Source organism: Coregonus clupeaformis, unplaced genomic scaffold (assembly GCF_020615455.1).
Source record: "Coregonus clupeaformis isolate EN_2021a unplaced genomic scaffold, ASM2061545v1 scaf0499, whole genome shotgun sequence".
NCBI classification, from domain to species: Eukaryota; Metazoa; Chordata; class Actinopteri; order Salmoniformes; family Salmonidae; genus Coregonus; species Coregonus clupeaformis.
Window position 1 is genome coordinate 26,721 of NW_025533954.1, and position 144,179 is coordinate 170,899.

A 144,179-nucleotide genomic window follows, 5' to 3' on the forward strand; every position below is an offset into this window, starting at 1 on the left:
CAGACCTCTTCTCCTCCTGTCTCTCCTGAGATACTAGCTCATCCATCCCAGAGACTCCTCCTGTCTCTCATGAGATACTAGCCTCATCCATCCCAGAGACTCCTTCTGTCTTTCCTGAGATACTAGCCTCATCAATCCCAGAGACTCCTCCTGTCTTTCCTGAGATACTAGCCTCATCCATCCCAGAGACTCCTTCTCCTTCTGTCTCTCCTGAGATACTAGCCTCATCCATCCCAGAGACTCCTCCTGTCTCTCCTGAGATACTAGCCTCATCCATCCCAGAGACTCCTTCTCCTCCTGTCTCTCCTGAGATACTAGCCTCATCCATCCCAGAGATCTCCTTCTGTCTCTCCTGAGATATTAGCCTCATCCATCCCAGAGACTCCTTCTCCTCCTGTCTCTCCTGAGATACTAGCCTCCTCCATCCCAGAGACTCCTTTTCTGTCTCTCCTGAGATACTAGCCTCATCCATCCCAGAGACTCCTTCTGTCTCTCCTGAGATTCTAGCCTCATCCATCCCAGAGTCTCCTCCTGTCTCTCCTGAGATACTAGCCTCATCCATCCCAGAGACTCCTCCTGTCTCTCCTGAGATACTAGCCTCATCCATCCCAGAGACTCCTTCTGTCTCTCCTGAGATACTAGCCTCATCCATCCCAGAGACTCCTTCTCCTCCTGTCTCTCCTGAGATACTAGCCTCATCCATCCCAGAGACTCCTTCTCCTTCTGTCTCTCCTGAGATACTAGCCTCATCCATCCCAGAGACTCCTTCTGTCTCTCCTGAGATACTAGCCTCATCCATCCCAGAGACTCCTTCTCCTCCTGTCTCTCCTGAGATACTAGCCTCATCCATCCCAGAGATCTTCTCCTTCTGTCTCTCCTGAGATACTAGCCTCATCCATCCCAGAGACGCTTCTCCTTCTGTCTCTCCTGAGATACTAGCCTCATCCATCCCAGAGACTCCTCCTGTCTCTCCTGAGATACTAGCCTCATCCATCCCAGAGATGCCTTCTCCTTCTGTCTCTCCTGAGATACTAGCCTCATCCATCCCAGAGACTCCTCCTGTCTCTCCTGAGATACTAGCCTCATCCATCCCAGAGACTCCTTCTCCTCCTGTCTCTCCTGAGATACTAGCCTCATCCATCCCAGAGACTCCTTCTCCTCCTGTCTCTCCTGAGATACTAGCCTCATCCATCCCAGAGACGCCTTCTCCTCCTGTCTCTCCTGAGATACTAGCCTCCTCCATCCCAGACCTCTTCTCCTCCTGTCTCTCCTGAGATACTAGCCTCATCCATCCCAGAGACTCCTTCTGTCTCTCCTGAGATACTAGCCTCATCCATCCCAGAGACTCCTTCTGTCTCTCCTGAGATACTAGCCTCATCCATCCCAGAGACTCCTTCTGTCTCTCCTGAGATACTAGCCTCATCCATCCCAGAGACTCCTTCTGTCTCTCCTGAGATACTAGCCTCATCCATCCCAGAGACTCCTTCTCCTTATGTCTCTCCTGAGATACTAGCCTCATCCATCCCAGAGACTCCTTCTGTCTCTCCTGAGATACTAGCCTCATCCATCCCAGAGACTCCTCCTGTCTTTCCTGAGATACTAGCCTCATCCATCCCAGAGACTCCTCCTGTCTTTCCTGAGATACTAGCCTCATCCATCCCAGAGACTCCTTCTCCTTCTGTCTCTCCTGAGATACTAGCCTCATCCATCCCAGAGACTCCTCCTGTCTCTCCTGAGATACTAGCCTCATCCATCCCAGAGACTCCTTCTCCTCCTGTCTCTCCTGAGATACTAGCCTCATCCATCCCAGAGACTCCTTCTGTCTCTCCTGAGATACTAGCCTCATCCATCCCAGAGACTCCTTCTCCTCCTGTCTCTCCTGAGATACTAGCCTCCTCCATCCCAGAGACTCCTTCTCCTCCTGTCTCTCCTGAGATACTAGCCTCATCCATCCCAGAGACTCCTTCTGTCTCTCCTGAGATACTAGCCTCATCCATCCCAGAGACTCCTCCTGTCTCTCCTGAGATACTAGCCTCATCCATCCCAGAGACTCCTCCTGTCTCTCCTGAGATACTAGCCTCATCCATCCCAGAGACTCCTTCTGTCTCTCCTGAGATACTAGCCTCATCCATCCCAGAGACTCCTCCTGTCTCTCCTGAGATACTAGCCTCATCCATCCCAGAGACTCCTCCTGTCTCTCCTGAGATACTAGCCTCATCCATCCCAGAGACTCCTTCTGTCTCTCCTGAGATACTAGCCTCATCCATCCCAGAGACTCCTTCTCCTCCTGTCTCTCCTGAGATACTAGCCTCATCCATCCCAGAGACTCCTTCTCCTTCTGTCTCTCCTGAGATACTAGCCTCATCCATCCCAGAGACTCCTCCTGTCTCTCCTGAGATACTAGCCTCATCCATCCCAGAGACTCCTTCTCCTCCTGTCTCTCCTGAGATACTAGCCTCATCCATCCCAGAGACTCCTTCTCCTCCTGTCTCTCCTGAGATACTAGCCTCATCCATCCCAGAGACTCCTCCTGTCTCTCCTGAGATACTAGCCTCATCCATCCCAGAGACTCCTCCTGTCTCTCCTGAGATACTAGCCTCATCCATCCCAGAGACTCCTTCTGTCTCTCCTGAGATACTAGCCTCATCCATCCCAGAGACTCCTTCTCCTCCTGTCTCTCCTGAGATACTAGCCTCATCCATCCCAGAGACTCCTTCTCCTTCTGTCTCTCCTGAGATACTAGCCTCATCCATCCCAGAGACTCCTCCTGTCTCTCCTGAGATACTAGCTCATCCATCCCAGAGACTCCTTCTCCTCCTGTCTCTCCTGAGATACTAGCCTCATCCATCCCAGAGACTCCTTCTCCTTCTGTCTCTCCTGAGATACTAGCCTCATCCATCCCAGAGACGCTTCTCCTTCTGTCTCTCCTGAGATACTAGCCTCATCCATCCCAGAGACTCCTTCTCCTCCTGTCTCTCCTGAGATACTAGCCTCATCCATCCCAGAGATGCCTTCTCCTCCTGTCTCTCCTGAGATACTAGCCTCATCCATCCCAGAGACTCCTCCTGTCTCTCCTGAGATACTAGCCTCATCCATCCCAGAGACTCCTTCTCCTCCTGTCTCTCCTGAGATACTAGCCTCATCCATCCCAGAGACTCCTTCTCCTCCTGTCTCTCCTGAGATACTAGCCTCATCCATCCCAGAGACGCCTTCTCCTCCTGTCTCTCCTGAGATACTAGCCTCCTCCATCCCAGACCTCTTCTCCTCCTGTCTCTCCTGAGATACTAGCCTCATCCATCCCAGAGACTCCTTCTGTCTCTCCTGAGATACTAGCCTCATCCATCCCAGAGACTCCTCCTGTCCCTCCTGAGATACTAGCCTCATCTATCCCAGAGACTCCTTCTCCTTATGTCTCTCCTGAGATACTAGCCTCATCCATCCCAGAGACTCCTTCTGTCTCTTCTGAAATACTAGCCTCATCCATCCCAGAGACTCCTCCTGTCTTTCCTGAGATACTAGCCTCATCCATCCCAGAGACTCCTCCTGTCTCTCCTGAGATACTAGCCTCATCCATCCCAGAGACTCCTTCTCCTTCTGTCTCTCCTGAGATACTAGCCTCATCCATCCCAGAGACTCCTCCTGTCTCTCCTGAGATACTAGCCTCATCCATCCCAGAGACTCCTTCTCCTCCTGTCTCTCCTGAGATACTAGCCTCATCCATCCCAGAGACTCCTTCTGTCTCTCCTGAGATACTAGCCTCCTCCATCCCAGACCTCTTCTCCTCCTGTCTCTCCTGAGATACTAGCCTCATCCATCCCAGAGACTCCTTCTCCTCCTGTCTCTCCTGAGATACTAGCCTCATCCATCCCAGAGACTCCTTCTGTCTCTCCTGAGATACTAGCCTCATCCATCCCAGAGACTCCTTCTCCTCCTGTCTCTCCTGAGATACTAGCCTCATCCATCCCAGAGACTCCTCCTGTCTCTCCTGAGATACTAGCCTCATCCATCCCAGAGACTCCTTCTGTCTCTCCTGAGATACTAGCCTCATCCATCCCAGAGACTCCTCTCCTCCTGTCTCTCCTGAGATACTAGCCTCATCCATCCCAGAGACTCCTTCTCCTTCTGTCTCTCCTGAGATACTAGCCTCATCCATCCCAGAGACTCCTCCTGTCTCTCCTGAGTTACTAGCCTCATCCATCCCAGAGACTCCTTCTCCTCCTGTCTCTCCTGAGATACTAGCCTCATCCATCCCAGAGACGCCTTCTCCTTCTGTCTCTCCTGAGATACTAGCCTCATCCATCCCAGAGACTCCTCCTGTCTCTCCTGAGATACTAGCCTCATCCATCCCAGAGACGCCTTCTCCTCCTGTCTCTCCTGAGATACTAGCCTCATCCATCCCAGAGACCCCTCCTGTCTCTCCTGAGATACTAGCCTCATCCATCCCAGAGACTATTCTCCTTTCTCCCTCTCTCTCTCTCTCTCTCTCGCTCTCTCTCTATATACAGTGGGGGGAAAAAGTATTTAGTCAGCCACCAATTGTGCAAGTTCTACCACTTAAAAATATGAGAGAGGCCTGTAATTTTCATCATAGGTACACGTCAACTATGACAGACAAATAGATTTTTAAAAATCCAGAAAATCACATTGTAGGATTTTTAATGAATTTATTTGCAAATTATGGTGGAAAATAAGTATTTGGTCACCTACAAACAAGCAACATTTCTGGCTCTCACAGACCTGTAACTTCTTCTTTAAGAGGCTCCTCTGTCCTCCACTCGTTACCTGTATTAATGGCACATGTTTGAACTTGTTATCAGTATAAAAGACACCTGTCCACAATTTCAAACAGTCACACTCCAAACTCCACTATGGCCAAGACCAAAGAGCTGTCAAAGGACACCAGAAACAAAATTGTAGACCTGCACCAGGCTGGGAAGACTGAATCTGCAATAGGTAAGCAGCTTGGTTTGAAGAAATCAACTGTGGGAGCAATTATTAGGAAATGGAAGACATACAAGACCACTGATAATCTCCCTCGATCTGGGGCTCCACGCAAGATCTCACCCTGTGGGGTCAAAATGATCACAAGAACGGTGAGCAAAAATCCCAGAACCACACGGGGGGACCTAGTGAATGACCTGCAGAGAGCTGGGACCAAAGTAACAAAGCCTACCATCAGTAACACAATACGCCGCCAGGGACTCAAATCCTGCAGTGCCAGACGTGTCCCCCTGCTTAAGCCAGTACATGTCCAGGCCCGTCTGAAGTTTGCTAGAGTGCATTTGGATGATCCAGAAGAGGATTGGGAGAATGTCATATGGTCAGATGAAACCAAAATAGAACTTTTGGTAAAAACTCAACTCGTCGTGTTTGGAGGACAAAGAATGCTGAGTTGCATCCAAAGAACACCATACCTACTGTGAAGCATGGGGGTGGAAACATCATGCTTTGGGGCTGTTTTTCTGCAAAGGGACTAGGACGACTGATCCGTGTAAAGGAAAGAATGAATGGGGCCATGTATCGTGCGATTTTGAGTGAAAACCTCCTTCCATCAGCAAGGGCATTGAAGATGAAACGTGGCTGGGTCTTTCAGCATGACAATGATCCCAAACACACCGCCCGGACAACGAAGGAGTGGCTTCGTAAGAATCATTTCAAGGTCCTGGAGTGGCCTAGCCAGTCTCCAGATCTCAACCCCATAGAAAATCTTTGGAGGGAGTTGAAAGTCTGTGTTGCCCAGCGACAGCCCCAAAACATCACTGCTCTAGAGGAGATCTGCATGGAGGAATGGGCCAAAATACCAGCAATAGTGTGTGAAAACCTTGTGAAGACTTACAGAAAACGTTTGACCTGTGTCATTGCCAACAAAGGGTATATAACAAAGTATTGAGAAACTTTTGTTATTGACCAAATACTTATTTTCCACCATAATTTGCAAATAAATTCATTAAAAATCCTACAATGTGATTTTCTGGATTTCTTTTCTCATTTTGTCTGTCATAGTTGACGTGTACCTATGATGAAAATTACAGGCCTCTCTCATCTTTTTAAGTGGGAGAACTTGCACAATTGGTGGCTGACTAAATACTTTTTTCCCCCACTGTATAAATATTTCTCTCTCTCTCTTCTCCTTCTCCCTCTCTTTCTCTCCCTCTCTCTCTCTCTTCTGTGAAGACAAAGAGGTCTTCATGGAGCCATAAGAGGTAAATTTCAGAGCTGGTCTGTAAATGGAGCAATTCCAGCTTTAATTTGCTATAAAGTGAGAACAAGATGCAGTAAATTATTCATGAGAGAGAGAGAGAGAGAGAGAGAGAGAGAGAGAGAGAGAGAGAGAGAGAGAGAGAGAGAGAGAGAGAGAGAGAGAGAGAGAGAGAGAGAGAGAGAGAGAGAGAGAGAGAGAGAGAGAGAGAGAGAGAGAGAGAGAGAGAGAGAGAGAGAGAGAGAGAGAGAGAGAGAGAGAGAGAGAGAGAGAGAGAGAGAGAGAGAGAGAGAGACCACTGACCCCTATCAGATCACAGCAAAATCACATTTGAACGTGAACAGAGCAATATTCAATCATGAGGCATCAAAGCCGAACAAACTGTATACTATTAAGAAATGCTTTAGATGGAAGGAAAGTAGTGTAGAAACCTACCAGAAAACAATTTGCCAACAACAAATTCAATCCCTTTTAGACAACTTCCTGGACAAAACGTTTCACTGCAATAGCGAAGGTGTAAACTTGGATGTAGTTGAATGTTCATTGCATGAACTACAGGATAAAAAACTAACTCTTCAACCCAAAAAGGCCTGTGGTGTTGATGGTAACCTAAACGAAATGATACAATATACAGACCACACATTTCACTTGGCTATACTTAAACTCCTTAACATCATCCTCAGCTCTGGCATCTTTCCGAATACTTGGAACCAAGGACTGATCACCCCAATCCACAAAAGTGGAGACAAATCCGGCCCCAATAACTACCGTGGGATATGCGTCAACAGCAACCTTGGGAAAATCCTCTGCATCATCATTAACAGCAGACTGGTTCATTTCCTCAGTGAAAACAATGTACTGAGCAAATGTCAAATTGGCTTTTTACCAAATTACCGTACGACAGACCACGTATTCACCCTGCACACCCTAATTGACAAACAAAACACAACAAAAGCAAAGTCTTCTCATGCTTTGTTGATTTCAAAAAAGCTTTTGACTCAATTTGGCATGAGGGTCTGCTATACAAATTGATGGAAAGTGGTGTTGGGGGAAAAACATACAACATTATAAAATCCATGTACACAAACAACAAGTGTGCGGTTAAAATTGACAAAAAACACACACATTTCTTTCCACAGGGCCGTGTGGTGAGACAGGGATGCAACTTGACACCGACCCTCTTCAACATATATCTTAATGAACTGGCGAGGGCACTAGAACAGTCTGCAGCACCCGGCCTCACCAACTAGAATCTGAAGTCAAATGTCTACTGTTTGCTGATGATCTGGGGCTTCTGTCCCCAACCAAGGAGGGCCTACAGCAGCACCTAGATCTTCTGCACAGATTCTGTCAGACCTGGGCCCTGAGAGTAAATCAATCAATCAATCAATTTTATTTTATATAGCCCTTCTTACATCAGCTAATATCTCGAAGTGCTGTACAGAAACCCAGCCTAAAACCCCAAACAGCTAGTAATGCAGGTGTAGAAGCACGGTGGCTAGGAAAAACTCCCTAGAAAGGCGAAAACCTAGGAAGAAACCTAGAGAGGAACCAGGCTATGAGGGGTGGCCAGTCCTCTTCTGGCTGTGCCGGGTGAAGATTATAACAGAACCATGCCAAGATGTTCAAAAATGTTCATAAGTGACAAGCATGGTCAAATAATAATCAGGAATAAATCTCAGTTGGCTTTTCATAGCCGATCATTAAGAGTTGAAAACAGCAGGTCTGGGACAGGTAGGGGTTCCATAACCGCAGGCAGAACAGTTGAAACTGGAATAGCAGCAAGGCCAGGCGGACTGGGGACAGCAAGGAGTCACCACGGCCGGTGAGTCCCGACGTATGGTCCTAGGTGCTCAGGTCTCTCAGTTGGCTTTTCATAGCCGATCATTAAGAGTTGAAAACAGCAGGTCTGGGACAGGTAGGGGGTTTCGTAACCGCAGGCAGAACAGTTGAAACTGGAATAGCAGCAAGGCCAGGCGGACTGGGGACAGCAAGGTGTCATCATGCCCGGTAGTCCTGACGTATGGTCCTAGGGCTCAGGTTCTCAGAGAGAAAGAGAGAACGAGAGAATTAGAGAGAGCATACTTAAATTCACACAGGACACTGGATAAGACAGGAGAAGTACTCCAGGTATAACCAACTAACCCCAGCCCCCGACACATAAACTACTGCAGCATAAATACTGGAGGCTGAGACAGGAGCGGTCCGGAGACACTGTGGCCCCATCCGAAGAAACCCCCGGACAGGGCCAAACAGGAAGGATATAACCCCACCCACTCTGCCAAAGCACAGCCCCCGCACCACTAGAGGGATATCCTCAACCACCAACTTACAATCCTGAGACAAGGCCGAGTATAGCCCACAGAGGTCTCCACCACAGCACAAACCAAGGGGGGGCGCCAACCCATCTCAGTAAATCTCAGTAAGACAAAAATAATGGTGTTCCAAAAATGGTCCAGTTGCCAGGACCACAAATACAAATTCCATCTAGACACCGTTGCCCTAGAGCACACAAAAAACTATACATACCTCGGCCTAAACATCAGCACTACAGGTAACTTCCACAAAGCTGTGAACGATCTGAGAGACAAGGCAAGAAGGGCCTTCTACACCATCAAAAGGAACATCAAATTTGACATACCAATTAGGATCTGGCTAAAAATACTTGAATCAGTTATAGAACCCATTGCCCTCTATGGTTGTGAGGTCTGGGGTCCACTCACCAACCAATAATTCACATAAATGGGACAAACATTAAATTGAGACTCCCCATGCAGAATTCTACAAACACATCCTCTGTGTACAACATAAAACACCAAATAATGAATGCAGAGCAGAATTCGGACGATTCCCGCTGATTATCAAAATCCAGAAAATAGCAATTTAATTCTACAACCACCTAAAAAGAAGCAATTCTAAAACCTTCCATAACAAAGCACTCACCTACAAAGAGGTGAACATGGAGAAGAGTCCCCTCAGTCAGCTGGAATGGAGACTCTGTTCACAAACACAAACAGACCCCACAGAGCCCCAGGACAGAAACACAATTAGACCCAACCAAATCATAACAAAACAAAAATATAATTACTTGAAACATTGGAAAGAATTAACAAAAAAACAGAGCAAACTAGAATGCTATTTGGCCCTAAACAGAGAGTACACAGTGGCAGAATACCTGACCACTGTGACTGACCCAAAATTAAGGAAAGCTTTGACTATGTACAGACTCAGTGAGCATAGCCTTGCTATTGAGAGAGGCCGCCGTCGGCAGACCTGGCTCTCAAGAGAAGGCAGGCTATGTGCACACTGCCCACAAAATGAGGTGGAAACTGAGTTGCACTTCCTAACCTCCTGCCAAATGTATGACCATTTTAGAGATACATATTTCCCTCAGATTACACAGACCCACACAGAATTTGAAAACAAATCCAATCTTCATAAACTCCCGTATCTACTTGGTGAAATACCACAGTATGCCACCACAGCAGAAAGATTTGTGACCAGTTGCCACAAGAAAAGGGCAACCAGTGAAAAACAAACACCACTGTAAATACAACCCATATTTATGTTTATTTATTTTCCCTTTTGTACTTTAACTATTTGCACATCGTTACAACACTGTATATATATATACATAATATGACATTTGAAATGTCTTTATTCCTTTGGAACTTTTGTTGTTTATTATTATTTTTATTTCACTTTTGTTTATTATCTTTCACTTGCTTTGGCAATGTAAACATGTTTCCCATGCCAGTTGAATTGAGAGAGAGAGATGCTCCGGACCTCCTGTCTTTCAGTTGATTTAATCACCTGCTGGCTTAAGGTATGACACCAGTCTATGACATGATTGTATATGTATAGGTTTTTTCACCCTTTGTCTTGAATAATAGGCCTAAACGAAACAACATAATATAATTCAGCAGACGCTTTTATCCAAAGCGACTTACAGTCATGTGTGCGTACATTTTTACTTATGGGTGGTCTCGGGGGATCGAACCCACTACCCTGGCGTTACAAGCGCCATGCTCTACCAATTGAGCTACAGAGGACCACAGCCTATAACAAAGTCCAAAGGTGCCACCTCCTCCTCTTACAGCTGGGGTGTAATCATTAGTCGATTCAGTTGCAAAAAAAACGAGTTTCTATTGGACAAATTAAGGTAGGTCCCTCCCCGTTTCGTTCCGTTTACGAAACGTTTTGCAACAGATTCAGGATAATGACTACACCCCTAGTAACGCGCTATGTACCCTCCTGGCGTATGTTTACGGAAGTGGAAGCTTGAACAACAAACAGTTCAAGAATAATCTCTGTTGAATGCGAGATACACACAACTATTTGAATGATTTCGTTAATTGCGTCGTTGGTTTACAATGAATGTGTCAAACAAACCTCAAGGGATTTAGCAACACCCATTGACGAGTATTTCGTTATTTCATCTAAACCCCCAAAAACTCATAAAACAACTGGAAGCACGTGAGCTGTCCTACTACGTCATCGTAAACATCAGCTGCGGCAGCGACATGGCGACTTCTGCGGGCTTCAAGGTGCTGAGAAAACATCTGTGGCATTTCGTTTTTTTTAAAGTGCTCTGTTTTGTTCACATTGTCAAGCGATCAAGTTCTCTGTGAGGTTTTGTAAATACTTTAACCGAAATCAGTTGGCTGGAAGTTGCAGAAACCATTGTCCGACACTTGACTGCTAGCAACCTACGTTAGCTACAGTAGCTAGCAGAAGTAGCCTGTCCAGTTGGCAGAGTAGTGCAGATTCAGGTGAAACAAAGTCGTTAGCGGTCATATGAAGTTACTTGTAAAACTTTGAAACTGTCGACTTCCAGAATACCAACAGGCTCGTGTTATTAGCTTTCATAGTGACAAGTTGAGCTAACTTGTTGTTGTACTAGCAACCACCAAAACAAACAGTTTAAAAGTTGTCAGGAAGTTGGTTGAGCCACCTAGCTACCTAGCTAGCCACAACATCAGCTTCCAGAAAAGGTAGAATAGTGAAATAATGTGAAATTGTTCAAAGAGCTGCCAACAAAAATGTAAACAATACAGCAAATGTATCCCATTACATTTTCACATGCAAATAGCACCTGATTTGGATTAAATTCGATAGCTTGCTAGTAGGTACATTAGACCTATTTGTGTACAAAGTCTCCAACAACAACATAAAAGGAGTTGTATTAATCTCTGAATGTATGAACCTCTTTCTCTCTCAGGTTCTGTATGAGCATGATGGAGTTTTTATACACACCAACCCAGAAAGGAGTGAGGAGCAGGATTCTCTCACTTCAGGATCCCTGCGTATCCTAGACCGGGTATGTCGATACGGAAGAGAATGAGATGTATCCTTTCCTGTTATAATGGCCACAGATCAGACTAACATCAGTTCTCTTCATTTCTACCAGGATGGAGACATAGTGCTGGATTATAAACCCATGGAAGATGTTGACCACTCTGCCATGCTGTGTGCTGCCAAGGTTAGATGTTATTTACATATATTTAGATTTAATGTACCTTGTTTTAGGTCATCATAAACAAAATGTAAACATGCACATATTTGAATACTGACAAGGTTAGACTATCAATCTTGAGAGGACGTTCATATAGAAAAACTGCTAATTGGCTCGGCCACAACTGTTGGCTGGTGCTGATAATACAGACAGTGCAATTTGTTGAACATGCAAATAGCTGTTCTATCATTCAGCCTACAGTAGCAGCCACATTGTGGTGTTCAATGTAGGCCTACATTACATGAGACTTTTGAAAAAAATAAAAAATAACATGCAGGGCTTGACATTAACCTGTTTAACCACTTGTTCTTCAGACCAAGGAGGTGACTGGAAATGGTGTTGTTTGATGCAAGAAACCACTTTACAAAATAAAATGCATTATTATTCCCATAGCATTATTACAGAGAATTAGACAAATTATGCTACCCTCTGCCTATTGGCTACTTAGCTTAGTCAAGCCTGTCTCAAAATACAAAACTGCCCCTTTAAGACAAAAAAAAGCTCTTTACCTGACTCGCTTTTCAAAGATGTCTAGAAATGTAAATGTTTTGTGCTCTTGTAGGAAGCAATTACTTCCCCATTGCTGACTACAGAATATCTATAACTGGGCTAATAACTCACTAACTAGCAAAGGACATGAACACAATGTGCTCACGTGGCTACATGCAGCTCTCCCTTTGATCTCAAAACAAGTGCATCTACTCCCGACCGCTCATGCTGTAAACACAGTCCAGTTCAAAGTGAACGGCACAGATCCATATATGGCAATGGTCTATTTGCATATAGGCCTACTGCAGCTCTGATTGGTTATGCCGCCGGTCTGTGTAGAGTACTGGCGGAGTGGTGCCTGTCAATGCAATAGAATCATACACCGATGCGTTCTGCCTACAACAAAATCTCTTGCGTAGTAGAGTTTTGCCTACTAAGTCTTGCATTGTTCGTTTTGTTTCGGTATGTTGCATTGAAAGTGGCTAATATCGCATTGATTCGATCACAATTCCCACAGGCAAAGGGAAACGTTGATAGTGTTAGCTAAGGGGGAAAACTCTAGAAATCTCGTGCTTCTCTGCGCGGGCTGATATTTCTACTGGGTGATGCCTGCGCAGCTTAACACTCCACCTGATGTATTGGCTTGGCTGTATCCATGGTGACACATCAGTTGTCTTGAGAGTTCGATGATGACTGTCAAACCACAGTCTGGCTCCAATCACCTTGATCATGTGATGTGTTACAGACCGCAGCATCGCTTCATGTTTCCTGTCTCTGTTTCTCTGCTGCACTGGAATAAAGATATATTCTAGCGATCTCTGACTGAAATAAAAACCCTGATGGCAGAGATGCAACTGGAAACCAAAGCCCAGAAGTATATCCTGATTCCTGAATCTAAAATGGTTCAGCCCGGTCGTGATGAAAGCACACAAGCTAGCTCATCTCTTCATAGAAACTAACCCTCTCAGGACAGATGTCTGTCAGTTAGCTTCTCTGTGGAGGAAAAAAAAAACATCCCCTATTCTCTTTCTCTGTCAAAACTCGTTTAATTTTAATAGCCTCTCTCATAGTATTTCCAGCCTTTGCTGTCTTTATCTGTACCACTACCGACCCAGTCAGGCAGAACCACGTACTGTATATAGATAGTGCTGTATATAGGTGTGTGTCTACTGTAAATGGATATCTATGGCTCTGAGTATACCTGTATTCTCTCTCCCAGGAGTTTAGCTCTGTGTTTGAATGGGGCCAGCGGCGCCAGGGTCAGAGCCAAGCCACAGGAGACAAGCCTCCCAGGCAGGTGGAGCACCAGCTGAGCTGTGAGACAGAGTGGGACATGGTTCACACTGTCCAGTTCAGGAAGAAACCCAGCAACAATGGAGGAGGTGAGTGGAAGAGAACACAGCAGGACACCCTAAAATAGAGCAGTACGGAGTAGGCCACAAAAGGACATAGCAGAATGGCCATTTTATTTGACCTTTATTTAGTCAGGGAAAGTCATGGAGAACAAGGTCAATGATTTAGCATCATCATGCTTCCTCTATGGAGAGCCAAAATGTCACTATTCGTTACCTGTCCAGCTGATATGTTGTCATTACCTGTAGGCTACTGCAATGAAAAATGGCCAGTTTCTTTGAACTGTCAAGTCTGGTACTGGAACCACAATGCAACATAATTGTTGTTCTTGGCCTTGCCGTCCTGTGGTTGTTCCTGGCAAGACTAAACAAGGTTAAGCGTGCAGCGGTCTCTCTCTCTCTCTCTCTTCTCTCTCTTCTCTCTCTCTCTCTCTTCTCTCTCTGTCTCTCTCTCTGTCTGTCTCTCTGTCTCTCTCTGTCTCTCCACACACTGTGTGTATATATATATATATATACAGTGAGGGGAAAAAAGTATTTGATCCCCTGCTGATTTTGTACGTTTGCCCACTGACAAAGACATAATCAGTCTATAATTTTAATGGTAGGTTTATTTGAACAGTGAGAGACAGAATAACAACAACAAAATCCAGAAAAACGCATGTAAAAAATGTTATAAATTGATTTGCATTTTAATGAGGGAAATAAGTATTTGACCCCTCTGCAAAACATGACTTAGTACTTGGTGGCAAGACCCTTGTTGGCAATCACAGAGGTCAGACGTTTCTTGTAGTTGGCCACCAGGTTTGCACACATCTCAGGAGGGATTTTGTTCCACTCCTCATTGCAGATCTTCTCCAAGTCATTAAGGTTTCGAGGCTGACGTTTGGCAACTCGAACCTTCAACTCGCTCCACAGATTTTCTATGGGATTAAGGTGTGGAGACTGGCTAGGCCACTCCAGGACCTTAATGTGCTTCTTCTTGAGCCACTCCTTTGTTGCCTTGGCCATGTGTTTTGGGTCATTGTCATGCTGGAATACCCATCCACGACCATTTTCCAATGCCCTGGCTGAGGGAAGGAGGTTCTGTCCATCGTCCCTTTGATGCGGTGAAGTTGTTCTGTCCCCTTAGCAGAAAAACACCCCCAAAGCATAATGTTTCCACCTCCATGTTTGACGGTGGGGATGGTGTTCTTGGGATCATAGGCAGCATTCCTCCTCCTCCAAACACGGCGAGTTGAGTTGATGCCAAAGAGCTCGATTTTGGTCTCATCTGACCACAACACTTTCACCCAGTTCTCCTCAGAATCATTCATATGTTCATTGGCAAACTTCAGACGGCCCTGTATATGTGCTTTCTTGAGCAGGGGGACCTTGCGGGCGCTGCAGGATTTCAGTCCTTCACGGCGTAGTGTGTAACCAATTATTGTCTTGGTGACTATGGTCCCAGCTGCCTTTAGATCATTGACAAGATCCTCCCGTGTAGTTCTGGGCTGATTCCTCACCGTTCTCATGATCATTGCAACTCCACGAGGTGAGATCTTGCATGGAGCCCCAGGCCGAGGGAGATTGACAGTTATTTTGTGTTTCTTCCATTTGCGAATAATCGCACCAGGTGTTGTCACCTTCTCACCAAGCTGCTTGGCGATGGTCTTGTAGCCCATTCCAGCCTTGTGTAGGTCTACAATCTTGTCCCTGACATCCTTGGAGAGCTCTTTGGTCTTGGCCATGGTGGAGAGTTTGGAATCTGATTGATTGATTGTTTCTGTGGACAGGTGTCTTTTATACAGGTAACAAGCTGAGATTAGGAGCACTCCCTTTAAGAGTGTGCTCCTAATCTCAGCTCGTTACCTGTATAAAAGACACCTGGGAGCCAGAAATCTTTCTGATTGAGAGGGGGTCAAATACTTATTTCCCTCATTAAAATGCAAATCAATTTATAACATTTTTGACATGCGTTTTTCTGGATTTTGTTGTTGTTATTCTGTCTCTCACTGTTCAAATAAACCTACCATTAAAATTATAGACTGATCATTTCTTTGTCAGTGGGCAAACGTACAAAATCAGCAGGGGATCAAATACTTTTTCCCCTCACAATATATATATATATATATATATATATATATATATATATATATATATATATATATATATATACACACAGTGGGGAAAAAAAGTATTTAGTCAGCCACCAATTGTGCAAGTTCTCCCACTTAAAAAGATGAGAGGCCTGTAATTTCCATCATAGGTACACGTCAACTATGACAGACAAAATGAGAAAAAACATTCCAGAAAATCACATTGTAGGATTTTTAATGAATTTATTTGCAAATTATGGTGGAAAATAAGTATTTGGTCAATAACAAAAGTTTCTCAATACTTTGTTATATACCCTTTGTTGGCAATGACACAGGTCAAACGTTTTCTGTAAGTCTTCACAAGGTTTTCACACACTGTTGCTGGTATTTTGGCCCATTCCTCCATGCAGATCTCCTCTAGAGCAGTGATCTTTTGGGGCTGTCGCTGGGCAACACAGACTTTCAACTCCCTCCAAAGATTTTCTATGGGGTTGAGATCTGGAGACTGGCTAGGCCACTCCAGGACCTTGAAATGCTTCTTACGAAGCCACTCCTTCGTTGGCCGGGCGGTGTGTTTGGGATCATTGTCATGCTGAAAGACCCAGCCACGTTTCATCTTCAATGCCCTTGCTGATGGAAGGAGGTTTTCACTCAAAATCTCACGATACATGGCCCCATTCATTCTTTCCTTTACACGGATCAGTCGTCCTGGTCCCTTTGCAGAAAAACAGCCCCAAAGCATGATGTTTCCACCCCCATGCTTCACAGTAGGTATGGTGTTCTTTGGATGCAACTCAGCATTCTTTGTCCTCCAAACACGACGAGTTGAGTTTTTACCAAAAAGTTCTATTTTGGTTTCATCTGACCATATGACATTCTCCCAATCCTCTTCTGGATCATCCAAATGCACTCTAGCAAACTTCAGACGGGCCTGGACATGTACTGGCTTAAGCAGGGGGACACGTCTGGCACTGCAGGATTTGAGTCCCTGGCGGCGTAGTGTGTTACTGATGGTAGGCTTTGTTACTTTGGTCCCAGCTCTTTGCAGGTCATTCACTAGGTCCCCCCTTGTGGTTCTGGGATTTTTGTGATCATTTTCACCCCACGGGGTGAGATCTTGCGTGGAGCCCCAGATCGAGGGAGATTATCAGTGGTCTTGTATGTCTTCCATTTCCTAATAATTGCTCCCACAGTTGATTTCTTCAAACCAAGCTGCTTACCTATTGCAGATTCAGTCTTCCCAGCCTGGTGCAGGTCTACAATTTTGTTTCTGGTGTCCTTTGACAGCTCTTTGGTCTTGGCCATAGTGGAGTTTGGAGTGTGACTGTTTGAGGTTGTGGACAGGTGTCTTTTATACTGATAACAAGTTCAAACAGGTGCCATTAATACAGGTAACGAGTGGAGGACAGAGGAGCCTCTTAAAGAAGAAGTTACAGGTCTGTGAGAGCCAGAAATCTTGCTTGTTTGTAGGTGACCAAATACTTATTTTCCACCATAATTTGCAAATAAATTCATAAAAAATCCTACAATGTGATTTTCTGGATTTTTTTGTCTCAATTTGTCTGTCATAGTTGACGTGTACCTATGATGAAAATTACAGGCCTCTCTCATCTTTTTAAGTGGGAGAACTTGCACAATTGGTGGCTGACTAAATACTTTTTTCCCCCACTGTATGTATGTATATATATTAGGGCTGTCAAAAATAGCGCGTTAACGACGTTAATTAGTTGTTTGCTGTTAATTACGTCAATTTTTTTAACGCATTTCACGCATGCGCAGTGTGACAAATTATTCAGGTCAGGAAAGTGGTTGGGAGCTAGAGGCGAGATGGAGCAAGGTGAGCAAAGTGGGCCTATTGACGGATTCAAATATAAAAAGAATGATGATGGTACAGTTAACAAGTACAAGGTTATTTGCAAGATTTGTAAGAAGGAGTTTCAATTTCACCGGAGCTGTTCAAGCTTGAAGTACCATGTCAACGCCAAACATGCGTTTGCTGGGCCGTCAGATTCAGCAAGTGGTTTGCGCCAGACCACGCTGAATGTTTGCATGCAATTAACAAAATCAACCTCAGATAATTTGACCAACACAATAGCTAAATGGATTGCAAAGGATTGTAGACCCATTAGCATTGTAGAAGACTCAGGTTTCCTTGATGTTTTGCAAGTGGCGTCTCAAGACTCATTCTATAAGCCACCGTCAAGAGCCACAGCCAAAGACAAATATTATGGTGTGTAGTATGTTTCAGCTTGATTTAAAACACCATTATTTGGCTGTGTTAATAAACAGACATAATATGAAAATTATGTATCTGTGTCCTGTTATTTATCTTTTGGTATGCATTTCAGAAAAAAAATGGTTAGGATTCAGGTGTAATTGCAAATAGTGATTAATCATGATTAATCCACTGAAAATTCTGATTAATTTGATTAAAAATTTTAATCATTTGACAGCCCTAATATATATATATTCTCAGTGGAAGTCGGAGGTTTACATACACCTTAGCCAAATACATTTAAACTCAATTTTTCACAATTCCTGACATTTAATCCTAGTAAAAATATCCTCTTAGGTCAGTTAGGATCACCACTTTATTTTAAGAATGTGAAATGTTAGAATAATAGTAGAGACAATGATTTATTTCAGCTTTTATTTCTTTCATCACATTCCCAGTGGGGTCAGAAGTTTACATACACTCAATTAGTATTAGGTAGCATTGCCTTTAAATTGTTTAACTTGGGTCAAATGTTTTGGGTAGCCTTCTGCAAGCTTCCCACAATAAGTTGGGTGAATTTTGGCCCATTCCTCCTGACAGAGCTGGTGTAACTGAGTCAGGTTTGTAGGCCTCCTGGCTCGCACACTCTTTTTCAGTTCTGCCCACACATTTTCTATAGGATTGAGGTCAGGGCTTTGTGATGGCCACTCTAATACCTTGACTTTGTTGTCCTTAAGCCATTTTACCACAACTTTGGAAGTATGCTTGGGGTCATTGTCCATTTGGAAGACCCATTTGCGTCCAAGCTTTAACTTCTTGACTGATGTCTTGAGATGTTGCTTCAATATATCCACATAATTTTCCTTCCTCTTGATGCTATCTATTTTGTGAAGTGTACCAGTCCCTCCTGCAGCAAAGCACCCCCACAGCATGATGCTGCCACCCCCGTTCTTCACGGTTGGGATGGTGTTCTTCGGCTTGCAAGCATCCCCCTTTTTCTTCCAAACATAACGATGGTCATTATGGCCAAACAGTTCTATTTTTGTTTCATCAGACCAGAGGACATTTCTCCAAAAAGTATGATCTTTGTCCCCATGTGCAGTTGCAAACTGTAGTCTGGCTTTTTTATGGCAGTTTTGGAGCAGTGGCTTCTTCCTTGCTGAGCGGCCTTTCAGATTATGTCGATGTAGGACTCGTTTTACTGTGGATATAGATACTTTTGTAACTGTTTCCTCCAGCATCTTCACAAGGTCCTTTGCTGTTGTTCTGGGATTGATTTGCACTTTTCACACCAAAGTACGTTCAACTCTAGGAGACAGAACGCGTCTCCTTCCTGAGCGGTATGACGGCTGTGTGGTCCCATGGTGTTTATACTTACGTACTATTGTTTGTACAGATGAACGTGGTACCTTCAGGCGTTTGGAAATTGCTCCCAACGATGAATCAGACTTGTGGAGGTCTACACATTTATTTCTGAGGTCTTGGCTGATTTCTTTTGATTTTCCCATGATGTCAAGCAAAGAGGCACTGAGTTTGAAGGTAGGCCTTGAAATACATCCACAGGTACACCTCCAATTGACTCAAATGATGTCAATTAGCCTATCAGAAGCTTCTAAAGCCATGACATAATTTTTCTGGAATTTTCCAAGCTGATTAAAGCCACAGTCAACTTAGTGTATGTAAACTTCTGACCCACTGGAATTGTGATTATTAGTGAAATAATCTGTCTGTAAACAATTGTTGGAAAAATTACTTGTCATGCACAAAGTAGATGTCCTAACCGACTTGCCAGAACTATAGTTTGTTAACAAGAAATTTGTGGAGTGGTTGAAAAATGAGTTTTAATGACTCCAACCTAAGTGTACGTAAACTTCCGACTTCAACTGTACACTGTGTGGCTATATATAATATTTCTCTCTCCTTCTCTCTTCTCTGGCTGGAATTCCAAAACACCTCTCCTCTTTACGTCCAGAAGTTGCTTTAGCGGAGCGACCATGATTAAGTTGCTTAGAGGAGAGGAGACTAATTGCTTCAGTTTCCCCACAGTACGATCAATCTTCTCCAGCAGGCCCCTGGGGGATTAATCAGGCCTCCTGCTACTTCCTGCTGGGGGATTAATCAGGCCTCCCGCTACTTCCTGCTCTGCAGACATTTAAATGTCAAGCTAGTCAAATTAAAAAGCAATACACATGGATCTATACAACTATAGACGAAGGGTGGCATGGAGTTTGTGCTTCTTGCTGCTCTGCATTAGGAAATCCTCTAAAGAGAATGCACACATACTCTAGTGTGTGTGTCTCTTCTGTCTGTGAGTGCAGGCGTAGTGTTGTGTATCTAAACCCCTCTCTCTCTCTCTCGTTCTCTCTCGTTCTCTCTCTCTCTCGTTCTCTCTCTCTCTCTCCAGGTGCTCCTCCTAACCCCGCTCCCACCCCAGAGAAGAGTAAAGGGTCCCGGCTGTTCTTCAGTCTCAGTGACCTGGCCTCGGTCAGGGTGAGGGAGGAGGGATGGTCCTACCTGGTGTTCACCCTCAGAGACCGCAACATGGGGGTTGAGCTGCCTGCCCTGCACTTTCACCAGGGGGGTAGTGAAGGCTTCCTGGACTGTCTCAGGAAATACCTGCTGCTGACAGAGTAAGTAGACCAGACAGTAAATATACAATGTTGTTGTTGTTGAGATACATGCTGCTGAGAGTACTGTAGACCAGACAGTAAATATACAATGTTGTTGTTGTTGAGATACATGCTGCTGACAGAGTACTGTAGACCAGACAGTAAATATACAATGTTGTTGTTGTTGAGATACATGCTGCTGAGAGTACTGTAGACCAGACAGTAAATATACAATGTTGTTGTTGTTGAGATACATGCTGCTGAGAGTACTGTAGACCAGACAGTAAATATACAATGTTGTTGTTGTTGAGATACATGCTGCTGACAGAGTACTGTAGACCAGACAGTAAATATACAATGTTGTTGTTGTTGAGATACATGCTGCTGAGAGTACTGTAGACCAGACAGTAAATATACAATGTTGTTGTTGTTGAGATACATGCTGCTGAGAGTACTGTAGACCAGACAGTAAATATACAATGTTGTTGTTGTTGAGATACATGCTGCTGAGAGTACTGTAGACCAGACAGTAAATATACAATGTTGTTGTTGTTGAGATACATGCTGCTGAGAGTACTGTAGACCAGACAGTAAATATACAATGTTGTTGTTGTTGAGATACATGCTGCTGAGAGTACTGTAGACCAGACAGTAAATATACAATGTTGTTGTTGTTGAGATACATGCTGCTGACAGAGTACTGTAGACCAGACAGTAAATATACAATGTTGTTGTTGTTGAGATACATGCTGCTGAGAGTACTGTAGACCAGACAGTAAATATACAATGTTGTTGTTGTTGAGATACATGCTGCTGAGAGTACTGTAGACCAGACAGTAAATATACAATGTTGTTGTTGTTGAGATACATGCTGCTGAGAGTACTGTAGACCAGACAGTAAATATACAATGTTGTTGTTGTTGTTGAGATACATGCTGCTGACAGAGTACTGTAGACCAGACAGTAAATATACAATGTTGTTGTTGTTGAGATACATGCTGCTGACAGAGTACTGTAGACCAGACAGTAAATATACAATGTTGTTGTTGTTGAGATACATGCTGCTGACAGAGTACTGTAGACCAGACAGTAAATATACAATGTTGTTGTTGTTGAGATACATGCTGCTGACAGAGTACTGTAGACCAGACAGTAAATATACAATGTTGTTGTTGTTGAGATACATGCTGCTGACAGAGTACTGTAGACCAGACAGTAAATATACAATGTTGTTGTTGTTGAGATACATGCTGCTGACAGAGTACTGTAGACCAGACAGTAAATATACAATGTTGTTGTTGTTGAGATACATGCTGCTGACAGAGTACTGTAGACCAGACAGTAAATATACAATGTTGTTGTTGTTGAGATACATGCTGCTGACAGAGTACTGTAGACCAGACAGTAAATATACAATGTTGTTGTTGTTGAGATACATGCTGCTGACAGAGTACTGTAGACCAGACAGTAAATATACAATGTTGTTGTTGTTGTTGAGATACATGCTGCTGACAGAGTACTGTAGACCAGACAGTAAATATACAATGTTGTTGTTGTTGAGATACATGCTGCTGAGAGTACTGTAGACCAGACAGTAAATATACAATGTTGTTGTTGTTGAGATACATGCTGCTGACAGAGTACTGTAGACCAGACAGTAAATATACAATGTTGTTGTTGTTGAGATACATGCTGCTGACAGAGTACTGTAGACCAGACAGTAAATATACAATGTTGTTGTTGTTGAGATACATGCTGCTGCAGAGTACTGTAGACCAGACAGTAAATATACAATGTTGTTGTTGTTGAGATACATGCTGCTGCAGAGTACTGTAGACCAGACAGTAAATATACAATGTTGTTGTTGTTGAGATACATGCTGCTGACAGAGTACTGTAGACCAGACAGTAAATATACAATGTTGTTGTTGTTGAGATACATGCTGCTGACAGAGTACTGTAGACCAGACAGTAAATATACAATGTTGTTGTTGTTGAGATACATGCTGCTGACAGAGTACTGTAGACCAGACAGTAAATATACAATGTTGTTGTTGTTGAGATACATGCTGCTGACAGAGTACTGTAGACCAGACAGTAAATATACAATGTTGTTGTTGTTGAGATACATGCTGCTGACAGAGTACTGTAGACCAGACAGTAAATATACAATGTTGTTGTTGTTGAGATACATGCTGCTGAGAGTACTGTAGACCAGACAGTAAATATACAATGTTGTTGTTGTTGAGATACATGCTGCTGACAGAGTACATAAATACACTCAACTTTAGTCTCTCAAAGACAGAACTGAGAGAGTTAGGCTAGATGAGAGAGTTAGGCTAGATGAGAGAGAGTTAGGCTAGATGAGAGAGAGTTAGGCTAGATGAGAGAGAGTTAGGCTAGATGAGAGAGTTAGGCTAGATGAGAGAGTTAGGCTAGATGAGAGAGTTAGGCTAGATGGAGAGAGTTAGGCTAGATGAGAGAGTTAGGCTAGATGAGAGAGTTAGGCTAGATGAGAGAGTTAGGCTAGATGAGAGAGTGTTAGGCTAGATGAGAGAGTTAGGCTAGATGAGAGAGAGTTAGGCTAGATGAGAGAGTGTTAGGCTAGATGAGAGAGTGTTAGGCTAGATGAGAGAGTTAGGCTAGATGAGAGAGTTAGGCTAGATGAGAGAGGTTAGGCTAGATGAGAGAGTTAGGCTAGATGAGAGAGAGTTAGGCTAGATGAGAGAGAGTTAGGCTAGATGAGAGAGAGTTAGGCTAGATGAGAGAGTTAGGCTAGATGAGAGAGAGTTAGGCTAGATGAGAGAGTTAGGCTAGATGAGAGAGTGTTAGGCTAGATGAGAGAGTTAGGCTAGATGAGAGAGGTTAGGCTAGATGAGAGAGTTAGGCTAGATGAGAGAGTTAGGCTAGATGAGAGAGTGTTAGGCTAGATGAGAGAGTTAGGCTAGATGAGAGAGAGTTAGGCTAGATGAGAGAGTTAGGCTAGATGAGAGAGTTAGGCTAGATGAGAGAGTTAGGCTAGATGAGAGAGTGTTAGGCTAGATGAGAGAGTTAGGCTAGATGAGAGAGAGTTAGGCTAGATGAGAGAGAGTTAGGCTAGATGAGAGAGAGTTAGGCTAGATGAGAGAGTTAGGCTAGATGAGAGAGTTAGGCTAGATGAGAGAGTGTTAGGCTAGATGAGAGTGTTAGGCTAGATGAGAGAGAGTTAGGCTAGATGAGAGAGTTAGGCTAGATGAGAGAGTTAGGCTAGATGAGAGAGTTAGGCTAGATGAGAGAGAGTTAGGCTAGATGAGAGAGTTAGGCTAGATGAGAGAGAGTTAGGCTAGATGAGAGAGGTTAGGCTAGATGAGAGAGAGTTAGGCTAGATGAGAGAGTTAGGCTAGATGAGAGAGAGTTAGGCTAGATGAGAGAGTTAGGCTAGATGAGAGAGTGTTAGGCTAGATGAGAGAGAGTTAGGCTAGATGAGAGAGTTAGGCTAGATGAGAGAGTTAGGCTAGATGAGAGAGAGTTAGGCTAGATGAGAGAGTTAGGCTAGATGAGAGAGTTAGGCTAGATGAGAGAGAGTTAGGCTAGATGAGAGAGAGTTAGGCTAGATGAGAGAGAGTTAGGCTAGATGAGAGAGTTAGGCTAGATGAGAGAGTTAGGCTAGATGAGAGAGAGTTAGGCTAGATGAGAGAGTTAGGCTAGATGAGAGAGTTAGGCTAGATGAGAGAGTGTTAGGCTAGATGAGAGAGTTAGGCTAGATGAGAGAGTTAGGCTAGATGAGAGAGTTAGGCTAGATGAGAGAGTTAGGCTAGATGAGAGAGTGTTAGGCTAGATGAGAGAGTTAGGCTAGATGAGAGAGTTAGGCTAGATGAGAGAGAGTTAGGCTAGATGAGAGAGTTAGGCTAGATGAGAGAGTTAGGCTAGATGAGAGAGTTAGGCTAGATGAGAGAGAGTTAGGCTAGATGAGAGAGAGTTAGGCTAGATGAGAGAGAGTTAGGCTAGATGAGAGAGAGTTAGGCTAGATGAGAGAGTTAGGCTAGATGAGAGAGTTAGGCTAGATGAGAGAGTTAGGCTAGATGAGAGAGAGTTAGGCTAGATGAGAGAGTTAGGCTAGATGAGAGAGAGTTAGGCTAGATGAGAGAGAGTTAGGCTAGATGAGAGAGTTAGGCTAGATGAGAGAGTTAGGCTAGATGAGAGAGAGTTAGGCTAGATGAGAGAGTTAGGCTAGATGAGAGAGTTAGGCTAGATGAGAGAGTTAGGCTAGATGAGAGAGTTAGGCTAGATGAGAGAGTGTTAGGCTAGATGAGAGAGTTAGGCTAGATGAGAGAGTTAGGCTAGATGAGAGAGAGTTAGGCTAGATGAGAGAGTTAGGCTAGATGAGAGAGTTAGGCTAGATGAGAGAGAGTTAGGCTAGATGAGAGAGTGTTAGGCTAGATGAGAGAGTTAGGCTAGATGAGAGAGAGTTAGGCTAGATGAGAGAGTGTTAGGCTAGATGAGAGAGTTAGGCTAGATGAGAGAGTTAGGCTAGATGAGAGAGTGTTAGGCTAGATGAGAGAGAGTTAGGCTAGATGAGAGAGTTAGGCTAGATGAGAGAGTTAGGCTAGATGAGAGAGTTAGGCTAGATGAGAGAGTTAGGCTAGATGAGAGAGTTAGGCTAGATGAGAGAGTGTTAGGCTAGATGAGAGAGAGTTAGGCTAGATGAGAGAGAGTTAGGCTAGATGAGAGAGTTAGGCTAGATGGAGAGAGTTAGGCTAGATGAGAGAGAGTTAGGCTAGATGAGAGAGTGTTAGGCTAGATGAGAGAGTTAGGCTAGATGAGAGAGTGTTAGGCTAGATGAGAGAGTTAGGCTAGATGAGAGAGTTAGGCTAGATGAGAGAGTTAGGCTAGATGAGAGAGTTAGGCTAGATGAGAGAGAGTTAGGCTAGATGAGAGAGTGTTAGGCTAGATGAGAGAGAGTTAGGCTAGATGAGAGAGAGTTAGGCTAGATGAGAGAGAGTTAGGCTAGATGAGAGAGTTAGGCTAGATGAGAGAGTGTTAGGCTAGATGAGAGAGAGTTAGGCTAGATGAGAGAGAGTTAGGCTAGATGAGAGAGTTAGGCTAGATGAGAGAGAGTTAGGCTAGATGAGAGAGTGTTAGGCTAGATGAGAGAGTGTTAGGCTAGATGAGAGAGTGTTAGGCTAGATGAGAGAGTGTTAGGCTAGAAACATCTAATACAATTTATTCCATGCATTCCAATTAATCCAGCTCCTCATTTTCAAAAATAGTCTTCTTTACTTTAGCAATGAAAAAGAAGGGGAATGCTGTTGTACAGTGGGAAAAAAAGTATTTAGTCAGCCACCAATTGTGCAAGTTCTCCCACTTAAAAATATGAGAGGCCTGTAATTGTCATCATAGGTACACGTCAAATATGACAGACAAATTGAGAATTTTTTTCTCCAGAAAATCACATTGTAGGATTTTTAATGAATTTATTTGCAAATTATGGTGGAAAATAAGTATTTGGTCACCTACAAACAAGCAAGATTTCTGGCTCTCACAGACCTGTAACTTCTTCTTTAAGAGGCTCCTCTGTCCTCCACTCGTTACCTGTATTAATGGCACCTGTTTGAACTTGTTATCAGTATAAAAGACACCTGTCCACAACCTTAAACAGTCACACTCCAAACTCCACTATGGCCAAGACCAAAGAGCTGTCAAAGGACACCAGAAACAAAATTGTAGACCTGCACCAGACTGGGAAGACTGAATCTGCAATAGGTAAGCAGCTTGGTTTGAAGAAATCAACTGTGGGAGCAATTATTAGGAAATGGAAGACATACAAGACCACTGATAATCTCCCTCGATCTGGGGCTCCACGCAAGATCTCACCCCGTGGGGTGAAAATGATCACAAAAATCCCAGAACCACAAGGGGGACCTAGTGAATGACCTGCAGAGAGCTGGGACCAAAGTAACAAAGCCTACCATCAGTAACACACTACGCCGCCAGGGACTCAAATCCTGCAGTGCCAGACGTGTCCCCCTGCTTAAGCCAGTACATGTCCAGGCCCGTCTGAAGTTTGCTAGAGTGCATTTGGATGATCCAGAAGAGGATTGGGAGAATGTCATATGGTCAGATGAAACCAAAATAGAACTTTTTGGTAAAAACTCAACTCGTCGTGTTTGGAGGACAAAGAATGCTGAGTTGCATCCAAAGAACACCATACCTACTGTGAAGCATGGGGGTGGAAACATCATGCTTTGGGGCTGTTTTTCTGCAAAGGGACCAGGACGACTGATCCGTGTAAAGGAAAGAATGAATGGGGCCATGTATCGTGAGATTTTGAGTGAAAACCTCCTTCCATCAGCAAGGGCATTGAAGATGAAACGTGGCTGGGTCTTTCAGCATGACAATGATCCCAAACACACCGCCCGGGCAACGAAGGAGTGGCTTCGTAAGAAGCATTTCAAGGTCCTGGAGTGGCCTAGCCAGTCTCCAGATCTCAACCCCATAGAAAATCTTTGGAGGGAGTTGAAAGTCTGTGTTGCCCAGCGACAGCCCCAAAAGATCACTGCTCTAGAGGAGATCTGCATGGAGGAATGGGCCAAAATACCAGCAACAGTGTGTGAAAACCTTGTGAAGACTTACAGAAAACGTTTGACCTGTGTCATTGCCAACAAAGGGTATATAACAAAGTATTGAGAAACTTTTGTTATTGACCAAATACTTATTTTCCACCATAATTTGCAAATAAATTCATTAAAAATCCTACAATGTGATTTTCTGGATTAATTTTCCTCATTTTGTCTGTCATAGTTGACGTGTACCTATGATGAAAATTACAGGCCTCTCTCATCGTTTTAAGTGGGAGAACTTGCACAATTGGTGGCTGACTAAATACTTTTTTTCCCCACTGTATGTACTGACACTGTTAACACTGCTGATCTTTGTAGTTCCTTTGTAGCCCAAGCCCACTCCCCCGTTGAACACAATTACAGGTTAAACAGACAGACAGTCACTAGTGGACAGAGCAGAGCTGTCACGCCCTTGACAGAGACACTCCAGAACACACCGCTCTAGAATTGAAAGTCAAGTGTTTTCCAGTGCTGGAGATGATTGCTTTTCAGGAAAGTATGAAACCCTCAACCCAGATGTAGCCTATTCCCCTGTAAAAAGCCAAGTGACCCGGCGCACCACGCACCAGGTGGTCTGGTTTAGTTCTGTGGCCGCATGTGAAGAGGCGTTGAGGCTGAGGCTTGCGTCCCAAATGTCACCCTATCCCCTATGGGCCCTGGTCGAAATTAGTGCACTGTAAAGGGAATAAGGTGCCATTTGGGACGAAGCCTGAAAGTGGTTTCTGTCCTGCTCCCACTCTTGTCAAGTTTCAATCAAAAACAAAAAAAATCGAATGCGTTTTTATTTTTCACATGCTTGGTAAACAACAGGCAGGTGCAGACTAACAGTGACATGCTTACTTTTAAGGGCCTACCTTTCCCAACAATGCAGAGAGAAAGATCCAAAATAGAAATCCTCATGCTGTGTCCATGTCCGAGAGGGAGAGGGGGAGAGGGAGCTCATGTTTATCACAGACAGTCACACCAGGTGCATGGTTCGCTCTGAGGAAGGCGGAATACATTCATTGGAGATGAAAGAGACGTTAAACTGTTTCCTTTCATGTGATGGTGATTGAAGAGGGTAACAGTGTAATTCCTCAATTCGCCACTAGAGGGCTTCAGGGTCTGTGGAAGTCAGTCCACACAGTTGCAGTCAAATATATTGACACCATTGCACGATTCACTATTTCTTCTAAAATAAGTCGAAATTGAAAAATCTAATAGTGTTCACACGTTTATTTGTTTGATTTACAACTGGCACAGGACCACACATTTTTTTATCTAAACTGAAATTAAGATTTTTCACTTCCATGTAAAAAAATGGGCTGGACCAAATTATTCAAAATGTAATTAATTTGGTTGGAGGCAAGTGATTCTCGGCAAGTGTAATGTATCATACTTGTGGTAAGTTGCAGGTGCCTACAGGGTAAAAATAGCCATTCAACCAGTTTAGAAAAGCATCAAATCAAATGTTATTTGTCACATGCTTGGTAAACAACAGGTGTAGACTAACAGTGAAATGCTTCCTGACGGATCCTTTTCCAATAAATCAGAGTTAAAGATTAAGATATAAAGACAGATATAAATCAAATCAAATAATACAAATAGTGACACGAGGAATAAATACACAGTGAATAACAATAATGAGTAAAAAATAACATGGTTATATACAGGAAGTACCAGGTAATAACATGGCTATATACAGGGAGTACCAGGTAATAACATGGCTATATACAGGGAGTACCAGGTAATAACATGGCTATATACAGGGAGTACCAGGTAATAACATGGCTATATACAGGGAGTACCAGGTAATAACATGGCTATATACAGGGAGTACCAGGTAATAACATGGCTATATACAGGGAGTACCAGGTAATAACATGGCTATATACAGGGCGTACCAGGTAATAACATGGCTATATACAGGGAGTACCAGGTAATAACATGGCTATATACAGGGAGTACCAGGTAATAACATGGCTATATACAGGGAGTACCAGGTAATAACATGGCTATATACAGGGAGTACCAGGTAATAACATGGCTATATACAGGGAGTACCAGGTAATAACATGGCTATATACAGGGAGTACCAGGTAATAACATGGCTATATACAGGGAGTACCAGGTAATAACATGGCTATATACAGGGAGTACCAGGTAATAACATGGCTATACACAGGGAGTACCAGGTAATAACATGGCTATACACAGGGAGTACCAGGTAATAACATGGCTATATACAGGACGTACCAGGTAATAACATGGCTATATATACAGGGAGTACCAGGTAATAACATGGCTATATACAGGGAGTACCTGGTAATAACATGGCTATATACAGGGAGTACCAGGTAATAACATGGCTATATACAGGGAGTACCAGGTAATAACATGGCTATATACAGGACGTACCAGGTAATAACATGGCTATATATACAGGGAGTACCAGGTAATAACATGGCTATATACAGGGAGTACCAGGTAATAACATGGCTATATACAGGGAGTACCAGGTAATAACATGGCTATATACAGGACGTACCAGGTAATAACATGGCTATATATACAGGGAGTACCAGGTAATAACATGGCTATATACAGGGAGTACCTGGTAATAACATGGCTATATACAGGGACTACCAGGTAATAACATGGCTATATACAGGGAGTACCAGGTAATAACATGGCTATATACAGGGAGTACCAGGTAATAACATGGCTATATACAGGAAGTACCAGGTAATAACATGGCTATATACAGGGAGTACCAGGTAATAACATGGCTATATACAGGGAGTACCTGGTAATAACATGGCTATATACAGGGACTACCAGGTAATAACATGGCTATATACAGAGAGTACCAGTACTGAGTCGATATGCAGAGGTATGAGGTAATTGAGGTAGCTACGTACATATAGGTAGGGATAAAGTAACTAGGCAACAGGATAGATAATAGACGGTAGCAGCAGTGTGTGTGTGTGTGGCGTCAGTATGCATGTGTGTGCATGTTATGTGTGTGTAAGCGTATGTAATGTACAGTTGAAGTCGGAAGTTTACATACACTTAGGTTGGAGTCATTAAAACTAGTTTTTCAACCACTCCACAAATTCCTTGTTAACAAACGATATTTTTGGCAAGTCGGTTAGGACATCTACTTTGTGCATGATACAAGTAATCTTTCCAACAATTGTTTATAGACAGATTATTTCACTTATAATTCACTGTATCACAATTCCAGTGGGTCAGAAGTTTACATACACTAAGTTGACTGTGCCTTTAAACAGCTTGGAAAATTCCAGAAAATGATGTCATGGCTTTAGAAGCTTCTGATAGGCTAATTGACATCATTTGAGTCAATTGGAGGTGTACCTGTGGATGTATTTCAAGGCCTACTTTCAAACTCAGTGCCTCTTTGCTTGACATCATGGGAAAATCGAAAGAAATGAGCAAAGACCTCAGAAAAAAAATTATAGACCTCCGCCTGAAGGTACCACGTTCATCTGTACAAACAATAATACGCAAGTATAAACACCATGGGACCACACAGCCGTCATACCGCTCAGGAAGGAGACGCGTTCTGTCTCCTAGAGATGAACGTACTTTGGTGCGAAAAGTGCAAATCAATCCCAGAACAACAACAAAGGACCTTGTGAAGATGCTGGAGGAAACGGGTACAAAAGTATCTATATCCACAGTAAAACGAGTCCTATATCGACATAACCTGAAAGGCCGCTCAGCAAGGAAGAAGCAACTGCTCCAAAACCGCCATAAAAAAGACAGACTACGGTTTGCAACTGCACATGGGGACAAAGATCGTACTTTTTGGAGAAATGTCCTCTGGTCTGATGAAACAGAAATATAACTGTTTGGCCATAATGACCATCGTTATTTTTGGAGGAAAAGGGGGATGCTTGCAAGCCGAAGAACACCATCCCAACCGTGAAGCACGGGGGTGGCAGCATCATGCTGTGCGGGTGCTTTGCTGCAGGAGGGACTGGTGCACTTCACAAAATAGATGGCATCATGAGGAAGGAAAATTATGTGGATATATTGAAGCAACATCTCAAGACATCAGTCAGGAAGTTAAAGCTTGGTCGCAAATGGGTCTTCCAAATGGACAATGACCCCAAGCATACTTCCAAAGTTGTGACAAAATGGCTTAAGGACAACAAAGTCAAGGTATTGGAGTGGCCATCACTAAACCCTGACCTCAATCCTATAGAAAATGTGTGGGCAGAACTGAAAAAGCGTGTGCGAGCCAGGAGGCCTACAAACCTGACTCCGTTACACCAGCTCTGTCAGGAGGAATGGGCCAAAATTCACCCAACTTATTGTGGGAAGCTTGTAGAAGGCTACCCAAAACGTTTGACCCAAGTTAAACAATTTAAAGGCAACGCTACCAAATACTAATTGAGTGCATGTAAACCTCTGACCCACTGGGAATGTGATGAAAGAAATAAAAGCTGAAATAAATAATTCTCTCTACTAATATTCGGACATTTCACATTCTTAAAATAAAGTGGTGATCCTAACTGACCTATGACAGGGAATTTTTACTAGGATTAAATGTCAGGAATTGTGAAAAACTGAGTTGAAATGTATTTGGCTAAGGTGTATGTAAACTTCCGACTTCAACTGTATATGTGTGTTGAGATGTGAGCATGTGGGTAGAGTCCAGTGTGTGTGTGTGTGTGTGTGTGTGAGCATGTGGGTAGAGTCCAGTGTGTGTGTGTGTGTGAGCATGTGGGTAGAGTCCAGTGTGTGTGTGTGTGTGTGTGTGTGTGTGTGTGTGTGTGAGCATGTGGGTAGAGTCCAGTGTGTGTGTAAGTATGTGTGAGCATGTGGGTAGAGTCCAGTGTGTGTGTGTGTGTGTGTGTGTGAGCATGTGGGTAGAGTCCAGTGTGTGTGCAAGAGAGTTAGTGTAAAAAAAGGGTCAGTGCAGGTAGTCAAGGTAGCCACTTGATTAACAATGTAGCAGTCCTGTTTAGCAGTCTAATGGCTCGGGGATAGAAGCTGTTCAGGGTCCTGTTGGTTCCAGGGGATAGAAGCTGTTCAGGGTCCTGTTGGTTCCAGGGGATAGAAGCTGTTCAGGGTCCTGTTGGTTCCAGGGGATAGAAGCTGTTCAGGGTCCTGTTGGTTCCAGGGGATAGAAGCTGTTCAGGGTCCTGTTGGTTCCAGGGGATAGAAGCTGTTCAGGGTCCTGTTGGTTCCAGGGGATAGAAGCTGTTCAGGGTCCTGTTGGTTCCAGGGGATAGAAGCTGTTCAGGGTCCTGTTGGTTCCAGACTTGGTGCACTTGTACTGCTTGCCGTGCGCTAGCAGAGAGAACAGTCTATGACTTGGGTGGCTGGAGTCTTTAAAAAAATAAAATAAATGTTGGGCCTTCGTTTGACACCGCCTGGTATAGAGGTCCTGGATGGCAGGGAGCTCCGCCCCAGTGATGTACTGGGCCTTCCTCTGACACCGCCTGGTATAGAGGTCCTGGATGGCAGGGAGCTCCGCCCCAGTGATGTACTGGGCCTTCCTCTGACACCGCCTGGTATAGAGGTCCTGGATGGCAGGGAGCTCCGCCCCAGTGATGTCTTCACTTGAACAGACACACTGTCCTCTTTGTTCTCACCAGTCTGGAGGCTTCTAGAAGATGCAGTATTATTGTGTTTTGACTTCATCAGTCTGGAGGCTTCTAGAAGATGCAGTATTATTGTGTTTTGACTTCATCAGTCTAGAGGCTTCTAGAAGATGCAGTATTATTGTGTTTCACATCATCAGTCTGGAGGCTTCTAGAAGATGCAGTATTATTGTGTTTTGACTTCATCAGTCTGGAGGCTTCTAGAAGATGCAGTATTATTGTGTTTTGACTTCATCAGTTCGGAGGCTTCTAGAAGATGCAGTATTATTGTGTTTTGACTTCATCAGTTCGGAGGCTTCTAGAAGATGCAGTATTATTGTGTTTTGACTTCATCAGTTCGGAGGCTTCTAGAAGATGCAGTATTATTGTGTTTTGACTTCATCAGTCCGGAGGCTTCTAGAAGATGCAGTATTATTGTGTTTTGACTTCATCAGTCTGGAGGCTTCTAGAAGATGCAGTATTATTGTGTTTTGACTTCATCAGTCTGGAGGCTTCTAGAAGATGCAGTATTATTGTGTTTTGACTTCATCAGTCTGGAGGCTTCTAGAAGATGCAGTATTATTGTGTTTTGACTTCATCAGTCTGGAGGCTTCTAGAAGATGCAGTATTATTGTGTTTTGACTTCATCAGTCTGGAGGCTTCTAGAAGATGCAGTATTATTGTGTTTTGACTTCATCAGTCTGGAGGCTTCTAGAAGATGCAGTATTATTGTGTTTTGACTTCATCAGTTCGGAGGCTTCTAGAAGATGCAGTATTATTGTGTTTTGACTTCATCAGTTCGGAGGCTTCTAGAAGATGCAGTATTATTGTGTTTTGACTTCATCAGTCTGGAGGCTTCTAGAAGATGCAGTATTATTGTGTTTTGACTTCATCAGTTCGGAGGCTTCTAGAAGATGCAGTTTTATTGGGTTTTGACTTCATCAGTCTGGAGGCTTCTAGAAGATGCAGTATTATTGGGTTTTGACTTCATCAGTTCGGAGGCTTCTAGAAGATGCAGTATTATTGGGTTTTGACTTCATCAGTTCGGCACCCTATATAAATAGCTTAGCTCATCAACTGTGAGTTATCCAGTTACAGTATTCGGATAATGTACAGTGCATTCGGAAAGTATTCAGACCCCTTGACTTTTTCCACATTTTGTTACGTTACAGCCTTATTCTAAAATTGATTAAATTGTCCCCCCCTCATCAATCTACACAATACCCCATAATGACAAAGCAAAAACTGGTTTTTAGAATTGTTTTGCCATGAGAACACAGCCCACAGCGGTGCTATGAGAACACAGCCCACAGCGGTGCTATGAGAACAGAGCCCACAGCGGTGCTATGAGAACACAGCCCACAGCGGTGCTATGAGAACAGAGCCCACAGCGGTGCTATGAGAACACAGCCCACAGCGGTGCTATGAGAACACAGCCCACAGCGGTGCTATGAGAACACAGCCCACAGCATACAGCGGTGCTATGAGAACAGAGCCCACAGCGGTGCTATGAGAACACAGCCCACAGCCCACAGCGGTGCTATGAGAACAGAGCCCACAGCGGTGCTATGAGAACACAGCCCACAGCGGTGCTATGAGAACACAGCCCACAGCGGTGCTATGAGAACACAGCCCACAGCATACAGCGGTGCTATGAGAACAGAGCCCACAGCCCACAGCGGTGCTATGAGAACACAGCCCACAGCCCACAGCGGTGCTATGAGAACACAGCCCACAGCGGTGCTATGAGAACACAGCCCACAGCGGTGCTATGAGAACACAGCCCACAGCGGTGCTATGAGAACAGAGCCCACAGTGAACAGGACTGCAGCGCGGGGAACTGGTGTTTGTGCGGTCGGCGTAACGTAACATGAATGTCATTTACAGGAGGCTTCATTGCTCATCCAGCAGTGATTTATGGTTGTTCTGCCACGCCGCTACAGAGCCTGGGAGGAGACACACACACTCCCACACATGGGCTCTGGTCAAAAGTAGTGCAGTGAATAGGGTGCCATTTGGGATGAACCCCACTGCCAGCCCAGTCTCAGCCCTATGTGTGTACAACAGGATCACGTAACTGTCTGTTATTCATCTGTCAGGTGTTTTTTTTTACAGACAGTTTGACATTTTCTCAATGGCCTTTAGCAGCGGTTTCCCCTCCCTAATAATAATAACCGACATCACACCGTGGCTGAGTCCCAAATAGCACCCTATCCCCTATGTAGTGGGGCTCTGGTAGGAATTAGTGTGCTATGTAGGGAATTGGGTGCCATTTGGGTTGAAGGCTGTGGGATTTATTTGCGTGGTGGTAGCTGCTATGCAGTTTATCGCTTATAGATGCTGCAGTGCTGTGATGGGATTATTAATGGCTTCTCTCCCCTTTACTTCAGTAGATCCGACAGTTTTAACGGTTGTGTTTCAACACCATTTCTATGCTAATGCTGTGGGTGGTGAGGTGAAACGTGCTCTGTGTGTGGCTCTATACATGGTGTTGGTGTGGCCTTCTCTTACCATCCACCTGCTGTGTCAGGCTAACACTCTACTGGCCTCATGGGACCAAGGTTTAGAGGGGGAGAGAGCGAGATGGGGAGGGAGGGAGATGGGGAGGGAGGGAGAGAGATGGGGAGGGGGAGGGAGGGAGAGAGATGGGGAAGGAGGGAGAGAGATGGGGAGGGGAAGGGAGGGAGAGAGATGGGGAGGGGGGAGGGAGGGAGGGAGGGAGAGAGAGAGATGGGGAGGGGGGAGATGGGGAGGGAGTGGGAGAGATGTGGAGGGAGGGAGGGAGGGAGAGCGATGGGTGGAGATGGGGAGATGTGGAGGGAGGGAGGGAAGGAGAGAGATGGGGAAGGAGGGAGAGAGATGGGGAGGGGGGGAAGGAGGGAGAGAGATGGGGAGGGAGGGAAGGAGAGAGAGATGGGGAGGGAAGGAGAGAGAGATGGGGAGGGAAGGAGAGAGAGATGGGGAAGGAGAGAGAGAGAGATGGGGGGGAGGGAGAGAGAGGCTCAATTCTAATAACCCCTCTTAGCTCTCCCCTCGTTTTCGAGTGTCCCTCGGTGGGGGAGTGTCCCTCACACGGAGCGTCTAGTCGTAGGGAGAGATAAATAACCCTATGGAATGGGACATCACTCACGCACAGCAGAACCCGCTAAAGGATAGCTTACCATGCAATTCATTGAAGACGAGCCTTGTGTTTTTCACAATGCCAGTACTGGCGGCAGGAATAGCTTTCCTTATACAGTATTTCTCATGCAACAACACGTACTTACCATATGAGCAACAAATGAGAACCGCAAAACAACAATGTGCCCGTAATGTAGCCATCCTCTGGCTGTGGTAATGTGGAGTAGTAATGTAGCCATCCTCTGGCTGTGGTAATGTGGAGTAGTAATGTAGCCATCCTCTGGCTGTGGTAATGTGGAGTAGTAATGTAGCCATCCTCTGGCTGTGGTAATGTGGAGTAGTAATGTAGCCATCCTCTGGCTGTGGTAATGTGGAGTAGTAATGTAGCCATCCTCTGGCTGTAGTTCAATGTGGAGTAGTAATGTAGCCATCCTCTGGCTGTGGTAATGTGGAGTAGTAATGTAGCCATCCTCTGGCTGTGGTAATGTGGAGTAGTAATGTAGCCATCCTCTGGCTGTGGTAATGTGGAGTAGTAATGTAGCCATCCTCTGGCTGTGGTAATGTGGAGTAGTAATGTAGCCATCCTCTGGCTGTGGTAATGTGGAGTAGTAATGTAGCCATCCTCTGGCTGTGGTAATGTGGAGTAGTAATGTAGCCATCCTCTGGCTGTGGTAATGTGGAGTAGTAATGTAGCCATCCTCTGGCTGTGGTAATGTGGAGTAGTAATGTAGCCATCCTCTGGCTGTGGTAATGTGGAGTAGTAATGTAGCCATCCTCTGGCTGTGGTAATGTGGAGTAGTAATGTAGCCATCCTCTAGCTGTGGTAATGTGGAGTAGTAATGTAGCCATCCTCTGGCTGTGGTAATGTGGAGTAGTAATGTAGCCATCCTCTGGCTGTGGTAATGTGGAGTAGTAATGTAGCCATCCTCTGGCTGTGGTAATGTGGAGTAGTAATGTAGCCATCCTCTGGCTGTAGTTCAATGTGGAGTAGTAATGTAGCCATCCTCTGGCTGTGGTAATGTGGAGTAGTAATGTAGCCATCCTCTGGCTGTGGTAATGTGGAGTAGTAATGTAGCCATCCTCTGGCTGTGGTAATGTGGAGTAGTAATGTAGCCATCCTCTGGCTGTGGTAATGTGGAGTAGTAATGTAGCCATCCTCTGGCTGTGGTAATGTGGAGTAGTAATGTAGCCATCCTCTGGCTGTAGTTCAATGTGGAGTAGTAATGTAGCCATCCTCTGGCTGTGGTAATGTAGCCATCCTCTGGCTGTAGTTCAATGTGGAGTAGTAATGTAGCCATCCTCTGGCTGTGGTAATGTGGAGTAGTAATGTAGCCATCCTCTGGCTGTGGTAATGTGGAGTAGTAATGTAGCCATCCTCTGGCTGTGGTAATGTGGAGTAGTAATGTAGCCATCCTCTGGCTGTGGTAATGTGGAGTAGTAATGTAGCCATCCTCTGGCTGTGGTAATGTGGAGTAGTAATGTAGCCATCCTCTGGCTGTGGTAATGTGGAGTAGTAATGTAGCCATCCTCTGGCTGTGGTAATGTGGAGTAGTAATGTAGCCATCCTCTGGCTGTGGTAATGTGGAGTAGTAATGTAGCCATCCTCTGGCTGTGGTAATGTGGAGTAGTAATGTAGCCATCCTCTGGCTGTGGTAATGTGGAGTAGTAATGTAGCCATCCTCTGGCTGTGGTAATGTGGAGTAGTAATGTAGCCATCCTCTGGCTGTGGTAATGTGGAGTAGTAATGTAGCCATCCTCTAGCTGTGGTAATGTGGAGTAGTAATGTAGCCATCCCCTGGCTGTGGTAATGTGGAGTAGTAATGTAGCCATCCTCTGGCTGTGGTAATGTGGAGTAGTACTGAAGCAGGACTTTCATTTCATAATAGCAATTTGACAGTCGCATTTCCTTCACTCAGTAATTTTCTGCAATTTCTTGGTGATTTTAATGATTTAACCAGTGGAAGCAATTTAAAAGCAGTAATCTGAACTAATATGGGCAACACAGATGGGCTCCATAGCTCAATAGACATACACCTATTTTCATCATCCACTACACAATAAGCTAGAAAATAGTTAGCTACGTTACTTCAGCTGCAGACAAACATCTTCTATCTCCAACGTTACTACGACAAAGAACAATGACTAGTGTTTGACTTTTGAAACATGTTTTAATGAACAGCAAGGCAAGCTTACAACATTGCTCATTCAATTTGTACTAAATGCTTTAGCTAGATTCTTTACATCGACTGGGTCACAAGATGACAGCCTGGTTTGCTGGTTTATTGAAGTGCCTTACTGTAATAGATGCCCATTAAAATGGGCAGAAAGAACATATTTCTCAGGCAATCATTTTGCTAAGACTGTCTGGGAGTGATCTGGGTGAGGAGGGGAAAACAGAACACTAGCTGTGATTGGCAGAGAGGTTTGGAACTCTTTTTGTTATTGGTCTATTAACCAATTTACTGCATAATTGAAAGCCGAAACTCCCGCCCCATGCAACCCTGCTGATTTTAGAAGGTCCTGTGTATATTGTATTTTCAACCAGCAACTATCAGGAAATAACCCTGATTCAAATGTTTTCACTCTTTTACAGTGTTAGTTTCATCAGCTGTTGTACAATATGATATAAAATACATCTGTTGTACATTATGATATAAAATACATCTGTTGTACAATATGATATAAAATACATCTGTTGTACAATATGATATAAAATACATCTGTTGTACAATATGATATAAAATACATCTGTTGTACATTATGATATAAAACACTGAATTTTGACTGCACTGGGCCTTTAAACAACACGAATTTCAATTCATACAAATGTCAAACCTCCATATAGCAATCTAAATGTATAGTTAGCTAGTCAGCTTGTTAAATAGCGATTTTCGTAAATCAACTTTCACAAAAAAATATGCATAATCGTTTGACTCTACATTAACATATTCCTGTTAACTGTAAAATAAATGTGTTGCATGATTTGTTATGACGGTATAATTACTTACATTTGCTTCCATCCTTGTATTTTTGTCAGCCATCTTTCCTGAAGCCACTCTGCAGCCTTTGGTCACAGTGCTTCATGGGAGTTTTGGGAACCACTCGATAGAAAGTCTGCGTCTCGATTCGCTTCGTTTGGAGGGCCAACTAGAGGGCTGAAAAGTGAAAAGGTGCTACACCTCGCTCAAAGTTGAGTTGGGATAACACTCCGACTCAATGGGGCTCGCAGGATCGTGCGAAACGGAGGGGGAGGGCTGGGGGGCTGGGGAGGGCTGGGGAGGGGGCTCGGGGGGGCTGGGGGAGGGGGCTCGGGGGGCTGGGGAGGGCTGGGGGGGGCTGGGGAGGGGGCTGGGGGGGGTAATTGAGAAAGAGGGAGGAAGAGCGATGGAGAGAAAGATGGCCCAGTCTAGACAGAGACTAAGTTCCATAGGCTTTTTCTTGATCGAGATATACTGAATTCATTTCCCAGACTTTTTTTTTTTTTTATCTCTTAGGGGATAATAGTCATATTTAAGTGGGCCTATCTTAGACTTTCAGAGTGAAATAGAGGTCTTTCAGTGCTGGATGGGTTGAACATGGTTCAGGCTGGTTGGACGTTATCAGGCATTTGACAAGGACATAATGGGGTCATCCCAAATCATTCCGTTCCTCTAAACCATGAATAGGCATACTCATCCACAGATAAAAGCCCATTACAATCAGCTTTCATTTGTAATTAACCTTTTCCCAAATATCAATTAGGACTGTTTCAATGTCACTGAATTGGCACCAAGAGTCTGGAGGAGTTACAGAATGAACCTCTGTTGTTCTTCACTTTGTAATCCTCCACCAGCCTGTCTCTTCCCTCATTGGCTCTTCTGCCCGGAGTGGGAATAGGCCACCCTTATACAGTCACAGGCTCCGTCCCAAATGGCATCCTGTTCCCTATGAAGTGCACCACTTTCAAAAGTACTTTTATAGGGAATGGGGTGTTATTTGGGACGGAGCCACACGCTCTCCTCTGCTTAAAAATGAGCCAAACTGAGCACAGTTGAGTTTATTTGAAATATACTCTGTGGTTTTTAATATTCATAGCTATTACAGCTGGCAGAGGTTTTTAATGAGTTGCAGGCCGGTAACAACTGCTTTGTTGGTTTTCTGGGGCTGCATGACTATTCAAACAGGCTAATTAACTTTGTATCACGCCGCTGTCCCAAATAGCACCCTATTCCCTACATAGTGCACTTCTTTTGAAGTAGTGCACTATAAATGGGAATAGGCTACCATTTGTAGGGCCCTATGAAATCCTACGTTTTTTTTTAGCCAGATGGCGTTTATTTTTATTAGTAAAAAAAAAAAAGTGCCTTCTATTTACATTTTTACATTTTAGTCATTTAGCAGACGCTCTTATCCAGAGCGACTTACAGGAGCAATTAGGGTTAAGTGCCTTGCTCAAGGGCACATCGGCAGATTCTTCACCTAGTCGGCTCGGGGGTTAGAACCAGCGACCTTTCGGTTAGTGGCACAACGCTCTTACCCACTAAGCTACCTGCCGCCCTAAGTGCACTACTTTTGACCAGATCCCTGTGGACCCTATGGGTCAAAAGTAGTACACTATAATGGGAATAGGATCCCATTTGGGACACAGACACTGGCTGTGGGGGTGTTATACACTAGAGGTAGCCTGCTCCACACGTCAGCCAGCCACTAACGACACACAGTTAAGCTCTGTGACCTGGAGTGGTGTACAGGGTGGATCTGAGCACAGCTCAGTGAAGTGCTGTTAAGTGGTTGTCACAATGTTGTGCTTCTATAGTGGCACGGCAGATATGGAGAACAGTTATAACCAACATTCTACTTGATGATCCAATCCCATCAAAATTTGAACTGGAAGTTGAAATTGTCAAGGTATTTAAAAAAATATATAGTTTTACAACGGATCTCATTGGTTTGTTTCCCCACTCGCAAGCTTGTTCCCTGAGACCACTGACTCCAGACAAACTTGTTCCCTGAAACCAGGGTCGTAACTATCGCTGGGGACGGGGGGGGACATGTCGGAAATTGCATTTTGTCCCCCAGTTTTATCATTGGAATGTGATACAAAACGAGGCGACGGTGTGCTTTAGGACCATACGGACGCCTCCGAGCGGTTGGGTAGGCTGTTTGGAGTGATTATCTGACTGGATAACATTTTTAAATAATAATAATTAAGTCCCCCCCCACTTCTAAAAGCAAAGTTGCGCCCCTGCCTGAAACCATTGACTCTTGGAGCTTCTCTTCCAGACTAGTCTCATGATGAGTCCCTGATACAGACACTCTGAGGCTTTAATGAACTTTCCTCCTCTGCTATTTCCTGTTATGCCTCTCTCGTCTCCCCCCAGGTCTACCACTGATACCTCCCTCCTCCAGGTCAGCCCCCACAGCAGAGCTATGTCCCAGTCCTTTGAGAACCTGCTAGATGATGCCACCTTCGGACTTATTACGGTACAACCTGCACCCTAGTCTACACCTGTCTCACATGGTAACTACACCTGTCTCACACGGTAACTACACCTGTCTCACACGGTAACTACACCTGTCTCACACGGTAACTACACCTGTCTCACACGGTAACTACACCTGCCTCACACGGTAACTACACCTGTCTCACACGGTAACTACACCTGTCTCACACGGTAACTACACCTGTCTCACACGGTAACTACACCTGTCTCACACGGTAACTACACCTGTCTCACACGGTAACTACACCTGTCTCACACGGTAACTACACCTGTCTCACACTCACACACTGCTGCCCCTATCTCACTCACACACTGCTGCCCCTATCTCACTCACACACTGCTGCCCCTATCTCACTCACACACTGCTGCCCCTATCTCACTCACACACTGCTGCCCCTATCTCACTCAATACAGTCCATGCCTGCTTCACGCACTAGCAATGCTCTCTAATGTAGTCCATGCCTTCACCCCTCCACCTCCCAGACTCTATATGGTCTCCTATCACTCTCTATAAGATTCCTCCCAGCCTCTATACGTTCTCCTCCCAGCCTCTATACGTTCTCCTCCCAGCCTCTATACGTTCTCCTCCCAGCCTCTATACGTTCTCCTCCCAGCCTCTATACGTTCTCCTCCCAGCCTCTATACTGTCTCCTCCCAGTCTCTATACCGTCTCCTCCCAGCCTGTCCTCCCAGCCTCTAGACTGTCTCCTCCTGGACTTACTCCTCCCAGCCTCTAGACTCTCATCCCAGCCTCTATACCTTTCTCCTCCCAGCCTGTCCTCCCAGCCTCTAGACTGCATCCTCCCAGCCTCTATACCGTCTCCTCCCAGTCTCTATAAACTGTCTCCTCCCAGCCTCTAGACTGCATCCTCCCAGCCTCTCCTCCCAGCCTCTATACCGTCTCCTCCCAGCCTCTAGACTGCTTCCTCCTCTCAGTCTCTAAGTACTCACACCGTCTCAGCAGCTACACCGTCTCCTCACGGTAACTACCTCCCAGGCTCTCTAGAGCCTCGACTCCCAGCCTCTAGACTGCTTCCTCCCAGACTCTCCTCCCAGCCTCTAGACTGCTCCTCCCAGCCTCTAGACTGTCTCCTCCCAGCCTCTAGACTGCTTCCTCCCAGACTCTCCTCCCAGCCTCTAGACCGTCTCCTCCCAGACTCTAGACTGTTTCCTCCCAGCCTCTAGACCGTCTCCTCCCAGCCTCTAGACTGCTTCCTCCCAGTCTCTCCTCCCAGCCTCTAGACTGCTTCCTCCCAGACTCTCCTCCCAGGCTCTAGACTGCTCTCCTCCCAGACTCTCCTCCCAGCCTCTATACTGTGTCCTCTCATCCTCTATACTGTCTCAGGGTTCACAGAACAACTCAATGGTGTTATTTTAATGAGTTTATTCTGAACGGGGCAGTGACTTAATAAGAGCAGCACATTTTGTTAGTTTGTTTTATGAGGCCTCTCTGAAGGCCTTGGTAGGAGAAATGGCCTGTCCCCCAAATGGCACCCTATTCCCTTTATAGTCCATAGGGCTCTGGTAAAAAGTAGTGCACTATGTAGGGAATAGGGTGCCATTTGGGACTCTTGGATAGGGGAGCGCTGGATAATACAGGATGGAGGTATGGGGGTTACAGGGGGGAGGGTACATGCTCTGGGTAGGGGATCACTGGATAATACAGGATGGAGGTATGGGGGGTTACAGGGGGAGGGTACATGCTCTGGGTAGGGGATCACTGGATAATACAGGATGGGGGTTACAGGGGGGAGGGTACATGCTCTGGGTAGGGGATCACTGGATAATACAGGATGGAGGTATGGGGGTTACAGGGGGGAGGGTACATGCTCTGGGTAGGGGATCACTGGATAATACAGGATGGAGGTATGGGGGTTACAGGGGGGAGGGTACATGCTCTGGGTAGGGGATCACTGGATAATACAGGATGGGGGTTACAGGGGGGAGGGTACATGCTCTGGGTAGGGGATCACTGGATAATACAGGATGGGGGTTACAGGGGGGAAGGTACATGCTCTGGGTAGGGGAGCATGAGCTAATAAACTTTGTACGCCATCAGCACCAGGCTACATTGGCTAGCTGGCAGAGGGAATAGTTCGCGGGAGTTTTTTAGGTCGGCTCAGGGACTTTTAATTGCATATCATTTATCTATTGTCCATCTCGTTGACATTTTGTAATAAAAAGCTTTTTTTGCTTCAAATAGAACCTCCGTCAGCGCAGGTCTTAGTGTTATGCTTTATAGTTAAAAGGGGTCCGTCCCTCTGCTCTCTCCAAACCAATGGGCACGTTTTTTAACGGCGTCTGGTAATGCATTGTGGGTGGATAATAGGTCTAACTGTATTGTCACTTTGTTTTAGATCCCGGCTGCATTATGGAATAGCAACGATATCTCATAGACATTAGCCTGGCTGCGAGGCTGCCTGGCTGCGTGAGAGTGCTGTCTCATTATCGTTAAGCTTCAGGGTGCCTCCCTCCCGCCCCAGCTCTCCTCTCCTACCGTATTACAGTATTACAGGAGCCATTTAGGAAAGCAGGGATTGTGGAGGGGAGGCTAATGAGCCTTGACTTGCTAATAACATTGGGTGGCCTCTCTTCACAAAGGGGTTAACGCTGCTGGAATATTGTTTTCTAATGTGACTCAAAAAAATCCAATTGCAAAGATGAATGACCAGCGTCTCAGTCTGCCGGTAACCAACGCCAGGAGAAATAGATTGGCCCCTTTTTGTAACGGCTTTGATTCTCATGGTTCTTCTGTAGAGAGTAAAACAGGAGGCCTTGAAAAGCATTAGCTTTCTGGGTGATGTGATATTGTAGGCTTTTACTTCTTCATAGTAAGAGTACTCAGTCTGGAGAGTTGAAGGTGTTTCAGGCGGGGGCCGGGGGATGGGACTTGGGTTGTGAATCTGAGACGATGACCGAAGCTGTTGTGCTCTTGAGATACTTTCCCCATTTGCTTCTGATGAAAATCTAAAGTAAAAACGTGTTGTAGACTATATAAAGATGAGACATTTTTGGTGCAGTAAGTCATCTTGCTGTGGGCACTTCCAAAGGTAACATTTCACACCTACGATTAGGTGAAAATAGCATAGCGAAAATAAGCTCATCACTTCCTGGGCTTGCCATCTTTAAAGTCTTAATAGTGAGACTACAGTTAAACTAAATGTCTGGTGCCACACCGTTACCAATGACTTCTTTCATGACCCGTATCTTTCCTGTCTTCCCAACCCTCTCTGCCTTTTCCCTCTCCTCTCCACCCTCTCTCCCCATCTCCCCCCTCTCTCCCCCACCTCCCCAACAGAGGTTTACTCAGGACCCAGTCACCGCTACGCTGGGAGGTTTCTCCAAGGTGACCAACTACCTGTTTGATGCGTTCCGGGGTCCAGACACGGAGCTACTGCAGCAGAGGCCTGTCGGGGAGGTGGCTGACCCGCTGAATGAGGTCATACCTGGGCTGGACATCAACCAGCAGGAGGAACCTGGCTTTGAGGTCATCACCAGGGTGAGTCAGAGTGGACACACACACACACACACACACACACACCTGTCTTGGCGATAAAGACCAGGGTAAGTCAGGCAGGCCTAGGAAACACACACAGGTGAACAGATCTAACACTGTTTAAGGTCTCCAGAACCACATCAATGTGATCTACTGTAGCAATCTTCTGAGATGTGAAGCATGGCTGCTTACTGCCTAGTGCCGACCTGTCTCACTGGCTAGATCAGACTCTCAGCCAGGACCGGTGCAGACTGGCTAGATGGGACTCAGCCAGGACCAGTGCAGACTGGCTAGATGGGACTCTCAGCCAGGACCGGTGCAGACTGGCTAGATGGGGCTCTCAGCCAGGACCAGTGCAGACTGGCTAGATGGGACTCTCAGCCAGGACCAGTGCAGACTGGTTAGATGGGACTCTCAGCCAGGACCAGTGCAGACTGGTTAGATGGGACTCTCAGCCAGAAGTTCCCTTTTTCCCCACACACCCCTCTCCCGTCCCGCTCCAGTGCACCAGGAGGTTGTGGTAACAGCCACCCAGGTCCTCTCTAATTGCCTCTCTGTTTTAATTAGAAGTGACCCTCTGCTCTCAGCGTTGCCAAGGCAACCTGCGCTGCTAGCTAGCCTCCTCTCCTCTCCACAGGGGTGGTTGAGTGTGGTGATGGATGACGTGCTTGGCTAAACATAGAAATAGTTACCACACACAACCCACACAATGGAACAACCCACACAGTGGAACAACCCACACAGTGGAATGGCACACAGAGTGGAACGGTAAAATGTCACACTTGCTGTGCTTCTCAGAAACTACTGGGAATGAGAAATCCACTTAAACATGTTGTTTGAACTCTATAGTCCAGAGTGGGGACATCAGTAGGTCTATAGTCCAGAGTGGGGACATCAGTAGGTCTTTAGTCCAGAGTGGGGACATCAGTGGGTCTGTAGTCCAGAGTGGGGACATCAGTAGGTCTATAGTCCAGAGTGGGGACATCAGTAGGTCTATAGTCCAGAGTGGGGACATCAGTGGGTCTATAGTCCAGAGTGGGGACATCAGTGGGTCTATAGTCCAGAGTGGGGACATCAGTGGGTCTATAGTCCAGAGTGGGGACATCAGTAGGTCTGTAGTCCAGAGTGGGGACATCAGTAGGTCTGTAGTCCAGAGTGGGGACATCAGTAGGTCTATAGTCCAGAGTGGGGACATCAGTAGGTCTATAGTCCAGAGTGGGGACATCAGTGGGTCTATAGTCCAGAGTGGGGACATCAGTGGGTCTATAGTCCAGAGTGGGGACATCAGTAGGTCTGTAGTCCAGAGTGGGGACATCAGTAGGTCTGTAGTCCAGAGTGGGGACATCAGTAGGTCTGTAGTCCAGAGTGGGGACATCAGTAGGTCTATAGTCCAGAGTGGGGACATCAGTAGGTCTATAGTCCAGAGTGGGGACATCAGTAGGTCTATAGTCCAGAGTGGGGACATTGTTTCTAGACACCAGCCATATGCCTCCATTACCTCCTCCTGGTTCTAATAACTATCTTCACTACAGTGCTCCATCACCTCCTCCTGGTTCTAATAACTATCTTCACTACAGTGCACCATCACCTCCTCCTGGTTCTAATAACTATCTTCACTACAGTGCTCCATCACCTCCTCCTGGTTCTAATAACTATATTCACTACAGTGCACCATCACCTCCTCCTGGTTCTAATAACCATCTTCACTACAGTGCTCCATCACCTCCTCCTGGTTCTAATAACTATATTCACTACAGTGCACCATCACCTCCTCCTGGTTCTAATAACTATCTTCACTACAGTGCACCATCACCTCCTCCTGGTTCTAATAACTATATTCACTACAGTGCTCCATCACCTCCTCCTGGTTCTAATAACTATCTTCACTACAGTGCACCATCACCTCCTCCTGGTTCTAATAACTATATTCACTACAGAGCTCCATCACCTCCTCCTGGTTCTAATAACTATCTTCACTACAGCGCTCCATCACCTCCTCCTGGTTCTAATAACTATATTCACTACAGCGCTCCATCACCTCCTCCTGGTTCTAATAACTATCTTCACTACAGCGCTCCATCACCTCCTCCTGGTTCTAATAACTATCTTCACTACAGTGCTCCATCACCTCCTCCTGGTTCTAATAACTATATTCACTACAGTGCACCATCACCTTCTCCTGGTTCTAATAACTATATTCACTACAGTGCTCCATCACCTCCTCCTCGTTCTAATAACCATCTTCACTACAGTGCACCATCACCTCCTCCTGGTTCTAATAACTATCTTCACTACAGTGCTCCATCACCTCCTCCTGGTTCTAATAACTATCTTCACTACAGTGCACCATCACCTCCTCCTGGTTCTAATAACTATCTTCACTACAGTGCTCCATCACCTCCTCCTGGTTCTAATAACTATATTCACTACAGTGCTCCATCACCTCCTCCTGGTTCTAATAACTATCTTCACTACAGTGCACCATCACCTCCTCCTGGTTCTAATAACTATCTTCACTACAGTGCACCATCACCTCCTCCTCGTTCTAATAACTATCTTCACTACAGTGCACCATCACCTCCTCCTGGTTCTAATAACTATCTTCACTACAGTGCTCCATCACCTCCTCCTGGTTCTAATAACTATATTCACTACAGTGCACCATCACCTCCTCCTCGTTCTAATAACTATCTTCACTACAGTGCACCATCACCTCCTCCTGGTTCTAATAACTATATTCACTACAGTGCTCCATCACCTCCTCCTGGTTCTAATAACTATATTCACTACAGTGCTCCATCACCTCCTCCTGGTTCTAATAACTATCTTCACTACAGTGCTCCATCACCTCCTCCTGGTTCTAATAACTATCTTCACTACAGTGCACCATCACCTCCTCCTGGTTCTAATAACTATCTTCACTACAGTGCACCATCACCTCCTCCTGGTTCTAATAACTATATTCACTACAGAGCTCCATCACCTCCTTCTGGTTCTAATAAATATCTTCACTACAGTGCACCATCACCTCCTCCTGGTTCTAATAACTATATTCACTACAGTGCTCCATCACCTCCTCCTGGTTCTAATAACTATCTTCACTACAGTGCACCATCACCTCCTCCTGGTTCTAATAACTATATTCACTACAGTGCTCCATCACCTCCTCCTGGTTCTAATAACTATCTTCACTACAGTGCACCATCACCTCCTCCTGGTTCTAATAACTATATTCACTACAGTGCTCCATCACCTTCTCCTGGTTCTAATAACTATATTCACTACAGTGCTCCATCACCTCCTCCTGGTTCTAATAACTATCTTCACTACAGTGCTCCATCACCTCCTCCTGGTTCTAATAACTATATTCACTACAGTGCTCCATCACCTCCTCCTGGTTCTAATAACTATATTCACTACAGTGCACCATCACCTCCTCCTGGTTCTAATAACTATCTTCACTACAGTGCACCATCACCACCTCCTGGTTCTAATAACTATATTCACTACAGTGCTCCATCACCTTCTCCTGGTTCTAATAACTATATTCACTACAGTGCTCCATCACCTCCTCCTGGTTCTAATAACTATCTTCACTACAGTGCACCATCACCTCCTCCTGGTTCTAATCTTCCATCTAAATAAAGATAACAATTCACTGTCTTGGTCGGGCTGTTATAATATTTAATAAGAACAATAATAATATATGCCGTGAGGCGGCAGGTAGCCTAGCGGTTAAGAGCATTGGGCCAGTAACCGAAAGGTCGCTGGTTCGAATCCCAGAGCTGGCAAGATGGACATATCTGCTGTTCTGCCTTTGAGCAAGGCAGTTAACCCCCAACAACAACTGCTCCCAGAGCGCCGATGACGTGGACGTTGATTAAGGCAGCCCCCCGCGCCTCTCTGATTCAGAGGGGTTGGGTTAAACGAGGAAGACACATTTTGGTTGAATGCATTCATTTGTGCTAGCTGACTAGGTCTCCCCTTTCAACACCAGGACTGTTTTCCTCAGCTGACTAGGTATGCCCTTTCCCATTTAGCAGATGCTTTTATCCAAACAGACTTAGTCATGTGTGCATACATTTAACGTTTGGGAGGCTCCAGTGAAAATCGAACCCACGACCCTTGGCGTTGTAAGCACCATGTGTTCTCAATCTACCTGGTTAAATAAAGGTTGATCAATTATTTAAATATGTCTGTGGTGAGTAAATACATTTGACCTCTCTCTCTCTCACACACACACACACACACACACACACACACAGTTCGATTGGCTGATGATGCAGAGTGTAACCTCTGAGTCGAGGAGGAATGCAACGCACGCCAGATTTTAATTAGATTTTGATTACATGAACCTCCTGTCTGGTCACTTTATTACCATGTGGAAATCATTAGAAAAGAGAGAGAAAGATCAATAGTGTAAATATGCTACTTTACCTTTTAAAACAACCTCTGTATATAGAGCAACCCTATACAAAGTTGGTCAGATATTTGAGTCTTTTCAATGTGAGGTTAATCAATTTGTCTGTCTTTCTAGTGGATAGTATACCTTCGCTTTTTCCACATTTTGTTATGTTACAGCCTTATTCTAAAATGGATTAAATACAAAATGTTCCTCATCAATCTACACACAAAAGCCCATAATGACAAAGCGAAAACAGGTTTTTAGAAATTTTTGCAAATGTATTAAAAAAACAGAAATACTTTATTTACATAAGTATTCAGACCCTTTGCTATGAGACTCGAAATTGAGCTCAGGTGCATCCTGTTTCCATTGATCATCCTTGAGATGTTTCTACAACTTGATTGGAGTCCACCTGTGGTAAATTCAATTGATTGGACATGATTTGGAAAGGCACACACACCTGTCTATGTAAGGTCCCATAGTTGACAGTGCATGTCAGAGCAAAAACCAGCCCGCTTGGAGTTTGCCAAAAGGCACCTAAAGGACTCTCAGACCATGAGAAACAAGATTCTCTGGTCTGATGAAACCAAGCTTGAACTCTTTGGCCTGAATGCCAAGCGTCTGAAGGAAACCTGGCACCATCCCTACGGTGAAGCATGGTGGTGGCAGCATCATGTTGTGGGGATGTTTTTCAGCGGCAGGGACTGGGATGCTAGCCAAGATTGAGAGAAAGATGAACGGAGCAAAGTACAGAGAGATCCTTGATGGAAAACCTGCTCCAGATCGCTCAGGACCTCAGATTGGGGCAAAGATTCACCTTCCAACAGGACAAAGACACTATGCACACAGCCAAGACAATGCAGGAGTGGCTTCGGGACAAGTCTCTGAATGTCCTTGAGTGGCCCAGCCAGAGCCCGGACTTGAACCTGATCGAACATCTCTGGATAGACCTGAAAATAGCTTTGCAGCGATGCTCCCCATCCAACCAGACAGAGCTTAAGAGGAACTGCAGAGAAGAATGGGAGAATCTCCCCAAATACAGGTGTGCCAAGCTTGTAGCGTCATACCAAAGAAGACTCGAGGCTGTAATCGCTGCCAAATGTGCTTCAACAAAGTACTGAGTAAAGGGTCTGAATACTTATGTAAATGTGATATTTCTAAAAACCTGTTTTTGCTTTGTCATTATGGGGTATTGTGTGTTGATTGATGAGGGACATTTTTTACAATTTTAAATCAATTTTATAATAAGGCTGTAACGTAACAAAATGTGGAAAAAGTCAATGGGTCTGAATACTTTCCAAAGGCACTGTGTATATAGAAGCTTTGTGGGCTCTTGTTCTGTTTATACAACCCACACCTTCAGCCAAATATTTTCACTGCCATGAGAAAAGTTATTCCTAAGTCTCTGCCTAGTTATTTACACAATGGAGGTGTAACAAAATAGGCCATCTTGTGTGTTGGCTGGCTGGATGTTGGCTAGTTATGGTGCTGGGAAGGCGCACACACACATGCACACACACACACACACACAAACTTCACTGCTTATCACAAAGCTCATGAATTATTGACTCCTATTCCCCCCCACCCTCCTCTCCCCCCTTATCAGCCCGGTCCCCATGGAAACAGCCCCCCCTTCTTAGCTTAGGATTTAGTTAGTCTTGTCTTTCTCCCTGGCTGAACCCACTTCTTCTATCTCTCTCTACCTCTCTGAGCAGAACTGTTCAATTGGCTAACCAAGTTGAGAAAAAAAACAGGTTGATGATGGCCTGGAGAACAGAACATCACACAGCTGTCAACTGGATGTTTGTGTAGGCCTGACTGCATACTGTACGGGACACATAGTTTATATATGAAACACATATTCACATACACACATACATTGGAAATAGCGATTTTAAAATGATTTACATTTAAACGGCCGCCGTGTAATGAGCGTTGCAGCCAGAGCTTGGGGTTTTATTGGATTTCCACGGGGTCGTGACCCTCATGAGTTACACGATGGACTTGAACCCCCCTTACTCTAACCCTGACACCCATGACCCTAACCCTGCTTCTCCCCATCTCTCTGTCTCTGTCACTCTCTCACTCTCTGTCTCTCTCTCTCTCTCTGTCTCTCTCTCTCTGTGTCTCTCTCTCTCTCTCTCTCGCTCTCTCTCTCTCTCTCTCTCTCTCTCTCTCTATCTCTCTCTCTCTCTCTCTCTCTCTCTCTCTCTCTCTCTCTCTCTCTCTCTCTCTCTCTCTCTCTCTCTCTCTCTCTCTCTCTCTCTCTCTCTCTCAATTCAATAAATGCTTTATTGACATGAATGGGTGGTTGCCACTGTTGCCAAAGCAATGTATGTGAATCATTACAAATGAACAATATGTTTGAGCAACAATAATAATATCAACAAATACAATTATATGTGGTGAATAATTCACCACAAAGAAACAAACAACAATTAAGAAAGTAAATCTAGAAGGGCTCTAATATTATGACAGGTCAGGACATAATCTGCAGCTAGATCTATTGTCTCTAATATTATGACAGGTCAGGACATAATCTGCAGCTAGATCTATTGTCTCTAATATTATGACAGGTCAGGACATAATCTGCAGCTAGATCTATTGTCTCTAATATTCTGACAGGTCAGGACATAATCTGCAGCTAGATCTATTGTCTCTAATATTCTGACAGGTCAGGACATAATCTGCAGCTAGATCTATTGTCTCTAATATTATGACAGGTCAGGACATAATCTGCAGCTAGATCTATTGTCTCTAATATTATGACAGGTCAGGACATAATCTGCAGCTAGATCTATTGTCTCTAATATTATGACAGGTCAGGACATAATCTGCAGCTAGATCTATTGTCTCTAATATTATGACAGGTCAGGACATAATCTGTAACTAGATCTATTGTCTCTAATATTATGACAGGTCAGGACATAATCTTCAGCTAGATCTATTGTCTACGTTTTTATCCTAACAAAATGGAGATTTTCTCCTCAACAGGCAGTTCAAGAAATCCTGCAATTCATTCTTTACATTCCAGGAGGTAAATACCTCTGAGTCACATGTGCAGCAGTGGAGTAGGAAGGGCTGGTCCTCCTGTACGTCACCTGACTCACAGTGCTGACATAGTCTTTCTTCTCTGACCTTCCATGTTTTTCTATGGCGTCCTGTCTTTGTGGCCAGGCTATGGTCACAGAGTCTGTACATTGTTAATGTCTTCCTTTGTTTGAATTCTTTGATTTTGACAAGGTGTTGTGCTAATTTGATATCTCTATTTAGAATTTGGTAACATATTTGTTAGAATTTCTCTCTCTCTCTCTCACTCCCCTCCCTCCCTGCCTCTCTCTATAGTGTGTTATTGACGGAGCAGTAGCATGCGTCGTTAATGCAGTATTTCCATACTCTCCCTATCTGTCCTCTCCTGGTAGATTGATCTTGGCGTGCGGCCAGCGGTCCGGCGTAGGGAGCCTGTTGGGGCGGAGGAGTGGAACACCAACATGGACCCTGAGGGACGCATGAGGAACGTCTCACACCTCAAACAGACCATATTCAAAGGGGTAAGGAACCAACTAAATACAGCATGGTAACATACTGAAACACCAGGAACCAACTAAATACAGCATGATAACATACTGAAACACCAGGAACCAACTAAATACAGCATGGTAACATACTGAAACACCAGGAACCAACTAAATACAGCATGGTAACATACTGAAACACCAGGAACCAACTAAATACAGCATGGTAACATACTGAAACACCAGGAACCAACTAAATACAGCATGGTAACATACTGAAACACCAGGAACCAACTAAATACAGCATGGTAACATACTGAAACACCAGGAACCAACTAAATACAGCATGGTAACATACTGAAACACCAGGAACCAACTAAATACAGCATGGTAACATACTGAAACACCAGGAACCAACTAAATACAGCTTGGTAACATACTGAAACACCAGGAACCAACTAAATACAGCATGGTAACATACTGAAACACCAGGAACCAACTAAATACAGCATGGTAACATACTGAAACACCAGGAACAACCTAAATACAGCATGGTAACATACTGAAACACCAGGAACCAACTAAATACAGCATGATAACATACTGAAACACCAGGAACCAACTAAATACAGCATGGTAACATACTGAAACACCAGGAACAACCTAAATACAGCATGATAACATACTGAAACACCAGGAACCAACTAAATACAGCATGGTAACATACTGAAACACCAGGAACCAACTAAATACAGCATGGTAACATACTGAAACACCAGGAACCAACTAAATACAGCATGGTAACGTACTGAAACACCAGGAACCAACTAAATACAGCATGGTAACGTACTGAAACACCAGGAACCAACTAAATACAGCATGATAACATACTGAAACACCAGGAACCAACTAAATACAGCATGGTAACATACTGAAACACCAGGAACCAACTAAATACTGCATGGTAACATACTGAAACACCAGGAACCAACTAAATACAGCATGGTAACATACTGAAACACCAGGAACCAACTAAATACAGCATGGTAACATACTGAAACACCAGGAACCAACTAAATACAGCATTTTAACATACTGAAACACCAGGAACCAACTAAATACAACATGATATAACATACTGAAACACATTATCAAACGGGTCAGTCTCTGTATCTCAACTGAAATATCCTGGCAACGGATTTTGCAATGTTTGCATATTGTGGAATTACACTTTTCCCCCAACAAATAGGCAACACATCCCTTTGAATAACACAGGTAAATGGTCACTCTCTCCGCCTGTCACTTTGTGTAATGCTGCCTGCTATAACAACACTGCTCTGAATAAGTTGAAAAACATCAAAACAAAAGAGTATATTTAGTAAATGGTGTTGCTATTGTAATTTATCTACTGTTCTGTAAGAATAGGATTTTTATTGTAGTGTCTGTTTTAACCAAGTAGGATCTGTATTGTAGAGTGTCTGTTTTAACCAATAGGATCTGTATTGTAGAGTGTCTGTTTTAACCAATAGGATCTGTATTGTAGAGTGTCTGTTTTAACCAGACATGAATAGGATCTGTATTGTAGAGTGTCTGTTTTAACCAATAGGATCTGTATTGTAGTGTCTGTTTTAACCAATAGGATCTGTATTGTAGAGTGTCTGTTTTAACCAGACATGAATAGGATCTGTATTGTAGAGTGTCTGTTTTAACCAATAGATCTGTATTGTAGAGTGTCTGTTTAACCAATAGGATCTGTATTGTAGAGTGTCTGTTTTAACCAATAGGATCTGTATTGTAGATTGTCTGTTTTAACCAGTAGGATCTGTATTGTAGAGTGTCTGTTTTAACCAATAGGATCTGTATTGTAGAGTGTCTGTTTTAACCAATAGGGTCTGTATTGTAGTGTCTGTTTCACACTTGAGTCACCACATCCTGAGATTTGTATCCCCTGTAGCCACAGAGGTAGCCCTAGACACACACACACGCACGCACACACACACACCCTCTAATGTTAATTAAGAGAGCAGCAACAGCACAAATCCAGCACTGCTTTTAATGCTGTTCCTACATATACTGTTCATCCTTCACAGAGCTAGCTACAGTATCTCCTCAATACTGTTCATCCTTCACAGAGCTAGCTACAGTATCTCCTCAATACTGTCCATCCTTCACAGAGCTAGTTACAGTATCTCCTCAACACTGTTCATCCTTCACAGAGCTAGCTACAGTATCTCCTCAACACTGTTCATCCTTCACAGAGCTAGCTACAGTATCTCCTCAATACTGGTCATCCTTCACAGAGCTAGCTACAGTATATCCTCAATACTGTCCATCCTTCACAGAGCTAGCTACAGTATCTCCTCAATACTGTCCATCCTTCACAGAGCTAGCTACAGTATCTCCTCAATACTGTCCATCCTTCACAGAGCTAGCTACAGTATCTCCTCAATACTGTTCATCCTTCACAGAGCTAGCTACAGTATCTCCTCAATACTGTTCATCCTTCACAGAGCTAGCTACAGTATCTCCTCAATACTGTTCATCCTTCACAGAGCTAGCTACAGTATCTCCTCAATACTGTTCATCCTTCACAGAGCTAGCTACAGTATATCCTCAATACTGTCCATCCTTCACAGAGCTAGCTACAGTATCTCCTCAACACTGTTCATCCTTCACAGAGCTAGCTACAGTATCTCCTCAATACTGTTCATCCTTCACAGAGCTAGCTACAGTATCTCCTCAATACTGTTCATCCTTCACAGAGCTAGCTACCGTATCTCCTCAATACTGTCCATCCTTCACAGAGCTAGCTACAGTATCTCCTCAATACTGTCCATCCTTCACAGAACTAGCTACAGTATCTCCTCAATACTGTTCATCCTTCACAGAGCTAGCTACAGTATCTCCTCAACACTGTTCATCCTTCACAGAGCTAGCTACAGTATCTCCTCAATACTGTCCATCCTTCACAGAGCTAGCTACAGTATCTCCTCAATACTGTTCATCCTTCACGTTGCTAGCTACAGTATCTCCTCAATACTGTTCATCCTTCACAGAGCTAGCTACAGTATCTCCTCAATACTGTCCATCCTTCACAGAGCTAGCTACAGTAGCTCCTCAATACTGTTCATCCTTCACAGAGCTAGCTACAGTATCTCCTCAATACTGTCCATCCTTCACAGAGCTAGCTACAGTATCTCCTCAATACTGTTCATCCTTCACGTTGCTAGCTACAGTATCTCCTCAATACTGTTCATCCTTCACAGAGCTAGCTACAGTATCTCCTCAATACTGTCCATTCTTCACAGAGCTAGCTACAGTAGCTCCTCAATACTGTTCATCCTTCACAGAGCTAGCTACAGTATCTCCTCAATACTGTCCATCCTTCACAGAGCTAGCTACAGTAACTCCTCAATACTGTTCATCCTTCACAGAGCTAGCTACAGTATCTCCTCAATACTGTCCATCCTTCACAGAGCTAGCTACAGTATCTCCTCAATACTGTTCATCCTTCACAGAGCTAGTTACAGTATCTCCTCAATATTGCATTGTGAGTCGGTCTGCCTGTGGCCTTGAGCAGTGAGGCAGAACACTCATTAAAGGCAGTATCTGATGCCTCTCTCTAGTCTCTCTACGTGGTGGATATAAAAATAGGGGTCAGCCTCTTCTCAGAGATCGTTTTGTCTCCCGTCTTCTTTCTCTCTGAAGCAACAGCTGGAAGTAAATGTCTGAGTTTGAACTGGAGTAGCTCTGTTAGGCCTGTTTGTTAATGTTACTTACTGTAGGGCTGTGGGAATAACAGCTGTCTGTCTCTCCTCTCTTATTTTCTCCGTCTCTCTCTGTCTCTCTGTCTCTCTCTCTGTCTGTCTCTCTCTCTCTCTCTCTCTCTCTCTCTCTCTCTCTCTGTCTCTCTCTCTCTCTCTCTCTCTCTCTCTCTGTCTCTCTGTCTCTCTGTCTCTTCTCTCTCTCTGTCTCTCTCTCTCTCTCTGTCTTCTCTCTCTCTCTCTGTCTCTCTCTCTCTCTCTCTCTCTCTCTCTCTCTCTCTCTCTCTCTCTCTCTCTCTCTCTCTCTGTCTCTCTCTCTCTCTCTCTCTCTCTCTCTCTCTCTCTCTCTCTCTCTCTCTCTCTCTCTCTCTCTCTCTCTCTCTCTCTCTCTCTCTCTCTCTCTCTCTCCCCCCATCCCTCTTTCTGTCTCTCCTTCCCTCCTAGGGTCTGTGTCATGTGTTGAGGAAGGAGGGATGGAAGTTTCTGCTGGGCTACTTCCCCTGGGAGAGCACCTCGGAGGAGAGGAGGAGTCTGACCAGGAGGAAAACGTGAGAGAGCCACTCCTACTCATTAGGAGACTGGGAGCCCTGCCATGGTTGACACATTATCTCTGTCAGATCTGCATCATAACAGCACTGTTGATGAAATACTAGGATGGGAAACCCCACAACTCTCACGTCATGTTGTCTTTATGGTTGTAGAGAGATTTTCACAAAGTTTATGAATCGGTAAGCTTTACATTTATAAGTAAATATGACTTTTGTATTTCAGAATGGCTAATAAGTTTGTGTGAAAACAAACGGTGCTGTTCAGATGGCGTTATGAGCACGGTGTATGAAGAGAATACTAGTTTTCATAGCGCAGCACCAGGTTATGTTGTAAACCAGTTTAAGGAAAGTAAAGTGGCCCCTACTATCCTGTTTATTTTTTATTTTTTAATTTTATTTCACCTTTATTTAACCAGGTAAGCCAGTTGAGAACAAGTTCTCATTTACAACTGCGGCCTGGCCAAGATAAAGCAAAGCAGTGCGATAAAAACAACAACACAGAGTTACATATGGGGTAAAACAAAACATAAAGTCAAAAATACAACAGAAAATATATATACAGTGTGTGCAAATATAGTAAGTTATGGAGGTAAGGCAATAAATAGGCCATAGTGCAAAATAATTACAATTAGTATTAACACTGGAATGATAGATGTGCAAGAGATGATGTGCAAATAGAGATACTGGGGTACAAAATGAGCAAAATAAATAACAATATAGGGATGAGGTAGTTGGGTGGGCTAATTTCAGATGGGCTGTGTACAGGTGCAGTGATCGGTAAGGTGCTCTGACAACTGATGCTTAAAGTTAGTGAGGGAGATAAGAGTCTCCTGCTTCAGAGAGTATTATACATCACACAGTAAACACACCCCTAAATGAGGTTAGGGCATTAGGGCTGGGAATTGTCAGGGACCTCACGATACGATATTATCACGATACCTATGTGCCGACTCTATATGTATTACGATTCGAGATTGCGATTTGATGTTCCAAACATATTGCTCACTAACTGTCTGCTGCAGAGAGACCGTGAGAAAATAAGTTTTGATCAGTCATGGAAATAAGTGCTGATAACATGTTGGGTCACTATTAAAAGGTCCAATGCGGCCGTTTTTTTCTTCTGAATATCAAATAATTTCTGGGAAACAATTAAGTACCTTCCTGTGATTTGTTTTTTAATTAAAAGGGTCAAAAAGAAACAAAAATAGTTTATTCTCAAGCAAGGATTTAGCAAGGGCTGTCTGGGAGTGGTCTGAGTGGGGAGGGGAAAACTAGCTGTGATTGGCAGAGAGGTTTGGAACGCTCTTTCTTATTGGTCTATTAACTAATTTACTGCCTGGTGATGTCACCAAGCAGGACAAAACTCCATCCCACCAAAACAGGCAGAAATTTCAGGCGGTCTTTTCAAACAACTCTTACACTAAAATGGCATTATAATTTTCACAATATTATTTCAACCTTATAGTGTGGAAATGTATTTAAAAGACAGGAAAATCACGATTTTGACTGCACTGGGCCTTTAAAAAGAAGACGCTATAGGACGGAAAATACTGGCGTTTTGCCGCAGATAGTCGACTAGCACTAGCTAACACTATCTAGCAAAATATGAAAATATACATTTTTTTTATATATTTTTTTTTACTTTGAGTCAAAGTACAGTGGGGCAAAAAAGTATTTAGTCAGCCACCAATTGTGCAAGTTCTCCCACTTAAAAAGATGAGAGAGGCCTGTAATTTTCATCATAGGTACACGTCAACTATGACAGACAAATTGAGAAAAAAAAATCCAGAAAATCCCATTGTAGGATTTTTAATGAATTTATTTGCAAATTATGGTGGAAAATAAGTATTTGGTCACCTACAAACAAGCAAGATTTCTGGCTCTCACAGACCTGTAACTTCTTCTTTAAGAGGCTCCTCTGTCCTCCACTCGTTACCTGTATTAATGGCACCTGTTTGAACTTGTTATCAGTATAAAAGACACCTGTCCACAACCTCAAACAGTCACACTCCAAACTTCACAATGGCCAAGACCAAAGAGCTGTCAAAGGACACCAAAAACAAAATTGTAGACCTGCACCAGGCTGGGAAGACTGAATCTGCAATAGGTAAGCAGCTTGGTTTGAAGAAATCAACTGTGGGAGCAATTATTAGGAAATGGAAGACATACAAGACCACTGATAATCTCCCTCGATCTGGGGCTCCATGCAAGATCTCACCCCGTGGGGTCAAAATGATCACAAGAACGGTGAGCAAAAATCCCAGAACCACACGGGGGGGACCTAGTGAATGACCTGCTGAGAGCTGGGACCAAAGTAACAAAGCCAACCATCAGTAACACACTACGCCGCCAGGGACTCAAATCCTGCAGTGCGAGACGTGTCCCCCTGCTTAAGCCAGTACATGTCCAGGCCCGTCTGAAGTGCATTTGGATGATCCAGAAGAGGATTGGGAGAATGTCATATGGTCAGATGAAACCAAAATATAACTTTTTGGTAAAAACTCAACTCGTCATGTTTGGAGGACAAAGAATGCTGAGTTGCATCCAAAGAACACCATACCTACTGTGAAGCATGGGGTTGGAAACATCATGCTTTGGGGCTGTTTTTCTGCAAAGGGACCAGGACGACTGATCCGTGTAAAGGAAAGAATGAATGGGGCCATGTATCGTGAGATTTTGAGTGAAAACCTCCTTCCATCAGCAAGGGCATTGAAGATGAAACGTGGCTGGGTCTTTCAGCATGACAATGATCCCAAACACACCGCCCGGGCAACGAAGGAGTGGCTTCGTAAGAAGCATTTCAAGGTCCTGGAGTGGCCTAGCCAGTCTCCAGATCTCAACCCCATAGAATATATTTGGAGGGAGTTGAAAGTCTGTGTTGCCCAGCGACAGCCCCAAAACATCACTGCTCTAGAGGAGATCTGCATGGAGGAATGGGCCAAAATACCAGCAACAGTGTGTGAAAACCTTGTGAAGACTTACAGAAAACGTTTGACCTGTGTCATTGCCAACAAAGGGTATATAACAAAGTATTGAGAAACTTTTGTTATTGACCAAATACTTATTTTCCACCATCATATGCCAATAAATTCATTAAAAATCCTACAATGTGATTTTCTGGATTTTTTTTTCTAATTTTGTCTGTCATAGTTGACGTGTACCTATGATGAAAATTACAGGCCTCTCTCATCTTTTTAAGTGGGAGAACTTGCACAATTGGTGGCTGACTAAATACTTTTTTTCCCCACTGTATCTATAATATAGTCCAAAATAATATTGTGATATGTAACTATCGATTTCCCCCCCCCGTCGTCTCTCTCCTTTACTTTCCTCATTCATATACATTTTAGTCATTTAGCAGACGCCCTTATCCAGAGCCACTTACAGTTAGTGAGTGCATACATTATTATTATTTTTTTTAATCTTTCCTCACGGATGACTACTTATTGCCTCTCTTCTCATCCTCTCTTCCTCTCTTTCCTCAGGGATGAGTACTTCCGTATGAAGCTCCAGTGGAAGTCAGTGAGTGAGGAGCAAGAGAAACGCAACAGCAGGTTAAGAGACCACAGGAGTCTTATAGGTAATCACCACCATCATCATCATCACTTCTAACAGAATGTTAGTCAGGAGTCTTATAGGTAATCACCACCATCATCATCATCACTTCTAACAGAATGTTAGTCAGGAGTCTTATAGGTAATCACCACCATCATCATCATCACTTCTAACAGAATGTTAGTCAGGAGTCTTATAGGTAATCACCACCATCATCATCATCATCTTCTAACATAATGTTAGTCAGGAGTCTTATAGGTAATCATCATCATCATCATCATCACTTCTAACAGAATGTTAGTCAGGAGTCTTATAGGTAATCACCACCATCATCATCATCACTTCTAACAGAATGTTAGTCAGGAGTCTTATAGGTAATCACCACCATCATCATCATCACTTCTAACAGAATGTTAGTCAGGAGTCTTATAGGTAATCACCACCATCATCATCATCACTTCTAACAGAATGTTAGTCAGGAGTCTTATAGGTAATCACCACCATCATCATCATCTTCTAACAGAATGTTAGTCAGGAGTCTTATAGGTAATCACCACCATCATCATCACTTCTAACAGAATGTTAGTCACCAGATAACGTGTATTGGCAGTATCCTAGAGGTTAGACCAGCAGCCGGAAGGCTTTCATCCCATGTAACATATCCTGCCATTGTGCCCTTGAGCAAGGCACTTAACCACCACAATTGCTGCTGCTGACCCTGTGCCGCTCAACGTGTGTTTGTGTATCTGGGGGTGTTGGGGAAGCCAGAAGACAAATGTCCATTCAAACTGAAGGACAATAGTTGTATTCTATTTGATTCTGTTGGTCTGACAGTAGGATGGGGAAGTGGTTTGTACAATGGGCACTGTGGCCAACAGATAGGAGACCTTTCCAATATGCTAATGAGTCAGGCTCCTTGTTCCAACATCCTGTCAGCAATTTAACTTCCCCAGCCAGTGAAGAACAAAACTTGGCCACATTCTGTCTGGGTTTCACCCCAAACTGCTCAGCAAAGCCATCGAAAACAAAGTGTGACACCACTCCTGGTTTAGCAGCTTGAAGACTGAGCTGGGCCTGGAACCAATCTGGCTCCCGTCGGATCAACCCCATGTTTTATTCAATATTCCATCAGCGTCGTCAGCCTGTAGAACAGAGCCCCGTGGTTGCGTCCCAAATGGCACCCTGTAGAGTGCACTACTTTTGACCAGAGCCCCTGTGTGCACTAAATAGGGAATAGGTGGCCATTTGGGACGTAGCCCGTGTCAGCCAGGTAATGGGGTCTCATCTCCTGATTGTAGAGGAATGATCCATACTGCATCTGGCTGGCTCCTCAATGGACTTGGCATTTCTATTCTCTCTGTCTCTCTCTCCTCTCTCTCGCTCGCTCTCTCTCTGAGTCTCGCCCCTCTCTATTCAAAGGATAGAAATTAGGCTCCGGTTGTAACAGGGTTAGGGTTGTGTGCTCTCTGTAAATGTCAACCTGAAATGAATATGGAAATGAGCGGCGGCTGGCACGGAGCAATGCAGATCTACTGAAGTGCTGCTGGTTCCATTTCTGACTTCAACTCCTGGTAGTAAACTTTTGTCTAAGGACAATCAGGCGAGTTTGTGTGGTGAAGTCGGGGCCTGTATTCATAAAGCCTCTCAGAGTAGGAGTGCTGATCCAGGATCAGGTTCCGTCTGTCCATGTCGTCATCTGATTCATTATGTTCTAATAGATCAGTACTCCTCCTACTCTGACTCTTTATGAATACTGGCCCTGGTGGCTGTTAGTTCCCTCTACAGAGAAAGACCCTCCTACTCTTTATGAATACTGGCCCTGGTGGCTGTTAGTTCCCTCTACAGAGAAAGACCCTCCTACTCTTTATGAATACTGGCCCTGGTGTCTGTTAGTTCCCTCTACAGAGAAAGACCCTCCTACTCTTTATGAATACTGGCCCTGGTGGCTGTTAGTTCCCTCTACAGAGAAAGACCCTCCTACTCTTTATGAATACTGGCCCTGGTGTCTGTTAGTTCCCTCTACAGAGAAAGACCCTCCTACTCTTTATGAATACTGGCCCTGGTGGCTGTTAGTTCCCTCTACAGAGAAAGACCCTCCTACTCTTTATGAATACTGGCCCTGGTGGCTGTTAGTTCCCTCTACAGAGAAAGACCCTCCTACTCTTTATGAATACTGGCCCTGGTGGCTGTTAGTTCCCTCTACAGAGAAAGACCCTCCTACTCTTTATGAATACTGGCCCTGGTGGCTGTTAGTTCCCTCTACAGAGAAAGAAGTAAACAGGACAGATAAACAGAGTCTAAAGACAGGCCGTCAGTCCGTCCGCACGTCCGTCCGTCAGTCCGTAAGGATGGATTGTGTAAATTCTGCATCTATATATTTTGTCTGTATTTTCTGTCTATTGTCTGTATGTAATTGTCTGTCTGTCTAACTCCATAGCAGCACCGTTTCACTGAGTCAAATCCTGGACACGCAGAAAATGTATTTGGTGAATAAAGATGATTCTAAGGTCCCTGACTGCGTTGATTTCCTCCACAGAGAAAGACGTGAACAGGACGGATCGGACCAACACGTTCTATGAAGGAGCAGACAGCCCAGGACTGATTCTGCTGCACGACGTCCTCATGACCTACTGCATGTATGACTTTGACCTGGGTAAGACTAAGCTTGTCATACTGCATGTATGACTTTGACCTGGGTAAGACAAAGCTTGTCATACTGAATGACTTTGACCTGGGTAAGACTAAGCTTGTCATACTGAATGACTTTGACCTGGGTAAGACTAAGCTTGTCATACTGCATGTATGACTTTGACCTGGGTAAGACGAAGCTTGTCATACTGAATGACTTTGACCTGGGTAAGACTAAGCTTGTCATACTGCATGTATGACTTTGACCTGGGTAAGACTAAGCTTGTCATACTGAATGACTTTGACCTGGGTAAGACGCTGATTCCGCTCCAGCCATTACCACGAGCCCGTCCTCCCCAATTAAGATGCCATCAACCTCCTGTGGTCAAGACTTTGTTGTATGAAAGCTCTCCAGAACTGTTTCAAATCCTCTCTCTCTCTCTCTGTCATCACCAGGCTTTGATTGATTGATTGACTGACTGACTAAACCGGGTTGTTTTTGCTCCGTCACCAGGCTATGTCCAGGGTATGAGTGACCTGCTGTCTCCTATTCTCTATGTGATGGAGAACGAGGTGGACGCCTTCTGGTGCTTTGTCTGCTTCATGGACCAGATGGTGAGACTGACAACATAGAACTAGATATACTAGAACATACGTAATATAGAAATATAATTACTAGAATGGACAAAGCCCCTCAGACCAAAGCAAATTAAATGAGGCTGTCCGTTCTAGTAATTCCATGTCTAAGACGGCACAGTTCTCCCTGTTTATCAAGAGAGAGGCCAACTAGGTCAGTGTTGGTAGAGTGTGACCTGATTACCTGACCACGCTGGGTTCCCATGGTGCATTTCACAAAGGATGCATCTATGACCACTCCCCCATAGCCTCCACCAATGGCTGAGCAGAGCTTCATGGTTCCACCAATGGCTGACCAGTGTCTATCAGCTGAGAAGGTGTGGCTGTCTTCTGACCAATCATTTCCACTCCACTGAGGTTACCGATCACCCTCATGCTTTTTGATGCCACTCCTTGTCACTCCCTGCCCTATGATTTGTGTTCTATTTTCCTTAGTAGTATTATCCAACCTTATGACATCACTACAGCTCTATGATTTGTGTTCTGAATTAGTTTATTTTTCTATCTTATTATCCAACCTGTTACAACACCATCCAGCTTCCTGTCTGTTCTGTTATAACACCATCCAGCTTCCTGTCTGTTCTGTTACAACACCATCCAGCTTCCTGTCTGTTCTGTTATAACACCATCCAGCTTCCTGTCTGTTCTGTTACAACACCATCCAGCTTCCTGTCTGTTCTCTGTTACAACACCATCCAGCTTCCTGTCTGTTCTGTTACAACACCATCCAGCTTCCTGTCTGTTCTCTGTTACAACACCATCCAGCTTCCTGTCTGTTCTGTTACAACACCATCCAGCTTCCTGTCTGCTTTCTGTTACAACACCATCCAGCTTCCTGTCTGTTTTCTGTTACAACACCATCCAGCTTCCTGTCTGTTCTGTTACAACACCATCCAGCTTCCTGTCTGTTCTCTGTTACAACACCACCCAGCTTCCTGTCTGTTCTCTGTTACAACACCACCCAGCTTCCTGTCTGTTACAACACCATCCAGCTTCCTGTCTGTTACGACACCATCCAGCTTCCTGTCTGTTACCTCTATTCTGTCTTCCACATGGCTACTGAAGTAATTTAAAGGGGATTTCGTGTTCATGAACCATTCCTAGCTTTATAGATACTGTAGCCCAGGGCTGGTCTAGGGCTGGTCTTCCCTGGTAAACAGCTATACACACACTAACAGGTTAGGATAAACAGCAGTCATGTTAATATTACTCGGCTGAGTGGTCTTGTACCTGACAGGCCCTCATTATTCAAAGGAAACCCAAAGACCATGTCATCTCCAGTGCTCTGACTGTCATCCCACCCATTAATACATCAAACATGGCTACATCAGGGTTTATTGGTATAAACACCTGCCAGCTAGCAACTTGTTAGTGGGGAAGGGAAAAGGAGTAGAGAGCATCAATATGGTGTTATGTGACTGGCCGACTGGCTGACTGACCGGCTGGCTGGCCGACTGACTGGCTGGCCGGCTGGCTGGCCGACTGACTGACTGACCGGCTGGCTGGACACCCTTTCAAATTAGTGGATTCGGCTATTTCAGCCACACCCGTTGCTGACAGGTGTATAACATTGAGCACACAGCCATGCAATCTCCATAGACAAACAGTGGCAGTAGAATGGCCTTACTGAAGAGCTCAGTGACTTTCAACGTGGCACCGTCGTAGGATGCCACCTTTCCAACAAGTCATTTCGTCATATTTCTGCCCTGCTAGAGCTGCCCCGGTCAACTGTAAGTGCTGTTATTGTGAAGTGGAAACGTCTAGGAGTAACAATGGCTCAGCCGCGAAGTGTTAGGCCACACAAGCTCACAGAACGGTACCGCCGAGTGCTGTACCGCCGAGTGCTGAAGCGTGTAAAGATCATTAGTCCTCGTTTGCAACACTCACTTCCGAGTTCCAAACTGCCTCTGGAGCAGTGGAAACGTGTTTTATGGAGTGATGAATCATGCTTCACCATCTGGCAGTCCGACGGACGGATCTGGGTTTGGTGGATGCCAGGAGAACGCTACCTGCCCAAATGCATAGTGCCAACTGTACAGTGAGGAGGAGGAGGAATAATGGTCTGGGGCTGTTTTTCATGTTTCGGGCTAGACCCCTTAGTTCCAGTGAATGTAAAAACGCTACAGCATACAATGATATTCTAGACGATTCTGTGCTTCCAACTTTGTGGCAAAGTTTGGGGAAGGCCCTTTCCTGTTTCAGCATGACAATGCCCCCGTGCACAAAGCGAGGTCCATACAGAAATGGTTTGTCGAGATCGGTGTGGAAGAACTTGACTGGCCTGCACGGAGCCCTGACCTTAACCCCATTGAACACCTTTTGGGATGAATTGGAACGCCGACTGCAAGCCAGGCCTAATCGTCCAACATCAGTGACCGACCTCACTAATGCTCTTGCGGCTGAATGGAAGCAAGTCCCCGCAGCAATGTTCCAACATCTAGTGGAAAGCCTTCCCAGAAGAGTGGAGGCTGTTATAGCAGCAAAGGGGGGGACCAACTCCATATTAATGGGCATGATTTTGGAATGAGATGTTAGACGAGCGGGTGTCCACATACTGTTGGTCATGTAGTGTATCTGTCTAAATAGTATACCTGTCTATATAGTGTTAATGTATTTCTATGTTGTCTAAATTCTCAGCACCAGAACTTTGAGGAGCAGATGCAGGGTATGAAGACTCAGCTGATCCAGCTCAGCACTCTGCTACGACTACTGGACCTGTCTTTCTGGAACTTCCTGGGTGAGGGGAACACACACACACACACACACACACACACACACACAGGGCATGCTTAAAAAAGTTTTCCTTCCAGAAAATGAAATGTTGTGTTTCTTATTGTAGTCCCGGTTGTCCAGTCCCTGCCTGTTTCAATCAATTTTCTTCCGTTCGGTGCCTAATGAATAACACCCATTACTACCATTTAGAATCCACAGAATGGAACATTCACCGTGACAACGGAACACGCGTTCATCCCCATCATAAGGGTACTAGATAATCATCTTGATAGAGCCAATGAAATATTACCCCTGTGTGTTCTCTCTCTCTCTCTCTCTCTCTCTCTCTCTCAAATGTGACGACACCACATTTGTCTTCGTAGAAAAACAAGAGGTTATCCAAGTTGAACTAAGACTTCCTAATGAGATAAATATGGGTGTTCCGTTCGGAGAGTCTTTCCTATTTGCTAGAGGTTGTAGGGGTCAGCTGCATCCCTAAACAGTCCCTGATAAGTTGTGGTGAATTAGGCTGTTTAAATACGGCTAGCGCCACGGTGCGATCTGATTGGGACGATGTTGATTTATCACCGCATACTTTATAATCATTCATTTTCTTGATTAATTTGGGCTCGCTCAGCCAGCCTACTAAAACTGCTCTGCTGTTCGTTACCTCCCGGGATAACAACAACCGCTCCTTTGGAATTTAGAGAGCTTCCAAGAACAATAAACCAAGTCAATTCAATAATATGTAAATGAGTTGTTGTTATTTATCGCTTTAATTTGAGCAGGAAAGAGGAGGATGAGGAGGACGACGATGATTGGGGGGGTGAAGAAGAGATGGAGGGGTGGGAAGGAAAAAGAGGCTTAAGGGTCTCTATGATTGGTTGACTTAATTTACGAGCCTCCACCTCCTCCTCAACCCTCTTTCACCTCCTCACTATTGACCTTCCTTCATCTCCTTGATCAGACATACTCACAACTCTGACAACTTGGGAGTGGATTTAACCCTCTCAGGGATGGTTGGGTCTAAGCCAATGGCTTTTCAGCTCATGGTGTCTGAAGACAATACCCGAGATGTTGGGTTCCCTTCATTCTAACCTTCTTATGATGTACTTCTGCTAATGTGTGTGTGCGTGTGCGTGTGCGTGTGCGTGTGCGTTTGCGTGTGCGTGTGCGTGCGCGTGCGCGTGCGCGTGCGCGTGTGTGCATCCTACAGGGGCCCAGGACTCCGGTCACCTGTATTTCTGCTTCCGCTGGCTCCTGATTCGCTTCAAGAGAGAACTGAGTTACCCTGACGTCCTGCGTCTATGGGAAGTGAGTCACACACCTTCACCACGTTCAAGGCGTTGACTGTTAATCAATCGGCTGTTCCTCTAGTGATCGGTCAGCCCACACAGTCAATTCAGCCAATCAATCAGAGACCAATCAGTCGGTACAGTGAGCCCTTGACCAATCAGTGGGCTCTCTCTGTCCCCTGACTCTCTGGTCCTGCTGCTCCTCAGGCTCTCCTCCTCCTCCAAACTCCCCAGAGATGAATCAGTAACCTGATTTAAATGGCCCGTAGTTTAGTTTTAATTTCATCATCTCTCCATTGGTCCAGAGGCATCGTGAGGAAACACAAGCCAATTTAAGATTCATTGAATGATGTTTCACAGAATCACAACAATTTGTTTGGTATATGAGAAATAATGATGCAGATATTGTATAACACACACACACACACACTGACTCTGTCTCTGGGTTGGCTTCAGGTCATGTGGACTGGACTGCCGTGCCAGAACTTCCACCTGCTGGTGTGCTGTGCCATCCTGGACTCAGAGAAACACAAGATCATGGAGGAACAATACGGCTTCAATGAGATCCTCAAGGTGCGCGTGTGTTTTCTTACATTTGTGTGTGTGTGTGTGCGTGCGTGCGTGCGTGCGTGCGTGCGTGCGTGCGTGCGTGCGTGCGGTTAGTGAGGGAGGGAGAGAGAGAAAGAAAGTATGGAGAGTGAGGGGAAAGAGCGCGGGGAGAGAGGAACACGAAGAGAGAATAGGCTTCACACTGTGTTTTATCATGACTGAAGGAAGCAGTTAATTATCACCTAGCAGGAGCATGTGGTCTTCTAACTAACAGGCTCTCACTGCCTAGTCTCATTACAACACACTCTTATATCCACACAGAATACACTGTCTGTTATGTGTTAAATGAGTGAACTGAAAATGGCATTCAGTGTTGGAAGCGTTATCCCTGTCATCACTTTAGCACAGGGATAGGCAACTTTGATGGGGTGGGGGGCCACAAAAAAAATCTGAACTCATCATGAGGGGCCGCAGTGGCTTGTGGGTCTGCTTACCCACATCCATACCCATTCATGCAGTCAGAGCCAGCTCTAGCCTTTTGGGGGTCCTAAACAGAGCGCCCCCCCTCTTGAAAGTGGAGAGAACGTTTTCGAGTTCATTTCCTGAAATGTTACACATTTTTCCATGGGGCATAGAGAGAATGTTGCAGTTTTTAAAGCAGGTTTGCTGCAATTCTACACATTTTCCCATGGGACGTAGAGAAAATGTTGCAGTTTTTAAAGCAAGTTTGCTGCAATTCTACACATTTTCCCATGGGACGTAGAGAAAATGTTGCAGTTTTTAAAGCAAGTTTGCTGCAATTCTACACATTTTCCCATGGGACGTAGAGAAAATGTTGCAGTTTTTAAAGCAAGTTTGCTGCAATTCTACACATTTTCCCATGGGACGTAGAGAAAATGTTGCAGTTTTTAAAGCAAGTTTGCTGCAATTCTACACATTTTGCCATGGGGTGGAGAGAAATGTTTGCAGTTATTAATGTGTGTGTGCGGTGCGTGCGTGCGTGCGTGTGCAAGGTCGTTCGGGGAAACATTACACTAGATATTACCTCCTAAAATAAAAGGGTCCTTTTGGCTCCTATCAGATGAGTGGTGAGAGCACCGCCTCTATTCCCTATGACACACTGATGTCTGACCCCCTCTATTCCCTATGACACACTGATGTCTGACCCCCTCTATTCCCTATGACACACTGATGTCTGACCCCCTCTATTCCCTATGACACACTGATGTCTGACCCCCTCTATTCCCTATGACACACTGATGTCTGACCCCCTCTATTCCCTATGACACACTGATGTCTGACCCCCTCTATTCCCTATGACACACTGATGTCTGACCCCTCTATTCCCTATGACACACTGATGTCTGACCCCCTCTATTCCCTATGACACACTGATGTCTGACCCCCTCTATTCCCTATGACACACTGATGTCTGACCCCCTCTATTCCCTATGACACACTGATGTCTGACCCCCTCTGTCTTTTAGTGGTGTTCAACCACTCCCTGTCAAAGTCTCTTCCATCCAAATGTAGGCCCGACAGAATTTAACATCCCTCCTCCATCTCAATGTAGTGATGATGGCAAGTGAAAACCATAGAACTAGTTAAAATGTTTGGAATTTTTGTATAGTGAAAATTAATAATGATTTAAGTCTGGTAATCTCTCTAGAAATATAGGCTGATGTAATCTGGAGTTACCTTGGCTGAGTGATATACACTACTGGTCCAAGGTTTTACTACACCTACTCATTCAAAGTTTTTTTTTTTTTTTTTACTATTTTCTACATTGTAGAAAATAGTAAAAAATAAAGAAAACCCCTTGAATGAGTAGGTGTTCTAAAACTTTTGACCGGTAGTGTACAGGATAGCCTATAAGAACGCATAAAACCATTAAATCATTCAACATTTTACCTGAGGTTACTTCCTGATGTGATCACAGCTGCTCTCTCTGCAGTTGGTCGACAGCTAGTAGACGGTAACCATGGAGACCTTGCAGGCTCTATCTATCTGTACAGTAGCTACAACACCTGGTGAGAGAGAAAGGACAGACACCGTTGGAAATACAACCCATATTTATCTTTATTTTCCCTTTTGTACTTGAACTATTTGCATATCGTTAAAACACTGTATAATGACATATTATTACATTTTTTAAATGGTTTTATTATTTTTGAACTTTTGAGTGTAATATTTACTGTTCATTTATTGTTTACTTCACTTTTGTTTATTGTCTATCACTTGCTTTGGCAATGTAAACACACGTTTCCCATGCCAATAAAACCCTTAGAATTGAAAGGGAGCGAAAGAGGGGGAGAAAGTGAGTGGGGGAGAGCGAGGGGGGGGGGGCGGTTAGTGAGGGAGGGAGAGAGAGAAAGAAAGTATGGAGAGTGAGGGGAAAGAGCGCGGGGAGAGAGGAACACGAAGAGAGAATAGGCTTCACACTGTGTTTTATCATGACTGAAGGAAGCAGTTAATTATCACCTAGCAGGAGCATGTGGTCTAACCAACAGGCTCTCACTGCCTAGTCTCATTACAACACACTCTTATATCCACACAGAATACACTGTCTGTTATGTGTTAAATGAGTGAACTGAAAATGGCATTCAGTGTTGGAAGCGTTATCCCTGTCATCACTTTAGCACAGGGATAGGCAACTTTGATGGGGTGGGGGGCCACAAAAAAAATCTGAACTCATCATGAGGGGCCGCAGTGGCTTGTGGGTCTGCTTACCCACATCCATACCCATTCATGCAGTCAGAGCCAGCTCTAGCCTTTTGGGGGTCCTAAACAGAGCGCCCCCCTCTTGAAAGTGGAGAGAACGTTTTCGAGTTCATTTCCTGAAATGTTACACATTTTTCCATGGGGCATAGAGAGAATGTTGCAGTTTTTAAAGCAGGTTTGCTGCAATTCTACACATTTTCCCATGGGACGTAGAGAAAATGTTGCAGTTTTTAAAGCAAGTTTGCTGCAATTCTACACATTTTCCCATGGGACGTAGAGAAAATGTTGCAGTTTTTAAAGCAAGTTTGCTGCAATTCTACACATTTTCCCATGGGACGTAGAGAAAATGTTGCAGTTTTTAAAGCAAGTTTGCTGCAATTCTACACATTTTGCCATGGGGTGGAGAGAAATGTTTGCCGTTATTAATATGATATTTGAGTGAGAGTGACTAACAAAAGTCAATGGGGGCCCCCGGTTGGTAAATCGACCATTACTTCAAGTTTAGATGGCTGGCCTCTAGACTCATTTACCAATCAAACCAGCTGACTTTGAAAAGGTTTTTGATAAAGTACGACTGGAATTTATATATAAATGCCTGGTGTATTTACATTTTGGAGAGTCTTATACAATGGGTTAAAGTTATGTATAGTAACCCTGGCTGTAAAATAGTCAATAATGGCTACTTCTCAGAAAGTTTTAAACTGTCAAGAGGAGTAAAACAAGGTTGTCCACTATCAGCATATCTATTTATTATGGCCATCGAAATGTTAGCTATTAAAATCAGATCCAACGATAATAAATCCAGGGCTTAAAAACAAAGGTGTCATTGTACACTGATGATTCATGTTTTCTTTTAAATCCACAATTTGGATCCCTCTACAGCCTCAAGAGGATCTAGATAATTTTTCTAACCTCTCTGGATTACATTCTAATTATGATAAGTGTGCCATACGTATTGGCTCACTACAAAAATACTTTTATATTACCGTGCACCAATAAAATGGTCTGACAGTGAAGTGGACATACTAGGTATTCACATCCCGAAGGAAAGAAATGATCCCACTACAATACATTTTAATCGAAAGTTAGCCAAATTAGATACGATTTTGCTACCATGGAAGGACAACATCCCAGTTTACCTATTTGCTTATGGCCCTGTCTACACCTAACAACTTGTTTGTTAAATTATTTGAGTAAGGAATATTCAATTTTATTTGAAATTGCAAGCAAGACAAAAGTAAACAGGCCTATTTTATATAATGAATATGAATTGGGAGGGCAGAAATGATTAAATATGAAAGCATTAGACCTCTCACTAAAGGCTTCAGTCATACAAAAACTATACTTCTACTACTATACTAATCCCAACTGGTTCTCTAGCAGATTAAGGAGAGAATGGCTCACCCCGGGAGCTAGCACCGGCAGCGAAAAATGTATGCACGCATGACTGTAAGTCCGGAAAAACTCTGCTAAGGCATATAAATGTTCAGGAATGGCCTTTTTCCCTTTATTCAGATTACAACCTCTCACTTTCGGTTATTTAAAAATGAAATAATCTCCAAAATATCACTATTTCTAAAACAAGCAATAGAAAGTTTGTTGCTAGTTCAGTTTAATCCACCGGAAAAGACAGAACAAATATTACGGCAAATATTACTGTTAAAGTCAAATATACTAATTGATAAAAATACACATGCGGAGATCATCCGTTCACCCACACCGCGTCTCACAAAGACACGGCGGTTGGAACCAAAAATCTCAAATTTGGACTCCAGACAAATTTCCACCGGTCTAATGTCCATTGCTCGTGTTTCTTGGCCCAAGCAAGTCTTCTTCTTATTGGTGTCCTTTAGTAGTGGTTTCTTTGCAGGAATCTTACCATGAAGGCCTGATTCACACAGTCTCCTCTGAACAGTTGATGTTGAGATGTGTCTGTTACTTGAACTCTGTGAAGCATGTATTTGCTCTGCAATTTCTGAGGCTGGTAAGTCTAATGAACTTATCCTCTGCAACAGAGGTAACTCTGGGTCTTCCATTCCTGTGGCGGTCCTCATGAGAGCCGGTTTCATCATAGCGCTTGATGGTTTTTGCGACTGCACTTGAAGAAATTTTCCGTATTTACTGACCTTCATGTCTGAAAGTAACGATGGACTGTCATTTCTCTTTGCTTATTTGAGCTGTTCTTGCCATAATATGGACTTGGTCTTTGACCAAATAGGGCTATCTTCTCTATACCTTGTCACAACACAACTGATTGGCTCAAATGCATTAAGAATTAAAGAAATTCCACAAATTAACTTTTAAGAAGGCACACCTGTTAATTGAAATGCATTCCAGGGGACTACCTTATTCTACAATGTAGAAAATAGTTTTAAAAAATAAAGAAAAGCCCTTGCATGAGTAGGTGTTCTAGAACTTTTGACTGGTACTGTATGTTATTTTTTTCAAATTGATCCGCGCATGCGGCCCGCGGGCCGTCAGTTGCCCATCCCTGCTTTAGCAAGTCACCTGATCTGAGAATGTTCTCCTCCCTTCTTTCCAGCACATAAATGAACTGCCGATGAAACTGGACATCGGGGCCATCCTCAAGAAAGCTGAAGCCTTATGCCTGCAGCTGAAGAGTTGTAAGGTATGTATCCATAGATGGATGTCGTATCTTCAGAACGTTTGTCCTTACAGTATATTCTGAAATACATACATGGGTTTGCTGAGTGCTGAAAGGGAAAGGAGTTGGGTTTGGATTGGTTTGGATTGGTTTGGATTGGTTTGGATTGGTTTGGATTGGTTTGGATTGGTTTGCGCAGTTGCCAGTAGAAGGGTGTGTATTGGGTTCAAAGGGGGGTTTTCAACACAACCGTCGTTAACTCTTTATAGGATTTTCCCAACTCAGTGGTAGAAATACACAGGGGGTGTGAGTAAATGCATTTGAAACTAGCCCTCATTAAAACGTGTCTGTGACATACGTTTTAAATAGTTTTCTTCTGATGATATCCTGATTTGTGTCCGACTCCATCGCAGAACATTAGATACCTTCAGAATGTTTGCGCCGGTATTCTGAAACACTTATTGAACTCCGCTATGAATTATAGGTACAATCAGATCTAACACTCTTCAACACCTTGTTATTGACCTACGGTTCTATCCGGATCTTTAATCTCATCATGTTTATTGTCTGTGTAGGACTTGCCCGACTCAGTGGTTGAGATCCTTGGATTCAACAGCACAAAGACCGAGTCATCATCCCAGTCAGAGGACATGGAGAGAATGGACAGGGAAGACTCTCCAGAACCTTCTACACCGTCAGACCACCAGCAGGACTTAGTCTCTGACTACAGCCCCAGCGGCAGCAACAGACACTTACGGGACGCGGCACGTGACGTTTACAAATTAGCCTACATATCGTAGCCAGCCTGGCTAACAAGTAGTCTCTCGTGCAGTGAGAGATTTGGTTCTGGTTGCTGAGATTGGGCTCACAGCCGAGTGAAAGAGGTGGGTTTCCTCTCTCCAACCTCACAGACAGAGGAGAGCTGGGAAACGGCTTCTCAGGGCGACATTATAATCGAGCCCAGGAGGTATTCATTCAAAGGACGTTTTTGCAAATCAAATAATTTTTGTAATGATTCTCATTCTTCTTGCTAGAGGTGGATCTTCGTGTTTTTAGGAGATTGCTCCTTATTGCTCCTGACTCCAAGGTATTGGGTTTGATTTTTTTTTTCCTCATTGCTTTGTGTTAGTCGCTCCTGAATCGTGTGAATAGTCAAATGAACGCTTAAGGAGTTGACGTGGTTTAAATAGAGGTGGAAGGCCTGAGGAATGGATAAGGTTTTATATAAACAGGGGTTATTACATCTCACTGTAGTATTCAGCTATTAGGAGCCCTAGGTGTAATTAAATTATAACCAGTGGCTGTATTATCTCAAGGCAAGGCCACTCTCCTCTGCCAACTGAATATGATTATCTACCCTGCTGCCCAATGACATGGATTATACATAGTGTACAAAACACCTGCTCTTTCCATGACGTAGACTGGCCAGGTGAATCCAGGTGAAATCTATGATCCCTTATTGATGTCACTTGTTAAATCCACTTCAATCAGTGTAGATGAAGGGGAGGAGACAGGTTAAAGAAGGAGCTTTAAGCCTTGAAGCAATTGAGACATGGATTGTGTATATGTGCCATTCAGAGGGTGAATGGGCAAGACAAAATATTTAAGTGCCTTTGAACTGGGTATGGTAGTAGGTGCCAGGCGCATTGGTTTGAGTGTGTCAAGAACTGCAACGCTGCTGGGTTTTTCAACAGTTTCCCATGTGTATCAAGAATGGTCCCCCACCCAAAGGACAGCCAGGCAACTTGACACAACTGTGGGAAGCATTGGAGTCAACATGGGCCAGCATCCCTGTGGAACGCTTTCGACACCTTGTAGAGTCCATGCCCCGTCAAATTGAGGCTGTTCTGAGGGCAAAAGGGGGTGCAACCCAATGTTAAGGTGTTCCTAATGTTTTGGCCACTCAGTGTATATATATGCTGCTGCCTTGCTGACATCTGATTTTGGTAAGACTGAAAAATACATGATTTATATTGAATAATGTACTTTGTTTCTGAAACCATATTGTCAATCAAACTAGAATGTGTGGGTTGACATCCTTTATGTACTTGTATTACCTTGCCTTAGACGTCTGGTCCTCTGGACTGGAGGTTCCCAGAAGTTGCTTTATCAAACACAGAACCTTACAGCAACATTTCAAATGATGTAGGGTCCATGCTAAGCCAACCACGAGGCCTTTGTCAACATATACAGACAGACTTACTTCCATGTACTCATTTACATAATCTGTTAGCCGCCTACTATTTTCTTGCCGTGTTTAACATTGATGATTCTTACTTCTGTGGGGAAGATTGTAAAGGAGTTGATGTAGTCATTGATTATGGTGCATGTTGAAACTCCTTAGCCTTCCAAGTGAATTATCAGAAAGAGCAATGCTGGAAGACTGTTCATATGTGAATCTTCCTGTGTACAGATTTGTATATTCCAGCAGTTTGTACTGTATATATTTGATACCGTCTTTGACAACCAATTATGTTTGAAATCTTTTAAAGAACCTGAATTTCATGACTCATCTTTTTATTGCTTAATGTGATAGAAGTATCAGTATCTATCTCCCCTCTGTTCAGGAGTCTCTCCCAGTCCTGACAGCCATCTATGGGAGGATCTCGATTGCATTTCCTTGATTTCTCGCATCCTCTCTCCTCGCCTCCTTCTCAACACCCATTGAGATGGTCAGAGGGGAGGGAACTCTTACCTTCTCATCCAATGGGATGCGAAGAATCAAGGAAAAGCGATTTTGAGATTCTCCCCATGTCTCAACTGGCAAGCCAGTCTGTTCACAGTTCCAAATATCCTGAGGCTAGAAATATAACAAATGAACCATTATGTCCCTTATTTTTTTCTCTCCCTATTCTGCATTGACACAAATTAACAACTACAGTGGGGAAAAAAAGTATTTAGTCAGCCACCAATTGTGCAAGTTCTCCCACTTAAAAAGATGAGAGAGGCCTGTAATTTTCATCATAGGTACACGTCAACTATGACAGACAAAATGAGAAAAAAGAATCCAGAAAATCACATTGTAGGATTTTTAATGAATTTATTTGCAAATTATGGTGGAAAATAAGTATTTGGTCACCTACAAACAAGCAAGATTTCTGGCTCTCACAGACCTGTAACTTCTTCTTTAAGAGGATCCTCTGTCCTCCACTCGTTAGCTGTATTAATGGCACCTGTTTGAACTTGTTATCAGTATAAAAGACACCTGTCCACAACCTCAAACAGTCACACTCCAAACTCCACTATGGCCAAGACCAAAGAGCTGTCAAAGGACACCAGAAACAAAATGGTAGACCTGCACCAGGCTGGGAAGACTGAATCTGCAATAGGTAAGCAGCTTGGTTGAAGAAATCAACTGTGGGAGCAATTATTAGGAAATGGAAGACATACAAGACCACTGATAATCTCCCTTGATCTGGGGCTCCACGCAAGATCTCACCCCGTGGGGTCAAAATGATCACAAGAACGGTGAGCAAAAATCCCAGAACCACACGGGGGGATGTAGTGAATGACCTGCAGAGAGCTGGGACCAAAGTAACAAAGCCTACCATCAGTAACACACTACGCCGCCAGGGACTCAAATCCTGCAGTGCCCCTGCTTAAGCCAGTACATGTCCAGGCCCGTCTGAAGTTTGCTAGAGTGCATTTGGATGATCCAGAAGAGGATTGGGAGAATGTCATATGGTCAGATGAAACCAAAATAGAACTTTTTGGTAAAAACTCAACTCGTCGTGTTTGGAGGACAAAGAATGCTGAGTTGCATCCAAAGAACACCATACCTACTGTGAAGCATAGGGGGTGGAAACATCATGCTTTGGGGCTGTTTTTTCTGCAAAGGGACCAGGACGACTGATCCGTGTAAAGGAAAGAATGAATGGGGCCATGAATCGTCAGATTTTGAGTGAAAACCTCCGTCCATCAGCAAGGGCATTGAAGATGAAACGTGGCTGGGTCTTTCAGCATGACAATGATCCCAAACACACCGCCCGGGCAACGAAGGAGTGGCTTCATAAGAAGCATTTCAAGGTCCTGGAGTGGCCTAGCCATCTCAACCCCATAGAAAGTCTTTGGAGGGAGTTGAAAGTCTGTGTTGCCCAGCGACAGCCCCAAAACATCACTGCTCTAGAGGAGATCTGCATGGAGGAATGGGCCAAAATACCAGCAACAGTGTGTGAAAACCTTGTGAAGACTTACAGAAAACGTTTGACCTGTGCCATTGCCAACAAAGGGTATATAACAAAGTATTGAGAAACTTTTGTTATTGACCATATACTTATTTTCCACCATAATTTGCAAATAAATTCATTAAAAATCCTACAATGTGATTTTCAGGATTTTTTTTTCTCATTTTGTCTGTCATAGTTGACGTGTACCTATGATGAAAATTACAGGCCTCTCTCATCTTTTTAAGTGGGAGAACTTGCACAATTGGTGGCTGACTAAATACTTTTTTTCCCCACTGTATGTACCTATTGTTTTCCAATACAATGAATGCCGCTCATTCAAAGGCTTGACGTAACAATGAGACAACAGAACACTTTCAGGTTATTTACCGATGCAACAATGAATCTGTTCCCTCTCAGCTGATGTCTCTCTGGTCTCTTGCTGTGCAAGTGATTTGGAGACGTTCCTAGAAACAGAGGCTGCGTCCCAAATGGCACCCTATTCCCTATGTAGTGAACTACTATTGACCAGAGCCTAGGACTCTATATAGGGAATAGGGTAGTGTACTATATAGTGAATAGGGTGCCATTTTGGGAACACGCAGTGTCTGGGATTCAGTATCTGAATGAAACCGGATCGCTAGTCTGTTCAGTGTTCATAGCGTTTTTGTAACAAAAACCAGCGTGATGATTTTCATATCCTTGTCCCGTAGGAAAATGCCTCCGTTGCTATGGCACTTTCTAGGCTACGGCCTGAGGCCCAAAACTCTGCCTGCCTGCCCTCCTGTCACCCAGAAATGGGATTAAAACCAAAATACAAGGACTCCGTTGGCCTCGCCTTGAAGCGTAAACTGAGATCAGATATCAAAAACTTTTCTAGCATAGACTTGGATAAATACTTCATTTTTTTTCCTGGGTTAAGTTCTTCTTTGAAATGAGAGCTGTAGGTGTTATCGAGGTTTTGTAACAAACTACCTGTGAGTTATGGATGTATGTGCTGGTGAATTGGTTGCACATCTTAGAAAACCTGCAAATTGTGAGGGAAAAATAGCACTTTACAAATGAGAAATAGAGCTTCACACATCTTGAGACCAGATGGGTCATAGCAAGTGCCAGTATCAGCTAAGACGTACAGTTGTTGTAAGTCGTATGAAACAACGCATAGCTGAACACCGCAGCTCAATCAGGTGTAAGAACACTGACTATCCAGTAGCAGCCCACTTTGTTGAAGCTAACCGTCCCGTCTCCTCCCTCAAATACACAGGCATTGAGCATGTTACTCTACCAAGGAGAGGAGGTAACATGGAGATCCTACTACTACAGAGGGAGGGCTACTGGATCTCCTGTCTAAAAACACTGACCCCTAGTGGTCTGAACATTGACCCCTAGTGGTCTGTATATTGACCCCTAGTGGTCTGAATATTGACTCCCTAGTGGTCTGAATATTGACCCCTAGTGGTCTGAATATTGACCCCTAGTGGTCTGAACATTGACCCCTAGTGGTCTGAATATTGACCCCTAGTGGTCTGAACATTGACCTCTAGTGGTCTGAATATTGACCCCTAGTGGTCTGAACATTGACCCCTAGTGGTCTGAACATTGACCCCTAGTGGTCTGAATATTGACCCCTAGTGGTCTGAACATTGACCCCTAGTGGTCTGAATATTGACCCCTAGTGGTCTGAATATTGACCCCTAGTGGTCTGAATATTGACTTTGATCTCAGGCCCTTCTTATGAATAATTATTTTTTATGAACAAGTCTTATAAATGAATATATTATTTCTATAGCTTATCAGCGTACACCCAATATGTTCCCCCTGCTGCTGATGCTAATTATGCATTAGGGTTGAACCAAAAGATTACGTGTAAGAAAAATCTATGAAATTGGAAACAAATATATATGTGAAATTAAATTAAACAATAATGTAGGTTGATGCTAATATTATGTACAGTATCTAATTATGTTTCCATATGATAACAGCAGCCTGATATATTCAATATGCTGTAAACTATTGTCTTTTAACAGTTTCACTCAATTCATTCTAATCAACCATTATGACACACCCCTCCCTCACTATTGTCATTGGTTACACTAATTGCACTGTTTGTTTACATAACCTGGTTCCAAGCGTTCATGATATCACCCTGAAGAAGGCACAGTGATGCCCAAACGTTGGGGTTTTATCCAATAATTACCGGCAGTTTATATATACAGTGCATTCAGAAAGTATTCAGACCCCTTGACTTTTTCCACATTTTGTTACGTTACAGCCTTATTCTAAAATGGATTAAACATGTATTTTTTTCTCATCAATCTACACACAATACCCCATAAGTCTCTTCTTCTTTTTGGTGTCCTTTAGTAGTGGTTTCTTTGCAGCAATTCGACCATGAAGGCCTGATTCACGCAGTCTCCTCTGAACAGTTGATGTTGAGATGTGTCTGTTACTTGAACTGTGAAGCATTTATTTGGGCTGCAATTTCTGAGGTGCAGTCAACTCTAATGAACTTATCCTCAGCAGGGGAGTTAACTCTGTGGCGGTCCTCATGAGTGCCAGTTTCATCATAGCGCTTGATGGGTTTTGCGACTGCACTTGAAGAAACTTTCAAAGATCATGAAATGTTCAGGATTGACTGACCTTCATGTCTTAAAATAATGATGGACTGTTGTTTCTATTTGCTTATTTGAGCTGTTCTTGCCATAATATGGACTTGGTCTTTTACCAAATAGATCTTCTGTATACCACCCCTATCTTGTCACAACACAACTGATTGGCTCAAACGCATTAAGGAAAGATATTCCACAAATTAACTTTTAACAAGGCACACCTGTTAATTGAAATGCATTCCAGGTGACTACCTCATGAAGCTGGTTGAGAGAATGCCAAGAGTGTGCAAAGCAGTCATCAAGGCAAATGGTGGCTACTTTGAAGAATCTCAAATATAACATGTATTTTGATTTGTTTAACACTTTTTTGGTTACTACATGATTCCATATGTGTTATTTCATAGTTTTGATGTCTTCACTATTATTCTACAATGTAGAAAATAGTAAAAAATAAAGAAAAACCCTTGAATGAGTAGGTGTGTCCAAACTTTTGACTGGTACTGTATATATATGACTCTATTTATTTCTTATAACTTGTAAGTTGTATGAAAAAAATAGTGTTGGTGCTTTGAGTTTTCTGCCAATTCCAGGAAAAGCTTCTGTATTCATAGTTGTGTAGGTGAGCAGATGGCTGTGTGATGTCTGTCTAAGTGAGTTCCCACAACACACCAGTAGCTCGTACATGTTAACTGGTTGCTAGATAGTTTGACTGGAGAGTTTTCTTCCAAGCTTTATATAAGGGAATAGATGGACGCGTCATCTGCAAGAGAGTGGCTACATCCCAAATGGCACCCTATCATCTATATAGGGCACTACTTTTAACCAGAGCGCTATGGGAATAGGGTGCCATTTTGAGATTCAGACAATGACCTGTATACACCGCATGTATGGTTGGGAGGAAGTGTGACTTCAGACACAGAGAAGCAAAGCCAGTCCTTATCTCCCCCCTCCATACCGATGAGGGGGTCTTCAGGAGGCAGCAAGGCAGAGAACAGTGCACTGAGCTGGGGTAGCAGGCTCTGCATCGCCCCCCTGGGAGCACCAGTCCATGGAGGGTCTGAGACAGACGCTTCAGTGAGTAAGCACTGGGGCAGGGTTTAAGGGTAACTACCGTCCAATTTGCTATCTTGCCTTTCCAAACTTTCAGAATCCCTGGCCAACTCTCAGCTTTTAACTTTAACTCATTCTGTTGTAAATGTCCACCAGTCTGGTTTTAGACCTGGGGCCTTATGTACAGTGCATTCGGGAAGTATTCAGACCCCTTGACTTTTTCCACATCTTGTTACGTTCCAGCCTTATTCTGAAATGTATTAAATAGTTTTTTTCCCTCATCAATCAACAAACAATACCCCATAATGAAAATCCAAAAACAGGTTTTTAGAAATGTTTGCAAATGTATTCAAAATAAAAAAACTGAAATATTACATTTACATAAGTATTCAGACCCTTTACTCAGTACTTTGTTGAAGCACCATTGGCAGCGATTACAGCCTCGAGACTTCTTGGGTATGATGCTACAAGCTTGGCAGACCTGTATTTGGGGAGTTTCTCCTATTCTTCTCTATAGATCCTCTCAAGCTCTGGCAGGTTTGATGGGGAGTGTCGCTGCACAGCTATTTTCAGGTCTCTCCAGAGATGTTCGATCGTGTTCAAGTCCGGGCTCTGGCTGGGCCACTCAACGACATTCAGACTTGTCCCAAAGCCACTCCTGTGTTGTCTTGACTGTGTGCTTAGGGTCATTGTCCTGTTGGAAGGTGAACCTTCACCCCAGTCTGAGGTCCTGAGCTCTCGGGAGCATGTTTTCATCAAGGATCTCGCTGTACTTTGCGCCGTTCATCTTTCTCTCGATCCTGACTTGTCTCCCAGTCCCTGCCGCTGAAAAACATACCCACAGCATGATGCTGCCACCACCATGCTTCACCGTAGGGATGGTGCCAGGTCTCCTCCAGACATGACACTTGGCATTCAGGCCAAAGAGTTCAATCTTGGTTTCTTCAGACCAGAGAATCTTGTTTCTCCTGGTTTGAGAGTCCTTTAGGTGCCTTTTGGCAAACTCCAAGCGGGCTGTTGTGGCTTTTACTGAGGAGTGGCTTCCGTCTGGCCACTCTACCATAAAGGCCTGATTGGTGGAGTGCTGTGGAGATGGTTGTCCTTCTGGAAGGTTCTCTCATCTCCACAGAGGAACTCTGGAGCTCTGTCAGAGTGACCATCGGGTTCTTGGTCATGTCCCTGACCAAGGCCCTTCTCCCCCGATTGCTCAGTTTGGCCGTGCGGCCAGCTCTAGGAAGAGTCTTGGTGGTTCCAAACTTCTTCCATTTAAGAATGATGGAGGCCACTGTGTTCTTGGGAATCTTCAATACTGCAGACATTTTTTGTTACCGTTCCCGATGTATGTGCCTCGACAAAATCCTGTCTCGGAACTCTACAGACAATTTCTTCGACCTCATGGCTTGGTTTTTGCTCTGACATGCACTGTCAACTGTGGGAACTTATATAGACAGGTGTGTGCCTTTCCAAATCATGTCCAATTAATTGAATGTACCACAGGTGTACTCCAAGTTTTAGAAACATCTCAAGGATGATCAATGGAAACAGAATGCACCTGAGCTCAATTTCGAGTCTCATAGCAAAGGTTCTGAATACTAATGTAAATAAGGTATTTCAGTTTTTAATTTTTAATAAATGTACAAAAAAAGTGTTTAAAACCTGTTTTCGCTTTGTCATTATGGGGTATTGTGTGTAGATTGAGGATTTGTATTTATTTAATCCATTTTAGAATAAGGCTGTAACGTAACAAAAATTTTACTTTCCGAATGCACTGTATCAAGCGTCTTAGAGAAGGAGTGCTGATCCGGGATCTGGTCTTCCCTGTCCATGTAATCTGATTCAATATGATCAAACCTGATCTTAAATCAGCACTCCTGCTCTGAGATGCTTGATACATACAGCCCCCTGGACATACAGTGCCTACAGAGAGTATTCACACCCCTTAAGACTTTTTCCACATTTTGTTGTGTTACAACCTGAATTTAAAATTGATTAATTTGAGATTTATTGTCACTGGCCTACACACAATACCCCCATAATATCAAAGTGGAATTATGTTTTTAGAAATTTTTACAAATTAATAAAAAATGAAAACCTGAAATGTCTTGAGTCAATAACTATTGAAACCCTTTGTTATGGCAAGCACAACTAAGTTCAGGAGTAAAAATGTGCATGGACTCAGTCACCCCTTTTTTCGTTGTGATATCCAATTGGTAGTTAGTCTTGTCCCATCGCTGCAACTCCCGTACGGACTCGGGAGAGGCGAAGGTTGAGAGCCATGCGCCCTCCGAAACACGACCCTGCCAAGCCGCACTGCTTCTTGACACACTGCTCGCTTAACCCGGAAGCCAGCCGCACCAATGTGTCGGAGGAAACACTGTACAACTGGCGACCATCGCGCTCTAGAAACTCCTGTGGCAGGCTGGGCACATGCACGCTGACACAGGAGTCGCTAGAGCGCGATGGGACAAGGACAATCACGGCCAAACCCTCCCCTAACCCGGACGATGCTTGGCCAATTGTGCGTCGCCTCATGGGTCTCCCGGTCGCGGCCGGCTGCGACACAGCCCGGGATCGAGCCCGGATCTGTAGTGACGCCTCAAGCACTGCAGTGCCTTAGACCTCTGCGCCATCTCGGGAGGCTCGCAATAATAGTGTTTAAGATGATTTTTGAATGACTACCTAATCTCTCTACCCCACACATACAATTATCTATCTGCAAGGTCCTTCAGTCGAGCAGTGAATTTCAAAAACAGATTCGACCACAAAGACCAGGGAGGTTTTTCAATGCCTCGCTAAGAAGGGCACCTATTGGTAAAAAAAAAAAAACAGACATGAAATATCCCTTTGAACATGGTGAAGTTATTAATTACACTTTGGATGGTATGTCAATACACCCAGTCACTACAAAGACACAGGTGTCCTTCCTAACTCAGTTACCAGAGTGGAAGGAAACCGCTCAGGGATTTCACCATGAAAACAGTTAGAGTTTTTAACGGCTGTGATAGGAGAAAACTGAGGATGGATCAACAACATTGTAGTTACTCCACAATACTAACCTAAATGACAGAGTGAAAAGAAGGAAGCCTGTACAGAATACAAAATATTCCAAAACATGCATCCTGTTTGCAACAAGGCACTAAAGTAATACTGCAAAAAAATGTGGCAAAGCAAATAACTTTTTGTCCTGAATGCAAAGTGTTTTGTTTGGGGCAAATCCAACACAACAAATCCAATACATTACTGAGTATCACTCTCCATATTTTCAAGAATAGTGGTGGCCATAATATTTTATGGGTATGCTTGTAATCGTTAAGGACTTGGGATTGTTTCAGAATAAAAAAAGAAACGGAATGGAGCTAATAACAGGCAAAATCATGGAGGAAAACCTGGTTCAGTCTGCCTTCCACCAGACACTGGAAGGTGAATTCACCTTTCAGCAGGACAATAACCTAGACCACAAGGCCAAATCTACACTGAAGTTACTTACCAAGAAGACAGTGAATGTTGCTGAGTTACACGTTTGACTTGGAATCTACTTTAAAATCTATGGCAAGACCTGAAAATGGTTGTCTAGCAATGATTAACAACCAATTTGACAGAGCTTGAAGAATTTTTAGAAGAATTATGGGCAAAATGTTACAAAATCCAGGTGTAGAAAGCTCTTAGAGACTTACCCAGAAAGACCCACAGCTGTAATCGCTTCCAAAGGTGCTTCTACAAAGTATTGACTCGGGTGTGAATCTAAAAACAGGTTTTCGCTTTGTTATTATGGGGTATTGTGTGTAGATGGGTGTGAAAAATTATATATTTAATCCATTTTGAATTCAGGCTGTAACAACACTGTGGAATAAGTCAAGGGGTATGAATCCATTTAAAAGGCACCGTAGCACCGTTTCAGCTGTTACACTTGTTCTAGATGATGTGTTTAAATTGTTCATCGTACAAACCATTGTGCTGCCTTATTTATAGACTTTTACACTGTTGACTAGTACACTCTCGTTCCAAGGCTGCTGACTGAAATAGGATCACGCTTCTTGCAAATGGTTTTGAGAATGATGTCAGACAGGACACATTGCGTGATTTCTGATGGTGTCAAGTCTACTTTCCTGGATATTACAAAATGTGTAGCGCAGAGGTCGGTATTGGAACCTGTTCTCTTTACTATTTATATAAATAATATTCGTCTATCGGTTAACTTGTAATATTCATCTGTATGCAGACGAGACTATGTATGCCCGTTGCCCCAACTGTTGACCAGGCTATATTAGAGCTGAAGGCTGACCTTGTTACCTAACAGAAAGCCCTGGTTGGTTTAAAACTACTTAATGTGGGCAAGACTAAATGTATGTTATTCTGTAATTCTCACCCCAAAAAAAATTCTGATGGACTACATATTTATTCATTGGATGGTTCTCCCATCGATCGGGTTCGCCCCTATAAATATCTGGGCATTTGGGTTGACAAAGATTTTATGTTTAAAAAACATGCGGATCTAGTTTAAAAAGCAAAAATATAATGTGGGTTTCTTTTTTTTCATTGATCTTGCCTCTTCCTAAACAGCAGGAAGCAGATTGTACAGTCACCTTTCCTGCCCGTTCTTGACTACGGTGACTCCATTTACCAGAATGCAGCAGCCGCTACTCTCACACCTGTGGATGCAGTCTACCATAGCGCCATTCGTTTTATCTCAGGTGACAGTTTTAATACTCATCACTGCATCCTGTATCAAAAGGTTGTCTGGTCCTCATTAAAGTCCCCTAGATCACTTCACTATTCCCTTTCTGTTAACAAAGCTCTTCTACACAAGCTTCTGACTTACCTAACTTGTTGTTTTAAAGTATAAAAACATGAGATACCAAACCCCGTTCACAGGGTTGGTTAACTCTTGAGGTTCCTCGGGTACCTGAACTAGGTAAATCCGCTTTTAGTTTTAAAGGACCTCATTGCAGGAACCAACTACAAAATACATTACAATTGGATGTTCTGGTGCCGCTCGGGCAATTTAGAATATTGATTGGGACCTTCTTATTGAGGAATGTAATTGTTTTTCTTGAGTGTTTTGTGTTGTGCTGTATTTTACTGGTTTTACAGTGGACTTGATTTTGTCTTATTAAATTGTATATATGCAGGACGCCCTGTGAAAGAGACCCTGGTCTCAATGATGACTCCCTGCTTAAATAAAGGTACAAACATTTTTAAAAGGGAGGGGAAGAAAGGACTGGCTAACAGCTAAGGCCAATAGGGAACTGCTGAAGGGACAGAGGACTGGCTAACAGCTAAGGCCAATAGGGAACTTCTGAAGGGGCAGAGGACTGGCTAACTGCTAAGGCCAATAGGGAACTTCTGAAGGGGCAGAGGACTGGCTAACTGCTAAGGCCAATAGAGAACTTCTGAAGGGGCAGAGGACTGGCTAACTGCTAAGGCCAATAGGGAACTTCTGAAGGGGCAGAGGACTGGCTAACTGCTAAGGCCAATAGGGAACTTCTGAAGGGGCAGAGGACTGGCTAACTGCTAAGGCCAATAGAGAACTTCTGAAGGGGCAGAGGACTGGCTAACTGCTAAGGCCAATAGGGAACTTCTGAAGGGGCAGAGGACTGGCTAACTGCTAAGGCCAATAGAGAACTTCTGAAGGGGCAGAGGACTGGCTAACTGCTAAGGCCAATAGGGAACTTCTGAAGGGACAGAGGACTGGCTAACTGCTAAGGCCAATAGGGAACTTCTGAAGGGACAGAGGACTGGCTAACTGCTAAGGCCAATAGGGAACTTCTGAAGGGGCAGAGGACTGGCTAACTGCTAAGGCCAATAGAGAACTTCTGAAGGGACAGAGGACTGGCTAACTGCTAAGGCCAATAGGGAACTTCTGAAGGGGCAGAGGACTGGCTAACTGCTAAGGCCGAAGCCAGAAGAAAGCAGGGACCAAAGCTTACCTCCGTAAAGCTGCTGTCTTGACCAGGTCTACCTCATCAATAGAGTCCTTAACTCTAGAGGCTGCCCACTACACTCTGTCCCACTCCCTACTGATGATGTCACTCTGTCCCACTCCCTACTGATGATGTCACTCTGCCCCACTCCCTACTGATGATGTCACTCTGTCCCACTCCCTACTGATGATGTCACTCTGCCCCACTCCCTACTGATGATGTCACTCTGTCCCACTCCCTACTGATGATGTCACTCTGTCCCACTCCCTACTGATGATGTCACTCTGTCCCACTCCCTACTGATGATGTCACTCTGTCCCACTCCCTACTGATGATGTCACTCTGTCCCACTCCCTACTGATGATGTCACAGGACTGTTGTTTCCATCTCTCCAAGGACCATGACAATATCTGTCTCAAACGACCATGAAAAAGACCACCACCTTACAGTCAGTGGCATGGGTCCCCAGATCCTCAAAAGGTTCTACAGCTGCACCATCGAGAGCATCCTGACCGGTTGCATCACCGCCTGGTATGGCAACTGCTCGGCATCCGACCTTAAGGCGCTACAGAGGGTAGTGCGTACGGCCCAGTACATCACTGTGTCCAAGCTTCCTGCCATCCAGGACCTACAGTGAGGGAAAAAAGTATTTGATCCCCTGCTGATTTTGTACGTTTGCCCACTGACAAAGAAATTATCAGTCTATAATTTTAATGGTAGGTTTATTTGAACAGTGAGAGACAGAATAACAACAAAAAAATCCAGAAAAACGCATGTCAAAAATGTTATAAATTGATTTGCATTTTAATGAGGGAATTAAGTATTTGACCCCTCTGCAAAACATGACTTAGTACTTGGTGGCAAAGCCCTTGTTGGCAATCACAGAGGTCAGACGTTTCTTGTAGTTGGCCACCAGGTTTGCACACATCTCAGGAGGGATTTTGTCCCACTCCTCTTTGCAGATCTTCTCCAAGTCATTAAAGTTTCGAGGCTGACGTTTGGCAACTCGAACCTTCAGCTCCCTCCTCAGATTTTCTATGGGATTAAGGTCTGGAGACTGGCTAGGCCACTCCAGGACCTTAATGTGCTTCTTCTTGAGCCACTCCTTTGTTGCCTTGGCCATGTGTTTTGGGTCATTGTCATGCTGGAATACCCATCCACGACCATTTTCCAATGCCCTGGCTGAGGGAAGGAGGTTCTGTCCATCGTCCCTTTGATGCGGTGAAGTTGTTCTGTCCCCTTAGCAGAAAAACACCCCCAAAGCATAATGTTTCCACCTCCATGTTTGACGGTGGGGATGGTGTTCTTGGGATCATAGGCAGCATTCCTCCTCCTCCAAACACGGCGAGTTGAGTTGATGCCAAAGAGCTCGATTTTGATCTCATCTGACCCCAACACTTTCACCCAGTTCTCCTCTGAATCATTCAGATGTTCATTGGCAAACTTCAGACGGGCATGTATATGTGTTTTCTTGAGCAGGGGGACCTTGTGGGCTCTGCAGGATTTCAGTCCTTCACGGCGTAGTGTGTTATCAATTGTTTTCTTGTTGACTATGGTCCCAGCTGCCTTGAGATCATTGACAAGATCCTCCCGTGTAGTTCTGGGCTGATTTCTCACCATTCTCATAATCATTGCAACTCCACGAGGTGAGATCTTGCATGGAGCCCCAGGCCGAGGGAGATTGACAGTCCTTTTGTGTTTCTTCCATTTGTGAATAATCGCACCAACTGTTGTCACCTTCTCACCAAGCTGCTTGGCGATGGTCTTGTAGCCCATTCCAGCCTTGTGTAGGTGTACAATCTTGTCCCTGACATCCTTGGAGAGCTCTTTGGTCTTGGCCATGGTGGAGAGTTTGGAATCTGATTGATTGATTGCTTCTGTGGACAGGTGTCTTTTATACAGGTGACAAGCTGAGATTAGGAGTACTCCCTTTAAGAGTGTGCTCCTAATCTCAGCTCGTTACCTGTATAAAAGACACCTGGGAGACAGAAATCTTTCTGATTGAGAGGGGGTCAAATACTTATTTCCCTCATTAAAATGCAAATCAATTTATAACATGCGTTTTTCTGGATTTTTTTGTTGTTATTCTGTCTCTCACTGTTCAAATAAACCTACCATTAAAATTATAGACTGATAATTTCTTTGTCAGTGGGCAAACATACAAAATCAGCAGGGGATCAAATACTTTTTTCCCTCACTGTATATACTAGGCCAGGGTTCTTCAATTCCGGTCCTGGAGGGCCGAAACCTGGTAGTTAATTGCACTCACCTGGTGTCCCAGGTCTGAATTAGCCCCTGATTAGAAGGAGAGGATGAAAAACAGAGGTGTTTCGGCCCTCCAGGACCAGAATTGAAGAACCCTGTACTAGGCGGTGTCAGAGGAAGGCCCATAAAATTGTCAAAGACTCCAGTCACACAAGTCATAGACTGTTCTCTCTGCTACCGCATGGCAAGCGGTATCAGAGCACCAAGTCTAGGTCCAAAAGGCTCCTTAACCCTCGTGTTGTCCTCCCAAATGCCTTACGCCTTTTGTCCTCTGGGGTCAAAAATGACCCCGCCTGGTTTGACTGTTTATAAAGCATACAGTATACATTTTCAATCAATTCTGTGTTACATCTTTATTCTTACTTCTGTTCAACCCATTACTATAATTTTTTCATTTGTTTTGGAATTTAGAGCCAATAGACCTTGTTTACATAAAAGTATACCCTGTTTTTAAGTAAAAATACAATGAAACTATGAATTATTTTGACCTATTATTATTTTGACTATTTCACTTATCGCTGAGTGGTATTTGTAAAAGTTTAGTGAGGATGCTGTTTTTGAATCATTTAATTTTTATTAATGACAGCCCATAATCACACCTTTTGTCCTCTGGGGTCAAAAATGACCCCGCCTGGTTTGACTGTTTATAAAGCATACAGTATACATTTTCAATCAATTCTGTGTTACATCTTTATTCTTACTTCTGTTCAACCCATTACTAGAATTTTTTTCATTTGTTTTGGAATTTAGAGCCAATAGACCTTGTTTACATAAAAGTATACCCTGTTTTTAAGTAAAAATACAATGAAACTATGAATTATTTTGACCTATTATTATTTTGACTATTTCACTTATCACTGAGTGGTATTTGTAAAAGTTTAGTGAGGATGCTGTTTTTGAATCATTTAATTTTTATTAATGACAGCCCATAATCACACCTTTTGTCCTCTGGGGTCAAAAATGACCCGCCTGGTTTGACTGTTTATAAAGCATACAGTATACATTTTCAATCAATTCTGTGTTACATCTTTATTCTTACTTCTGTTCAACCCATTACTAGAATTTTTTCATTTGTTTTGGAATTTAGAGCCAATAGACCTTGTTTACATAAAAGTATACCCTGTTTTTAAGTAAAAATACAATGAAACTATGAATTATTTTGACCTATTATTATTTTGACTATTTCACTTATCACTGAGTGGTATTTGTAAAAGTTTAGTGAGGATGCTGTTTTTGAATCATTTAATTTTTATTAATGACAGCCCATAATCACACCTTTTGTCCTCTGGGGTCAAAAATGACCCCGCCTGGTTTGACTGTTTATAAAGCATACAGTATACATTTTCAATCAATTCTGTGTTACATCTTTATTCTTACTTCTGTTCAACCCATTACTAGAATTTTTTTCATTTGTTTTGGAATTTAGAGCCAATAGACCTTGTTTACATAAAAGTATACCCTGTTTTTAAGTAAAAATACAATGAAACTATGAATTATTTTGACCTATTATTATTTTGACTATTTGACTTATCACTGAGTGGTATTTGTAAAAGTTTAGTGAGGATGCTGTTTTTTGAATCATTTTATTTTTATTAATGACAGCCCATAATCACACCTTTTGTCCTGCCTGGTTTGACTGTTTATAAAGCATACAGTATACATTTTCAATCAATTCTGTGTTACATATTTAGTCTGAAAATAACGGTAGTTGTTTAATACTATGCTCTTTATGATTCAAACAAATTTGAAGTAATTTGATTGAATTATGGGTGTTTTACTAAATGTAATAACTTCTGTTGTCCTCTGGGATCAAAAAGACCCCGCAGCACAAAGTTTACATACTGCTTGGCAAAACATCTTTGATCATGTTTCTTTGAGTGTGGGGTCAAAACATCTTTGATCATGTTTCTTTGATGTGTGGGGTCAAGCAATGGTTATGACAACAACAACAACAAAAAAGTATTTTCTCACAGGTGTTTGGGCATTTCACATTTTAGTCTGAGAGAGACAGGCAGCACAATGAGGAGGCAGAAGTTTTATAATGCACAGGAGGCTTGCAAGATAATTTTTGAAATAAAAGAAAATAATGACCAGGAGGACAATGCTGCACATAATGAGGATGAATCAACTGATGAAGAGGGTTCAGGGTCAGCTGGGTCCTCTTCCTCAGATTCTACCTCATCTGTTGATTCTTCGTCTTCATCATAATAGATGATGTCCTCCACTTCTGACACTTCTTCCATTTCAACTTCAGATTCTACCTCATCTGTTGATTCTTCATCATAATAGGTGCAGTGCTCCACTTCTGACACTTCTTCCATACCAGCTTCAGATTCGTCATCATCACGTTCATCCATTTCCTTATATTCATAATCATCTTCCATTTCTGCAGCAGGAGATGTGGGGGAATCTTCGGAGGAAGAAGTAGCATGCTGTCTGTATGTTGGATCTATCACCCTCATCATTATGTTCCTCCTCTTCTGACCCTGAACCCTCTTCATCAGTTGATTCATCCTCATTATGTGCAGCATTGTCCTCCTGGTCATTATTTTCTTTTATTTCAAAATTATCTTGCAAGCCTCCTGTGCATTATAAAACTTCTGCCTCCTCATTGTGCTGCCTGTCTCTCTCAGACTAAAATGTGAAATGCCCAAACACCTGTGAGAAAATACTTTTTTTGTTGTTGTTGTTGTCATAACCATTGCTTGACCCCACACATCAAAGAAACATGATCAAAGATGTTTTGCCAAGCAGTATGTAAACTTTTGTGCTGCGGGGTCTTTTTGACCCCAGAGGACAACAGAAGTTATTACATTTAGTAAAACACCCATAATTCAATCAAATTACTTCAAATTTGTTTGAATCATAAAGAGCATAGTATTAAACAACTACCGTTATTTTCAGACCAATTGATGAATAAAAAACATATTTTGTCGGCAAAAGATTTAATTTGGGGTCAGAATGACCCCAGGACAACAGGAGGGTTAACAGCTTCTATCCCCAAGCCATAAGACTGCTGAACAATTCATCAAATGGCCACCCAGACTATTTACATTGACCCCTCCCCCCTCCCCAGACTATTTACATTGACCCCTCCCCCCTCCCCAGACTATTTAACATTGACCCCTCCCCCCTCCCCAGACTATTTACATTGACACCTCCCCCCTCCCTTTGTTTTTATGCTGCTGCTACTCACTGTTTATTATCTAGCATAGTCACTTCACCCTTACCTACATGTACAAATTACCTCGACTAACCTGCACATTGACTCGGTACCGTTACCCTCTTTATATAGCCTCGTTATTTTATTGTGTTACTTTTTATTTTATTTTTTACTTTAGTGTATTTAGTAAATATTTTCTTAACTCTATATCCTGAACTGCATTGTTGGTAAGTAAGCGTTTCACGGTAAGGTGTTGTATTCGGCGAATGTGACAAATAAAATGTGATTTGATTTGAGTGATCTCAGAATGAGGTGCACCTTTAGTTTGGAACAGAAGCACCTACTGGATCACTAAGGGTTTAGTTTCATCCAGTACAATACATTCATAAAATGGAAAAATGGAAAGCTGTCTCACACATTTCCATATAATCTGACCAGGAGGAGCTGTGTGTTTTCCCCCTAGCACTCCTCTCACAACCTGTTCGTGGATGAGAATATTTATAGAGCCCATGTCTCATAGTATTGCCTTAAAGTGGCTGTAACTTGGCTGTACTTGTCTGTTAAAGTGGCTGTAACTTGGCTGTACTTGTCTGTTAAAGTGGCTGTAACTTGGCTGTACTTGTCTCTTTAAAGTGGATGTACTTGTCTCTTAAAGATGGAGAGTGGCCAGTGTTCTAGTGTTACGCAATCCTCCATCACTTCTAAAGCATCCTCTGGAGGTTTTTCATGCTTTTACAAGATGGCTGCCAGTAGCCTACAGGGTGTTGAAGCTGATATAGCCTGCTGTGTCCTCAGCCTTGTCACAGACACAGTTCTCTCTCTCTCTCTCTCTCTCTCTCTCTCTCTCTCTCTCTCTCTCTCTCTCTCTCTCTCTCTCTCTCTCTCTCTCTCTCTCTCTCTCTCTCTCTCTCTCTCTCTCTCTCTCTCTCTCTCTCTCTCTCTCTCTCTCTCTCTTTCTTTCTTTCTTTCTTTCTTTCTTTCTTTCTTTCTTTCTTTCTTCTTTCTTTCTTTCTCTTTCTTTCTTTCTTTTAGAGCAAGGTACCTAAGATGAGTGCTTCTTCTTCTAGCACAGCTTTGGGCAGTTTTCCTGACCTCATTCCAGTTGTATGGCAGCACAAAGAAACAGAAAATATCAGGGACTCATATTAGTCATATTGAAGTAACTAATGGGCAGGTGTATTGGACCCTTCTTTGTACAGCATCAAGCCAGAGGGCACAGATATACTGAATTAAATGTGCTGAAGCATTATGAAAAGAGCCAGTAGGCATAGTCTCTGTTATTGTTATTATTACAGGTTGGCACGTATGATGTGTGTTACCCTTCTGTTGCCCCTCCTGTTGCCCCTCCTGTTGCCCCTCCTGTTGCCCCTCCTGTTGCCCATCCTGTTGCCCCTCCTGTTGCCCCTCCTGTTCCCCCTCCTGTTCCCCCTCCTGTTACCCCTCCTGTTGCCCCTCCTGTTGCCCCTCCTGTTACCCCTCCTGTTCCCCCTCCTGTTCCCCCTCCTGTTACCCCTCCTGTTCCCCCTCCTGTTCCCCTTCCTGTTCCCCCTCCTGTTACCCCTCCTGTTGCCCCTCCTGTTCCCCCTCCTGTTCCCCCTCCTGTTACCCCTCCTGTTCCCCCTCCTGTTCCCCCTCCTGTTCCCCCTCCTGTTCCCCCTCCTGTTACCCCTCCTGTTCCCCCTCCTGTTCCCCTCCTGTTCCCCCTCCTGTTCCCCCTCCTGTTCCCCCTCCTGTTACCCTTCCTGTTACCCCTCCTGTTCCCCCTCCTGTTCCCCCTCCTGTTACCCTTCCTGTTCCCCCTCCTGTTACCCCTTCTGTTCCCCCTCCTGTTCCCCCTTCTGTTCCCCCTCCTGTTACACCTCCTGTTACCCATTCTGTTCCCCCTCCTGTTCCCCCTCCTGTTCCCCCTTCTGTTCCCCCTCCTGTTCCCCCTTCTGTTCCCCCTCCTGTTCCCCCTTCTGTTCCCCCTCCTGTTACACCTCCTGTTACCCATTCTGTTCCCCCTCCTGTTCCCCCTCCTGTTACCCCTCCTGTTCCCCCTCCTGTTCCCCCTCCTGTTACACCTCCTGTTACCCATTCTGTTCCCCCTCCTGTTCCCCCTCCTGTTACCCCTCCTGTTACCCCTCCTGTTCCCCCTCCTGTTACCCCTCCTGTTCCCCCTTCTGTTCCCCTCCTGTTTCCCCCTCCTGTTCCCCCTCCTGTTCCCCCTCCTGTTACCCCTCCTGTTCCCCTCCTGTTCCCCCTCCTGTTCCCCCTCCTGTTCCCCCTCCTGTTACCCTTCCTGTTACCCTCCTGTTCCCCCTCCTGTTCCCCCTCCTGTTCCCCCTCCTGTTACCCTTCCTGTTACCCCTTCTGTTCCCCCTCCTGTTCCCCCTTCTGTTCCCCCTCCTGTTCCCCCTCCTGTTACCCATTCTGTTCCCCCTCCTGTTCCCCCTCCTGTTCCCCCTTCTGTTCCCCCTTCTGTTCCCCCTCCTGTTCCCCCTCCTGTTCCCCCTCCTGTTACCCCTTCTGTTCCCCCTCCTGTTACACCTCCTGTTACCCATTCTGTTCCCCCTCCTGTTCCCCCTCCTGTTACCCCTCCTGTTCCCCCTCCTGTTCCCCCTCCTGTTACACCTCCTGTTACCCATTCTGTTCCCCCTCCTGTTCCCCCTCCTGTTACCCCTCCTGTTACCCCTCCTGTTCCCCCTCCTGTTCCCCCTTCTGTTCCCCCTCCTGTTACCCCCTTCTGTTCCTCCTCCTGTTACACCTCCTGTTACCCATTCTGTTCCCCCCTCCTGTTCCCCCTCCTGTTTCCCCCTCCTGTTCCCCCTCCTGTTACACCACCTGTTACCCATTCTGTTCCCCCTCCTGTTCCCCCTCCTGTTTCCCCTCCTGTTCCCCCTCCTGTTCCCCCTCCTGTTCCCCCTCCTGTTACCCCTCCTGTTCCCCTCCTGTTCCCCCTCCTGTTCCCCCTCCTGTTCCCCCTCCTGTTCACCCTCCTGTTCCCCCTCCTGTTACCCTCCTGTTCCCCCTCCTGTTACCCCTCCTGTTTTCCCTCCTGTTCCCCCTCCTGTTCCCCCTCCTGTTCCCCCCTCCTGTTCCCCCCTCCTGTTCCCCCTCCTGTTCCCCCTCCTGTTACCCCTCCTGTTCCCCTCCTGTTCACCCTCCTGTTTCCCCTCCTGTTCCCCCTCCTGTTCCCCTCCTGTTTCCCCTCCTGTTGCCCCTCCTGTTTCCCCCTCCTGTCCCCTCCTGTTACCCCTCCTGTTCCCCCTCCTGTTGCCCCTACTGTTCCCCCTCCTGTTCCCCCTCCTGTTCCCCCTCCTGTTCCCCCTCCTGTTCCCCCTCCTGTTCTCCCTCCTGTTACCCCTCCTGTTCCCCCTCCTGTTACCCCTCCTGTTCCCCCTTCTGTTACCCCTTCTGTACCCCCTTCTGTTCCCCCTCCTGTTCCCCCTCCTGTTACCCATTCTGTTCCCCCTCCTGTTACCCTCCTGTTGCCCCTCCTGTTCCCCCTCCTGTTCCCCCTCCTGTTCCCCCTTCTGTTCCCCCTCCTGTTCCCCCTTCTGTTCCCCCTTCTGTTCCCCCTCCTGTTCCCCCTCCTGTTACCCATTCTGTTCCCCCTCCTGTTACCCTCCTGTTGCCCCTCCTGTTACCCTCCTGTTGCCCCTCCTGTTCCCCCTCCTGTTACCCCTCCTGTTACCCCTCCTGTTGCCTCTGAGATGCCATGTCTCTCTCTCTCTCTCTCTCTCTCTGAGATGCCATGTCTCTCTCTCTCTCTCTCTGAGATGCCATGTCTCTCTCTCTCTGAGATGCCATGTCTCTCTCTCTCTGAGATGCCATGTCTCTCTCTCTCTGAGATGCCATGTCTCTCTCTCTCTCTCTCTCTCTCTGAGATGCCATGTCTCTCGCTCTCTCTCTCTCTCTCTCTCTGAGATGCCATGTCTCTCTCTCTCTGAGATGCCATGTCTCTCTCTCTCTCTCTCTCTCTGAGATGCCATGTCTCTCGCTCTCTCTCTCTGAGATGCCATGTCTCTCTCTCTCTCTCTCTCTCTCTGAGATGCCATGTCTCTCTCTCTCTGACTTCATCCATTCTTCATCCTCTGCACTTAAATATAGTAATGTGTGGACCTTGGAGAGAGAGAGAGAGAGAGGTGATGAGGAACTGTAGCCCTGTGTTAAACTCTCAGGTGATGATGTAAATAGTCTGGGTGGCCATTTGATTAATTGTTCAGCAGTCTTATGGCTTGGGGGTAGAAGCTGTTAAGGAGCCTTTTGGACCTAGACTTGGCGCTCCAATACCGCTTGCCATGCGGTAGCAGAGAGAACAGTCTATGACTTGGGTGACTGGAGTCTTTGACAATGTTTTGGGCCTTCCTCTGACACCGCCTAGTATATACAGTTGAAGTCGGAAGTTTACATACACCTTAGCCAAATACATTTAAACTCAGTATTTCACAATTCTTGACATTTAATCCTAGTAAAAATTCCCTGTCTTGGGTGATAAAGAGGAACTGTAAGCCTGTGTTAAACTCTCAGAAACATTGTCTTAGCAGAGTGAAACTGACACCAATCCGTCAGTGTCATTGGCAAGATCAACACCTCACAATACAAAGCCTCCTCCCTGCAATTATACAGCATTGTCAGATTGAGGTTCTCTAAAGCCAGTGTGTTACTTCTTAATCGAAGGTTAAGATGAGACGGGGTACTACTGATGAACAGACAGGCGTTCAGATTTGATGTGGATTGAGTTTGATTTGCAGTTGAAATGGAGGCTCGTCTCCTGTTTTTACTTGTATGGAAAAAGAAAGCACACCTTGTGTGTTCAGTGGTTCATGTAGCCATGTTTAGCAGCTTGGCTGTGGGTGTATATTGTAGCCATTATGATAATGATACACTGTATACAATACAAGAGAGGCTCATCAGCTGTCTTCTATGGTGGATGGGAACACATTCTCACAATAGCAGTGAACTAGGACTGTCATCACGTCTCTATGGTGGATGGGAACACATTCTCACAATAGCAGTGAACTAGGACTGTCATCACGTCTCTTCTATGGTGGGTGGGAACACATTCTCACAATAGCAGTGAACTAGGACTGTCATCACGTCTCTTCTATGGTGGATGGGAACACATTCTCACATTTACATTTTAGTCATTTAGCAGACGCTCTTATCCACAGCGACTTACAGTTAGTGAGTGCATACATTTTTTAATACTGGCCCCCCGTGGGAATCGAACCCACAACCCTGGCGTTGCAAACGCCATGCTCTACCAACTGAGCTACATCCCTGCTGGCCATTCCCTCCCCTACCCTGGACGACGCTGGGCCAATTGTGCGCCGCCCCATGGGTCTCCGGTCACGGCCAGCTACGACAGAGCCTGGATTCGAACCAGGATCTCTAGTGGCACAGCTAGCACTAGCACTGCGATGCAGTGCCTTAGACCACTGCGCCACTCGGGATTCTCACAATAGCAGTGAACTAGGACTGTCATCATGTCTCTTCTATGGTGGATGGGAACACATTCTCACAATAGCAGTGAACTAGGACTGTCATCATGTCTCTTCTATGGTGGATGGGAACACATTCTCACAATAGCAGTGAACTAGGACTGTCATCATGTCTCTTCTATGGTGGATGGGAACACATTCTCACAATAGCAGTGAACTAGGAATGTCATCATGTCTCTTCTATGGTGGATGGGAACACATTCTCACAATAGCAGTGAACTAGGACTGTCATCTAGACAGGCACATTGGTGCCGATAACAATGGTTACGTTACTGTATGGAGCTATAAATATATAAATTATACACTGATGGTAAACAGTATACAATACTAGACCTGATGGTAGACTCTATACAATACTAGTCCTGATGGTAGACTCTATATAATACTAGACCTGATGGTAGACTCTATACAATACTAGACCTGATGGTAGACTCTATACAATACTAGTCCTGATGGTAGACTCTATACAATACTAGACCTGATGGTAGACTCTATACAATACTAGACCTGATGGTAGACTCTATACAATACTAGACCTGATGGTAGACTCTATACAATACTAGACCTGATGGTAGACTCTATACAATACTAGACCTGATGGTAGACTCTATACAATACTAGACCTGATGGTAGACTCTATACAATACTAGACCTGATGGTAGACTCTATACAATACTAGTCCTGATGGTAGACTCTATATAATACTAGACCTGATGGTAGACTCTATACAATACTAGACCTGATGGTAGACTCTATACATTACTAGACCTGATGGTAGACTCTATACAATACTAGACCTGATGGTAGACTCTATACAATACTAGACCTGATGGTAGACTCTATACAATACTAGACCTGATGGTAGACTCTATACATTACTAGACCTGATGGTAGACAGATACAATACTAGTCCTGATGGTAGACTCTATACAATACTAGACCTGATGGTAGACTCTATACAATACTAGACCTGATGGTAGACTCTATACAATACTAGACCTGATGGTAGACTCTATACAATACTAGACCTGATGGTAGACTCTATACAATACTAGACCTGATGGTAGACTCTATATAATACTAGTCCTGATGGTAGACTCTATACAATACTAGTCCTGATGGTAGACTCTATACAATACTAGTCCTGATGGTAGACTCTATACAATACTAGACCTGATGGTAGACTATACAATACTAGACCTGATGGTAGACTATACAATACTAGACCTGATGGTAGACTCTATACTAGACCTGATGGTAGACACTATACTAGACCTGATGGTAGACTCTATACTAGACCTGATGGTAGACTCTATACAATACTAGACCTGATGGTAGACTCTATACAATACTAGACCTGATGGTAGACTCTATACAATACTAGTCCTGATGGTAGACTCTATACAATACTAGTCCTGATGGTAGACTCTATACTAGACCTGATGGTAGACACTATACAATACTAGTCCTGATGGTAGACTCTATACAATACTAGACCTGATGGTAGACTCTATACAATACTAGTCCTGATGGTAGACTCTATACAATACTAGACCTGATGGTAGACTCTATACAATACTAGTCCTGATGGTAGACTCTATACAATACTAGACCTGATGGTAGACTCTATACAATACTAGACCTGATGGTAGACACTATACTAGACCTGATGGTAGACTCTATACTAGACCTGATGGTAGACTCTATACAATACTAGACCTGATGGTAGACACTATACTAGACCTGATGGTAGACTCTATACTAGACCTGATGGTAGACTCTATACAATACTAGACCTGATGGTAGACTCTATACAATACTAGACCTGATGGTAGACTCTATACAATACTAGACCTGATGGTAGACTCTATACATTACTAGACCTGATGGTAGACTCTATACAATACTAGTCCTGATGGTAGACTCTATACATTACTAGACCTGATGGTAGACTCTATACAATACTAGTCCTGATGGTAGACTCTATACAATACTAGACCTGATGGTAGACTCTATACATTACTAGTCCTGATGGTAGACTCTATACAATACTAGACCTGATGGTAGACTATACAATACTAGACCTGATGGTAGACTATACAATACTAGACCTGATGGTAGACACTATACAATACTAGACCTGATGGTAGACTCTATACAATACTAGACCTGATGGTAGACACTATACAATACTAGACCTGATGGTAGACACTATACAATACTAGACCTGATGGTAGACTCTATACAATACTAGACCTGATGGTAGACACTATACTAGACCTGATGGTAGACTCTATACATTACTAGACCTGATGGTAGACTCTATACAATACTAGTCCTGATGGTAGACTCTATACAATACTAGACCTGATGGTAGACTCTATACAATACTAGTCCTGATGGTAGACTCTATACAATACTAGTCCTGATGGTAGACTCTATACAATACTAGACCTGATGGTAGACTATACAATACTAGACCTGATGGTAGACTCTATATAATACTAGTCCTGATGGTAGACTCTATACAATACTAGTCCTGATGGTAGACTCTATACAATACTAGTCCTGATGGTAGACTCTATACAATACTAGTCCTGATGGTAGACTCTATACAATACTAGACCTGATGGTAGACTCTATACATTACTAGACCTGATGGTAGACTCTATACAATACTAGTCCTGATGGTAGACTCTATACATTACTAGACCTGATGGTAGACTCTATACATTACTAGACCTGATGGTAGACTCTATACAATACTAGACCTGATGGTAGACTCTATACAATACTAGTCCTGATGGTAGACTCTATACAATACTAGTCCTGATGGTAGACTCTATACAATACTAGACCTGATGGTAGACTCTATACATTACTAGACCTGATGGTAGACTCTATACAATACTAGTCCTGATGGTAGACTCTATACAATACTAGACCTGATGGTAGACTCTATACAATACTAGTCCTGATGGTAGACTCTATACAATACTAGTCCTGATGGTAGACTCTATACAATACTAGACCTGATGGTAGACAGATACAATACTAGTCCTGATGGTAGACTCTATACTAGACCTGATGGTAGACTCTATACAATACTAGTCCTGATGGTAGACTCTATACTAGACCTGATGGTAGACTCTATACAATACTAGTCCTGATGGTAGACTCTATACAATACTAGACCTGATGGTAGACTCTATACAATACTAGACCTGATGGTAGACACTATACAATACTAGACCTGATGGTAGACTCTATACAATACTAGACCTGATGGTAGACTCTATACATTACTAGACCTGATGGTAGACTCTATACAATACTAGACCTGATGGTAGACTCTATACATTACTAGACCTGATGGTAGACTCTATACAATACTAGACCTGATGGTAGACTCTATACAATACTAGTCCTGATGGTAGACTCTATACAATACTAGTCCTGATGGTAGACTCTATACAATACTAGACCTGATGGTAGACAGATACAATACTAGTCCTGATGGTAGACTCTATACTAGACCTGATGGTAGACTCTATACAATACTAGTCCTGATGGTAGACTCTATACATTACTAGTCCTGATGGTAGACTCTATACATTACTAGACCTGATGGTAGACTCTATACAATACTAGTCCTGATGGTAGACTATATACAATACTAGACCTGATGGTAGACTCTATACAATACTAGACCTGATGGTAGACAGATACAATACTAGTCCTGATGGTAGACTCTATACTAGACCTGATGGTAGACTCTATACAATACTAGACCTGATGGTAGACTCTATACAATACTAGACCTGATGGTAGACTCTATACAATACTAGTCCTGATGGTAGACTCTATACAATACTAGTCCTGATGGTAGACTCTATACAATACTAGACCTGATGGTAGACTCTATATAATACTAGACCTGATGGTAGACTCTATACAATACTAGACCTGATGGTAGACTCTATATAATACTAGACCTGATGGTAGACTCTATACAATACTAGACCTGATGGTAGACTCTATACAATACTAGTCCTGATGGTAGACTCTATACAATACTAGTCCTGATGGTAGACTCTATACAATACTAGACCTGATGGTAGACTCTATATAATACTAGACCTGATGGTAGACTCTATACAATACTAGACCTGATGGTAGACTCTATATAATACTAGACCTGATGGTAGACTCTATACAATACTAGTCCTGATGGTAGACTCTATACATTACTAGTCCTGATGGTAGACTCTATACAATACTAGACCTGATGGTAGACTCTATACAATACTAGTCCTGATGGTAGACTCTATACAATACTAGTCCTGATGGTAGACTCTATACAATACTAGTCCTGATGGTAGACTCTATACAATACTAGACCTGATGGTAGACTCTATATAATACTAGACCTGATGGTAGACTCTATACAATACTAGACCTGATGGTAGACTCTATATAATACTAGACCTGATGGTAGACTCTATACAATACTAGTCCTGATGGTAGACTCTATACAATACTAGACCTGATGGTAGACTCTATACAATACTAGTCCTGATGGTAGACTCTATACTAGACCTGATGGTAGACTCTATACAATACTAGACCTGATGGTAGACTCTATATAATACTAGACCTGATGGTAGACTCTATACAATACTAGTCCTGATGGTAGACTCTATACAATACTAGACCTGATGGTAGACTCTATACAATACTAGTCCTGATGGTAGACTCTATACTAGACCTGATGGTAGACTCTATACAATACTAGACCTGATGGTAGACTCTATACAATACTAGACCTGATGGTAGACAGATACAATACTAGTCCTGATGGTAGACTCTATACTAGACCTGATGGTAGACTCTATACAATACTAGACCTGATGGTAGACTCTATATAATACTAGTCCTGATGGTAGACTCTATACAATACTAGTCCTGATGGTAGACACTATACAATACTAGACCTGATGGTAGACTCTATACAATACTAGACCTGATGGTAGACAGATACAATACTAGACCTGATGGTAGACAGATACAATACTAGACCTGATGGTAGACTCTATACAATACTAGACCTGATGGTAGACTCTATACATTACTAGACCTGATGGTAGACTCTATACAATACTAGACCTGATGGTAGACTCTATACAATACTAGACCTGATGGTAGACTCTATACAATACTAGTCCTGATGGTAGACTCTATACATTACTAGTCCTGATGGTAGACTCTATACAATACTAGTCCTGATGGTAGACTCTATACAATACTAGACCTGATGGTAGACTCTATACAATACTAGACCTGATGGTAGACTCTATACAATACTAGACCTGATGTTAGACTCTATACAATACTAGACCTGATGGTAGACTCTATACAATACTAGTCCTGATGGTAGACTCTATACAATACTAGACCTGATGGTAGACTCTATACAATACTAGACCTGATGGTAGACTCTATACAATACTAGACCTGATGGTAGACTCTATACAATACTAGACCTGATGGTAGACTCTATACAATACTAGTCCTGATGGTAGACTCTAGACCTGATGGTAGACTCTATACAATACTAGACCTGATGGTAGACTCTATACAATACTAGACCTGATGGTAGACTCTATACAATACTAGACCTGATGGTAGACTCTATACAATACTAGTCCTGATGGTAGACTCTATACAATACTAGACCTGATGGTAGACTCTATACAATACTAGACCTGATGGTAGACTCTATACAATACTAGACCTGATGGTAGACTCTATACAATACTAGACCTGATGGTAGACTCTAGACCTGATGGTAGACTCTATATAATACTAGACCTGATGGTAGACTCTATACAATACTAGACCTGATGGTAGACTCTATACATTACTAGTCCTGATGGTAGACTCTATACAATACTAGACCTGATGGTAGACTCTATACAATACTAGACCTGATGGTAGACTATACAATACTAGACCTGATGGTAGACTATACAATACTAGACCTGATGGTAGACTCTATACAATACTAGACCTGATGGTAGACTATACAATACTAGACCTGATGGTAGACTCTATACAATACTAGACCTGATGGTAGACTATACAATACTAGACCTGATGGTAGACTATACAATACTAGACCTGATGGTAGACTCTATACAATACTAGACCTGATGGTAGACTCTATACAATACTAGACCTGATGGTAGACTCTATACTAGTCCTGATGGTAGACTCTATACAATACTAGACCTGATGGTAGACTCTATACATTACTAGTCCTGATGGTAGACTCTATACAATACTAGACCTGATGGTAGACTCTATACAATACTAGACCTGATGGTAGACTCTATACAATACTAGTCCTGATGGTAGACTATACAATACTAGACCTGATGGTAGACTCTATACAATACTAGACCTGATGGTAGACTCTATACAATACTAGACCTGATGGTAGACTCTATACATTACTAGTCCTGATGGTAGACTATACAATACTAGACCTGATGGTAGACTCTATACAATACTAGTCCTGATGGTAGACTCTATACAATACTAGTCCTGATGGTAGACTCTATACAATACTAGACCTGATGGTAGACTCTATACAATACTAGTCCTGATGGTAGACTATACAATACTAGACCTGATGGTAGACTCTATACAATACTAGTCCTGATGGTAGACTCTATACAATACTAGACCTGATGGTAGACTCTATACAATACTAGACCTGATGGTAGACAGATACAATACTAGTCCTGATGGTAGACTCTATACTAGACCTGATGGTAGACAGATATAATACTAGACCTGATGGTAGACTCTATATAATACTAGACCTGATGGTAGACACTATACTAGACCTGATGGTAGACTCTATACATTACTAGACCTGATGGTAGACTCTATACATTACTAGTCCTGATGGTAGACTCTATACAATACTAGTCCTGATGGTAGACTCTATACAATACTAGACCTGATGGTAGACTCTATACAATACTAGACCTGATGGTAGACTCTATACAATACTAGACCTGATGTTAGACTCTATACAATACTAGACCTGATGGTAGACTCTATACAATACTAGTCCTGATGGTAGACTCTATACAATACTAGACCTGATGGTAGACTCTATACAATACTAGACCTGATGGTAGACTCTATACAATACTAGTCCTGATGGTAGACTCTATACATTACTAGTCCTGATGGTAGACTCTACACAATACTAGACCTGATGGTAGACTCTATACAATACTAGACCTGATGGTAGACTCTATACAATACTAGACCTGATGGTAGACAGATACAATACTAGACCTGATGGTAGACTCTATACAATACTAGTCCTGATGGTAGACTCTAGACCTGATGGTAGACTCTATATAATACTAGACCTGATGGTAGACTCTATACAATACTAGACCTGATGGTAGACTCTATACAATACTAGACCTGATGGTAGACTCTATACATTACTAGTCCTGATGGTAGACTCTATACAATACTAGACCTGATGGTAGACTCTATACAATACTAGACCTGATGGTAGACTATACATTACTAGTCCTGATGGTAGACTATACAATACTAGACCTGATGGTAGACTCTATACAATACTAGACCTGATGGTAGACTCTATACAATACTAGACCTGATGGTAGACTATACAATACTAGACCTGATGGTAGACTCTATACATTACTAGTCCTGATGGTAGACTATACAATACTAGACCTGATGGTAGACTCTATACAATACTAGACCTGATGGTAGACTCTATACAATACTAGACCTGATGGTAGACTATACAATACTAGACCTGATGGTAGACTCTATACAATACTAGACCTGATGGTAGACTCTATACAATACTAGACCTGATGGTAGACACTATACTAGACCTGATGGTAGACTATACAATACTAGACCTGATGGTAGACTCTATACAATACTAGACCTGATGGTAGACTCTATACAATACTAGACCTGATGGTAGACACTATACTAGACCTGATGGTAGACTCTATACTAGACCTGATGGTAGACTCTATACAATACTAGTCCTGATGGTAGACTCTATACTAGACCTGATGGTAGACTCTATATAATACTAGACCTGATGGTAGACTCTATACAATACTAGTCCTGATGGTAGACTCTATATAATACTAGACCTGATGGTAGACTCTATACAATACTAGACCTGATGGTAGACACTATACTAGACCTGATGGTAGACTATACAATACTAGTCCTGATGGTAGACTATACAATACTAGACCTGATGGTAGACTATACAATACTAGACCTGATGGTAGACACTATACAATACTAGTCCTGATGGTAGACTCTATACAATACTAGACCTGATGGTAGACTATACAATACTAGACCTGATGGTAGACTATACAATACTAGACCTGATGGTAGACACTATACAATACTAGACCTGATGGTAGACTCTATACAATACTAGACCTGATGGTAGACACTATACAATACTAGACCTGATGGTAGACACTATACAATACTAGACCTGATGGTAGACTCTATACAATACTAGACCTGATGGTAGACACTATACTAGACCTGATGGTAGACACTATACAATACTAGACCTGATGGTGGACTCTATACATTACTAGACCTGATGGTAGACTCTATACATTACTAGTCCTGATGGTAGACTCTATACAATACTAGACCTGATGGTAGACTCTATACATTACTAGACCTGATGGTAGACTCTATACATTACTAGACCTGATGGTAGACTCTATACATTACTAGACCTGATGGTAGACTCTATACATTACTAGACCTGATGGTAGACTCTATACAATACTAGACCTGATGGTAGACTCTATACATTACTAGACCTGATGGTAGACTCTATACAATACTAGACCTGATGGTAGACTCTATACAATACTAGTCCTGATGGTAGACAGATACAATACTAGTCCTGATGGTAGACAGATACAATACTAGACCTGATGGTAGACTCTATACAATACTAGTCCTGGTGGTAGACTCTATACAATACTAGACCTGATGGTAGACAGATACAATACTAGACCTGATGGTAGACAGATACAATACTAGACCTGATGGTAGACTCTATACAATACTAGACCTGATGGTAGACTCTATACATTACTAGACCTGATGGTAGACAGATACAATACTAGACCTGATGGTAGACTCTATATAATACTAGTCCTGGTGGTAGACTCTATACAATACTAGACCTGATGGTAGACAGATACAATACTAGACCTGATGGTAGACAGATACAATACTAGACCTGATGGTAGACTCTATACAATACTAGACCTGATGGTAGACTCTATATAATACTAGACCTGATGGTAGACTCTATACATTACTAGACCTGATGGGAGACTCTATATAATACTAGACCTGATGGTAGACAGATACAATACTAGACCTGATGGTAGACTCTATATAATACTAGACCTGATGGTAGACTCTATACAATACTAGACCTGATGGTAGACTCTATACATTACTAGTCCTGATGGTAGACTCTATACAATACTAGACCTGATGGTAGACTCTATATAATACTAGACCTGATGGTAGACTCTATACAATACTAGACCTGATGGTAGACTCTATACAATACTAGTCCTGATGGTAGACAGATACAATACTAGACCTGATGGTAGACTCTATATAATACTAGACCTGATGGTAGACTCTATACAATACTAGACCTGATGGTAGACTCTATACAATACTAGACCTGATGGTAGACTCTATACATTACTAGACCTGATGGTAGACTCTATACAATACTAGACCTGATGGTAGACTCTATACAATACTAGACCTGATGGTAGACTCTATACAATACTAGACCTGGTGGTAGACTCTATACAATACTAGACCTGATGGTAGACTCTATACAATACTAGACCTGATGGTAGACTCTATACAATACTAGACCTGATGGTAGACTCTATATAATACTAGACCTGATGGTAGACTCTATACAATACTAGACCTGGTGGTAGACTCTATACAATACTAGACCTGATGGTAGACTCTATACAATACTAGACCTGATGGTAGACTCTATACAATACTAGACCTGGTGGTAGACTCTATACAATACTAGACCTGATGGTAGACTCTATACAATACTAGACCTGATGGTAGACTCTATACAATACTAGTCCTGATGGTAGACTCTATATAATACTAGACCTGATGGTAGACTCTATATAATACTAGACCTGATGGTAGACTCTATACAATACTAGACCTGGTGGTAGACTCTATACAATACTAGACCTGATGGTAGACTCTATACAATACTAGACCTGATGGTAGACTCTATACAATACTAGACCTGATGGTAGACTCTATACAATACTAGACCTGATGGTAGACTCTATACAATACTAGACCTGGTGGTAGACTCTATACAATACTAGACCTGATGGTAGACTCTATACAATACTAGACCTGATGGTAGACTCTATACAATACTAGTCCTGATGGTAGACTCTATACAATACTAGACCTGATGGTAGACTCTATACAATACTAGACCTGATGGTAGACTCTATACAATACTAGACCTGGTGGTAGACTCTATACAATACTAGACCTGATGGTAGACTCTATACAATACTAGACCTGATGGTAGACTCTATACAATACTAGACCTGATGGTAGACTCTATATAATACTAGTCCTGGTGGTAGACTCTATACATTACTAGACCTGATGGTAGACTCTATACAATACTAGTCCTGATGGTAGACAGATACAATACTAGACCTGATGGTAGACTCTATATAATACTAGACCTGATGGTAGACTCTATATAATACTAGACCTGATGGTAGACTCTATACAATACTAGACCTGATGGTAGACTCTATACAATACTAGTCCTGATGGTAGACAGATACAATACTAGACCTGGTGGTAGACTCTATACAATACTAGTCCTGATGGTAGACAGATACAATACTAGACCTGGTGGTAGACTCTATATATTACTAGACCTGATGGTAGACTCTATACAATACTAGACCTGATGGTAGACAGATACAATACTAGACCTGATGGTAGACTATACAATACTAGACCTGGTGGTAGACTCTATATATTACTAGACCTGATGGTAGACTCTATACAATACTAGTCCTGATGGTAGACTCTATACAATACTAGACCTGATGGTAGACAGATACAATACTAGACCTGATGGTAGACTATACAATACTAGTCCTGATGGTAGACTCTATACAATACTAGTCCTGATGGTAGACTCTATATAATACTAGACCTGATGGTAGACTCTATACAATACTAGTCCTGATGGTAGACTCTATACAATACTAGTCCTGATGGTAGACTCTATACAATACTAGTCCTGATGGTAGACTCTATACATTACTAGACCTGATGGTAGACTCTATATAATACTAGACCTGATGGTAGACTCTATATAATACTAGACCTGATGGTAGACTCTATACAATACTAGTCCTGATGGTAGACTCTATATAATACTAGACCTGATGGTAGACTCTATATAATACTAGACCTGATGGTAGACTCTATACAATACTAGTCCTGATGGTAGACTCTATATAATACTAGACCTGATGGTAGACAGATACAATACTAGACCTGATGGTAGACTCTATATAATACTAGACCTGATGGTAGACTCTATATAATACTAGACCTGATGGTAGACTCTATACAATACTAGTCCTGATGGTAGACTCTATATAATACTAGACCTGATGGTAGACAGATACAATACTAGACCTGATGGTAGACAGATACAATACTAGACCTGGTGGTAGACTCTATACAATACTAGTCCTGATGGTAGACAGATACAATACTAGACCTGGTGGTAGACTCTATATATTACTAGACCTGATGGTAGACTCTATACAATACTAGTCCTGATGGTAGACAGATACAATACTAGACCTGGTGGTAGACTCTATATATTACTAGACCTGATGGTAGACAGATACAATACTAGACCTGGTGGTAGACTCTATACAATACTAGTCCTGATGGTAGACAGATACAATACTAGACCTGGTGGTAGACTCTATACAATACTAGTCCTGATGGTAGACAGATACAATACTAGTCCTGATGGTAGACAGATACAATACTAGACCTGGTGGTAGACTCTATACATTACTAGACCTGATGGTAGACTCTATACATTACTAGACCTGATGGTAGACAGATACAATACTAGACCTGGTGGTAGACTCTATACAATACTAGACCTGATGGTAGACTCTATATAATACTAGACCTGATGGTAGACAGATACAATACTAGACCTGGTGGTAGACTCTATACAATACTAGACCTGATGGTAGACTCTATATAATACTAGACCTGATGGTAGACAGATACAATACTAGACCTGATGGTAGACTCTATACAATACTAGACCTGATGGTAGACTCTATACAATACTAGACCTGATGGTAGACTCTATATAATACTAGACCTGATGGTAGACAGATACAATACTAGACCTGATGGTAGACTCTATACAATACTAGACCTGATGGTAGACTCTATACAATACTAGACCTGATGGTAGACTCTATATAATACTAGACCTGATGGTAGACAGATACAATACTAGACCTGATGGTAGACAGATACAATACTAGTCCTGATGGTAGACTCTATACAATACTAGACCTGATGGTAGACTCTATACAATACTAGTCCTGATGGTAGACTCTATACAATACTAGTCCTGATGGTAGACTCTATACAATACTAGACCTGATGGTAGACTCTATACAATACTAGTCCTGATGGTAGACTCTATACAATACTAGTCCTGATGGTAGACTCTATACAATACTAGACCTGATGGTAGACTCTATACAATACTAGTCCTGATGGTAGACTCTATACAATACTAGTCCTGATGGTAGACTCTATACAATACTAGACCTGATGGTAGACTCTATATAATACTAGACCTGATGGTAGACTCTATACAATACTAGACCTGATGGTAGACTCTATACAATACTAGACCTGATGGTAGACTCTATACAATACTAGACCTGATGGTAGACTCTATACATTACTAGACCTGATGGTAGACTCTATACATTACTAGAGTGGCTCCAGTCCTTGATTATCCCGCTGTTAGGTATATACATATAATCTCTAAATTCTCTTATTTTGTGGTGGATCAACATCGTAGCTAGCTGTGTCACTTAATCTATTTAAGGCTTGAACAAAACAGACCTCTCTCTGTCTTTGAGATATCACACCAGTTTGTTATTTCACTTCCTTTAGCCTCACTGCGTTCCGCCTGATTACATTTTAGAAGCTTGACATCTGACTTTTGAAAATCAGCAGAAATAAATTGAAGGAAGCCGTGGATTCAAAGATGAAGCGGGGCGTTGAGCCAGTCATCGACGCTCCACACCACTCCAGCTCAGCAACAACCTGACACGTTTCATCTGGACCCAATATATCAGCTGATTTCGGCTCTTCACTTCTGTTATCCCTGTAGGAGTCTGCTGTTTATTACTGCTGTATAATCTGATCTGTATAAAATAGATTATTACTGCTGTATAATCTGATCTGTATAACATAGATTATTACTGCTGTATAATCTGACCTGTATAAAATTGATTATTAGTGCTGGACTATCTGACCTGTATAACAGATTGTTACTGCTGTATAATCTGATCTGTAGAAAATAGATTATTACTGCTCTATAATCTGATCTGTATAAAATAGACTATTACTGCTCTATAATCTGATCTGTATAAAATAGATTATTACTGCTGTATAATCTGACCTGTATAAAATAGATTATTAGTGCTGTATAATCTGACCTGTATAAAATAGATTATTAGTGTGTATAATCTGACCTGTATAAAATAGATTATTAGTGCTGGACTATCTGACCTGTATAAAATAGATTATTAGTGTGTATAATCTGACCTGTATAAAATAGATTATTAGTGCTGGACTATCTGACCTGTATAAAATAGATTATTACTGCTGTATAATCTGACCTGTATAACATAGATTATTAGTGCTGTATAATCTGACCTGTATAAAATAGATTATTAGTGCTGTATAATCTGACCTGTATAAAATAGATTATTAGTGCGTTCCGCCTGATTTAATTTTAGAAGCTTGACATCTGACTTTTGAAAATCAGCAGAAATAAATTGAAGGAAGCCGTGGATTCAAAGATGAAGCGGGGGCGTTGAGCCAGTCATCGACGCTCCACACCACTCCAGCTCAGCAACAACCTGACACGTTTCATCTGGACCCAATATATCAGCTGATTTCTGCTCTTCACTTCTGTTATCCCTGTAGGAGTCTTCTGTTTATTACTGCTGTATAATCTGACCTGTATAAAATAGATTATTAGTGCTGGACTATCTGACCTGTATAACAGATTGTTACTGCTGTATAATCTGATCTGTAGAAAATAGATTATTACTGCTCTATAATCTGATCTGTATAAAATAGATTATTAGTGCTGTATAATCTGATCTTTAGAAAATAGATAATTACTGCTGTATAATCTGACCTGTATAACATAGATTATTACTGTTGTATAATCTGATCTTTAGAAAATAGATAATTACTGCTGTATAATCTGATCTGTATAAAATAGATTATTAGTGCTGTATAATCTGACCTGTATAAAATAGATTATTAGTGCTGTATAATCTGACCTGTATAAAATAGATTATTAGTGCTGTATTAGAAAAAAGAATGCCACTGCTGTGCTTTTGAATGTGATGACACAATCACATATTTTTCTTTGGGAGTATAGCTGTTAATTAGGGTCTGATTATACAAATTGTACTTGTTGAATGCAATTACTGAACAAATAGATCTTCCTCACAATGTGATATAAAAAAGCCTTTTGCTTCTGGGTTATACAGAAGGACTAGGCAGAACAATTCATTCTGGGTTATACAGAAGGACTAGGCAGAACAATTCATTCTGGGTTATACAGCAGGACTAGGCAGAACAATTCATTCTGGGTTATACAGAAGGACTAGGCAGAACAATTCATTCTGGGTTATACAGAAGGACTAGGCAGAACAATTCAAGCTGAACATATGAGTGATCTGTATGTGTATAATGTTGATCGACCCCTGTGAGAATGTTCCCTCCAAGGTTATTTGATGTCCATCAAAAACACGAACCAAACATGATAGGCAAAAGATAGTAGTGCTGGGTTCAATACTATTCAAAATCATTTCAAATCCTATATCTGTGCTTGATTGAGCTTGCCTGTTGTGACGGAACAAAATAGAAAAAGCCTGGGGCTCCAGACAAATGAAAGAAAACGCTAAAATCATTTTAAAGATTTCAAATATGATTTGAACCCAGGTCTGGGCAATAGCGCATCCAACACATCCCTAATGACGTATCCATCACATAACGTATCCATCACATAACGTATCATCATATGACGTATCCATCACATAACGTATCATCACATAAAGTATCCATCACATAAAATCCATCACATAACATATCATCATATGACGTATCCATCACATAACATATCCATCACATCTCACAATGTATCCGTCACATCCCACATAACGTATTCATCACATCCTACATAACGTATCCATTACATCCCACATAATGTATTCATCACATCCCACATAACGTATCCATCACATCCTACATAACGTATCCATCACATCCTACATAACGTATCCATTACATCCCACATAACGTATCCATCTCATCCTACATAACGTATCCATCACATCCTACATAACGTATCCATCACATCCTACATAACGTATCCATCACATAACATATCCATTACATGCCAAATAACGTATCCATCACATAACGTATCCATTACATCCCACATAACGTATCCATCACATCCTACATAACGTATCCATCACATAACGTATCCATCACATCCTACATAACGTATCCATTACATCCCACATAACGTATCCATCACATAACGTATCCATCACATAACGTATCCATTACATCCTACATAACATATCCATTACATCCCACATAACGTATCCATCACATAACATATCCATTACATGCCAAATAACGTATCCATCACATAACGTATCCATTACATCCCACATAACGTATCCATCACATCCTACATAACGTATCCATCACATAACGTATCCATCACATCCTACATAACGTATCCATTACATCCCACATAACGTATCCATCACATAACGTATCCATCACATAACGTATCCATTACATCCTACATAACGTATCCATTACATCCCACATAACGTATCCATCTCATCCTACATAACGTATCCATCACATCCTACATAACGTATCCATCACATCCTACATAACGTATCCATCACATAACATATCCATTACATGCCAAATAACGTATCCATCACATAACGTATCCATTACATCCCACATAACGTATCCATCACATCCTACATAACGTATCCATCACATAACGTATCCATCACATCCTACATAACGTATCCATTACATCCCACATAACGTATCCATCACATAACGTATCCATCACATAACGTATCCATCACATCCTACATAACGTATCCATTACATCCCACATAACGTATCCATCACATAACGTATCCATCACATAACATATCCATTACATCCCACATAACGTATCCATCACATAACGTACCCATTACATCCTACATAACGTATCCATTACATCCCACATAACGTACCCATCACATAACATATCCATTACATCCTACATAACGTATCCATCACATAACGTATCCATTACATCCCACATAACGTATCCATTACATCCCACATAACGTATCCATCACATAACGTACGCCATTACATCCCGCATAACGTATCCATTACATCCCACATAACGTATCCATCATCCCACATAACGTATCCATCACATAACGTATCCATTACATCCCACATAACGTATCCATCACATAACGTACCCATTACATCCTACATAACGTATCCATTACATCCCACATAACGTACCCATCACATAACATATCCATTACATCCTACATAACGTATCCATCACATAACGTATCCATTACATCCCACATAACGTATCCATTACATCCCACATAACGTATCCATCACATAACGTACCCATTACATCCCACATAACGTATCCATTACATCCCACATAACGTATCCATCACATCCCACATAACGTATCCATCACATAACGTATCCATTACATCCTACATAACGTATCCATCACATAACGTATCCATCACATCCCACATAACGTATCCATCACATAACGTATCCATTACATCCTACATAACGTATCCATCACATAACGTATCCATTACATCCTACATAACGTATCCATCACATAACGTATCCATCACATCCCACATAACGTATCCATCACATAACGTATCCATTACATCCTACATAACGTATCCATCACATAACGTATCCATTACATCCTACATAACGTATTAATCTCATCCTACATAACGTATCCATCACATAACATACCCATCCCGTCCTTTAGATATTCTGAAAGAGGAGACACAAGCCCTCCTCAAATGATTCAGAACCCTGAGTCCCAAATTACGCTCTATTCGCTACATAGTGCACTACTTTTTTTTTTACCAGAACCCTATGGGCCCTGTTCTAAAGTAGTGCACTATATAGGGCATAGGGTGCCGTTTGAGATGCAACCACTAAAACCCTCAGAGTTTGAGTCAGTCTGCCACAAGGCTGTTCCAGTCTGCTACAAAGCCTTTCCTCCAGGCTGTTCTAACAGAAAGGCCCCAGTGTGAACTGAGATACACAGAGACCTTATCTTACTCCTCTCTACCTCACTCCTGATGGAAGACACGGTGAGAAACCGTTTGACAATCCGCGGGATTTGATTCGGCTTCAAGCCCCAAATTTTTACACTGAATTGCAGAACTTGTAGATGTCACAATGGAATATGTCCGACCCTTAATTATTTCGGACAGAAAACGCGGGAGAGCAATTTCCTCCAGGGAATTTCCTCAAATATTTTATCCCAGTAAAGAGACTATTTTCAGTTCAATAGGGTGAACGGTCTAGGACTGTGTTCCAAAATCGCGCCATATTCTCTATACGGTGCACTACCTTTTGACCAGAGTCCTGTGGTCCCTGCCATCTGAGAAACAGCCTAGGTTTCTTTCAGAGATAATGCTGTAAACTACAGTACACCTATGGTATATTGATCACGCCTACACTCTGTTACTCTGAGCAGTCTACACTCTGTCACTCTGAGCAGTCTACACTCTGTTACTCTGAGCAGTCTACACTCTGTTACTCTGAGCAGTCTACACTCTGTTACTCTGAGCAGTCTACACTCTGTTACTCTGAGCAGTCTACACTCTGTTACTCTGAGCAGTCTACACTCTGTTACTCTGAGCAGTCTACACTCTGTTACTCTGAGCAGTCTACACTCTGTTACTCTGAGCAGTCTACACTCTGTTACTCTGAGCAGTCTACACTCTGTTACTCTGAGCAGTCTACACTCTGTTACTCTGAGCAGTCAGGTATTGAGCTGTTCTCTGGGATATGAAAACTAGAAAGGCCTTCAAACATCAGATGGTTGCTCTCTCTCTCTCTCTCTAGCACGTGCTTACTTCTTACTTGCTTCTCACACGTGCGCGCGCACACACACACACACACACCTCGACACACACACACTCCTTTTAAACACACACCTCGACACACACACCGCTGTGCCGAGCCTCATTATAACCCGAGTTCTGTCAGCAGTAGAGACCGGTCCACGGTTTCCCCCTTCTGTAATTGGCCAGGTAGGACTGTTATGGTGGTGCAACCCTGGTGGGTTCTTGGACGGATGGGCGGGTTCTGTAAATGATAATGAATACTAGCCAATTAGGCCTGGGCCTGTGGTGATAGGCGTCTCACACACTGCCTAAACGTGCTGTAATGAGCTCATCAGAGCCTTTTAAAAAGGGGCCAACCATATGGACAGATCTCCTCTGCCTGTCGCTGCCCACACCAGACTCCCAACGGTGTGTGTCTTCTCTTCCAACCTGACAGGCTGTGTGTGAGTATCATTCAGTTCCTCTCATTACCTTCCCAGGAACTATGTGGAGCGGGACCGTCTTCCCTCCTCCTCTGTTCCGAGGGCGGAAGAGAGAGGAACACATCATGCCTGCTCTGCTAAACGAATAAAAATAAATGTTTCTACAGTTTGGTGGATTTTTTGTGATTAATGACTAAATGTCTGGCTTTCGTGGCTCTCTCCTCTTTTTAAAGTTGCAGTTGGTGGACCTTTACAGTTAATGACAAAAAGTCTGGTTTCGTGGCCCGTTCCTTCAAAATGTCCCTGTTAGTGTTGTGTGTGTGGCTGAAGAGGACACACAGGAATGTTGTTTCATAGCAACGTCTTCCAAGAGGCTTCACTGTCTCCCTCTTCTCTGAGATAAACACAGACATGCCCAGTGTTCTAAACAGCATCCTATTCCCTACATAGTGCACTATGGGCCCTGGTCAAAAGTAGTGCACACTGTATAGGAAATAGGGTTCCATTTAGAACGCCAAGACAGTCGTTTTGATAACGACAGTCTGTTGAAGGAAGAAACAGCATCTGCTAGCTGGGAGTCACTGGGGAGAGTATTAAAACATAACCTACTGCCGTCTTTCTCTGTTCACTCCCAGTGGGGGGCTATGGGGGGTGGGGTGGTTTGGTGGGGATCTATGGGCGTGCGGGGCCGGTATTTTGTTCCCTTACATCACTGTGTGAAGAGAGAGACAGAGAGAGACAGAGACAGAGACAGAGAGTGAGGCTTGTAAGGAATAAAGATAACAAGATAACACACAGAGCAGTGCATCATGGTTAGTCGTTAGGAGTGGACCCTGCTGAGTCTCCACCATGCGCTGCTCTGCTCACATGCACTGGAGCAACTCCGCTAAACAGATGGTTGGTACAGCTCTGCTCACATGCACTGGAGCAACTCCGCTAAACAGATGGTTGGTACAGCTCTGTCACGACCACTGGAGCAACTCCGCTAAACAGATGGTTGGTACAGCTCTGTCACGACCACTGGAACAACTCAGCTAAACAGATGGTTGGTACAGCTCTGTCACGACCACTGGAACAACTCAGCTAAACAGATGGTTGGTACAGCTCTGTCACGACCACTGGAGCAACTCCGCTAAACAGATGGTTGGTACAGCTCTGTCACGACCACTGGAACAACTCAGCTAAACAGATGGTTGGTACAGCTCTGTCACGACCACTGGAGCAACTCAGCTAAACAGATGGTTGGTGCAGCTCTGTCACGACCACTGGAGCAACTCAGCTAAACAGATGGTTGGTACAGCTCTGTCACGACCACTGGAACAACTCAGGTAAACAGATGGTTGGTACAGCTCTGTCACGACCACTGGAACAACTCAGCTAAACAGATGGTTGGTACAGCTCTGTCACGACCACTGGAACAACTCAGCTAAACAGATGGTTGGTACAGCTCTGTCACGACCACTGGAACAACTCAGCTAAACAGATGGTTGGTACAGCTCTGTCACGACCACTGGAACAACTCAGCTAAACAGATGGTTGGTACAGCTCTGTCACGACCACTGGAACAACTCAGCTAAACAGATGGTTGGTGCAGCTCTGTCACGACCACTGGAACAACTCAGCTAAACAGATGGTTGGTGCAGCTCTGTCACGACAACTGGAGCAACTCAGCTAAACAGATGGTTGGTGCAGCTCTGTCACGACCACTGGAACAACTCAGCTAAACAGATGGTTGGTACAGCTCTGTCACGACCACTGGAGCAACTCAGCTAAACAGATGGTTGGTACAGCTCTGTCACGACCACTGGAACAACTCAGCTAAACAGATGGTTGGTGCAGCTCTGTCACGACCACTGGAACAACTCAGCTAAACAGATGGTTGGTGCAGCTCTGTCACGACCACTGGAGCAACTCAGCTAAACAGATGGTTGGTACAGCTCTGTCACGACCACTGGAGCAACTCAGCTAAACAGATGGTTGGTGCAGCTCTGTCACGACCACTGGGGCAACTCAGCTAAACAGATGGTTGGTGCAGCTCTGTCACGACCACTGGAGCAACTCAGCTAAACAGATGGTTGGTACAGCTCTGTCACGACCACTGGAGCAACTCAGCTAAACAGATGGTTGGTACAGCTCTGTCACGACCACTGGAACAACTCAGCTAAACAGATGGTTGGTACAGCTCTGTCACGACCACTGGAGCAACTCAGCTAAACAGATGGTTGGTACAGCTCTGTCACGACCACTGGAACAACTCAGCTAAACAGATGGTTGGTACAGCTCTGTCACGACCACTGGAACAACTCAGCTAAACAGATGGTTGGTACAGCTCTGTCACGACCACTGGAACAACTCAGCTAAACAGATGGTTGGTGCAGCTCTGTCACGACCACTGGAACAACTCAGCTAAACAGATGGTTGGTGCAGCTCTGTCACGACCACTGGAACAACTCAGCTAAACAGATGGTTGGTGCAGCTCTGTCACGACCACTGGAGCAACTCAGCTAAACAGATGGTTGGTGCAGCTCTGTCACGACCACTGGAACAACTCAGCTAAACAGATGGTTGGTGCAGCTCTGTCACGACCACTGGAGCAACTCAGCTAAACAGATGGTTGGTACAGCTCTGTCACGACCACTGGAACAACTCAGCTAAACAGATGGTTGGTGCAGCTCTGTCACGACCACTGGAACAACTCAGCTAAACAGATGGTTGGTACAGCTCTGTCACGACCACTGGAACAACTCAGCTAAACAGATGGTTGGTACAGCTCTGTCACGACCACTGGAGCAACTCAGCTAAACAGATGGTTGGTGCAGCTCTGTCACGACCACTGGAACAACTCAGCTAAACAGATGGTTGGTGCAGCTCTGTCACGACCACTGGAACAACTCAGCTAAACAGATGGTTGGTGCAGCTCTGTCACGACCACTGGAACAACTCAGCTAAACAGATGGTTGGTACAGCTCTGTCACGACCACTGGAACAACTCAGCTAAACAGATGGTTGGTGCAGCTCTGTCACGACCACTGGAACAACTCAGCTAAACAGATGGTTGGTACAGCTCTGTCACGACCACTGGAACAACTCAGCTAAACAGATGGTTGGTACAGCTCTGTCACGACCACTGGAACAACTCAGCTAAACAGATGGTTGGTACAGCTCTGTCACGACCACTGGAACAACTCAGCTAAACAGATGGTTGGTGCAGCTCTGTCACGACCACTGGAGCAACTCAGCTAAACAGATGGTTGGTGCAGCTCTGTCACGACCACTGGAACAACTCAGCTAAACAGATGGTTGGTACAGCTCTGTCACGACCACTGGAACAACTCAGCTAAACAGATGGTTGGTACAGCTCTGTCACGACCACTGGAACAACTCAGCTAAACAGATGGTTGGTACAGCTCTGTCACGACCACTGGAGCAACTCAGCTAAACAGATGGTTGGTACAGCTCTGTCACGACCACTGGAGCAACTCAGCTAAACAGATGGTTGGTGCAGCTCTGTCACGACCACTGGAACAACTCAGCTAAACAGATGGTTGGTACAGCTCTGTCACGACCACTGGAGCAACTCAGCTAAACAGATGGTTGGTACAGCTCTGTCACGACCACTGGAGCAACTCAGCTAAACAGATGGTTGGTACAGCTCTGTCACGACCACTGGAACAACTCAGCTAAACAGATGGTTGGTACAGCTCTGTCACGACCACTGGAACAACTCAGCTAAACAGATGGTTGGTACAGCTCTGTCACGACCACTGGAGCAACTCAGCTAAACAGATGGTTGGTACAGCTCTGTCACGACCACTGGAACAACTCAGCTAAACAGATGGTTGGTACAGCTCTGTCACGACCACTGGAACAACTCAGCTAAACAGATGGTTGGTACAGCTCTGTCACGACCACTGGAACAACTCAGCTAAACAGATGGTTGGTGCAGCTCTGTCACGACCACTGGAGCAACTCAGCTAAACAGATGGTTGGTACAGCTCTGTCACGACCACTGGAGCAACTCAGCTAAACAGATGGTTGGTACAGCTCTGTCACGACCACTGGAACAACTCAGCTAAACAGATGGTTGGTACAGCTCTGTCACGACCACTGGAACAACTCAGGTAAACAGATGGTTGGTGCAGCTCTGTCAAGACCACTGGAACAACTCAGCTAAACAGATGGTTGGTACAGCTCTGTCACGACCACTGGAACAACTCAGCTAAACAGATGGTTGGTGCAGCTCTGTCACGACCACTGGAACAACTCAGCTAAACAGATGGTTGGTACAGCTCTGTCACGACCACTGGAGCAACTCAGCTAAACAGATGGTTGGTGCAGCTCTGTCACGACCACTGGAACAACTCAGCTAAACAGATGGTTGGTACAGCTCTGTCACGACCACTGGAACAACTCAGCTAAACAGATGGTTGGTACAGCTCTGTCACGACCACTGGAACAACTCAGCTAAACAGATGGTTGGTGCAGCTCTGTCACGACCACTGGAGCAACTCAGCTAAACAGATGGTTGGTACAGCTCTGTCACGACCACTGGAACAACTCAGCTAAACAGATGGTTGGTGCAGCTCTGTCACGACCACTGGAACAACTCAGCTAAACAGATGGTTGGTACAGCTCTGTCACGACCACTGGAACAACTCAGCTAAACAGATGGTTGGTACAGCTCTGTCACGACCACAACTCAGCTAAACAGATGGTTGGTACAGCTCTGTCACGACCACTGGAACAACTCAGCTAAACAGATGGTTGGTACAGCTCTGTCACGACCACTGGAACAACTCAGCTAAACAGATGGTTGGTACAGCTCTGTCACGACCACTGGAACAACTCAGCTAAACAGATGGTTGGTACAGCTCTGTCACGACCACTGGAACAACTCAGCTAAACAGATGGTTGGTACAGCTCTGTCACGACCACTGGAACAACTCAGCTAAACAGATGGTTGGTGCAGCTCTGTCACGACAACTGGAACAACTCAGCTAAACAGATGGTTGGTGCAGCTCTGTCACGACCACTGGAGCAACTCAGCTAAACAGATGGTTGGTACAGCTCTGTCACGACCACTGGAGCAACTCAGCTAAACAGATGGTTGGTACAGCTCTGTCACGACCACTGGAGCAACTCAGCTAAACAGATGGTTGGTGCAGCTCTGTCACGACCACTGGAGCAACTCAGCTAAACAGATGGTTGGTGCAGCTCTGTCACGACCACTGGAGCAACTCAGCTAAACAGATGGTTGGTACAGCTCTGTCACGACCACTGGAACAACTCAGCTAAACAGATGGTTGGTGCAGCTCTGTCACGACCACTGGAACAACTCAGCTAAACAGATGGTTGGTACAGCTCTGTCACGACCACTGGAGCAACTCAGCTAAACAGATGGTTGGTACAGCTCTGTCACGACCACTGGAACAACTCAGCTAAACAGATGGTTGGTGCAGCTCTGTCACGACCACTGGAGCAACTCAGCTAAACAGATGGTTGGTGCAGCTCTGTCACGACCACTGGAGCAACTCAGCTAAACAGATGGTTGGTGCAGCTCTGTCACGACCACTGGAACAACTCAGCTAAACAGATGGTTGGTGCAGCTCTGTCACGACCACTGGAACAACTCAGCTAAACAGATGGTTGGTACAGCTCTGTCACGACCACTGGAACAACTCAGCTAAACAGATGGTTGGTACAGCTCTGTCACGACCACTGGAACAACTCAGCTAAACAGATGGTTGGTACAGCTCTGTCACGACCACTGGAACAACTCAGCTAAACAGATGGTTGGTACAGCTCTGTCACGACCACTGGAACAACTCAGCTAAACAGATGGTTGGTACAGCTCTGTCACGACCACTGGAGCAACTCAGCTAAACAGATGGTTGGTGCAGCTCTGTCACGACCACTGGAGCAACTCAGCTAAACAGATGGTTGGTACAGCTCTGTCACGACCACTGGAACAACTCAGCTAAACAGATGGTTGGTGCAGCTCTGTCACGACCACTGGAACAACTCAGCTAAACAGATGGTTGGTACAGCTCTGTCACGACCACTGGAACAACTCAGCTAAACAGATGGTTGGTACAGCTCTGTCACGACCACTGGAACAACTCAGCTAAACAGATGGTTGGTACAGCTCTGTCACGACCACTGGAACAACTCAGCTAAACAGATGGTTGGTACAGCTCTGTCACGACCACTGGAGCAACTCAGCTAAACAGATGGTTGGTACAGCTCTGTCACGACCACTGGAACAACTCAGCTAAACAGATGGTTGGTACAGCTCTGTCACGACCACTGGAACAACTCAGCTAAACAGATGGTTGGTACAGCTCTGTCACGACCACTGGAACAACTCAGCTAAACAGATGGTTGGTGCAGCTCTGTCACGACCACTGGAACAACTCAGCTAAACAGATGGTTGGTACAGCTCTGTCACGACCACTGGAGCAACTCAGCTAAACAGATGGTTGGTGCAGCTCTGTCACGACCACTGGAACAACTCAGCTAAACAGATGGTTGGTACAGCTCTGTCACGACCACTGGAGCAACTCAGCTAAACAGATGGTTGGTACAGCTCTGTCACGACCACTGGAACAACTCAGCTAAACAGATGGTTGGTACAGCTCTGTCACGACCACTGGAGCAACTCAGCTAAACAGATGGTTGGTGCAGCTCTGTCACGACCACTGGAGCAACTCAGCTAAACAGATGGTTGGTACAGCTCTGTCACGACCACTGGAACAACTCAGCTAAACAGATGGTTGGTGCAGCTCTGTCACGACCACTGGAACAACTCAGCTAAACAGATGGTTGGTACAGCTCTGTCACGACCACTGGAACAACTCAGCTAAACAGATGGTTGGTACAGCTCTGTCACGACCACTGGAGCAACTCAGCTAAACAGATGGTTGGTGCAGCTCTGTCACGACCACTGGAACAACTCAGCTAAACAGATGGTTGGTGCAGCTCTGTCACGACCACTGGAGCAACTCAGCTAAACAGATGGTTGGTGCAGCTCTGTCACGACCACTGGAGCAACTCAGCTAAACAGATGGTTGGTGCAGCTCTGTCACGACCACTGGAACAACTCAGCTAAACAGATGGTTGGTGCAGCTCTGTCACGACCACTGGAACAACTCAGCTAAACAGATGGTTGGTGCAGCTCTGTCACGACCACTGGAACAACTCAGCTAAACAGATGGTTGGTGCAGCTCTGTCACGACCACTGGAACAACTCAGCTAAACAGATGGTTGGTGCAGCTCTGTCACGACCACTGGAGCAACTCAGCTAAACAGATGGTTGGTACAGCTCTGTCACGACCACTGGAACAACTCAGCTAAACAGATGGTTGGTACAGCTCTGTCACGACCACTGGAGCAACTCAGCTAAACAGATGGTTGGTGCAGCTCTGTCACGACCACTGGAACAACTCAGCTAAACAGATGGTTGGTGCAGCTCTGTCACGACCACTGGAACAACTCAGCTAAACAGATGGTTGGTGCAGCTCTGTCACGACCACTGGAACAACTCAGCTAAACAGATGGTTGGTACAGCTCTGTCACGACCACTGGAGCAACTCAGCTAAACAGATGGTTGGTGCAGCTCTGTCACGACCACTGGAGCAACTCGGCTAAACAGATGGTTGGTGCAGCTCTGTCACGACCACTGGAACAACTCAGCTAAACAGATGGTTGGTGCAGCTCTGTCACGACCACTGGAACAACTCAGCTAAACAGATGGTTGGTGCAGCTCTGTCACGACCACTGGAACAACTCAGCTAAACAGATGGTTGGTGCAGCTCTGTCACGACCACTGGAACAACTCAGCTAAACAGATGGTTGGTGCAGCTCTGTCACGACCACTGGAGCAACTCAGCTAAACAGATGGTTGGTGCAGCTCTGTCACGACCACTGGAACAACTCAGCTAAACAGATGGTTGGTACAGCTCTGTCACGACCACTGGAACAACTCAGCTAAACAGATGGTTGGTGCAGCTCTGTCACGACCACTGGAACAACTCAGCTAAACAGATGGTTGGTACAGCTCTGTCACGACCACTGGAACAACTCAGCTAAACAGATGGTTGGTGCAGCTCTGTCACGACCACTGGAGCAACTCAGGTAAACAGATGGTTGGTACAGCTCTGTCACGACCACTGGCACAACTCAGCTAAACAGATGGTTGGTACAGCTCTGTCACGACCACTGGAGCAACTCAGCTAAACAGATGGTTGGTACAGCTCTGTCACGACCACTGGAACAACTCAGCTAAACAGATGGTTGGTGCAGCTCTGTCACGACCACTGGAGCAACTCAGCTAAACAGATGGTTGGTGCAGCTCTGTCACGACCACTGGAGCAACTCAGCTAAACAGATGGTTGGTACAGCTCTGTCACGACCACTGGAACAACTCAGCTAAACAGATGGTTGGTACAGCTCTGTCACGACCACTGGAACAACTCAGCTAAACAGATGGTTGGTGCAGCTCTGTCACGACCACTGGAGCAACTCAGCTAAACAGATGGTTGGTACAGCTCTGTCACGACCACTGGAACAACTCAGCTAAACAGATGGTTGGTGCAGCTCTGTCACGACCACTGGAGCAACTCAGCTAAACAGATGGTTGGTACAGCTCTGTCACGACCACTGGAGCAACTCAGCTAAACAGATGGTTGGTACAGCTCTGTCACGACCACTGGAACAACTCAGCTAAACAGATGGTTGGTGCAGCTCTGTCACGACCACTGGAGCAACTCAGCTAAACAGATGGTTGGTGCAGCTCTGTCACGACCACTGGAGCAACTCAGCTAAACAGATGGTTGGTACAGCTCTGTCACGACCACTGGAACAACTCAGCTAAACAGATGGTTGGTACAGCTCTGTCACGACCACTGGAGCAACTCAGCTAAACAGATGGTTGGTGCAGCTCTGTCACGACCACTGGAACAACTCAGCTAAACAGATGGTTGGTACAGCTCTGTCACGACCACTGGAACAACTCAGCTAAACAGATGGTTGGTGCAGCTCTGTCACGACCACTTGGAGCAACTCAGCTAAACAGATGGTTGGTGCAGCTCTGTCACGACCACTGGAGCAACTCAGCTAAACAGATGGTTGGTACAGCTCTGTCACGACCACTGGAACAACTCAGCTAAACAGATGGTTGGTACAGCTCTGTCACGACCACTGGAACAACTCAGCTAAACAGATGGTTGGTGCAGCTCTGTCACGACCACTGGAGCAACTCAGCTAAACAGATGGTTGGTACAGCTCTGTCACGACCACTGGAACAACTCAGCTAAACAGATGGTTGGTACAGCTCTGTCACGACCACTGGAACAACTCAGCTAAACAGATGGTTGGTGCAGCTCTGTCACGACCACTGGAACAACTCAGCTAAACAGATGGTTGGTACAGCTCTGTCACGACCACTGGAACAACTCAGCTAAACAGATGGTTGGTACAGCTCTGTCACGACCACTGGAGCAACTCAGCTAAACAGATGGTTGGTACAGCTCTGTCACGACCACTGGAACAACTCAGCTAAACAGATGGTTGGTACAGCTCTGTCACGACCACTGGAACAACTCAGCTAAACAGATGGTTGGTGCAGCTCTGTCACGACCACTGGAACAACTCAGCTAAACAGATGGTTGGTACAGCTCTGTCACGACCACTGGAACAACTCAGCTAAACAGATGGTTGGTACAGCTCTGTCACGACCACTGGAACAACTCAGCTAAACAGATGGTTGGTACAGCTCTGTCACGACCACTGGAACAACTCAGCTAAACAGATGGTTGGTACAGCTCTGTCACGACCACTGGAACAACTCAGCTAAACAGATGGTTGGTGCAGCTCTGTCACGACCACTGGAACAACTCAGCTAAACAGATGGTTGGTACAGCTCTGTCACGACCACTGGAACAACTCAGCTAAACAGATGGTTGGTGCAGCTCTGTCACGACCACTGGAACAACTCAGCTAAACAGATGGTTGGTACAGCTCTGTCACGACCACTGGAGCAACTCAGCTAAACAGATGGTTGGTACAGCTCTGTCACGACCACTGGAACAACTCAGCTAAACAGATGGTTGGTACAGCTCTGTCACGACCACTGGAACAACTCAGCTAAACAGATGGTTGGTGCAGCTCTGTCACGACCACTGGAACAACTCAGCTAAACAGATGGTTGGTGCAGCTCTGTCACGACCACTGGAGCAACTCAGCTAAACAGATGGTTGGTACAGCTCTGTCACGACCACTGGAACAACTCAGCTAAACAGATGGTTGGTGCAGCTCTGTCACGACCACTGGAACAACTCAGCTAAACAGATGGTTGGTGCAGCTCTGTCACGACCACTGGAGCAACTCAGCTAAACAGATGGTTGGTGCAGCTCTGTCACGACCACTGGAGCAACTCAGCTAAACAGATGGTTGGTACAGCTCTGTCACGACCACTGGAACAACTCAGCTAAACAGATGGTTGGTACAGCTCTGTCACGACCACTGGAACAACTCAGCTAAACAGATGGTTGGTGCAGCTCTGTCACGACCACTGGAACAACTCAGCTAAACAGATGGTTGGTACAGCTCTGTCACGACCACTGGAACAACTCAGCTAAACAGATGGTTGGTGCAGCTCTGTCACGACCACTGGAGCAACTCAGCTAAACAGATGGTTGGTGCAGCTCTGTCACGACCACTGGAACAACTCAGCTAAACAGATGGTTGGTACAGCTCTGTCACGACCACTGGAACAACTCAGCTAAACAGATGGTTGGTGCAGCTCTGTCACGACCACTGGAACAACTCAGCTAAACAGATGGTTGGTGCAGCTCTGTCACGACCACTGGAACAACTCAGCTAAACAGATGGTTGGTACAGCTCTGTCACGACCACTGGAGCAACTCAGCTAAACAGATGGTTGGTACAGCTCTGTCACGACCACTGGAACAACTCAGCTAAACAGATGGTTGGTACAGCTCTGTCACGACCACTGGAGCAACTCAGCTAAACAGATGGTTGGTGCAGCTCTGTCACGACCACTGGAACAACTCAGCTAAACAGATGGTTGGTACAGCTCTGTCACGACCACTGGAGCAACTCAGCTAAACAGATGGTTGGTGCAGCTCTGTCACGACCACTGGAACAACTCAGCTAAACAGATGGTTGGTGCAGCTCTGTCACGACCACTGGAACAACTCAGCTAAACAGATGGTTGGTACAGCTCTGTCACGACCACTGGAGCAACTCAGCTAAACAGATGGTTGGTGCAGCTCTGTCACGACCACTGGAGCAACTCAGCTAAACAGATGGTTGGTACAGCTCTGTCACGACCACTGGAACAACTCAGCTAAACAGATGGTTGGTGCAGCTCTGTCACGACCACTGGAGCAACTCAGCTAAACAGATGGTTGGTGCAGCTCTGTCACGACCACTGGAGCAACTCAGCTAAACAGATGGTTGGTACAGCTCTGTCACGACCACTGGAGCAACTCAGCTAAACAGATGGTTGGTGCAGCTCTGTCACGACCACTGGAGCAACTCAGCTAAACAGATGGTTGGTGCAGCTCTGTCACGACCACTGGAACAACTCAGCTAAACAGATGGTTGGTACAGCTCTGTCACGACCACTGGAGCAACTCAGCTAAACAGATGGTTGGTGCAGCTCTGTCACGACCACTGGAGCAACTCAGCTAAACAGATGGTTGGTGCAGCTCTGTCACGACCACTGGAACAACTCAGCTAAACAGATGGTTGGTGCAGCTCTGTCACGACCACTGGAGCAACTCAGCTAAACAGATGGTTGGTACAGCTCTGTCACGACCACTGGAACAACTCAGCTAAACAGATGGTTGGTACAGCTCTGTCACGACCACTGGAACAACTCAGCTAAACAGATGGTTGGTGCAGCTCTGTCACGACCACTGGAACAACTCAGCTAAACAGATGGTTGGTGCAGCTCTGTCACGACCACTGGAGCAACTCAGCTAAACAGATGGTTGGTGCAGCTCTGTCACGACCACTGGAGCAACTCAGCTAAACAGATGGTTGGTACAGCTCTGTCACGACCACTGGAACAACTCAGCTAAACAGATGGTTGGTACAGCTCTGTCACGACCACTGGAGCAACTCAGCTAAACAGATGGTTGGTACAGCTCTGTCACGACCACTGGAACAACTCAGCTAAACAGATGGTTGGTGCAGCTCTGTCACGACCGCTGGGGCAACTCAGCTAAACAGATGGTTGGTGCAGCTCTGTCACGACCACTGGAGCAACTCAGCTAAACAGATGGTTGGTACAGCTCTGTCACGACCACTGGAACAACTCAGCTAAACAGATGGTTGGTACAGCTCTGTCACGACCACTGGAACAACTCAGCTAAACAGATGGTTGGTACAGCTCTGTCACGACCACTGGAACAACTCAGCTAAACAGATGGTTGGTGCAGCTCTGTCACGACCACTGGAGCAACTCAGCTAAACAGATGGTTGGTACAGCTCTGTCACGACCACTGGAACAACTCAGCTAAACAGATGGTTGGTACAGCTCTGTCACGACCACTGGAACAACTCAGCTAAACAGATGGTTGGTACAGCTCTGTCACGACCACTGGAACAACTCAGCTAAACAGATGGTTGGTGCAGCTCTGTCACGACCACTGGAACAACTCAGCTAAACAGATGGTTGGTACAGCTCTGTCACGACCACTGGAGCAACTCAGCTAAACAGATGGTTGGTGCAGCTCTGTCACGACCACTGGAGCAACTCAGCTAAACAGATGGTTGGTACAGCTCTGTCACGACCACTGGAACAACTCAGCTAAACAGATGGTTGGTGCAGCTCTGTCACGACCACTGGAACAACTCAGCTAAACAGATGGTTGGTGCAGCTCTGTCACGACCGCTGGAACAACTCAGCTAAACAGATGGTTGGTGCAGCTCTGTCACGACCACTGGAGCAACTCAGCTAAACAGATGGTTGGTGCAGCTCTGTCACGACCACTGGAACAACTCAGCTAAACAGATGGTTGGTGCAGCTCTGTCACGACCACTGGAACAACTCAGCTAAACAGATGGTTGGTGCAGCTCTGTCACGACCACTGGAACAACTCAGCTAAACAGATGGTTGGTGCAGCTCTGTCACGACCACTGGAACAACTCAGCTAAACAGATGGTTGGTACAGCTCTGTCACGACCACTGGAACAACTCAGCTAAACAGATGGTTGGTACAGCTCTGTCACGACCACTGGAACAACTCAGCTAAACAGATGGTTGGTGCAGCTCTGTCACGACCACTGGAGCAACTCAGCTAAACAGATGGTTGGTGGCAGCTCTGTCACGACCACTGGAGCAACTCAGCTAAACAGATGGTTGGTGCAGCTCTGTCACGACCACTGGAACAACTCAGCTAAACAGATGGTTGGTACAGCTCTGTCACGACCACTGGAACAACTCAGCTAAACAGATGGTTGGTACAGCTCTGTCACGACCACTGGAACAACTCAGCTAAACAGATGGTTGGTGCAGCTCTGTCACGACCACTGGAGCAACTCAGCTAAACAGATGGTTGGTACAGCTCTGTCACGACCACTGGAACAACTCAGCTAAACAGATGGTTGGTACAGCTCTGTCACGACCACTGGAACAACTCAGCTAAACAGATGGTTGGTGCAGCTCTGTCACGACCACTGGAACAACTCAGCTAAACAGATGGTTGGTGCAGCTCTGTCACGACCACTGGAACAACTCAGCTAAACAGATGGTTGGTGCAGCTCTGTCACGACCACTGGAACAACTCAGCTAAACAGATGGTTGGTACAGCTCTGTCACGACCACTGGAACAACTCAGCTAAACAGATGGTTGGTACAGCTCTGTCACGACCACTGGAACAACTCAGCTAAACAGATGGTTGGTACAGCTCTGTCACGACCACTGGAACAACTCAGCTAAACAGATGGTTGGTGCAGCTCTGTCACGACCACTGGAGCAACTCAGCTAAACAGATGGTTGGTACAGCTCTGTCACGACCACTGGAACAACTCAGCTAAACAGATGGTTGGTACAGCTCTGTCACGACCACTGGAACAACTCAGCTAAACAGATGGTTGGTGCAGCTCTGTCACGACCACTGGAACAACTCAGCTAAACAGATGGTTGGTACAGCTCTGTCACGACCACTGGAACAACTCAGCTAAACAGATGGTTGGTGCAGCTCTGTCACGACCACTGGAACAACTCAGCTAAACAGATGGTTGGTGCAGCTCTGTCACGACCACTGGAACAACTCAGCTAAACAGATGGTTGGTACAGCTCTGTCACGACCACTGGAACAACTCAGCTAAACAGATGGTTGGTACAGCTCTGTCACGACCACTGGAACAACTCAGCTAAACAGATGGTTGGTGCAGCTCTGTCACGACCACTGGAACAACTCAGCTAAACAGATGGTTGGTGCAGCTCTGTCACGACCACTGGAACAACTCAGCTAAACAGATGGTTGGTGGTCAGCTCTGTCACGACCACTGGAGCAACTCAGCTAAACAGATGGTTGGTGCAGCTCTGTCACGACCACTGGAACAACTCAGCTAAACAGATGGTTGGTACAGCTCTGTCACGACCACTGGAACAACTCAGCTAAACAGATGGTTGGTACAGCTCTGTCACGACCACTGGAACAACTCAGCTAAACAGATGGTTGGTACAGCTCTGTCACGACCACTGGAACAACTCAGCTAAACAGATGGTTGGTGCAGCTCTGTCACGACCACTGGAACAACTCAGCTAAACAGATGGTTGGTACAGCTCTGTCACGACCACTGGAGCAACTCAGCTAAACAGATGGTTGGTACAGCTCTGTCACGACCACTGGAACAACTCAGCTAAACAGATGGTTGGTGCAGCTCTGTCACGACCACTGGAGCAACTCAGCTAAACAGATGGTTGGTGCAGCTCTGTAAACAGATGGTTGGTGCAGCTCTGTCACGACCACTGGAACAACTCAGCTAAACAGATGGTTGGTGCAGCTCTGTAAACAGATGGTTGGTGCAGCTCTGTAAACAGATGGTTGGTGCAGCTCTGTCACGACCACTGGAACAACTCAGCTAAACAGATGGTTGGTACAGCTCTGTCACGACCACTGGAACAACTCAGCTAAACAGATGGTTGGTGCAGCTCTGTAAACAGATGGTTGGTGCAGCTCTGTCACGACCACTGGAACAACTCAGCTAAACAGATGGTTGGTGCAGCTCTGTAAACAGATGGTTGGTGCAGCTCTGTCACGACCACAACTCAGCTAAACAGATGGTTGGTACAGCTCTGTCACGACCACTGGAACAACTCAGCTAAACAGATGGTTGGTACAGCTCTGTCACGACCACTGGAACAACTCAGCTAAACAGATGGTTGGTGCAGCTCTGTCACGACCACTGGAGCAACTCAGCTAAACAGATGGTTGGTGCAGCTCTGTAAACAGATGGTTGGTGCAGCTCTGTAAACAGATGGTTGGTGCAGCTCTGTCACGACCACTGGAACAACTCAGCTAAACAGATGGTTGGTACAGCTCTGTCACGACCACTGGAACAACTCAGCTAAACAGATGGTTGGTGCAGCTCTGTAAACAGATGGTTGGTGCAGCTCTGTCACGACCACTGGAACAACTCAGCTAAACAGATGGTTGGTGCAGCTCTGTAAACAGATGGTTGGTGCAGCTCTGTAAACAGATGGTTGGTGCAGCTCTGTCACGACCACAACTCAGCTAAACAGATGGTTGGTACAGCTCTGTCACGACCACTGGAACAACTCAGCTAAACAGATGGTTGGTACAGCTCTGTCACGACCACTGGAACAACTCAGCTAAACAGATGGTTGGTGTAGCTCTGTCACGACCACTGGAACAACTCAGCTAAACAGATGGTTGGTTGCAGCTCTGTCACGACCACTGGAACAACTCAGCTTAACAGATGGTTGGTGCAGCTCTGTAAACAGATGGTTGGTGCAGCTCTGTCACGACCACTGGAACAACTCAGCTAAACAGATGGTTGGTGCAGCTCTGTAAACAGATGGTTGGTGCAGCTCTGTCACGACCACTGTGTGAGTGTGTTTATCTCCCGACTGCTGTTCACTGTTCCGCCCACGTTGTACTGCTTATTCATGTTACCATCGCTGCTTTAATCAGAGAGCTTATTGTTTTTACAGAACCATCCATCGGGTAACTACTGTTAAATTGCTGAGGGCTGAAGCCTAGCTTGAGATGCATGCACATAAAACATTTGTGCAAATCTCTCATTGATGTCAATGATGGTTTTCAGAGAATCTACACTGAGTATACCAAACATTAGGAACACATTTTTACATTTACATTTTAGTCATTTAGCAGACGCTCTTATCCAGAGCGACTTACAGTTAGTGAATACATATATATATTTTTTTATATACTGGCCCCCCGTGGGAATCGAACCCACAATCCTGGCGTTGCAAACGCCATGCTCTATCAACTGAGCTACATCCCTGCCGGCCATTCCCTCCCCTACCCTGGACGACGCTGGGCCAATTGTGCGCCGCCCCATGGGTCTCCCGGTCGCGGCCGGCTGCGACAGAGCCTGGATACACCTTCCTAATATTGAATTGCACCACCCACCTTTTGCCCTCAGAACAGCCTCAATTCGTCGGGGGGGCATGGACTCTACAAGGTGTCGAAAGCATTCCACAGGGATGCTGGCCCACGTTGACTCCAATGCTTGCCACAGCTGTGTCCAGTTGGCTGGATGTCTTTTGGGTGGTGGACCATTCTTCATACACACGGGAAAGTGTTAGAGCGTGAAAAACTCAGCAGCTTTGCAGTTCTTGGCACCTACTACCGTACCCCGTTCAAAGGCACTTACGTTTTTTTGTCTTGGCCATCACCCTCTGAATGGCACACATACACAATCCATGTCTCAATTGTCTCAAGGCTTAAAAATCCTTCTGTACCCTGTCTTCTCCCTTTCATCTCCACTGATTGAAGTGGGATTTAACAAGTGACATCAATTAGGGATAATAGCTTTTACCTGGATTCAGCTGGTCAGTCTGCAGTATGTCATGGAAAGCGTTCTTAATGTTTTGTACACTCAGTGTTTATTATAGTCTTGACAATATTAGATGTGATGCAAGGTATACTTTTTTTTCCTCTCCTCTTTTCTCTGTCAATATCTAGTTAGGATTTGGTACGTAAGGAGACAGTCACCGGTTAAGGCTTTGTAGTTTGAGAAATGTATCTTTGAACGATAACAATAACATCTTGCGGGCACAGAGGTGGAGTAATGTGAGCAGAAGCTAAACTATAGAGGTAGAGTAGCTTTAAACACATTTCATTTTTTGGTGAATTCATTTAACACATATTGTGCTTTTACTAGAGAACAGGCATCAGATATTACCATTTCAATTGGTTGAAACAGTAGAAAATCTGAATGTGGAAGAAATGGAATTCACATTGGTGGAGAATATCCCTAGGCAATGCCAGAGTACTCACGCATATACAGTGGGGAAAAAAAGTATTTAGTCAGCCACCAATTGTGCAAGTTCTCCCACTTAAAAAGATGAGCGAGGCCTGTAATTTTCATCATAGGTACACGTCAACTATGACAGAACAAATGAGGGGAAAAAATCCAGAAAATTACATTGTAGGAATTCTTATGAATTTATTTGCAAATTATGGTGGAAAATAAGTATTTGGTCAATAACAAAAGTTTCTCAATACTTTGTTATATACCCTTTGTTAGCAATGACACAGGTCAAACATTTTCTGTAAGTCTTCACAAGGTTTTCACACACTGTTGCTGTTTTTTTGGCCCATTCCTCCATGCAGATCTCCTCTAGAGCAGTGATGTTTTGGGGCTGTCGCTGGGCAACACAGACTTTCAACTCCCTCCAAAGATTTTCTATGGGGTTGAGATCTGGAGACTGGCTAGGCCACTCCAGGACCTTGAAATGCTTCTTACGAAGCCACTCCTTCGTTGCCCGGGCGGTGTGTTTGGGATCATTGTCATGCTGAAAGACCCAGCCACGTTTCATCTTCAATGCCCTTGCTGATGGAAGGAGGTTTTCACTCAAAATCTCACGATACATGGCCCCATTCATTCTTTCCTTTACACGGATCAGTCGTCCTGGTCCCTTTGCAGAAAAACAGCCCCAAAGCATGATGTTTCCACCCCATGCTTCACAGTAGGTATGGTGTTCTTTGGATGCAACTCAGCATTCTTTGTCCTCCAAACACGACGAGTTGAGTTTTTACCAAAAAGTTATATTTTGGTTTCATCTGACCATATGACATTCTCCCAATCCTCTTCTTGATCATCCAAATGCACTCTAGCTAACTTCAGACGGGCCTGGACATGTACTGGCTTAAGCAGGGGGGGACACGTCTGCACTGCAGGATTTGAGTCCCTGGCGGCGTAGTGTGTTACTGATGGTAGACTTTGTTACTTTGGTCCCAGCTCTCTGCAGGTCATTCACTAGGTCCCCCGTGTGGTTCTGGGATTTTTGCTCACCGTTCTTGTGATCATTTTGACCCCACAGAGTGAGATCTTGCGTGGAGCCCCAGATCAAGGGAGATTATCAGTGGTCTTGTATGTCTTCCATTTCCTAATAATTGCTCCCACAGTTGATTTCTTCAACCCAAGCTACTTACCTATTGCAGATTTAGTCTTCCCAGCCTGCTGCAGGTCTACAATTTTGTTTCTGGTGTCCTTTGACAGCTCTTTGGTCTTGGCCATAGTGGAGTTTGGAGTGTGACTGTTTGAGGTTGTGGACAGGTGTCTTTTATACTGATAACAAGTTTAAACAGGTGCCATTAATACAGGTAACGAGTGGAGGACAGAGGAGCCTCTTAAAGAAGAAGTTACAGGTCTGTGAGAGCCAGAAATCTTGCTTGTTTGTATGTGACCAAATACTTATTTTCCACCATAATTTGCAAATAAATTCATTAAAAATACTACAATGTGATTTTCTGGAATGTTTTTTCTCAATTGGTCTGTCATAGTTGACGTGTACCTATGATGAAAATTGCAGGCCTCTCTCATCTTTTTAAGTGGGAGAACTTGCACAATTGGTGGCTGACTAAATACTTTTTTTCTCCACTGTACCAGGGAAACATTACATGTCCCAGAGAACTGATACAACTATGCATAATTCAGCAAGGAATGCAGTGTGTGTGTGTGTGTTTGTTGCATATGTCTATGTGTGTTCTCTTACGTCTGTGTGCATGTGTGTGTGCCCGAACTTGCCAAAGTAGTCCAAACAGCGAGTCTAATTCAATTATCTTCAAATTTAACATCTCATCAAATTTGAATTAAATCAAACAGGAAGAATGAATTGGGCTTTACCAACACTGGTTCCTATTGGAGCTCTGTGTAAATGAGTTCTGCTTGAAAGGCTGCGTTCGTCTGTCTGCAGGCGTGATGGGAATTCATGTGGCCTAATTTTAACCTGCTATCATGTGCGTGTGTGTGTGTAATGTAGCCTGCTATCGACGTTCAAGATGGCTTCATGCTATCGACTCACTCTCCTGTCTCCGACTGGCTGGTTGTCTCTTTCCATTGTTCTGATATTTCAAGTATTTTAGGTTTTTATTTATTCGCACAAAAGAAAATAAATTAAAGACAAAACAGTCCAGATAACAAACTCGTAAAAACGGTTGGACCAACAGGGCTGATATGAAAACCACAAATATAAGTACAAAAAACAAAAGTTTATTCAATCAGTTAAACAAAGCATTTTCATTATAATTGTACATTATATACTGAGCATACAATAAAAAAACATGTTTGATTATGTGTTTGAGGGTGAGAGTTAGGCCAGTCTTCATGGAGGGGATTATTGGGTAGTTTGGTTCATCAGGCTGAACCCCAGTCTTCACTTGAAGTTATTGAGGGATGATGAGGTTTTGGCAATGTGAAGGTAAGAATTCCAGAGTATTGTACCTCTGTATCTGATGGAGAATTGACTCTGTGAGGTGTGGCAGTGGGGAGGGTGAAGGTTATAAAATGTAAAAATGTTATATAGATGGATTTCAGAATTAACCTGGAAGAATCCATTGAAGGGTTTAGGTAAACTGTCTGGGAGGTGTTAGTATTTGTAGATGAAAGTGCATACTTGCCGTACATTAACGTCGTAAATAGACAAGATAATGAGTTTCTTAAACGGAGGTGCAGATGAAGCCAGGTAATTACAGGAGATGGCTTGTCTAGTTAATGTCTTTTGTATGATGAGTAATTTGTGTAGGTAGGAGGCATATGTACTGGCCCAATATGAGAGTTCTCTGAAGAGGAAAAAAGAGAGCTTTTCAATCAAAAAGTATTTATTCAATCAAGTCCACTCAGCGCTTGAACATCCACTCACTGTTGTTAAGGTCCTTGAAGCATCCACAGTGAGGTGAGCTGTGAATGCTGTGCTGCTTCAATGCTTTAAAGACATTAATATCCATTAACAATTAACTGAAGCCAGACAGTCTGTACGGCTTCACTCATGTTGCCAAAATCTAAATGTTTGGCTGCGGTTCAAATGCCGCCCTATCCCCTATGCAGTGCTCTACCTTTGACCAGGGCCCATAGGGAATAGGGTGCTATTTGGGACGCATGCTTTGTGTTTTATCCTTCAATTCACTGGAATGTTCTCCATCTCAAAAGTACTAAAAGCCGTTTCATAACTTGACCAATCTCTGTCTCACTCAATACAGAGGTGAAACAGGAGTATTTTACAAGGCTGGTGGACTAAAGCTTATGGTATTTGTGGTGGCCTTTACTGGGGGAGAACTCATTCAAAAGCTTTGTACTGTATTTCTTCTGTATGTCTAAAATAAACGGAGAGCCACTGGGCACAGACGTCAGTTCAACGTCTAGTTTTGATTCACATTTGGTTGAGTTGTCAACTAATGTGAATTCAACGTGAAATAAACAACAAAAAATTCAACATGTCGTTGGATTTAGTTTCAAAGCTGGGTGAAAATAAGAGAAAAGGTCCTTACGTTGATGACGTTTTGCAAATCCAATTTGTTTTCCACGTTTAAAGTCATCACATTGGTTTTTTGGGGTTGAAATGATGTGAAAACAACATTGATTCAACTCGTTTTTGCCCTGTGGGGGAGGGGAGGGAGAGAGAGAGTTAATGGGGAACAGAAAGTGAAATAGAAGAGAGAACAAGAGAGAGAGAGAAAGAGAGAAGGGAAATAGAACACATAAAAACATCACTTTTCAACCACATACATTTCCCCATCACCATAATCTGTCACCATGTAAGAGGGAGGGAGGGAGGGAGGGAGAGGAATAGAGGGGACGAGGGAGAGACTGAGCATCCTTCTGACAGTCCTCCTCTCCTCATCCTCTCCTTTCTCTCTCTCTCTCTCCTCTCTTCCTTCTCTGCCATCTGGCTTGGAGGCTTCTTCCTCCTCCTCTTCTTCCTCCTCCTCTTCTTCCTCCTACTCTTCTTCCTCCTCTTCCTCCTCCTCTTCTTCCTCCTCTTCTCCCTCCTCTTCTTCATCCTCTTCTTCCTCCTCTTCTTCCTCCTCTTCCCCCTCCTCTTCTTCCTCATCCTCTTCATCATCTTCCTCATCCTCTTCCTCCTCCTCTTCTTCCTCCTCTTCTTCCTCCTCTTCTTCATAATCTTCCTCCTCCTCTTCTTCCTCATCTTCTTCTTCCTCCTCTTCTTCATCCTCTTCTTCCTGCTCTTCTCCCTCCTCTTCTCCCTCCTCTTGTCTATGTCTTTTCAGAGGGGACAAAACACAACACCAAACCATAACTATGCCCTGAAGAAGTTATCAGGTACGCTTTTTATCTAGCGAATAGCAATCACTCAGTTTTTTGTTTTTCTCCCCCCTCCTCTTCATCTGTCATTAGATGATGGTGGAAATAATTTCGGCTCCAGTATTTCACTTCAGGGGAAATCACTGCGGTAGGCGTTTGTGCTTCACAGGAGTGGAAAACACATCGTCCTGGAGGAGTTTAAACTCAGGCTGAGTCTGGCCCCAGACCCAATGTGATGAATGACCCTCACAGGGAGGAAGGAGAGAGGGAGGGGAAAGGAGAGGGGGGGGTGAGAGAGAGTGAGGAGAGGGAGAGGAGAGAGAGCGAGAGAGAGAGGGAGAGAGAGAAGGCAGAGACAGAGTGATTTGTGATGGGGAGTAGAAGAGAGTGAGAAGATGCAGTAGTCTATGAACCTCATGTAGGTGTGTGCATGGCGATGGTGTTCTGCACCAAGTGAAGCTAATGTTTCCCTTTCGATTGTTACTCCATAATTTGTATATCTCTCTCCCTCTTCCTCTCTCCTTCCACCTCATCCTCTCTCCTCCTCTTCCTCTTTCCCTCTTCCTCTCTCCCGCCTCCTCTTCATCTCTCCCTCTTCCTCTCTCTCTGTCACACCCTGATCTGTTTCCACCTGTCTTGTGCTTGTCTCCACCCCCCACCAGGTGTCTCCCATTTGTCCCCATTATCTCCTGTGTATTTATACCTGCCTTTTCGTGTTTCCCGTTTTTCTTGTTTCTCAAGTTTTGTTTTCTAGTCTTCCCAGTTCTGACCATTCTGCCTGCCCTGACCCTGAGCCTGCCTGCCGTTCTGTCCCTGATAGACTCTGGCTTGGATTACTGACGCTCTGCCTGTCCTTGACCTGCCCCCTGCTGCCCCCTGCTGCCCCCTGCTGCCCCCTGCTGCCCCCTGCTGCCCCATGCTGCCCCCATGCTGCCCCATGCTGTCCCCATGCTGTCCCCTGCTGCCCCCTGCTGTCCCCAGCTGCCCCCTGCTGCCCCCTGCTGCCCCATGCTGCCCTATGCTGTCCCCTGCTGCCCCCTGCTGTCCCCAGCTGCCTCCTGCTGCCCCCTGCTGCCCCCTGCTGTCCCCAGCTGCCTCCTGCTGCCCCCTGCTGCCCCATGCTGCCCCCTGCTGCCCCCTGCTGCCCCCTGCTGCCCCCTGCTGCCCCCTGCTGCCCCCTGCTGTCCCCTGCTGCCCCCTGCTGCCCCCCTTCTGCCCCATGCTGCCCCCTGCTGTCCCCTGCTGTCCCCTGCTGCCCCATGCTGACCCCTGCTGTACCCTGCTGTCCCCTGCTGCCTCTCTCCCTCCTCCTCGTCCTCTCTCTCTCCCTCCTCTTCATCTCTCCCTCCTCCTCTATTCCTCTCCCAGTCTCTCCAGTCCAGAGATAGTGGACGGTGATGAATGTACTGGGAGTAACAGGAGTGGTGGGGACACAGAGACAGGGATGTATACCACCACTACTGGACTGGAAGGGGTGGGGACACAGAGACAGTCATGTATACCACCACTACTGGACTGGAAGGGGTGGGGACACAGAGACAGTCATGTATACCACCACTACTGGACTGGAAGGGGTGGGGACACAGAGACAGTCATGTATACCACCACTACTGGACTGGAAGCGGTGGGGACACAGAGACAGTCATGTATACCACCACTACTGGACTGGAAGGGGGTGGGGACACAGAGACAGTCATGTATACCACCACTACTGGACTGGAAGGGGGTGGGGACACAGAGACAGTCATGTATACCACCACTACTGGACTGGAAGGGGTGGGGACACAGAGACAGTCATGTATACCACCACTACTGGACTGGAAGGGGTGGGGACACAGAGACAGGCATGTATACCACCACTACTGGACTGGAAGGGGTGGGGACACAGAGACAGTCATGTATACCACCACTACTGGACTGGAAGGGGTGGGGACACAGAGACAGTCATGTATACCACCACTACTGGACTGGAAGGGGTGGGGACACAGAGACAGTCATGTATACCACCACTACTGGACTGGAAGGGGTGGGGACACAGAGACAGTCATGTATACCACCACTACTGGACTGGAAGGGGTGGGGACACAGAGACAGTCATGTATACCACCACTACTGGACTGGAAGGGGTGGGGACACAGAGACAGTCATGTATACCACACTACTGGGATACAGAACGGCCCTTAAAGAACCACACACCCCTTTTCCTCAATGCATTATGGGTACCGGGAGGACTGACTGCATCCCACATGCATTATCAGGACAAGTATCTACACTATACTGCATTATTAGGACAAATCTACAGTATACTGCATTATCAGGACAAGTATCTAGAGTATACTGCATTATCAGGACAAATCTACTGTATACTGCAATATAAGGACACCTGCATTACCAGGACAAGTATCTAGAGTATACTGCATTATCAGGACAAATCTACAGTATACTGCAATATCAGGACAAGTATCTAGAGTATACTGCATTATCAGAACAAGTATCTACAGTGTACTGCATTATAAGGACGCCTGCATTATCAGGACAAGTATCTACAGTATACTGCAATATCAGGACACATCTACAGTATACTGCATTATCAGGACACCTGCATTATCATGACAAGTATCTACAGTATACTGCAATATCAGGACAAGTATCTAGAGCAGGGGTGTCAAACTTATTTTAGCTCAGGGGCCACATGGAGGAAAATCTATTCCCAAGTGGGCCGGACCGGAAAAATCATGGTATATATAACTTAAAAACAACAACTTCAGATTGTTTTCTTTGTTTTAATACGATCAACATACAACATAAAGCTGGAGCCTGAGGACAGTGTGTCCAAAATAGTACAAGCACAACATCACTATTAATCATAAAACACGTCAAGTTTATTTGAAAATTCTAAAGAAAAAGAACACACAAACACACAATGCCTCAGTGATTAACAGAACTGTTTCACAGATCACAGAACTATATCAGGGTGGCATTTCTCAGGCAGAAATGTAGATAAAAATAATGAAATCCTGTTCCCCAAACAAGTGCAAGAACCACACAGTCAAGAATAGGTTAAATATACAAATACAATAAAATCAATTAAAAACAATAGCACATCAACATAAAAACATATAAACATAAAGCTGGAGCCTGAGGACAGTGTCCAAAAGCACAACATCACTATTAATCATAAAACACCTCAAGTTATTTGAAAGTTCTGAGGACAAAGAACACACAAACACACAATGCCTCAGTGATTCACATAAGTATATCACAGATCACAGAACTATATCAGGGTGTCATTTCTCAGGCAGAAATGTAGATACAAATAATGAAATCCTGTTCCCCAAACAAGTGCAAGAACCACATAGTCAAGAATAGGTTAAATATACAAATAAAATAAAATCAATTAAAAACAATAGCACATCAACATAAAAACATATAAACATAAATCTGAAAGCTTTGCTCAAACTCCCGTAACAGTCCTGTTATTTTATCTTTGAACCGCTTCATGTCTGCCACATGTTGGGTCGCGCACACATTTTTCAGACAGGGGAAGTGAGCTGCATCACCACCGGCAAGTTGCGTCTCCCACAATGACAGCTTCAACTTGAAAGAACGTATGCTGTCATAATACTGCGTGACAACTTTGTTGCGCCCTTGCAGCTGTTTGTTCAAGTTATTCAGGTGCTCTGTAACATCCACCATAAATGCAAGGTCCGGCATACATTCTGTGGAATGAAATTCTAACACTGGTTTGCCCTTTTCTTCCATGAACTGTTCAATTTCTTCTCGTAAATCAAAGAAACGCCTCAGCACAGCACCTCGGCTTAACCATCTTACCTCAGTGTGGTATGGCAGGCCATAGATGTGGTCTTTCTCTCTGAGAAGGCTGTCAAACTGACGGTGATTCAGGCTTCTGGATCGGATGAAATTAACAGTTTGGATGACCACCTTCATGACGTTATCCATTTTTAATGACTTGCAACACAAAGCCTCCTGGTGCAAAATACAGTGAAAAGTCAAAAATCACGTCCTCCATTTGCAGATTGCACTTTCTCTCTGAACTTTGTCACAACGCCTGCTTTTTTCCCGATCATTGAGGGCGCACCATCTGTAGCCAGGCTGACAGCGCGGGACCAGTCCACTCCGACCCTGTCCAGCGCGCCGACGAGTGCGGTAAAAATATCAGCTGCTGTCGTTGTATCTGTCATCGGCACCAACTCCTCGAACTCCTCGGTGACGGTCAATGTGTCATCAACTCCGCGGATGAAAAAAATGGCCAGTTGTGCAACATCTGTAATGTCCGTGCTTTCATCAATTGCAACCGAAAACGCAATAAATGACTTTACTTTTTGCTTCAACTGGCTGTCCAAATCCACTGAAAGATCGGAAATCCTGTCTGCAACTGTGTTTCTTGTCAGGCTGATATTTGCAAAAGCCTGCCGCTTTTCAGGGCACACAATCTCCGCTGCCTTCATCATGCATGTTTTTACAAATTCACCCTCACTGAATGGTTTTGAAGCCACTGCGATTTCATTAGCAATGAGGTAGCTAGCTTTCACTGCAGCGTCACTGATGTCTCGGCTGTGAGTAAACACAGACTGCTGTTTCTTCAGACCTGCCAACAGTTCATTCACCTTCTCTCATCTCCACTGTCCTTGAAAGTTGTCATATTTGTCGGCATGAAGACTCACATAGTGGCGACGAAGGTTATATTCTTTCAGCACTGCAACATGCTCTGAACACACCAAACATACAGCTTTCCCATTCAATTCCGTGAATAAATAGGATGACAATTTTTCTTGGAACACTCTGCACTCTGCGTCCACTTTTCTCTTTTTTGACAGAGACATATTGGGGCAATGAGGGTGCCAAAGCACATAATGTTAAAAGTAGAAGCCGTAATAAATATCGCGGGCAAAACAAAG

The 144,179-nt window shown here is 44.2% G+C and overlaps 1 protein-coding gene across 1 annotated transcript; it reads left to right on the forward strand.

Moving 5' to 3' along the window:
- Positions 1 to 10,484: 10,484 nt before the first annotated feature.
- Positions 10,485 to 75,147, forward strand: LOC121553372 (TBC1 domain family member 15). Its single transcript, XM_045215712.1, has 17 exons — positions 10,485 to 10,746; positions 11,421 to 11,519; positions 11,610 to 11,681; positions 13,423 to 13,585; positions 20,250 to 20,475; positions 41,127 to 41,229; positions 44,548 to 44,748; positions 52,573 to 52,701; positions 56,874 to 56,977; positions 60,463 to 60,557; positions 63,069 to 63,185; positions 63,675 to 63,775; positions 66,434 to 66,533; positions 67,725 to 67,822; positions 68,260 to 68,376; positions 73,616 to 73,702; positions 74,254 to 75,147. The coding sequence occupies exons 1-17, from the start codon at positions 10,723 to 10,725 to the stop codon at positions 74,476 to 74,478; spliced, it is 2,061 nt and encodes a 686-aa protein (XP_045071647.1). The 5' UTR covers positions 10,485 to 10,722; the 3' UTR covers positions 74,479 to 75,147.
- The last annotated feature ends 69,032 nt before the right edge of the window (positions 75,148 to 144,179 follow it).

Coding starts and splice junctions, on each gene's coding strand:
- LOC121553372 (XM_045215712.1), top strand. CDS start 10,723: ATGGCGACTTCTGCGGGCTTCAAG. Junction 44,749..52,572: donor GCTTTGAGGTCATCACCAGG/GTGAGTCAGAGT, acceptor CTCTCCTGGTAG/ATTGATCTTGGCGTGCGGCC. Junction 73,703..74,253: donor TGCAGCTGAAGAGTTGTAAG/GTATGTATCCAT, acceptor TTGTCTGTGTAG/GACTTGCCCGACTCAGTGGT.